This window comes from Hyla sarda, chromosome 6 (assembly GCF_029499605.1).
Source record: "Hyla sarda isolate aHylSar1 chromosome 6, aHylSar1.hap1, whole genome shotgun sequence".
Taxonomy (NCBI): domain Eukaryota; kingdom Metazoa; phylum Chordata; class Amphibia; order Anura; family Hylidae; genus Hyla; species Hyla sarda.
The window spans coordinates 56,641,974-56,786,152 of NC_079194.1; the positions used below are offsets into that span (position 1 = coordinate 56,641,974).

At 45.4% G+C, this 144,179-nt stretch overlaps 1 protein-coding gene and 1 long non-coding RNA gene across 5 annotated transcripts; one reads left to right on the top strand and one right to left on the bottom strand.

Annotated features, from left to right (window-relative positions):
* Positions 1-4,765: 4,765 nt before the first annotated feature.
* On the bottom strand, positions 4,766-67,820 carry FAM234B (family with sequence similarity 234 member B). 4 transcript variants are annotated; one of them, XR_008844843.1, is made up of 15 exons: positions 67,554-67,600; positions 56,971-56,983; positions 56,499-56,894; positions 46,617-46,712; positions 37,755-37,943; positions 34,218-34,348; positions 31,669-31,816; positions 26,887-27,028; positions 26,331-26,474; positions 24,495-24,576; positions 16,952-17,110; positions 16,742-16,862; positions 15,325-15,554; positions 5,009-13,968; positions 4,766-4,897 (listed from the first exon to the last, which is right to left on the bottom strand). XR_008844843.1 is itself a non-coding variant. In XM_056523811.1 (14 exons), exons 1-14 carry the CDS (start codon positions 67,593-67,595, stop codon positions 13,960-13,962), a joined length of 1,902 nt encoding a protein of 633 aa, XP_056379786.1. In that variant the 5' UTR covers positions 67,596-67,600; the 3' UTR covers positions 4,766-13,959. The 4 variants fall into 4 exon arrangements, 3 of the variants coding, with proteins under 3 accessions (XP_056379786.1, XP_056379788.1, XP_056379787.1); XM_056523811.1 differs by having other exon boundaries at positions 4,766-13,968; XM_056523813.1 differs by lacking the exon at positions 67,554-67,600 and adding an exon at positions 58,671-58,737 and having other exon boundaries at positions 4,766-13,968; positions 56,971-57,026.
* On the top strand, positions 26,376-34,208 carry LOC130275621 (uncharacterized). The gene is made up of 3 exons (XR_008844844.1): positions 26,376-26,505; positions 30,675-30,805; positions 33,968-34,208. It is a non-coding gene; the product is annotated as an uncharacterized LOC130275621 (long non-coding RNA).
* Positions 67,821-144,179: the final 76,359 nt, after the last annotated feature.

The following is a 144,179-nucleotide window of genomic DNA, read 5'->3' on the forward strand; positions in this document are numbered from 1 at the left end:
AGAGGTGGCAGCAGAGAGCACTGTGGTCAGACTGAAAATAACAACATAACTTCCTCTGTAGTATACAGCAGCTGATAAGTACTGGAAGGATTAAGATTTTTTTTGATAGAAGTAATAAAAACAACACTAATTTTCTGGCCAAGTTGATATGAATAAAATGGTTTTCCACAGGAATACCCCTTTAATTTCTGAGCTTATTTGTTTTGGTTTCTTTGTATGTATGGATTACTTGAGTTGTTACCAACATCTGGTGAAAATTTCATGTCAATTGCACATTTGGAAATATATTTAGTGAGAAAAATGGAGACGTGTTCAATACTTATTTCACCTGCTGTATATGAAAACAGTGAACACAGTCATGAGTAGAGTATGTATACAGTAAATGGATAAGCCGCATTACATGCTGGTATCCCTACAGCCACGATTCCCTTGCCTTTGACCCTGGTGGGAGTTGTAGCTTTATATCAGCTGACAGGACATCGTCTTAAAGGGGTACTCCGGTGGAAAACAATTTTTTTAATCAACTGGTGCCAGAAAGTTAAACAGATTTGTAAATTACTTCTATTTAAAAATCGTAATCCTTCCAGTACTTATCAGCTGCTGTATGCTCCAAAGGAAGTGGAGTTGTTTTTTTCAGTTTGACCACAGTGCTCTCTGCTGACACCTCTGTCCATGTCAGGAACTGTCCAGAGCAGAAACAAATCCCCATTGCAAACAGTCAGACAGTTCCTAACATGGACAGAGGTGTCAGCAGAGAGCACTGTGGTCAGACAGAAAAGAACTACACAACTTCCTCTGGAGCATACATCAGCTGATAAGTACTGGAAGGATTAAGATTTTTTAATAGAAGCAATTTACAAATCTGTTTAACTTTCTGGCACCAGTTGATTAAAAAATATTTTTCCCCACCGGACTGCCCCTTTAATATATATATTTATATATATATATATATATATATATTATATATATATATACATACATACATACATACATACATACAGTGACCCCCCCGACATGCGATGGCCCCGACATATGATCAAATCGACATACGATGGCCATCGCATGTCGATGTCAGCATCTACATACGATGCTTTTATATGTCGGGGCCATCGCATAAACTGCTATCCGACAGCGCAAAATGCTTAAGCTGCTGTCGGATAGCAGTTTAAACATCCTGGACAGGTTCACTTACTTATCCCCGCTGCTCCGGGTCCACTTTGCGATCCTCCGGCGTTTTCTGTATCTTCTCTGGGGTCCGGGCCTCGCTTTCCGGCATCGTTATTACGTTGTGCGCACGCGGTCCCGGTGCCACAACGTAATAACGTCACCAGAAAGCGATGTCCGGACCCCGGAGAAGATGTGGAAAAAGCCGGAGGATCCCGAAGAAGACGCTGGAGCAGCGGGACAGCATCGGGAGCACCTGGGACAGCATCGGGAGCGGTGAGGACCTGGTCCGGAGCGACGGGGACAGGTGAGTACAGCTTCCTATACTTTACATTGCACAGATCCCTCAACATACGATGGATTCGACAAACGATGGGTTGTTTGGAACGAATTACCATCGTATGTTGAGGGACAACTGTATATATATTGTTACACCGAGCGCTCCGGGTCCCTGCTCCTCCCCGGAGCGCTCACGGCGTCTCTCTCCCTGCAGCGCCCCGGTCAGACCTGCTGACCGGGAGCGCTGCACTGACATTGCCGGCGGGGATGCGATTCGCATAGCGGGACGCGCCCGCTCGCGAATCGCATCCCAAGTCACTTACCCGTCCCGGTCCCCGGCTGTCATGTGCTGGCACGCACGGCTCCGCTCTCTAGGGCGCGCGCGCGCCAGCTCTCTGAGACTTAAAGGGCCAGTGCACCAATGATTGGTGCCTGGCCCAATTAGCTTAATTGGCTTCCACCTGCTCCCTGGCTATATCACATCACTTCCCCTGCACTCCCTTGCCGGATCTTGTTGCCTTGTGCCAGTGAAAGCGTTTAGTGTTGTCCAAGCCTGTGTTACCTGAACTCCTGCTATCCATATTGACTACGAACCTTGCCGCCTGCCCCGACCTTCTGCTACGTCTGACCTTGCCTCTGCCTAGTCCTTCTGTCCCACGCCTTCTCAGCAGTCAGCGAGGTTGAGCCGTTGCTAGTGGATACGACCTGGTTGCTACTGCCGCAGCAAGACCATCCCGCTTTGCGGCGGGCTCTGGTGAACACCAGTAGCCTCTTAGAACCGGTCCACCAGCACGGTCCACGCCAATCCCTCGCTGACACAGTGGATCCACAACCTGTAAGCCGAATCGTGACAGTAGATCCGGCCATGGATCCCACTGAGGTGCCGTTGCCAAGTCTCGCTGACCTTACCACGGTGGTCGCTCAGCAATCGCAGCAAATTGCTCAACAAGGACAGCTGCTGTCGCAATTGACGGCCACATTACAGCAACTTCTGCCTCTGCTACAGCAGCAACCATCTCCTCCGCCAGCTCCTGCACCTCCTCCGCAGCGAGTGGCCGCTCTTAGCCTCCGCTTGTCCCTGCCGGACAAATTTGATGGGGACTCTAGACTCTGCCGTGGATTTTTGTCTCAATGTTCCCTGCATATGGAGATGTTGTCGGACTTGTTTCCTACAGAACGGTCTAAGGTGGCGTTCGTAGTGAGCCTTCTTTCAGGAAAGGCCTTGTCTTGGGCCACACCGCTCTGGGACCGCAATGATCCTGCCACAGCCACAGTCCAGTCCTTCTTCGCTGAAGTCCGTAGTGTCTTCGAGGAACCAGCCCGAGCTTCTTCTGCCGAGACTGCCCTGCTGAACCTGGTCCAGGGTAATTCTTCAGTAGGCGAGTACGCCATCCAATTTCGTACTCTTGCTTCCGAATTATCTTGGAATAACGAGGCTCTCTGCGCGACCTTTAAAAAAGGCCTATCCAGTAACATCAAGGATGTGCTGGCCGCACGAGAGATTCCTGCCAACCTGCAAGAACTTATCCATTTGGCCACCCGCATTGACATGCGTTTTTCTGAGAGACATCAGGAGCTCCGCCAGGAAAAAGACTTAGATCTCTGGGCACCTCTCCCACAGTATCCTTTGCAATCTACGCCTGGGCCTCCCACCGAGGAGGCCATGCAAGTGGATCGGTCTCGCCTGACCCAGGAAGAGAGGAATCGCCGTAGGGAAGAAAATCTTTGTCTGTACTGTGCCAGTACCGAGCATTTCTTGGTGGATTGCCCTATTCGTCCTCCACGTCTAGGAAACGCACGCACGCACCCAGCTCACGTGGGTGTGCCGTCTCTTGGTACAAAGTCTGCTTCTCCACGTCTCACGGTGCCCGCGCGGATTTCCCCTTCTGCCAACTCCTCCCTCTCGGCCGTGGCCTGCTTGGACTCTGGTGCCTCTGGGAATTTTATTTTGGAGTCTTTGGTGAATAAATTCTGCATCCCGGTGACCCGTCTCGTCAAGCCGCTCTACATTTCCGCGGTCAACGGAGTTAGATTGGATTGCACCGTGCGTTACCGCACAAAACCCCTCTTCATGTGCATTGGACCCCATCACGAAATGATTGAATTTTTCGTTCTTCCAAACTGCACCTCTGAGGTCCTCCTCGGTCTGCCATGGCTCCAGCTTCATTCTCCCACCCTTGACTGGACCACCGGGGAGATCAAGAACTGGGACTCTGCTTGCCATAAGAAATGCCTCTCCCCCCCCCTCCCAGTCCCGTCAGGCAAGCCTCAGTGCCTCCTCCTACACCTGGTCTCCCCAAGGCTTATCAGGACTGTACCTTGCCCCCTCATGGTCCCCGTCCTGGTGACACACTGCCCTGTGCAAAGCTTCACCCTCTGCCCTCCCTCCCCATTCCCACTCCTGCTGTACTGCCTGCCTTTGAGGAAACCCTACAGTCATTCCCGGTGTCCTCGTCCCATGTGAAGCAGCTGCCGGACAAAAAAAGGGGGAGACCTAAGGGGGGGGGGGTACTGTTACGCCGAGCGCTCCGGGTCCCTGCTCCTCCCCGGAGCGCTCACGGCGTCTCTCTCCCTGCAGCGCCCCGGTCACACCCGCTGACCGGGAGCGCTGCACTGACATTGCCGGCGGGGATGCGATTCGCATAGCGGGACGCGCCCGCTCGCGAATCGCATCCCAAGTCACTTACCCGTCCCGGTCCCCGGCTGTCATGTGCTGGCGCGCGCGACTCCGCTCTCTAGGGCGCGCGCGCGCCAGCTCTCTGAGACTTAAAGGGCCAGTGCACCAATGATTGGTGCCTGGCCCAATTAGCTTAATTGGCTTTCACCTGCTCCCTGGCTATATCACATCACTTCCCCTGCACTCCCTTGCCGGATCTTGTTGCCTTGTGCCAGTGAAAGCGTTTAGTGTTGTCCAAGCCTGTGTTACCTGATCCCCTGCTATCCATATTGACTACGAACCTTGCCGCCTGCCCCGACCTTCTGCTACGTCTGACCTTGCCTCTGCCTAGTCCTTCTGTCCCACGCCTTCTCAGCAGTCAGCGAGGTTGAGCCGTTGCTAGTGGATACGACCTGGTTGCTACTGCCGCAGCAAGACCATTCCGCTTTGCGGCGGGCTCTGGTGAACACCAGTAGCCTCTTAGAACCGGTCCACCGGCACGGTCCACGCCAATCCCTCGCTGACACAGTGGATCCACAACCTGTAAGCCGAATCGTGACATTATATATATATATATATATATTGGTTATTAAGTGACAGTGATCACATGAGGATTATCACATATGGTGGCGCCCTATATCACAGCATGACCTGAGACAAGTCAACTCGTTGTATTATCCTTTATTCTATACAGATAATGCTACATTTACAAATGACATTGACAGAAACATGCCAGTTCCCTATGTGGATTTTTACAGGTTTTCTAGTTCATAAGGCAGTGTTTTCCTACCAGGGTGCCTCCAGCTGTTGCAAAACTACAACTCCCAGCATGCCTGGACAGCCTTCGGCTGTCCAGGCATGCTGGGAGTTGTAGTTTTGCAACAGCTGGAGGCACCCCGATTGGGAAACACTGTTAAAAGGGGCAGCACACAGGAGAATAAATACCTGGTCATTGTCCAGTTATGTAAGTAGAATATCACATCTATAAAACATGAAGTCAGCGCTGCCTATAAACACTCCTCCTTTCATCCTAAAACACTATGAAAAATAAATAAAAATTAAATATTATAGATTCTAGTGGACATGTGCAAGTTAGGCCGGATTTCGACGAGTGCAATACGGCTTCATTTGTGTGTCTGTATTATGGCTCCAATCCCTTAGACCCCCTGGTCACGCTAAGACCTGCGGCTTTAATATGGAGGGAGAAATGCAGCAGTATTACACTTGTCTGTATACGGTCGTATTTATATATAAAACAAACAAAACAAAAAAAAAAAAATCTCAACATGTACATAAAAACACTCTACACACACCAGCGCCTGTCTGCATAAAGCGGCCGGACTATGGGTAAAACAATAAATTAACACCTCCGGATCTATACTACAAATTCTACATCTTTATTATACATCTTCTAATACAACATTTAGTGAGCCGTAATACTCCACACTTAAAGGGGTACTCCACTGAAAACTTCTTATCCCATTATCCAAAGGTTAGGGGATAAGATGTTAGATTGCGGGGGTCCCGCTGCTTTCGCGTTCCTGATGTCACGCCACGCCCCCTTCATTCATGTGTATGGGAGTAACGAGTAGTACAGTGATTCCCAACTGGGGCTCCCCGGGGTACAGTCAGGCCCTACCCGGGGTAGCTCCGGCAATTTCTTTAAAAAAAATCTCCCCCCCCCCCCCCCCGGGCCTGCAAATCACGGCGGCACAGGGGGGGGAAGGGAAGCCTGTGCGCGCATTGCGTGTATGAGCTGTGTCCCCCCTACGGCACCGTGAGTGATTCACAGGCGTGCAGGCCGGGAATGGGATAAATGTGAATAGGGATGGTGCGCTGGCCCCCCGACCAGCTTCCCGACCCCCGAATCAGCTTCCCGGCCCCATGGACTAGCTTCTCAGACCCCGGACCAGCTTCTCAGCCCCTTGGAACAGCCTCCCGCCCCCAACCCCACCCCCCGATGAGTTTCCCGGCCCCCTAGACCAGCTTCCCGGCCCCTGCAGAAGGAAAAAAGTTATTCCTGTCCATCCATCTTTCACCCCGTCACCCATGTACACTTTTCTACAATCATCTGTCTCCCCTCTACACCCGTTATCCATGTACACTCTTCTACAATCATCTGTCTCCCCTCTACACCCCTGCTACCCATGTACACCCCTCTACACCCGTTATCCATGTACACTATTCTACAATCATCTGTCACTCCTCTACACCCCTGCTACCCATGTACACCCCTCTACACCCGTTATCCATGTACACTATTCTACAATCATCTGTCACCCATGTACACCCCTCTACACCCGTTACCCATGTACACCCCTTTGTCACCCCCGTACACTCCTCTACACCCATCCGTCACCCATGTACACTCTTCTACAACCATCTGTTAACCATGTACACACCTGTCACACCCTACACCCCCACTGTAACCCATGTACACCCCTCTACACACCTCTGTAACCCATGTACACCCCTCTACACACCTCTGTCACACCCTACACCCCTCTGTCACCCATGTACACCCCTCTGTCACCCATGTATACTCATTTACACACCTGTCACCCATGTACACCTTTCTGCACCCCTGTTACCCCTTTACACCTATACGCCCCTATATTCCTCTTCACTTGTAAAAGGGGAATCTGGAGGCTGATACTAGAAAAGTGCGGAGCCCTATAGGTTTGTTTTGTAGGTTCAACGGTGAAGAATTGTGGCTGGAAGAAATCGTCATGACGGCGCGGACCAGATGGAGAAGAGAAGGGAACGATGCCGATTTTAGAAGACGTCACTTGTGAGTTGCTGTATAAAGCAGCACTGTAATCTACACACCCACAGATAAATAGATATTGTGCACTGCAGTTGTTTCCCTTTTGTTTTTGCTCATCAAGTTCCGTAGCGGTTCCCCGCAAAAAAAAAGGTTGTGAAACACTGGGGTAGTACATAGTTGTCACGCCTCCTCCCCAGTCATTGGGTACGGCGCAGAGTTCACTCCGTGCACCGATGAAAGGGGTGCCACAGCGGAGATCGCAAGGGTCCCCAGCGGCGGGACCCCCTTGATCTAACATCTTATCCCCTATCCTTTGGATAGGGGATAAGATGTTTTCAGGGAGTACCCCTTTTCTACAATAACTGCTATACAAGAGTGGTTCCTTCTGTACATCTTTCCTATGTGCATAGAACTTTTAATACCTTGTTGGGTGAATAAAAAAGCAAATGTAAACTCTCCTAAAAGGGGTTATAAAGGATTAGAAAAACAGAACTATTTTTTTCCCCCAAAACAGCACCACACCTGTCCTCAGGTTGTGTGTGGTATTACAACTTTGCCCCATTCACTCTAATGGAACTAGGGTGCAATACCACACACAACCTGATGAAAGGTGGTGGCGCTGTTTTTATGGAGAAATCAGCTGATTTAAAAAAAAATCCTAGACAACCTCTTTAAAGTGGTCTCCTACCGCTCACACTGGGCGGTAGAGTTGCGGAGGCAATCATATGACGATCAGCAAGTTCCGTCCGTGAGTCCCATTCATCAGAAAAGGGCACGTGCATGGAACTCGCTGGAAGTTGTACGGTTACCTCCACAACCGTATCGCAACTGTACCGCAGATCTCCGCTGGAGATTCATTTTAAAGGGTTCTCCCAACAAGACATTATTCACCTATCCATAGAACAGACGATAAATGTATAACTGTGGGGGCTCCACCGGTCACTAGAATGGGGGGGTCATTCTGGAGGAGCATGAATAGAGAAGTGGTCATGCCAGCGCCGTACCGATCCAATCAATGTCTACGGGACTTCCGGACACAGCCGGGCGCTGTACTGGACTATCACAGTCCCATGGGGGAGATTTATCAAAACCTGTGCAGAGGAAAAGATGACCAGTTGCCCATAGCAACCAATCAGATCGCTTCTTTCATTTTGCAGAGGCCCTGTTAAAAATGAAAGAAGCCATCTGATTGGTTGCTATGGGCAACTAGTCATCTATTCCTCTGCACAGGTTTTGATAAATCTCCCCCATAGACTCTGAATGGAGTTGTCACAAATACAATGATACTCAATGTAAACAAGGGGGCCGAGGACCACCATTCCAGTAATTTTGGGGGTCCCAGAGATCAAGTTTATCTCTTATTGTGTGGATAGGTGTTAATGGTTTTTCATGGGATTACCCCTTTAGGCTACGGTCATACTGAAACTCACAACATTGCCCAGCACATCGTGGCGCAGTGTTCCACACCAGGGCGCCTCCAGCTGTTGCAAAACTACAACTCCCAGCATGCCCGGACAGCCTTTGGCTGTCCGGGCATGCTGGGAGATGTAGTTTTGCAACAGCTGGAGGCCCCCTGGTTGGGAAACACTGAGCTATGATGGGCTGCAACATATGTTGAGTAACCAAAGTCGCTTTGTAGTGGTAGCCTTCAATGGGTTATCCAGGTTTGGTAAAAACATGGCTGCCTTCCTCCACAAACAGCGCCACCATTGTCCTCAGTTTGTGTACGGTATTGCAACTTATTTCCATTAAACTGAATGGAGTCGAATTGTAATACCAAACACAACCAGAGCACAGGTGTGGCGCTGTTTTGAAGCAGTTTTTAATATAATCCTGGATAATCCCTTTAGCTATGTGTTCACAGTAATAAGCTTTTAAAAGTCCAAGTGTGGTGTACGATATCACCTGTATATATTATATATATATATACATACCATGGTGAACATTATGTGGTAAACGTTATTCCTGTAGTTTTAGGACTTGTGGATGTATGTGTATATATGTACTACTCTTTTAGGATCCGTTCACATGTATGCAGATTTAATGTGCAGGATTTGAGGCTGCAGATTTCAATGTAAACTAAATGACTGAGCACAGCTTCTAATCGGCAGTTACAAATCCTGCGCAGGATCCTGTATGTGTGAACGTAGCCTTAAAGGGGTACTCCTCTGCTCAGCGTTTGGAAAAAACTGTTTTGAATGGTGGAGCCAGCGCCGGGAGCTTGTGACGTCACACCCCTCCCCCTCAATGCAAGTCTATGGGAAGGGGGCGTGACAGCTTTAAAGGGGTTATCCAGGAAAAAACTTTTTTTTATATATATCAACTGGCTCCAGAAAGTTAAACAGATTTGTAAATGACTTCTATTAACCCCTTAAGGACTCAGCCCATTTTGGCCTTAAGGACTCAGACAAGTTAATTTTTACGTTTTCATTTTTTCCTCCTCGTCTTCTAAAAATCATAACTCTTTTATATTTTCATCCACAGACTAGTATGAGGGCTTGTTTTTTGCGCGACCAGTTGTCCTTTGTGATGACATCACTCACTATATCATAAAATGTATGGTGCAACCAAAAAACACTATTTTTGTGGGGAAATTAAAAAGAAAAACGCAATTTTGCTAATTTTGGAAGGTTTCGTTTTCACGCCGTACAATTTACGGTAAAAATGACATGTGTTCTTTATTCTGAGGGTCAATACGACTAAAAATTATACCATTATTACATACTTTTATATTATTGTTGTGCTTAAAAAAAATCACAAACTTTTTAACCAAATTAGTACGTTTATAATCTCTTTATTTTGATGACCTATAACTTTTTTATTTTTCCGTATAAGCGGCGGTATGAGGGCTCATTTTTTGCGCCATGATCTTTACTTTTTTTTCATACCACATTTGCATCTAAAAAACTTTTAATACATTTTTTATAATTTTTTATTTAATAAAATGTATTAAAAAAGTAGCAATTTTGGACTTTTTTTTTTCGTTCACGCCGTTCACCGTACGGGATCATTAACATTTTATTTTAATAGATCGGACATTTACGCACGCGGCGATACCAAATATGTCTAAAATTAATTTTTTACGCTTTTTGGGGGTAAAATAGGAAAAAACGGACGTTTTACTTTTTTATTGGGGGAGGGGATTTTTCACTTTTTTTTTACTTTTACATTTTTTTTTTTACACTTGAATAGTCCCCATAGGGGACTATTCATAGCAATACCATGATTGCTAATACTGATCTGTTCTATGTATAGGACATAGAACAGATCAGTATTATCGGTCATCTCCTGCTCTGGTCTGCTCGATCACAGACCAGAGCAGGAGACGCCGGGAGCCGTACGGAGGAAGGAGAGGGGACCTCCGTGCGGCGTTCTGAATGGTCGGATCCCCGCAGCAGTGCCTGGGGGCGATCCGATCATTCATTGAAATCGCGCAGTGCCGCAGATGCCGGGATCTGTATTGATCCCGGCACCTGAGGGGTTAATGGCGGACGCCCGCGAGATCGCGGGCGTCGGCCATTGCCGGCGGGTCCCTGGCTGCGATCAGCAGCCGGGATCAGCCGCGCATGACACGGGCATCGCTCCGATGCCCGCGGTTATGCACAGGACGTAAATGTACGTCCTGGTGCGTTAAGTACCACCGCACCAGGACGTACATTTACGTCCTGCGTCCTTAAGGGGTTAAAATGTTTTAATCCTTTCAGTACTTATGAGCTGCTGAAGTTGAGTTGTTCTTTTCTGTCTAAGTGCTCTCTGATGACACGTGTCTCGGGAACCGCCCAGTTTAGAAGCAAATCCCCATAGCAAACCTCTTCTACTCTGTGCAGTTCCCGAGACAAGCAGAGATGTCAGCAGAGAGCACTGTTGCCAGACAGAAAACAACACCTCAACTTCAGCAGCTGATAATTATTGAAAGGATTAAGATTTTTTAATTTACAAATCTGTTTAACTTTCTGGATCCAGTTGATATAACAAAAAAAGTTTTTTCCTGGAATACCCCTTTAATAGCCCCAGCATATTGTGCAGAGTTTTACAAGGGGCTATCTGCATGCACACAGCAGTAGATATAAAGAGGACCCGGCAGATCTCCTGTGGTTTACACTTGTATTTCGGTACAGTAATAATATTGGGAGCATCCTCAGGTCCTTTTCGGTTATAATGAGAATTAATCTACATATTTAATCAAATACAATAGCAGCAAAGTGTCTTCTACACGTCATTCAGCATCACACATTAGAAGCGCTATCACACTAGCATGAAGCCCTCCCCCCATTCTCCATAGAGAACAATGGCGAAAATCCCAGAACCTCTAGTAATCGCTAGCATCTGGGTGTATTAGGGTGGGTTCACACCACGTTTTTGCAATACAGTTCCTGTATCAGGTTTTTGATAAAAAAAATAAAAAAATATGGATTCCTCAAAACCTGACTAAACTGTATCAAAACATGTGTACAAATTTTAAACCGTATACGGCTTGAAAAATGATGCCCGGTTGCATCTGTTTTTTTAAGAAAAAACCTTATACGTTTTTAACTTTTCATTCCATTATGAATAAAGTTTCACTTGTTTGATTGAAATTCCAAGAATAAAACTGTGCAAAGTCAAAAACCATATGGTAAAAAATGGATGGAACAGTACACACACATACAGGTCTGTACGATTCCCATGGACTCCCTTGTTAAAAAAAAAAAACAAAAAAAAAAACGAATACGTTTCAATACGGTTTTTCACCCGGATTAAAAACCGTGGTAGGCTACCGTTTTGGGTACAGGAAAAACTGACAAAACCGTACAGGATGCAAAACGGACACACTGAGTCAATGCATATGGTTTTCAATACGGTTCCGTGCGGTTTTCAAATTGAAAACGTATACGAGAACTGTATAGCAAAACTGTGGTGTGAACCCAGCCTTACAATAAGGTTAGGTTCACATGGCCGTTGTCTCCCGTCCCGCTTTTCTTTCCGACCTTTCTTTTAACAGACAAATAAACTGAAGTAAACGGATGGTATCCGTCTGCATCTGTTTAGATCCGTTATTGTTCGGTTAAAAAAACAAAAATTTTTTTTTTTAGTTCTGAGCATGCTCAGAAGTAAAAACGGATTGAAAAAAACTGATGCAAATGGATGGCATTAAAGGCTTATTCGTGTCCCATAGACTTTAATGTTACATTTTTTATATCCGTTTTTGTTCCGTTTTTCTCTGGGAAAAGAAAATGGAATAGGAAGCAAACGGGAGAAAAAAGACTGTAAAAAAATCCCACTGACATCAATGGGATCCTTTTACAGCGGTTTGCAACCCGTTTGCAAAAGTATCGAACAGATTGCATAATAGGCATGAATTTACGGGGGCAGACGGCCGTGTGAATGAGCCCTATGCAAATTAGCTCTCCTCAAGAGGAAATCTCTCTACTGCCACCTACCAGCCATAAAAGAGCCTTGAAAAGTGACAGGGGATTATCATATATATAGTAAAAAAAAAAAAGTCCCCCACAGCTGCTGCACTAATGCTTCCAGTCCCTGGTACTTTTAAACTTTTTCCTGGTTCCCGATGGTGCGTCATCCCCGCAAGAGCTGCCCTGCTCAGACAATCACTGGTCACCGCAGTGTCCCACTTTAGTCGGTGATTGGCTAAGCAGTAAGATCATGAAGAGACAACTCGTCACCAGGAGGAAGTGGTGATGAGCAGGGAGCATTGGCTTGGCAGCTGTGAGGGATCCAGGAAGATGAGTACAGCTTTATTTTCATTTATTTTTTCTTACACCACCCCCCCAGCATTTGTACCAAAAAATTATTGTGGCTATGAAATGCTTGATGTTTTATGGTATTTTTCTTTTTTTTTTCTAGTGATAATTTTTTTATCTAGAATTTTTTTTTACATATTCCTGGGGGTGTAAAAAAAAGAAAAAATGCTATACTCATCATCCCTGAGTCCCCCACAGCTGCTGCACTAATGCTTCCAGTCCCTGGTACTTCTTAACTTTTTGCTGGTTCCCGATGGTGGGTCATCCCTGCAAGAGCTGCCCTGCTCCGACAATCACTGGTCACCGCAGTGTCCCACTTTAGTCGGTGATTGGCTAAGCAGTAAGATCTTGAAGATACAACACGTCACCAGGGGGAAGTGGTGATGAGCAAGGAACAGGGAGCATCGGCTTGGCAGCTGTGAGGGATGCGGGAAGAGGAGTACAGCATTTTTTTTTTTTTTTTTTTTTTACACCACCCCCAGAATTTGTACAAAAAATGTATTGTGGCTATGAAATGCTAGGTGTTTTATGGTATTATTTTTCTAATGATTAGTTTTTCTCTAGAAAATTACTTTTTTTTACATATTCCTGGGGGTGTAAAAAAACAAAAACATGCTATACTCATCTTCTCTGAGTCCCCCACAACTGCTGCACTAATGCTTCCAGTCCCTGGAACTTTTTAACTTTTTGCTGGTTCCCGACGGTGCGTCATCCCCGCAAGAGCTGCCCTGCTCCGACAATCACTGGTCACCGCAGTGTCCCACTTTAGTCGGTGATTGGCTAAGCAGTAAGATCTTGCAGGGACAACACGTCACCAGGAGGAAGTGGTGATGAGCAGGGAGCATCGGCTCGGCAGCTGTGAGGGATCCGGGAAGATGAGTACAGCTTTTTTTTTTTTTTTAACCCCCCCCCCCAGCATTTGTAGAAGATATTCTGATCCCTGGGCAATCTCTTTAGGTGCACCACAGTGTTATTTAGACATATCTATTTACAGCAAAAAGGATATATACCAGATCAGGTTTTTACAGCCAGCACTTTAGTACCTAAAGTGTGTAATCTAAGGATTGGCATAATGCCCCAAAATTTGAAATAAATAAACAATCCTGAAATGTAACAGAACGCAAAATGTAACCTGGTCACTATTGCAGTGATGGAGTACTGTGTATATGTTGTATCTGTGTAGGGGGGAAAGGTGAAGGACCAGTCAGTACTAGTAATACCGCACACAGCACATATATACCGATACACAGTCATCACTCCCACTCTCCAGGTCTTTCTCTTTAGTTGTGCTTCTATGTTCCTAGACACTGTCTTCGGTAAGATGTGTCATCACACGTCTGGAAGGGTCTCGTCTACAATACCTAGAAAAAGAGCATTAGACAATCTTGTTTAATAAGAAATGGAGAAAGTTCTGGCTTCAAAGTGACAAGAAATAAACTAAAAGCATACCTGTCCTGGTCTGACGAGAAACAGCGCAGAGCAGTGTTTCCCAACCAGGGAGCCTCCAGCTGTTGCAAAACTACAACTCCCAGCATGCCCGGACAGCCAACGGCTGTCCGGGCATGCTGGGAGTTGTAGTTTTGCAACAGCTGGAGGCACACTGGTTCTGAAACACTGGCGTAGAGAGAGGTGTGCGACTGGGAGCTTCTCTTCCCGCTCTGTATCTGTGAGACCAGGATAGTTTCATAGGATTACATGAGTCTGCCCTGGTCACATGACACAGTGGGGGTGAGAAAGCACGCCATGTGTCCACTTCTCCTGTTCCGAACGCTGGAGCCGGGAGCTTGTGACGTCATAGCCACGCCCCCTCATGACGTCATTCCCCACCCCCTCAATGCAAGTCTATGGGAGGGGGCGTGATGGCTGTCACGCCCCCTCCCATAGACTTGCATTGAGAGGGTGGGGCATGACTTCATGAGGGGGCGGGTCTATGATGTCTCGAGCTCCCGGCGCCGGCTCCAGCATTAAGAACAGTTAGTTCCAAACGCTGAGCAGCGGCGTACCCCTTTAAGGACTTGGTTAGGGACCAGTGTCTTAAAGGGGTACTCCGCTCCTAGACATCTTATCCCCTATCCTTTGGGGATAAGTTGTCTGATCTCGGGGGTCCTGCAGCTGGGACACCCGCAATCTCTGTGCAGCACCCGGCAGGGGGGGTCGTTATGTCACGCCCATGCCCCCTCAATGCAAGTCTATGGGATCACGCCCCTTCACACAGACTTGCATTGAGGGGGCGTGGCGTGACATCACGAGGGGGCATGGCCATGACGTCACTGGGGCAGCGGAGTACCCCTTTAAATAATAATGTGCATTGCATACTTCTATACTTCTGTCCAGGGACATGCAGCCTAATCAGTTGTGTCCTTAGCAGGGCCTACAAGACACTGGCACATGGAGGACCTGGGGGAATTTTAGGGCCCACACTGCCATGGCAACCAAATACCAGTTTGTAAAGACAACATATTTACAGGGGCACTGATGGGCTTACAGATGGAGCCCACTCTTCCTGAACAACCACTTAGATGCCACTGTCAGCACTGACCATGCCATCTAAGGAGCTCAAAAAATGCTCTGATTCTGGCCATTACAGCCGACACCCACTGTGGATGGTGCAGACACAGTAACGGAGACTGCAACAGAACATTATGATGAATGAGGAATCACCCACTCCCCGGTCTTACTATTACAGTACTAAAAACAGGCAATTCTTGCAAACTTACCCGTTGTGGGAGTGCAGTAAACTTCAACCTAGTAAGAATTCTTCTGATGTCTTCTACTTTGCGTCTTATATTTCCACTTCCCAGAGACAAGGCCCGACTGTTGGATAAAGCCCACCTCATGCCCACTTTGCTTACAGTCAGGTTTCGGGACATATTGCCTGATGTGCTTTGCTCCTGTTCTGCAGTCATGATAGCCAGGAGGGCGTCCTTCTCCAACTCTCTGATCCCCGCTGACAACACAGAAATGATCGCGTCAACATAGTTAAAAAGGCAGAAATACACTCACCTCTAAAACTTCACTACTTTATTTCCAATCCATCAGATAAAAGCGGACAGGCTAGGGCAGAGTAGAATGATAAAACGCCACGGCAGCGCCGGGCGCTGCCGTGGCGTTTTATCGTTCTACTCTGCCCTAGCCTGCACGCTTTTATCGGATAGATTGGAAATAAAGTAATGAAGTTTTAGAGGTGAGTGCATTGCTGCCTATTTTTCTCAATTTTTTTGATTGTACTTCAGACTGGATTCTCAGGATTTTTGCACCCCTCACCTATTGCTACTCTGGCTCACATCCCCACAGTTGTAAAACACTTTCGGCTATACAGCATTCAGTGGTGCCATCCCCGTCTATCCTCTACAGTGCCTTCATACAGTGACCCCCCCCCCCCCAACCTACGATGGCCCCGACATACGATAATCTCAACATACGATCACTCTCAGAGGCCATTGTATGTTGAAGGCAGCATCAACATACGATGCTTTCGTATGTTGGGGCCATCGCATAAACGGCTATCCGGCAGCGCAGACTGCTTCAGCTGCCACCAGATAGCCGTTTACGGTGCCCCGTGTGGTCCGCTGACGATCACTTACATGTCCCCGGCGCTCCGGACCGACCTCTTCGGGATCCCCTGCATCGCCGTCGCTCTCCATCGTCGTTATCACGTCGCTGCGCACGCCGTCCCGTTATCCAATAGGAGCGGCGTGCGTAGCAACGTGATGACGGCGATAAGGAGCGACGATCCCGGGCAGTGGAGTGGCGGGGACACTACGGGGACGTGGCAACAGCGATGGACGGCGACATCCAGGGCAGCGGTGACGGTCCGGAGCGGCGGGGACAGGTGAGTACAACTTCCTATATTTAGCATTGCACGGATCCCTCAACATACGATGGTTTCAACAAACGATGGTTCATTTGGAACTAATTACCATCGTATGTTGAGGGACCACTGTAGTCAAAAAGGTGTTCCCCATGGTGATGAGTGTCCGATAAGTGTCTGCTGGGACCCCCCCCCCCCCACCCATCACAAGAATAGGGTCCCTAAATGCGTCTCTATTCTCCCAGTGATCAGACACTTATCCCCTATCCACATGGTAGATTTGTCTATCAATCGTGATTTATTATTTAGGCTTCAGAACTTACCAGCAGAAGCAACAATCGTTGAAGAAACATTAAAGAGATCTAGAACCACTGCTGAATAGGTGGGACACAGCAAATAAAGGTGTCGGGTCCATGGACTGTCTGATTTTCTATATGACATGTGCTATGGGTAAAAGCAGAAAACAACAGTAAAGTGCAAATATTTCCCAAACTAACAACAATTGTATAAAATACAACGAAACCAGAACTTACCGAGCTGTTAGCTCTGACCAATCCTTCACCCCAGAAGAGGAAGACAGATTTCCCATCAGCAGTTAGAAGGGAGATGGCCTCGGTTTCTTTTTCATGTTCGTGCCATGAAATCTCCCACTCCCATAGAGATTCAGCGGTGGATCCATCGATAACAATCAGCTGAAACGGGAGGCAGCAGGTTAAACACGAGACAACAAAAACACAGGCACTCAATTTCTATTAAAGGGGTACTCCGCTGCTCAGCATTTGGAACAAACTGTTCCAAACACCGGAGACGGCACTGGGAGCTCGTGACGTCACGCCCCACCCCCTCGTTATGTCACGCCCCGCCCCCTCAATGCAAGTCTATGGGAGGGGGCGTGACGCTGTCACGCCCCCTCCCATAGACTTGCATTGAGGGGACGGGACGTGATGTCATAAGGGGGCGGGGCTATGACGTCACAAGCTCCCAGCGCCGTGTCCAGCGTTAGCTTGCTCAGTTTCTGAAACAAACTGTTCCGGAGTACCCCTTTAAAGTCTATGGGTGAGACATGGGTGTTTTGGGTGTTCAGACCCTTGCCTCACTGAAGGAGATGATCCCATAGTCTTCTACTGAAGACCTTCTCCTGCCGCGCATACAGATCAAATGCTAAGCGCGTTCTTCTCCCGGCTTCTTCTTGCGGTGGGGATCTGAACACCCAGACTCTGAGTGATGACATTTTTTGACATGTTTCTAAGTAACAGTCGGGGACATTTATTATCGTTGCTTTGGTAAGTGAGTTCTGTAAGCATTTATTTTTTTTTTTGCTTTAGTTTTGCTTGTGTATGACACATTTATGACACTGGGGGTTGATAAATTTGGCTCACATAAGCAAACACCAATAAAATCACTTATGAATACTATTTTTTTAGCACACAAGCAAAAAACAATAAATGACTTCAGAACAACCCTTTGCAGCTCTGAAAAAAATGACCGATATACAGTACAGACCAAAAGTTTGGACACACCTTCTCCTTCAGAGTTTTCTTTATTTTCATGACTATGAAAATTCTAGATTCATACTGAAGGCATCAAAACTATGAATTAACCCCTTAAGGACCAGGCCATTTTACACCTTAGGACCAGAGCGTTTTTTGCACATCTGACCACAGTCACTTTAAACATTAATAACTCTGGAATGCTTTGACATATTATTCTGATTCCGAGATTGTTTTTTCGTGACATATTCTACTTTAACATAGTGGTAAAATTTTATGGTAACTTGCATCCTTTCTTGGTGAAAAATCCCAAAATTTGATGAAAATTTTGAATTTTTCTAACTTTGAAGCTCTCTGCTTGTAAGGAAAATGGATATTCCAAATAAAAAAAATTTGATTCACATATACAATATGTCTACTTTATGTTTGCATCATAAAATTGACATACATTTTTTACTTTTGGAAGATATCAGAGGGCTTCAAAGTTCAGCAGCAATTTTCCAATTTTTCACAAAATTTTCAAACTAACTATTTTTCAGGGACCAGTTCAGGTTTGAAGTGGATTTGAAGGGTCTTCATCTTAGAAATACCCCACAAATGACCCCATTATAAAAACTGCACCCCTCAAAGTATTCAAAATGACATTCAGTCAGCATTTTAACCCTTTAGGTGTTTCACAGGAATAACAGCAAAGTGAAGGAGAAAATTCACAATCTTCATTTTTTACACCCGCATGTTCTTGTAGACCCAATTTTTTAATTTCTACAAGGGGTAAAAGGAGAAAATGTATACTTATATTTGTAGCCCAATTTCTCTCGAGTAAGGACATACCTCATATGTCTATGTAAATTGTTCGGCGGACGCAGTAGAGGGCTCAGAAGCGAAGGAGCGACAAGGGGATTTTGGAGAGTACGTTTTTCTGAAATGGTTTTTGGGGGGCATGTTGCATTTAGGAAGCCCCTATGGTGCCAGAACAGCAAAAAAAAAAAACACATGCCATACCATTTTGGAAACTAGACCCCTTGAGGAACGTAACAAGGAATTAAGTGAGCCTTAATACCCCACAGGTGTTTTACGACTTTTGCATATGTAAAAAAAATTATTTTGTTTCACTAAAATGTGTGTTTCCCCCCAAATTTCAGATTTTTGCAAGGGTTAATAGCAGAAAAGACCCCCCAAAATTTGTAACCCCATCTCTTCTGAGTATGGAGGTACCCCATAAGTTGACCTGAAGTGCACTACGGGCGAACTACAATGCTCAGAAGAGAGGAGTCATATTTGGCTTTTTGAGAGAAAATTTTGCTCGGGGGGCATATCGCATTTAGGAAGCCCTTATGGTGCCAGAACAGCAAAAAAAAAACACATGGCATACCATTTTGGAAAATAGACCCCTTGAGGAACGTAACAAGGAATACCCTTAATACCCCACAGGGGTTTCACGACTTTTGCATATGTAAAAAAAAAAAAATGTTTTCACTAAAATGTGTGTTTCCCCCCAAATTTCACATTTTTGCAAGGGTTAATAGCAGAAAAGACCCCCCAAAATTTGTAAACCCATCTCTTCTGAGTATGGAAATACCCCATTTGTGGACGTCAAGTGCTCTGCTGGCACACTACAATGCTGAGAAGAGAAGGAGCGCCATTGAGCTTTTGGGAAAAAATTGTTTGGAATGGAAGTCAGGGGCCACGTGCATTTACAAAGCCCCCCGTGGTGCCAGAACAGTGGAACCTCCCACATGTGACCCTATTTTGGAAACTACACCCCTCACAGAATTTAATAAGGGGTGCAGTGAGTATTTACACCCCACTGGCGTTTGACAGATCTTTGGAACAGTGGGCTGTGCAAATGAAAAATAAAATTTTTCATTTTCACGGACCACAGTTCCAAAAATCTGTCAGACACCTGTGGGGCATAAATGCTCACTGTACCCCTTATTACATTACGTGAGGGGTGTAGTTTCCAAAATGGGATCACATGTGGGTATTTATTTTTTTGCGTTTATGTCAGAACCGCTGTGAAATCAGCCACCCCTGTGCAAATCACCAATTTAAACTTCAAATGTACATGGTGCGCTCTCACTCCTGAGCCTTGTTGTGCGCCCGCAGAGTATTTTACGCCCACATATGGGGTATTTCTGTACTCAGGAGAAATTGCGTTACAAATTTTGGGGGTCTTTTTTTCCTTTTAACGCTTGTGAAAATAAAAAGTAAAGGGCAACACCAGCATGTTAGTGTAATTTTTTTTTTTTTTTTACACTAACAAGCTGGTGTAGCCCCAACTTTTCCTTTTCATAAGGGGTAAAATGAGAAAAAGCCCCCCAAAATTTGTAGTGCAATTTCTCCCGAGTACGGAGATACCCCATATGTGGCCCTAAACTGTTTCCTTGAAATACGACAGGGCTCCGAAGTGAGAGAGCGCCATGCGCATTTGAGGACTAAATTAGGGATTGCATAGGGGTGGACATAGGGGTATTCTACACCAGTGATTCCCAAACAGGGTGCCTCCAGCTGTTGCTAAATTCCCAGCATGCCTGGACAGTCAGTGGCTGTCCGGAAATGCTGGGAGTTGTTGTTTTGCAACAGCTGGAGGCTCCGTTTTGGAAACACTGCCATACAATACGTTTTTCATTTTTATAGGGGGGGGACAGTGTAAGAGGTGTATATGTAGTGTTTAACTCTTTATTATGTGTTAGTGTAGTGTAGTGTTTTTAGGGTACATTCACACTGGCGGGTTACGGTGAGTTTCTCGCTAGAAGTTTGAGCTGCGGCAAAAAATTTGCCGCAGCCCAAACTTGAAGCAGGAAATTTACTGTAAGCCTGCCCGTGTGAATGTACCCTGTACGTTCACATGGGGGGGCAAACCTCCAGCTGTTTCAAAACTACAACTCCCAGCATGTACTGACAGACCGTGCATGCTGGGAGTATTACTTTTGCAACAGCTGGAGACACACTGGTTGGAAAACCTTCAGTTAGGTTCTGTTACCTAACAGTATTTTCCAACCAGTGTGCCTCCAGCTGTTGCAAAACTACAACTCCCAGCATGTACTGATCGCCGAAGGGCATGCTGGGAGATGTAGTTATGCAATAGCTGGATGTACGCAACTACAACTCCCAGAATGCCGAGACAGCTGATTGCTGTTTGGACATGCTGGGATTTGCAGTTTTGCAACATCTGGAGGGCTACAGTTTTAGAGAACACTGCAAAGTGATCTCCAAACTGTGGTCCTCCAGCTGTTGCAAAACTACAATTGCCAGCATGCCCTGACAGCAAACAGTTGTTTGAGCATGCTAGGAGTTGTAGTTTTGCAAGATCTGGAGGGCTACAGTTTAGGGACCACTATATAGTGGTCTCAAACTGTAGCCCTCCAGCTGTTGCAAAACTACATATTCCAGCATGCCCAAACAGCTGTCTGGGCATGCTGGGAGTTGTAGTTTTGCAACATCTGGAGGGCTACAGTTAGAGACCTCTGTATAATGGTCTCAAACTGTACCCTCCAGATGTTGCTAGGCAACTCACCGGCTTCCGTTGGATCCAGCCACACGTCATCGCCGCCCGCCGATCTCCGTCGCCCGCAGCCTCCGTCGCCCGCCCGGATCGGTAAGTGGATCTTTGGCGCCGGTCCCCGTCCTGCCCCGCCTATTGTGGGAGGGCAGGATGGGGAAAACGAAAGTAAACCCCCCCCGCCCCCGATCTGCTATTGGTGGTCGCGTCTAGACCACCAATAGCAGGGATAGGAGGGGTGGCAACCCTGCCACCTCACTCCTATCGCTTCAGGGGGATCCTGGGTGTCTTAGACACCCACGATCCCCCTTCTATTCCGGGTCACCGGGTCACTATAGACCCGTAATCGCGCAAATCGCAAGTGTGAATTCACTTGCAATTTGCCGCGATCGCCGAAATGGAAGGGTCTAATGACCCCCCTGGGCATTTGCACGGGATGCCTGCTGAATGATTTCAGCAGGCATCCCGCTCCGATCCCCGCCCGGCGCACGGCGGGGACTAGAACTGCCCATGACGTAAATGTACGTCCCTGGTCCTTAAGACCCAGGGTGTCGGGACGTACCATTAAGTCATGGGTCCTGTAGGGGTTAACACATGTGGAATTATATACATAACAAAAAAGTGTGAAAATATGTCATATTGTAGGTTCTAGCCACCTTTTGCTTTGATTACTGCTTTGCACACTCATTCTCTTGATGAGCTTCAAGAGGTAGTCACCTGAAATGGTCTTCCAACAGTCTTGAAGGAGTTCCCAGAGATGCTTAGCACTTATTGGCCCTTTTTGCCTTAACTCTGTGATCCAGCTCACCCCAAACCATCTCGATTGGGTTCAGGTCCGGTGACTGTGGAGGCCAGGTCATCTGGCGCAGCACCCCATCACTCTCCTTCTTGGTCAAATAGCCCTTACACAGCCTGGAGGTGTTTGGGGTCATTGTCCTGTTGAAAAATAAATGATGGTCCAACTAAACGCAAATCGGATGGAATAGCAGCCGCTGCAAGATGCTGTGGTAGCCATGCTGGTTCAGTATGCATTCAATTTTGAATAAATCCCCAACAGTGTCACCAGCAAAGCACCCCCACACCATCACACCTCCTCCCCCACACCAGCAAACCTGTGAAGTGAAAACCATTTCAGGTGACTACCCCTTGAATCTCAACAAGAGAATGCCAAGAGTGTGCAAAGCAGTAATCAAAGCAAAAGGTGGCTACTTTGAAGAACCTAGAATATGACATATTTTCAGTTGTTTCACACTATTTTGTTATGTATATAATTCCACATGTGTTAATTCATAATTTTGATGCCTTCAGTGTGAATCTACAATTTTCATAGTCATGAAAATAAAGAAAGCTATGAATGAGAAAGTGTGTCCAAACTTTTGGTCTGTACTGTATATATATGTATTTATTACATTTTTTTACCACTTTTTTTCCCCCTAAATGTACAAATTTTTTTTTTTTTGAAATTACAGTAAACTCTGCGGCACCATAGCAAAGGGAGCCCGGGCTGACATAACACTGCAGTTGCTCAGGAATCCCGCAGCCGGGCCGGGAGATGTGCAGGAGCCGTACCTAGCCATCCCTCAGTGTGTACCGCAGTGCTGAGGGATGCCAGGAACGGCTCCTGCACATCTCCCAGCCCGTCTGCAGGAGTCTCGGGTGGCTGCAGAGTGATGCCAGCCTGGGCTCCTTTTAACATATAACGGAGCCACAGAGTTTTTCTAGGTTCTACTGTAAGATCAAATTTCGCACTGGGTCCCGTGATTGGCTGCTCGATCCTGGCCAATAATGGGACCCAGCGGTAAACTTGAAATTACAGTAGGGACTAGAAAAACTCTGTGGCACTAAGGTATGTTAAAAAGGAGCCCGGACTGGCATCACTCTGCAGTCGCACTAATATAATGCCCTTAAAGGGGTACTCTGCCCCTAGACATCTTATACCCTATCAAAAGGATAGGGGATAAGATTTCTGATCGTGGGGGTCCCACCGCTGGGGACCCCCACAATCTCCCTTTCATTTAGAGCGTCGGGCGCAGCTCCGGAGGCTCATGAAGTCATGGCCACGCCCCCTCAATGCAAGTCTATGGGAGGGGGCATGGCCGTGAAGAAACGAGCGGGGTGTGGCAGTGACATTACGAGCCTCCGCCCTGCATCGCCAGTCATCAGGCACGGAGCGAAGTTCCAACTGGCTCCAGAAAGTTAAACAGATTTGTAAATTACGTCTATAAAAAAATCTTAATCCAACCAGTACTTATCAGCTGCTGAAGTTGAGTTCTTCTTTTCTGTCTGATCACAATGCTCTCTGCTGACACCTCTGTCTGTCTCAGAAACTGTCCAGAGTAGCAGCAAATCCTCATAGCAAACCTATACTACTCTGGACAGTTCCTGAGACAGACAGAGGTGTCAGCACAGACAGAAAAGAACTCAACTTCAGCAGCTGATAAGTAATGGTAAGTTTTTTTTAAATAAAAGTAATTTACAAATCTGTTTACCTTTCTGGAGCCAGTTGATATGAAAAAAGTTGTTTTTCACCGGAATACCCCTTTACAGATTTGTAAATTACTTCTATTTAAAAATCTTAATCCTTTCAGTACTTATCAGCTGCTGTATAATACATATTGTCTTGTCCACAGTGCTCTCTGCGGACACCTCTGTCCGTGTCAGGAACTGTCCAGAGCAGCATAGGTTTGCAATGGGGATTTTCTCCTGCTCTGGAAAGTTCCTGATACGGGCATCAGGTGTCAGCAGAGAGCACTGTGGACAAGACAAAAAAGAAATTCAAAAAGAAAATAATTTCCTCTGTAGCATACAGCTGCTAATAAGTACTAGAAGGGTAAAGATTTTTTAATAGAAGTAATTTACAAATCTGGCACCAGTTGATTAAAAAAAAAAAAAAAAGAGCCCAGGAAAGTCCACCCCTGCAGCGAGAAGGGGACACAGGCACTCGGCCGAGCACTTCTCCAGGCTATATATAGAGATTAGTGGGGGTCTCAGCATCCAGAATGATCAAACCTTATGAGCCACATCTGGCAGAGTCTACTGTGCAGTGTTCACTATAAGCCAGTGATAATTGTCCATTTCTATTACCTTCTTCTCAGCGGTACTGCTCTGGATCTGTATGAAGAAATCCAGGATTCCATCACTGTTGAAGTAACCGGGCTGTGGACGGCTGTAGGAGGATGTAATAGTGTTACTTTACACCAGTGTTTCCCAACCAGGGTGCCACCAGCTGTTGCAAAACTACAACTCCCAGCATGCCCGGACAGCCAAAGGCTGTCCGAGCATGCTGGAAGTTGTAGTTTTGCAACAGCTGGAGGCACCCTGGTTGGGAAACACTGCTTTACAGTCTATAGGATATATTATATATATAAACAGAATATTATATTATACACATTGCTCAACAAATCCAAATTTCATGAACATCATTCAAGTTACAGCAAGACACTTACTGTATTACATTAACGCCTTAAAGGGGTATTCCAGGCAAAACCTTTTTTTATATATATCAACTTCCTCTGGAAAGTTAAACAGATTTGTAAATTACTTCTATTAAAAAATCTTAATCCTTCCAATAGTTATAAGCTTCTGAAGTTTTCTGTCTAAATGCTCAATGATGATGTCACGTCCCGGGAGCTGTGCATGATGGGAGAATATCCCCATAGGAACTGCACAGCTCCCGGGACGTGAGTCATCAGAGAGCAGTTAGACAGAAAACAACAACTCAACTTCAGAAGCTAATAACTATTGGAAGGATTAAGATTTTTTAATAGAAGTAATTTACAAATCAAATCTGTTGAACTTTCCGGAGCCAGTTGATATATATAAAAAAAAAAGTTTTGGCCTGGAATACCCCTTTAAAAGCAAGCTGATCGCAGCGTCACACATACTAACCTGCTGGTACTGGATGCTGATCATAACAGTGTTTTTCTTTTTCGCATATGTCGTTCTCCTAAACAGTGTAATGTAGGCTAATGATAAACACACTGTTGTGATCAACATCACCCGCACCAGCACCCAGTACCACCAGGTTAGCATGGATGACCCTACTGTCAGTTTTCCTTTATTGACCCATGACCTCTATTTTTGGATAGGAACTGAGCCTTTAAAATACCCAGCGGCTGCCGACTGCTTTCAGCAGCTGAATTTTCCGTCAACAGGCAGAACGGAGAGAGCACTGATGCCAGCTATTTAACCCTCTAGATGCCACTGTGAATCCTGACAGCAGCATCCAGGGCAAATTCATTCTTACAGCCTGTCATAGTTGGGCTGTACTAGTGGATCACCAATTGAATAGATCAATGCAATACATCCATTTTGTATTGGATCTCATAAGCATGATGGATGATTGCTTATACAAGTCTCCTAGAAGCAGTTGGGTGATTGTTTATACAAGTTTCCTAGATGCAGTCAGATGATTGCTTGTACAAGTCCTTTAGAAACAGATGATTGCTTATACAAGTCCCCTAGAAGAAGTTGGGTAATTGTTTATACAAGTTTCCTAGAAGTAGTTAAATGATTGCTTATACAAGTTTCCTAGAAGTAGTTAGATGATTGCTTATACAAGTCCCCTAGAAGCAGTCGGATGATTGCTTATAAAAGTCCCCTAGAAGCAGTCAGATGATTGCTTATACAAGTCCCCTAGGGGTACTTAAAAAAAAATAACTTAAAAAGTCCCATGTACACCATAATGGTACAGATATAGACTAAAAATCACAGTACAAAAAAAAAATTTCACACAGCTTTGAAAATGGATAAAAAGAGGAAAAAGGGTACAGGGGTCAGAATATGGCAATTCAAAGCATTTTTAAATACGTTTATATTTTTTTAAAAGGTTGTAGCACATAAGAAATAATCTAATCTAACAGAATCCCAATATTCTGAACCCCAATATCTGGAGTGAACTGTCAATTGTGTAATACAGACCTGTAGATATTGTTCAGGCTGACGCGCCATCTCTGCTCTAGATCTTGGCCCCGCATGAGGGTTACGGCCTCTTTTGTTGTGACAAGAAGATCACTGAAGTTACTGAGAAAGACCGGAACAGTCTGAAGAAACTCCACCCCGGCACTGAGAAATTACAAGAAAAGGTTACCCAAAGGTGACTCTGATGTTGGACAGAAAAATGTATCCCCTAAGTATAGGGGATAAGTGTCAGATTGCGGGGGGGTCCGACTTTTGGGACCCCCCCATGATCTCTGACATGGCGCCCTCCTAAATGGAACGCGTTGACCGCCGCTCAAAGCTGCGGCCGACATGCTCCCTCCATGCAGCTCTATGTTAGAGCCAAAGATACCCGAGTGCAGCGATCAGGCTCTCCCTTAGAGATGAATGGAGGGGTGCGTTGTTTCATGCGAAGGGCGACACTCCCCATTTAGTAGGAGAGCCAGGGAGAACGTAGGGGGTCCCAGCGGTCAGTTAGAACAGTGGTCTCCAAACTGTGGCCCTCCAGATGGGAATAATCATTCCATTAGGTAGATACCTGTAAACATTGATCAGTTTGGAGTGATTGACCGATCTTCTCTTCTCCCAGTCTGGATCGATCCTCTGGAGGGCACTTGGGAAATTACCTCCCGTTTTAGCCTGTGCATATATATCCCTTAGTGCCACCGCCTGGATGTTCCCTATACAGAATATCAAAGGTTATCAAAGGCTTTCAGAGCAGAATGTGTGTATTGTTTCAGTCTCTGTAGAACGCATGTACATGGGAACTATAAGGGTTATCCCAAGACTAAAAATTAACCCCTATACAGAGAATAGTTTAGAAGTATCTGATGGTGGTGGTCAAACTGCTGAGACCCCCACTGATCACGAGAACAGAGATGCCTAAGTAAACGGAGCAGCAGTACGCATGCTCAGCCACTGATCCAATCACTCTCTATGGGACTTATTGACATAATAACCTATAAAGACAAATTGCAGCAGAACTGGGTTCAATATAAAAATATATCTTTATTAATAACGATTAGTTAAATGGGGTCAGTATTTTCCTCAGGGAGAGAGCACCACTTCTGGTGTAAAAACGGAGATTCAAGTAGGCCATTTAGCACTCCGCGGGCTTCTGGGTACAAAAATATGCAAATTAGCTCACCACACCACCTTCACAGGTAGTGCATCCTGCAAAACAGCTTAAGAAGTCTCAGAACTGATTGGGATTTATGCCAAGCCAGAACTCTCTCTCCAGAAGGAAAGAGGACCCATCTGCAGACAGCTGTTTCGGGGTGCTTGCCCCTCGTCAGTACAGAGCAGGGTTATCTGGCTTGGCTGGGGTGAGAGGCCTGTGACTAGTTAAACGGGGTCAGTATTTTCCTCAGGGAGAGGGCACCACTTCTGGTATAAAAAGGGAGATTCAAGTAGGCCATTTAGCACTCCGCGGGCTTCTGTGTACAAAATTATGCAAATTAGCTCACCACACCACCTTAATAATAATTAAAAATACAACTACATGGGCCAAAAGACCAAAACACATACATAAATGAAAAGGGATAACATGAGGAGGGACAACTGAAAAAAACGGGCAGTCCTGTGTGGCAGATGATAAAAGGACAAGGAAAAACACTGGGCGTATGCCGGTCATATAGAAAACGTACGGCAAGGTATCGGCACGCTATGTAAACAATTAGCTATGTGAACTAAGGGGGAGATTTATCAAAACCTGTCCAGAGGAAAGTTGCCAAGTTGCCCATAGCAACCAATAAGATGGCTTCTTTCATTTTTAACAAGGCCTCTGCAAAATGAAAGAAGCAATCTGATTGGTTGCTATGGGCAACTGGACAACTTTTCCTTTGCACAGGTTTTGATAAATCTCCCCTTAAAACCCTGATGGGGATGACTACATCACACCTATCGGCTTCAGCTTTTGTTTATTATGCAACACTTGTGTGATGTAGTCATCCCCATCAGGGTTTTAGTACACATTTTTAATTGTTTACATAGCGTGCCGATACCTTGCCATACGTTTTCTATATGACCGGCATACGCCCGGTGTTTATCATTGTCCTTTTATCATCTGCCACACAGGACTGCCTGTTTTTTCAGTTGTCCCTCCTCATGTCATCCCTTTTCATTTCTGTATGTGTATTGGTCTTTTGGCCCATGTATTTGTATTTTTAATTCTTATTAATAAAGATATATATTTTTATATTGCACCCAGTTCTGCTGCAATTTGTCTTTATAGGTTATTTTGTTGTTTTATTGCGTTAGGCAGGGTATATCCATATTACTATTTAGCTGGGTTTACCACAAGGGCATCATTGACTTGTTCCCTGCCCCTACCTGATAGCTATTTTCCCACACTGTTGATAAGTTTTTCGACTTATTGACATAGCCAAGTGCTGTAATCTTCTATGTTTGGAAGCCCGATACGGAGTGATCTGAGTAGTGGTCGAGTATACGTAGTACCGCTGGTAAACTCACTCAGAGGACAAGTGACCTCTGTATCCATAATTAGTGAGCATCCCAGAGGCTAATTCCCCCCCCCCCACCATCATATATACTTATCACCTATCCTGTAGCCAGAAGATAACTTTTAATCTAGAGGCTACCCCTTTAAATGGGTTGTCCAGCGAAAGAAACAACCTGAATATGGGGTCAAAAAGTATAATAAAGCAACTTACTAATATAATATTATTAGCCATAGTGCAGAGATCTACCATGTCAGCTGAGCTGTCTGGCGTGTAGCTGTGATATCCCGACACACTCTCTGAAAGCAGAGCTTCAGTAATATGAGCTTTCCTCTTAACATAGATGGTCTTGTCCTTTGCTCGGGACAAGATCATTTATGTTAAAGAGCAGAGCTCATATTACTTATCTTCAGATTTCAAAAGTATAAACAACTGAAATGAGGTACTATAGCCCTGCAACCACTACCCCTACTATCTTGAGAAGGTTACTGTTATGTCCCATACATACATTTACCCTGAGCAAACTGTGGCTGTCCACCCATGTCCAAATGGCCTTATTGTAACCAGGGATCATGGTGAAGTATTACTTCTAGGCTGCTTAGGATATCATTCTCTATTATGGTTGACTGAGTCATATTGTTTACTTTTTATTATTATTGCTCCTTATAATTTTAAATTATTCTATTATTTGCACACTTCCCTAGTTTGGTCCCCTGAGGAAGTGCTTGACCCACTGTTGTAAAATGTTGCATGCACAGAAACGCCTTGGGATGGGACAATAATGTGCATTATATGATTTTACCTGGGGTTCATCTTTTATGGTTGACTGTGTCATATTGTCTACTTTTTATTAGTATTGCTCCTTATAATTTTAATTATTCTATTATTTGCACACTTCCCTAGTTTGGTCCCCTGAGGAAGTGCTTGCACCACTATTGTAAAATGTCACATGCACAGAAAAACGCCTTGGGATGGGACGATAATGTGCATTATATGATTTTCATTGTATTTGTTTAGCAATTTTGTTGTATATGATTAACTGATACTAATACAACTTATTTGTGACTGACCAAGTTACTAGTTGATGGACGGGTGAATTTTGTGACCAGCACTTTCCTTTATCCACTGATTTGTGTTTTAGGTAGCACCTTTTGGGTAGCACCTTTATAGTAGTAATTAAAGGATATAGTAAAAGTTATGTTTCAGCTACGGCACCTCATTTCAGTTGTTTATACTTTTGGATTCTGATTGCCGAGAGGTTAAAGGAGTACTCCGGTGCACACTTTTTTCATTTTATCCCGTCCGGGCTGCAAAATAAAAGAAAACACACTTTATCTTACCTGCCAACGAGCCCCGGAGCTCCGGTACAGGTGTTCGGTCCCCGGGCTGTATTCTTCTTACTTCCTGTTAGCCCGGCACGTCACACGAAGCTTCAGCCTATCACTGGCCGCAGCGATGTCCCGCCTCGGCCGGTGATAGGCTGAAGCTCCGTGTGACGTGCCGGGCTAACAGGAAGTAAGAAGAATACAGCCCGGGGACCGAACACCTGTACCGGAGCTCCGGGGGCTCGTTGGCAGGTAAGAGAAAGTGTGTTTTCTTTTATTTTGCAGCCTGGACGGGATAAAATGAAAAAAGTGCGCACCGGAGTACTCCTTTAATGTACCAGGCTGTTGTGTGGCCCTAAAAAATTTTAACACGCATACTTTTCTGTCCTTTTTAGGTTTAAAGGCAGAAAGAAGCCTCTCAGTCAGAGTAGTTTCCATTAGAATAGGCTAAGTACTATTTTATATGAGAAATGCTTCCTGTTTCCTGCTAATAAGCAGTAATATGAGCTCCCTTTTTAACATCAATGTCTTTTCCTGAGCAGACAGAAGGGGAGAGAAGAAAGGAGGATTGGAGATTTCTGCATTCACTTCATGTGACATGATGTTATAGCTACAAGGAAGAGAGCAGAGCTGGTATGAAGAGATTTGTACCATGGCTAATAACATTATAATAGTAAGTTCCTTTATTATACTTTTTGAAACAATACACAGGAGTCTAAAATTTTAATTTCTGCTGCAAGAACGCTGCAGAGTGCATTGTGCAACAGAATCATATTGAAACCAATGGGAGGCTGCTGCAGTGGAAGTTCCGAGAGAAATTTCTCTGCTCAGAAATTCTGCAGTGTGAATGGGCCCTTCGGGGTGAGATTAACCAAACTTTGTGCAACAGATCATCGGAGGAGTGGTTTCCCATAGCAACCAATCAGATTCCAACTTAAATTTTTAAAAAGGCCTCTGAAATGATTGGTTGCTCTGGGAAACTGATCCTCTGTTCCCCTATAGTCTTTTGCTTTAAAAGGGTTATCCAGGAAAAAACTTTTTTTTAATATATATCAACTGGCTCCAGAAAGTTAAACAGATTTGTAAATTACTTCTATTAAAAAATCTCAATCCTTTCAGTACTTATGAGCTTTTGAAGTTGAGTTTTTCTTTTCTGTCTAAGTGCTCTATGATCACACATGCCTCGGGAACCGCCCAGTTTAGAAGAGGTTTGCTATGGGGATTTGCTTCTAAACTGGGCGGTTCCCGAGACATGTGTCATCAGAGAGCACTTAGACAGAAAAGAACAACTCAACTTCAGAAGCTCATAAGTACTGAAAGGATTGAGATTTTTTAATAGAAGTAATTTACAAATCTGTTTAACTTTCTGGAGCCAGTTGATATATATATATATATATATATATATATATATATATAAGTTTTTTTTTCCAGGATAACCCCTTTAAATGTGAAAAAAAAAACTAAACAAACAAAAAAATAAAAAACAAGAAGCTTTACCACATGATATTATTCTGATAAAAAGAGGAAAAAGCTTACCAAAGCCAAAGAGAATATAAATGGCCCCCTGGCTCGTGTAGTACGCCTGAGGTCCTAGAAGTTTTCCTTCACCCAGGATGCTGTATTTTACAATTTCACCCAGAGGGTTCCCAGTGCGTCCGGACACCAGGAGGAATCCAAGGTCTGGCTGCATAAGAAAGTAAGTCTAAAATTCAGCTGTGCAACTCTTAACAAACATGTGTCAGTGAAATCTGTATTTGTGTAATGAGCTCTTAAAGGGGTATCCCTAGTGACATCATGCCACGCCCCCTCCATTCATGTCTATGGGAGGGGGAGTGACAGCAGCCACGCCCCCTCCCATAGACATGACTGTTACTGATGTGACCAGACCCTTAGGTAATGTTCACACTACAGAATCTCGACCTGTAATAAAGATCCCGCCTGTAAAGGCCACCGCCAAAATCCATCAGTGCTAGGACTTGGGACCTGCCCCATCACCGTTGACGGCAACGCAGTCCTTATGGGAATCTGCCTAAAAAACGAACACGTTCATTGTGAATGAGTCAATGGAAAACCCATTCATAACAATGTTAGATTAACGCAGTGGAAGCTCCGAGCAGAATTCCGCAAGGAAATTCCATAGTGTGAACATACACATACATATACTGCACATGGCTCTACAGTTCTTGCTCCGGACTGTCAGTCCGCCCGCAGGAGCGCACAGTGACCAGGAGCGAGCACGCCCTAAGTAAAGTCGGGATACAGGAGTTTTTATCACACTGGAGCTCTGATCAGCAATGGCCGACATCAGCTGTTTTCCCTCAGTGTGCTCCTAGCACAGTGGTCTTCAACCTGCGGACCTCCAGATGTTGCAAAACTACAACTCCCAGCATGCCCGGACAGCCATCGGCTGTCCGGGCATGCTGGGAGTTGTAGTTTTGAAACATCTGGAGGTCCCCAGGTTGAAGACCACTGTCCTAGCAGATCACTAATGCTGTAAGTGCTAGCTCACGGGGGAAAACAGCTGATGTCGGCTGTTGCTGAGCTCCTAGGATCACAGGCAGTGCCGGCCCCGTCACCCCTCCACAGCTCACATCTTCACCAACCCCCTCACTGCCCGCGTCACTAGCGTCTCTCCCCTCTACCGCTCACCTCTTCACCCGCCGCTAAGCTCTATGCCCTATAACCTCTCTGGCAGCCCCTCACATGTCCCCTAGGATTAGCAAAACTACAACTCCCAGCATGTCCTCACTGTCAGGGCATGCTGGGAGTTGTAGTTTTGCTAATGCTAGGGTAGGTGTGAGCAGCAGATGCTGACAGTATAGTAAGGGAGGAGGTGGAGGCCTGCACAGTGAGGCCATGCCGCCTCCCTTTGAGAGGATTTTAACCTAAGTGAGCTACATAAAAGGTGTATTTAAAAAAAATAAAAATAAAGGCGCTAGGAACAAAAAATAAAATAAAATAAATACATATACATGATTGATAAGTACTGACTAATATATTACATTTATTTTTATTTTTTTGTTGGATCTGACGGGTACGCTTTAAGCTTGAAAAAAAAATAATGGGTCAAAAAGTTGCAAATGATAAATTCCTCCTTAAAGTGGGTCATATTTGCTGCAAAAAATATTGACCGAACAGCTGCAAACAATTCAAAGTGAAATACACAAGACAAATTTTGCCACTGCAAAAAAAATATATATATATTGTTTTCAAATCTAAAATTGTGGGTTTTTCCTTCAGATTTTGAGTTTCCCATTTAAAGCGGTATTCCAGGAAAATATATATTTTTTTTTTATGTATATCAACTGGCTACAGAAAGTTAAAGAGATTTGTAAATTACTTCTATTAAAAAATCTTAATCCTTCCAATAATTATCAGCTGCTGAAGTGGAGTTGTTCTTTTCTGTCTGGCAACAGTGCTCTCTGCTGACATCTCTGCTTGTCTCGAGAACTGCACAGAGTAGAAGAGGTTTGCTATGGGGATTTGCTTCTACTCTGGACAGTTCCCGAGACACGTGTCATCAGAGAGCACTTAGACAGCAGCTCATAAGTACTCAACTTCAGCAGCTCATAAGTACTGAAAGGATTAAGATTTTTTTAATAGAAGTCATTTACAAATCTGTTTCACTTTCTGGAACCAGTTGAGATTATATATATATATATATATATATATATATATATATATATATATATGGAAAAAAAAAGTTTTTTTCCTGGAATACCCCTTTAAGTCTATAGAGATAATCTGCAACAAATCCGAATTTTTACAATTGCAAAAAGCTGCAACAAATTCATTTTGTGTGAACCTACAAATGCGTTTGTTTTAACTCTTTTAGAAGTTGCCTGTCGTGCGAATATCCGTGCGGAGAGACACAGACACGACAACAGCCAAGGCAACCTTACAATGCCCAGCAGGTTCATCAGGAATCATTCGTCAGAAAAGGACTCGCGCACGGAACAAGCTGGGTGTCGTACAGCAACTGAGCTGCGTCTGTCTGCACCTATATATACAGAACAGGCAGAAGAACAACGCTGGACTTGTCCTGATAATATCGGAAATAACAGAACCCCAAGTAGTTCCCTTACCTGACTTTCCCCAATGGTGAGAACAAGCAAATCATTTGTTAAATCATCATCCAGATCCGGCAGAATTACAGCCGGAGCCGCTATTGTTCCACTGGACACGTGGTTTAGACTCATGGTCCATAAAGATTCCCCTTGAGAAAAAACACAGAAAAAAAAAGAAGGGGTTACTTCCGTGCACAAATCTCCCCAAAAATTATTTACATTTTTGTTTAAAGGGGAACTCCACTGGAAAACTTTTTATTTTTTAAATCAACTGGTGCTACAAAGTTAAACAAATTTGTAAATTACTTCTATTTAAAAACCTTAATCCTTCCAGTACTTATTAGCTGCTTTATGCTGCACAGTAAATTCTTTTCTTTTTGAATTTCCTTTCTGTCTGACCACAGTGCTCTCTGCTGACACCTCTGTCCATGTCAGGAACTGTCCAGAGCAGGATAGGTTTGCTATGGGGATTTCCTCCTACTCTGAACAGTTCTTAAAATGGACAGAGGTGTCAGCAGAGAGCACTGTGGTCAGACAGAAAGGAAATTCTAAAAGAAAACAACTTCCTGTGGATCATACAGCAGCTCATAAGTACAGGAAGGATAAAGATTTTTAAATAGAAGTACAGTATTTTTCGCCGTATAAGATGCACTTTTTCTTCCTCAAAACTTATACGGCAAATACACATTAAAACCCTGTCCTATCGCGGCAGTCCCTGCGGCCATCAACGGCCGGGACCCGCGGCTAATACAGGACATTACCCTATATTTACCCTTAAGATGCCGCGATCAAAGCTGACCGCCGCGTCCGAAGCGAAAGTGACACTAACCCGGCTGCTTAGTCGGGCTGTTCAGGGCCACCGCGGTGAAATCGCGGCGTCCCGAACAGCTTACAGGACACCGGGAGGGACCTTACCTGCCTCCTCCGTGTCTGCTCCGTGACGGGATCCCCTGCATGGCCGGCCCTCTCCTTCGTTGTCATCATGTCGTCCCGGCATCCAATAGGAGCGGCGTGCGTAGCGACGTGATAGCGGCGACGGAGAGCGAGGATACCCGACAGCAGAGACGTTCCGGAGCGACAGGGACACCCCGGGGACGCAGCGACAGCGATGGAGGGCGACATCCAGGGCAGCGGTGACGGGTCCGGAGCGGCGGGGACAGGTGAGTATTATCTCCTATACCAGTGGTCTTCAACCTGCGGACCTCCAGATGTTGCAAAACTACAACTCCCAGCATGCCCGGACAGCCAACGGCTGTCCGGGCATGCTGGGAGTTGTAGTTTTGCAACATCTGGAGGTCCACAGGTTGAAGGTTCAGAATCTTTTTTTTCTAGATTTTCATCCTTTAAAATTGGGTGCGTCTTGAGCGTCTTACATGGCGAAAAATACGGTAATTTACAAATCTGTTTAACTTTTTGGCACCAGTTGATTAAAAAAAGCATGTTTTCCACTGGAGTACCCCTTTAGGCACAGGACTGAGGCGCTGTTGTTCATCATTATTTTATAGGATATTATACATGGAATATCTGGGATCGCTCACTACTAGTGCGGACTTTATGCAAACTAGAAAACAATGCAAAGCACCACCAATGATTTACGTGTTACAGGTAACATCCTGACTTGTGAGCTGGACAATAGCTCATTCTCTAATACAGGTTGACCTTGTTTTTAACATTTGAACTCATTAGAGCAAAGATTTATCTGTATTTTCGACAGCACATAATGTGCAAACTGCTGGTTTATATACAATACATAAATGGTTACTCTCCTATAAACAAAGTTTTCATAAATTAATAGTACATGTGAAAATAAAACAAAAACCATTAATTATATATCAATAAATTCATTTTTTCCCCAAAAATTTACCGTATTTTTCGCCCTATAGGACGCACCCAATTTTTAGGGGCAAAATCTAAAAAAAATAAACATTTTGAACCCAATAGTGGTCTTCAACCTGCGGACCTCCAGATGTTGCAAAACTACAACTCCCAGCATGCCCGGACAGCCGTTGGCTGTCCGGGCATGCTGGGAGTTGTAGTTTTGCAACATCTGGAGGTCCGCAGATTGAAGACCACTGCATAGGAGGTAATACTCACGTGTCCCCGCCGCTCCGGACCCGTCACCACTGCCCTGGATGTCGCTCCATCGCTGTCGCTGTGTCCCCGTCGCTTCGGAACGTCTCTGCTGCCGGCCGGGTATCCTCACTCTCCGTCGCCGCCATCACGTCGTTACGCACGCCGACGCACATACGCGACAACATGATGACGAGGAAGGAGAGCGCCGGCCATACAGGGGATCCCTGAACGGAGAAGACACCGAGGAGGCAGGTAAGGTCCCTCCCGGTGTCCTGTAAGCACTAACCCGGCTATTCAGTCGGGCTGTTCGGGACCGCCGCGGTGAAATCGCGGCGGTCCCGAACAGCCCGACTGAACAGCCTCTTTCGCTTCCTAGACTGAAGATTAACTCTCAGTCCTTTCCAAAGTTAATCTCCACACAGACTGAGCTCACTGAGAGACAGTGTTACATGTTGCCCTATAAAGGAGGGGGGGGGGGTGTAGGAGGAGGTGTTGTAAAAGGAACACTCCACCGGCCAGCGTTCGGAAGTAAATGTCCCTAGTGACGCCATGGTCACGCCCCTCAATGCAAGTCAATGGGAGGGGGCGTGGTGACCAACCCTGTCTTCAGGTTGTGTGTGGTATTGTAGCGCAATTCCATTGGAGTGAATAGAATCAAGCTGAAATACCACAGCCAACCTGAGGACAGGCGTGGAGCTGTTTTTGGATGAAATTGGTTCTGTTTTTCTAATCCTGGTTAACCCTTTTAAATTTATGCAAAATTGATTGAAAGAACAGTTGTGACCCTGTTAAGGCTGGGTTCATATATTGCGGGGTGTAGCCTTCCCTCTATGATGTCTCCCGTACACTGCACACACACACAGAAGCGGGGATCCTGCTCATCTACATCTCTATGGTAGTGAGCAGGTGCGGATCAAGTCCTGGGGTCACATCTAACACTAGATAACTTGTGTAGTCTCTTTGCCAGCGTTTCCCAACCAGGGTGCCTCCAGCTGTTACAAAGCTAAATCTCCCAGCATTCTCGTACTGCCAAAGGCTGTCTGGGCATGCTGGGAATTGTTTTGCAACAGCTGGAGGCACCCTGGTTAGGAAACACTGCTCTTTGCAGCCTCTCTCTGTGTTTCTCTGTCTCTGCTCTCTAAACTCATCCCCTTCTCTCTCACTCCAGCCTCCCCCCCCCCCTTATATAGACTTGTTTAAAGGGGTATTCCACTACACACTACACTACATGGCACGAACAAAGGCAATGAGGATCCAAGCACCTGTTTTTTGGAAGTTTGTATTATATTACTTACATAAAAATAGCGCAATATTGGATGACATTTCTGGCCCAAGTCAATTCACAAAATAAAAACACTCTGTGCACGCTAGTTTGCAGGTGCACGCCGGTTGATAAAGTCCCCCCCTAAGTGAATACAAATAGTAGCTGGACATATGTAAGGCTCCATTCCATACCGTTTATTACAGAAAAGCTGAATGTACCTGTAGATGCAGCGATCAAGCTTAGTAACTTGTAGGTCCCAGTTAGAAGACACGTGTCATTGGGTTCAGGCTTTAAGAGGAGTTGTCCACATTGAATACTCCGGAGATTCTCCTGCGTGTTTCTGCTCCACAAGACATTCCCACTATTCCCAGACAGAACAGAAAGAAAGGGGAGCTGCTTCCCAGCATCTGCAGAGTATGGAGACCAAACAGGAAAAGGTTTACATTCTATTAAAAGAAGCATTTAAATACATTGAAAGTGGATGCTCTATGCACATTGTGTTTTCTATCCTCTTCTTTTTTTTTTTTTTTTTTTACTTGGTCTGCACTCTGCCCGTTCCGCTCAGCCCAGCCCTATATAAATTAGCAAGAACCTGCACAGGGCCCCTTCCCTTCTGGCAGCCTCCCAGTCTGACTGGGAGCACATGGTAAGTGAGCTTTTACACCTTGTTCACACTGGTGTGGTGCTGTGCGGCGTCCGTTGCTGCCACGGAACCATGTCTCTGGGGAGGCGCGGCCCTGGGACTGGTTTGAGGGGCATTGGGGCTGCTCTGCCAGTGGGTCATTCCCCCTGTGAGCATTGGTGTTGCGGTGGTGGTGATCGACGCTCAGTGCTACGCCATTTTATGCTAGGGACGTGAGGGACCCGCTTCAAGACCCCACTCTGGTTCTAACCTATCAGCCATTATGATCAGGCGCTTGGTGCAACTAGAGTATCTCCCATAAGTGAGTACACCCCTCACACTATATACAGTATGTCACATAAATGAGTCCACCCCTCACATTATATATACAGTATCTCCCATAAGTGAGTCCACCCCTTACATTATATATATATACAGTATCTCCCATAAGTGAATCCATCCCTCACATTATACAGTCATGGCCGTAAATGTTGGCACCCCTAAAATTTTTCAAGAAAGTGAAGTATTTCTCACAGAAAAGGATTGCAATAACACATGTTTTGCTATACACATGTTTATTCCCTTTGTGTGTATCGGAACTAAACCAAAAAAGGGAGGGAAAAAAGCTAATTGGACATAATGTCACACCAAACTCCAAAAATGGGCTGGACAAAATTATTGGCACCCTTTAAAAATTGTGGAAAAATAAGATTGTTTCAAGCATGTGATGCTCCTTTAAACTCTGGAGCAAGTAACAGGTGTGGGCAATAAGTAGATTTTTTATCTCTTTCTCGGAGCATTGGGGGACACAGACCGTGGGTATATGCTCTTGCCGCTAGGAGGCGCTGACACTAGGCATACAAAAAAAGTCGGCCTCTCCCGGCAGGCTATACCCCGCCTTCTGGCCCTGAACATATCAGTGTAGTCTCAAAGCAGTAGGAGGCAACCTACAGAAAAAGAAAAACCAGCAGGAGTCCGAGAGAATCAGACAAAAGAAAAAACCGAGCCACCTCTCGGACAAAACTAACAGAAACTTCTACCCAAACCATGGGCGGGCGCTGTGTCCCCCAATGGATCCTCCGAGAAAGAGATTTTACGGTAAGCATAATAAATATACTTTTCTCGGTCTGAAACCATTGGGGGACACAGACCGCGGGACGAACCAAAGTGGTCCCCGGGTGGGGAGAAAGATACTCAACTCAAAATCAAGCAGAGGAGGATGCCACTGCTGCCTGCAACACCTTGCGGCCCAAACTGACGCCGACGCAAAAGTATGCACTTGATAGAATTTTGTGAACGTATGCAAGGACGACCAGGTGGCCGCCTTACAGACTTGCAGGGCCGAAGCCCTATTACGGAGACTCCAAGAAGCCCCAAAAGAACACGTGGAATGCGCAGTCACCCGAAAAGGGGAAATCTTGTCCTTGCGACGGTACGATTCCGAAATGGCAGAGCGAATCCCCCGACAAATGGTGGCCTTGGAAGCCAGAAGACCCTTGCGACTACCCTCAGGAATCACGAAAAAAAAAAGAGTCCCCCTGGCGAAACGAGGAGGTGACCGAAAGGTAGATCCGGACAGCCTGAACCACGTCAAGGGTGTGAAGGGAACGCTCCTTGGCATTGGAAGGAGAAGGACAAAAAGAAGGAAGAACGATCTCTTCGTTCACATGAAAAGAGGAAACTACTTTGGGCAAGAAGGAAGAAGGTGGACGAAAAACCACCTTGCCCTGATGAAGCACCAAAAGAGGTGAACGGCAGGAAAGGGACGCCAGCTCAGAGACCATCCGAATAGAAGTGATGGCAATGAGAAAAGCGACCTTCCACGAAAGGATACAAAGAGAGGCATCCCTAAGAGGTTCGAAAGGAGCCTCCCTCAAAGCCCCAAGCACCAGGTTGAGGTCCCACGGAGGAGTGGGGGACCTAAAAGGAGGAGCCCTGTGGGCCACTCCCTGCAAAAAGGTGCGGACATGGGAATTAGAGGCCAACTGCCGTTGGAAAAGGATAGAAAGAGCAGAAACCTGACCCTTAAGAGAGCTAAGGGTCAAATGTTGGTCCAACCCCGCCTGGAGAAAAGCAAGAAGACGCGGAAAGGAAAACACCACCGGAGAAAAATTTTGCGCCTCGCACCACCGAAAATAAGCTTTCCAGGTGTGGTGATAAATCCTAGCCGAGGAAGGTTTGCGTGCCCGAAGCATGGTACGAATAGCCTCCCAAGAGAACCAGTGTGCCCTCAATACCGCAGTTTCAACCGCCACACCGTCAAATGCAGCGACAGTAAATTGGGGTGGCAGAGGACCCTGAGAAAGAAGATCAGGGTTAAGCTGAAGACACAGCTGCACGTCGTCGACCAGCCGGACGACGTCTGCCAGAATGGCAGGAACAACCTCCGCCTTGAGTTTCCTCAGAACCCTGGGCAGGAGGAGAAGAGGCATAATGACCAGAGCGTCCACTGCTAAGGCCAAAGGGTCCAGCGACTTCGCCACAAAGAGGGGAACCCTCCTGTTGTGGCAAGATGCGAAGAGATCCACATCCGGAGTCCCCCAGCGGTTGCAGAGCTGTGAGAACACCTCCGGGTGGAGAGACCACTCCCCCGGGTCTGCCGAAAAACATCTGAGAAAGTCCGCTTCCCAATTGTCCACACCCGGAATGTGGATCGCCGAAAGAGTAGGAACTCAAGCCTCGGCCCAGAGAAGAATCTTGGAGACCTCCTCCATCGCCGAGCGACTCCGGGTACTGCCTTGGCGATTGATGTATGCGACAGCCGTCGCGTTGTCCGACTGAACCCGGACCAGCTTACCCTGAAGGAGAGTCTCCCAGTGGAGGAGGCAAAGGAAGATTGCTCAAAGCTCCAGGAGATTGATGGGAAGGCGGGCTTCCAAGGGAGACCAGCGACCCTTGACTGTCAGGTCTCGAAACACCCCTCCCCAGCCCAGGAGACTCGCATCGGTGGTGACGATCTGCCAACGAAGTGGAAGAAAAGACCTCCCCAGAAGAAGGGGAGAATGGAGCCACCAAAGAAGGGACCGCCGTACCGCCGGAGGCAAAAGAATCCGGCGATCCAGGAACAATGGAGACTTGTCCCACCTGTCCAGGATGGCCAGTTGGAGGGAGCGATAATGAAACTGGGTGAAGGGGACTGCTTCCATGGCAGCCACCATACGGGCCAGGTGGGGGCGCCCCTTCAGGAAGAGGCAGGCTTACGGGTACCAGATTTGGCCGCAAAACTGCCAGATCTGTTGTCCGACTTCCATGAGGAGCGTGCCTTGAAGGAGGGAGCTCTATGAGAGGGAGGGTGCACTTGTTTGGAAGGGCAGCCCTGTGCCATTGACCAAAAGGGCTGAAAGGAAGCCGCCTTCCGAGGGGTCAGAGCGAAGAGGCTTGTTTTGTAGAAACAGAGAACTTTTACCTCCCGTAGCTTCGGAAATAATCTCATCCAACCGTTTCCCAAAGACCCGGGAACCAGAGAAAGGAAACTCCATCAGAGACCTCTTCGAAGCAGCGTCGGCGTCCCACACCTTCAGCCACATGGCGTGGCGAATGGCGACCAAGTTGGCCGAGGCAAAGGCCGAGCAGCGAGCGGATTCCAAGGCCGCTGAGCAGAGAAAATCACCCGCCTGAGAGAGCTGGTGAGCCGCTTCTGCCAGTTCCTCCCTGGAGATTCCAGAAAGGACACCCTGGCGAAGCTGCGAAGCCCAAACCGACACCGCCTTGGCCACCCAAGTGGAAGCAAAAGTGGGAAGTAATGAGGACCCAGCTGCTTCAAAAGGCGGACTTCGCCAAATTTTCCATCTTCTTGTCAGCAGGATCCTTAAGGGACGCTGCGTCCGCAAGAGGTAGCATAGTGGACTTGGAAAGGCGGGAGACTGGAGGATCAACCTTGGGTGGAAACTAGATCCTGAGGGAAGGGAAACCGGGCTTGAACCTTCTTGATTCCCTGAAATCTTCTTACGAGGTGTTTCCAAGCTGCGTCCAGCAAGGCATCAAATTCTGCATGAGAACTGAAAACCTTGAAACCTTGGGAGCACACCGCAAGCGGCGAAAGGAAAGTTCTGGATCCAGATCCGAAGCTCCAGGTTCCTCCAGTTGAAAGGTGTCCCGGATGGCTGACACTAATCCGTCCACCATATCAGACTTTGTAAAGTAATCCTCATGAACCGAGGCGGAATCTGATCCATCGTCCACTGCTTCTCCCGGGGAACGGGAGCCTACGGAGGCAGCCCTAGACTGAGGAGAGGGAGACCTGGAATGAGAAGACGGGGACCTTGAACGATGACCAGGAGAACGGCCCCTGGAGCGGGGGGGTATGCACAAGAGTCGGAGAGGAAGAGCGAGAGCGGCGAAATGAAGGGCCACCCCGGACGTGCTCCCGAGAGGAGCCAGAGGTAACCACCTTAGCACGCTTAGAAGCGCGGAGGAATAGTGGGTCCGGGGACACTGAGCGCGAGCCTCTGGGTGAATCCCGCAGATAAGACTGTTCCAAGGCAGAGGCCACTGACTTGGAGACCCTAGCCAACTCAGAAATTTACTGGGTAAGGGAAGATACCCACTCTGGAGGAGGGAAGGGCCCCACGCATTCCGCTGGAACATCGGGAGCCAGAGAAACCGATGGCGAAGTCAGTTTGGAGGAGCTGGCGGAGCAGGAAGATTCAGTGGAACCCCCCGGGATTTTGGATTTACAGCCCACACATGCATAGTAGGTAACCAGTGCCCTAGCCTGTCTGGGGTCGGACATAGCTGGTAGCCCAAATGACTACAAAGAAAAAATTGGAGCAATCTCACCAGGTCTGTGTCCCTATGCAGGCAGAAGAGGCTGTTAAACGGAGCTGAGAGAGACCAGGAACCGCTGCGTGAGGCACGGAGCAGAAGAGAGAGAAAGGGGGAGGAGCTAGCCACATACAGGGCAGGCCGCCTCCCTGGACCCAGTCTATTGGTTAACAACGATCCCCAAGCGCGCGCACGCACCAGCTGATAGGCTAATCAGTGACCCTTGGGTGCGCGCGCTGAATTGCCACAGGAGAACGCGAGCGGTGGGTGGAGCTTCGCCACACGCGGCCGAAGCTCCGGCATCGCAACCGCCATGTCACCTTAACCCCTTCACGAGCTCCGGCGTCTGGCCGGGAGAAAGAACCAGCTGCGCGATCCCTGCAGCAGCCGTAATGTCCGCATGCAGGGAGAAGACGCCGGCTGTAAAACCGCCGCGCGGCTCCCGAAGAGAGAACGAAAGTAAAAAACTTCGCCGGCCGCCCGAGCGCAGCGGAGCTGTAGGAGCAGTGAAAGAGATTCCCCCGCTAAAGTGAAGGACAGTGTCGGGGAGGGAGAGGGAACACTGTCCCGGAGCCCCGGCACTGCAAAAGCACACTGAAGGGAGCACATGAACCGGTCCCCAGCCTCAATAAAATGGAGATAAGTCCCTTCCTCTCAAAGTTTAACTTCAGGAAAAGGGGAAACTCCAGCTAGTGGGGTGGGAGGGAGGGAGGGAGGGAGGGGGGGGGTAGACATACTCACCTAGTAACCATGCTCACCTGAAGATGTCTTCCACCCGAAGGCGTCTTCAGCCAGACTTATGGATGCCGGCATCACGTCATGCTGCTACAGACCAGGACGGGCAGGGAATATAGGGGGACCTGGACCCAAGGTACTACCCCATGTTCTGGCCGTTGGCGGGAAGTGGTTAACGGTGCATTTGTATCTTATGTCCCGTGCCCCTTAGCCGCATATGGGGGAACAGGTAGCGCCATGCTCCTGAACCCCCACCTGAGAAAAAGGAAAATAAAAGGAATAAAAGAATCTAAACAGGCCCTATCGAAAAAACAAAAAAGAAGATCGGGTCTGGAGAACTCCAGACCTGTGACTTGCCTCCTAGGACACTAAGCTAAAACTGATATGTTCAGGGCCAGTAGGCGGGGCATAGCCTGCCGGGAGGGGATGACTTTTTTTGTATGCCTAGTGTCAGCGCCTCCTAGCGGCAAGAGCATATACCCACCGTCTGTGTCCCCCAATGGTTTCCGACCGAGAAATATAAATCACACCTGAAAGCAGATAAAAAGGAGAGAAGTTCATTTAGTCTTTGCATTGTGTGTCTGTGTGTGCCACACTAAGCATGGACAACAGAAAGAGGAGAAGAGAACTGTCTCAAGGTTACAAGTCCATCTCAAGGTTATATACAGTCCACTTCTCATATTTTTGTAAATATTTTCTTCTATCTTTTTTGGTGACAACACTGAAAAAATTACCCTCTGGTACAATGTAAAGTAGTGAATGCACAGTCTGTAAAACTGTGTTTAACATTGTGTCCCTTCAAAATAACTCAACACACAGACATTAACCATATCTATACCTTGGCAACAAAAATGAATACACCCCTAAGTGGAAATGTCCAAATCAGGTCCAATTAGCCATTTTCCCTCCCCGATGTCATGTGACTTACAAAATGTTACAAAGTCTTGGATGTGAATGGGGAGCAGGTGTTTTAAATTTGGTGTTATTGCTCTCACACTCTATAATACTGGTCCCTAGAAGTTCAATATGGCACCTTATGGCAAAGAACTCACTGAAGATCTGAAAAAAAATTGTTGCTCTTCATAAAGATGGCCTAGGCTATAAGAAGATTGGCAAGACCATGAAACTGAGCTGCAGCACGGTGGGCAAGACCATACATTGGTTTCACAGGACAGTTTCTACTCAGAACAGGCTTCATCATGGTCAACAAAGAAGTTGAGTGCACGTGATATACTGTATATATAATGTGAAGGGTGGATTTACATATATGAGATACTTCACTGATCAAAAAAATAAAGGGAACACTTATACAACACAATGTAACTCCAAGTCAATGACACTTCTGTGAAATCACACTGTCCACTCAGGAAGCAACACTGATTGACAATCAATTCCACATGCTGTTGTGCAAATGGAGCAGACAACAGGTGGAAATTATAGGCAATTAGCAAGACACCCAATAAAGGAGCGGTTCTGCAGGTGGTGACCACAGACCACTTCTCAGTTCCTATGCTTCCTGGCTGATGTTTTGGTCACTTTTGAATGCTGGCGGTGCTTTCACTCTAGTGGTAGCATGAGATGGAGTCCACAACCCACACAAGTGGCTCATGTAGTGCAGCTCATCCAGGATGGCACATCAATGCAAGCTGTGGCAAGAAGGTTTGCTGTGTCTGTCAGTGTAGTGTCCAGAGCATGGAGGCCCTACCAGGAGACAGGCCAGTACATCAAGAGACATGGAGGAGGCCGTAGGAGGGCAACAACCCAGCAGCAGGACCGCTACCTCTGTCTTTGTGCAAGGAGGAGCAGGAGGAGCACTGCAAGAGCCCTGCAAAATTACCTCCAGCAGGCCGCAAATGTACATGTGTCAACTCAATCGGTCAGAAACAGACTCCATGAGTGTGGTATGAGGGCCCGACATCCACAGGTGGGGGTTGTGCTTACAGCCCAACCCCACGCAGAACGTTTGGCATTTGCCAGAGAACACCAAGATTGGCAAATTCGCCACTGGCACCCTGTGCTCTTCACAGATGAAAGCAGGTTCATACTGAACACATGCGACAGACATGACAGAGTCTGGAGACGATGTGCTGCCTGCAACATCCTCCAGCATGACCGGTTTGGTGGTGGGTCAGTAATGGTGTTTGGTGGTATTTCTTTGGTGAGCGGCACAGCCCTCCATGTGCTTGCCAGAGGTAGCCTGACTGCCATTAGATACCGAGATGAGATCCTCAGACCCCTTGTGAGACCATATGCTGGTGCGGTTGGCCCTGGGTTCCTCCTAATGCAAGACAGTGCTAGACCTCATGTGGCTGGAGTGTGTCAGCAGTTCCTGCAGGAGGAAGGCATTGATGCTATGGACTGGCCCGCCCGTTTCCCAGACCTGAATCCGATTGAGCACATCTGGGACATCACGTCTCGCTCCATCCACCAACACCACGTTGCACCACAGACTGTCCAGGAGTTGGCGGATGCTTTAGTCCAGGTCTGGTAGGACATCTCTCAGGAGACCATCCACCACCTCATTAGGAGCATGCCCAGGCATTATAGAGAGGTCATACGGGCACGTGGAGGCCACACACACTACTGAGCCTCATTGTTATGTGTTTTAAGGACATTACATAAAGTTGGATCAGCCTGTAGTGTGGTGTCCACTTTGGATCAGCCTGTAGTGTCCACTTTGATTTTGAGTGTGACTCAATATCCAGACCTCCATGGGTTGATAAATTTGATTTCCATTGATAATTTTTGTGTGATTTTATTGTCAGCACATTCAACTACCGTATGTAAAGACGAAAGTATTTCATACGATTAGTTCATTCATTCAGATCTACGATGTGTTATTTTAGTGTTCCCTTTATTTTTTGAGCAGTGTGTATATAATGTGAGGGGTGGACTTACATATGTGATATACTGTATGTACTACAGTGGTCGCCCATTTATGTCATTGCTTTCACCTTACCCTGTGGTTCACCGGTTTTGGAAGACAAGAACGTCAGCAGTATATCCTGTGTTCCATCCTTATTCACATCAAACAGCTCCAGAGGGGAGGAAAATTCTATAAAATGACAATAAAATGGTAAATTATAACAATGTCTTGTAAAACAAATTGTAAATGTCTATATTTATACTGTACCCCTCCGGCACCTGTATGCCCTTAGGTGTATGTTTACACCATCAATATGGCCGGGCACAGAATCTGTCTCTGCAAGATGTCTGCAGGAGCCCAGGGATGGCTGACAACCAGGCCTGCAGACAGCTTCTGTTCTGGCTGTTTAAAGTGAACCCTTCATTAAAAAAAAAAATTTGGAACACTTCACTCCCTGGCTTACAGCAATTTCTGTCAAGTTTCTCTGGATGGCCCCATAGATTTATAATGGAGCTGCAGGACAGAGATTACTGCAAGCCAGGGAGTGAAGCGCTTAAATGTGCACTTTCATTAAAAATAATTTTTGCCATTGCACTCCTTATGGTAAATAAAAAAATCTTTCTAATGTACTTTGTTTAAAAAAATTAATTTTTCTATGTTTTATTTGTGTTTAAAAAAAGCTGCCACTAGGTGTCTCCCTGCTTGTCCAGAGCACATTTCCCCCTATCTCTTGCACAGACTTTAGACTCCTGTTGGCCTGGCAGAAGTCCAAAATCAGGAAATGCAGTCTGGAGTGCTGAGGGGGGTGTGTGTGCAGCCTTAGCCAATCATAGCTCATCTCACACTAAACTGCTCTGGATTGTGTGTAGCAGAGTGAGGGAGGAAGTTCTCCCCTGTATGGCTTCAGATGATGTCACGCCTGCTGGGAAACTCCCCTTCCCAATGAGAATGAGCAGAAAATACAATATCAAGGTAGAAAACTAAAAAATAATAAAAATAAAGGCAGGGGGTGGTTTATCATGATGGGGACAATGACCTGGGAGGATTATAAAATTCAACAAGATCATGACAGGTACTCTTTAAGTGTGCGCTTCTCCTGGCATGTTTTGCTGATCAATGGGGGTCTAAGACAGTGTTTTCAAACCAGGGGGCCTCTAGCTGTTGCAAAACTACAACTCCCAGCATGTCGGGAGTTATAGTTTTGCAACAGCTGGAGGCACCCTGGTTGGGAAACCCTGGTCTAAGCATTGACAGGTCAAAAGATTATTTTCATGACAGGTACCCTTCTTCCTCCTAGATGCAGCAGTCAATATCAACCTCTAGGTCAGTGTTTCCCAACCAGGGTGCCTCCAGCTGTTGCTAAACTACCACTCCCAGCATTCTCGGACAGCTTTTGGTGCTCATAAAAAGAGAGAAGACTCTGTCACCCCCAACAATGCCCCTGCGAGGCCTGCCTTGGCTATGTTTCTCCTCTGGACAGTTCCTGACATGGACAGAGGTGTCAGCAGAGAGCACTGTGGTCAGACTGGAAAGAACTATAAAACTTCCTCTGTAGTATACAGCAGCTGATAAGTAATGGAAGGATTAAGATTTTTAAATAGTAATTTACAAATCTGTTTAACTTTTTGGCCCCAGCTGATTAAAAAAAAGTTTTCCAGCGGAGTACCCCTTTAAAATATGACCTGCAAGATAGCAAGTCCTCATAGGGTTCTGTCGACAAAAATAAAAAAAAAGTTATGGCTCCTGGAATGCAATATTGAAAAAAGGTACATTCCTGACCTGTGGAGGATCAGGAAATACAAGTTTTTTTATGCCAAAGCTGCATTTTCAGCTTTTCTAGACGGATGACTTACCGTATTTTTCGTCCTATAGGACGCAACGGCGTGCAAAATCTAAAAAATGTAAGATTTTGAAACCAATAGTGGTCTTCAACCTGCGGATCTCCAGAAGTTGCAAAACTACAACTCCCAGCATGCCCGGACAGCAGTTGGCTGTCCGGGCATGCTGGGAGTTGTAGTTTTGCAACATCTGGAGGTCCGCAGATTGAAGACCACTGCATAGGAGGTAATACTCACGTGTCCCCGCCGCTCCGGACCCGTCACCGCTGCCCTGGATGTCGCTCCATCGCTGTTGCCGTGTCCCCGTTGCTCTGGAACGTCTCTGCTGCCGGCCGGGTATCCTCGCTCTCCGTCGCCGCCATCACGTTGTTACGCACGCCGACGCATGTACGCGACGACGTGATGACGAGGAAGGTGAGCGCCGGCCATACAGGGGATCCCTGAACGGAGAAGACACCGAGGAGGCAGGTAAGGTCCCTTCTGGTGTCCTGTAAGCACTAACCCGGCTATTCAGTCGGGCTGTTCGGGACCGCCGCGGTGAAATCGCGGCGGTCCCGAACAGTCCGACTGAACAGCCGGGTTAGTGTCACTTTCCCTTCAGACGTGGCGGTCAGCTTTGATCGCCGCGTCTGAAGGGTTAATACAGGGCATCACAGCGATCGGTGATGTCCTGTATTAGCCGCGGGTCCCGGCCGTTGATGGCCGCAGGGACCGCCGCGATAGGGGTGTATTCGCCGTATAAGACGCAGCGACTTTTTCCCCCCAATTTTGGGGAAGAAAAAGTGCGTCTTATATGGCGAAAAATACGGTAAGTGTCAGCGTTCTGATCTCCCTCAGTCCCGTCGGTCTGTTCTGGTAACTACAAGAAATCCTGCAGCGTATGTATTTACAGTACACAAAACCCTGCAGTGTACATAATATCTGACAGAAACTATGTGAAACTATATTATTTACAAAGCAGGCAATATGCAATTAATGGGATTATCCAGCAACAGTAAAATAGCTAATTTCTTTCAAAAATAAAAAATAAAGCGCCACACCTGTCCTCAGGCTGTGTGTGGAATTATAACTCAGCTCCATTTACTACAATGGAACTGAGCTGCAAATCAGAAAGAATCAGCTCTGTTTTACTAATCCTGGATACATCTATGTTTACAGGGCAGAATTTCCTAGCAGAATCTGCTGACATTTTTAGAATTTTTTTCCCTGCCATAATTAAAAAAAATTTGCGCCGAAATTTATGATTTTGGCCCCTAATTTTAAATCACGGAAAATCCAGGCAGAAGCATCTCACATGATATTCCATGATTACTAGTGCTCATACAAGCGATAACTGTATAAATACAATGGGGAAAATAGTATTTAGTCAGCCACCAATTGTGCAAGTTCTGCTACTTAAAAAGATGAGAGGCCTGTAATTTTCATCATAGGTATATACCTCAACTATGAGAGACATAATGAGAAAAATAAAGAATTTATTTGCAAATTATGGTGGAAATTAAGTATTTGGTCAATAACAATGACAGAGGTCAAAGGTTTTCTGTAAGTCTTCACAAGGTTTTCACACACTGTTGCTGATATTTTAGCCCATTCCTCCATGCTGATCTCCTCTAGAGTAGTGATGTTTTGGGGCTGTCGCTGGGAAACACGGACTCTCACTCCAGGACATTGAAATGCTTCTTACCAAGCAATTCCTTTGTTGCCCGGGCGGTGTGTTTGGGATCATTGTCATGCTGAATGACCCAGCCACGTATCATCTTCAATGCCCTTGCTGGAGGTTTTCCCTCAAAATCTCATGATACATGGTGTTCTTTGGATGCAACTCAGCATTCTTTCTCCTCCAAACACGACGAGTTGAGTTTTTAACAAAAAGTTCTACATTGGTTTCATCTGACCATATGACATTCTCCCAATCCTCTTCTGAATCATCCAAATGCTCTCTAGCAAACTTCAGACGGGCCCGGACATGTACTGGCTTAAGCAAGGGGACACGTCTGGCACTGCATGATTTGAGTCCCTGGCGCATAGTGTGTTTCTGATGGGAGCATGATGTCCCCTGATGTTGCGCGGAGGTGCAACACAGCGCAGGAGGACATCACCTATCAGTGCGGCCCTGTCAAACAGGACTCCGGGGACTGGACGCGTTGTATACCCGAACAGGCCGGGGGTAATGTTAAAAAAAAAAGTAAAAACTAAGTGTATCGGAGGGAGGTAGTGATGTTACTATATGTATATATTAGCCCAGGAGGATCGGAGGGGGGGGGGGGATGAGGGAGAAATAATTGCATAAGGGCATTAAGATGGAGAGGGAAGGGATAATGGCAAAAGGGAATCAGAGGGAGGGGGAAATAATGGCACAAGGGCATTAAGATGGAGGGGGGGGGGTTGATGATTAACCCCCCTCCATCTTAATCCCCCTTGTGCCATTATTCCCCCCTCCCTCTGATCCCCTTTTGCCATATCGGATAATAATGGCACAAGGGGATTAAGATGGAGGGGGCAATAATAGCACAAGGGGATTAAGTATCGCATTAATATAAAGGTAAGAACACACCATTATGAAAATAAGTAATTTTATGACTTATTTTGTCCGGGGGTACCCCTTACGCGTAAGTTTTGTGCGGGGGGTACCCGCGGACACACTTTCACCCTTTGGGGGTACAGTCACAAAAAAGGTTGAGAACCACTGCTATATGGGGAAGATTCAGTAAAGTCTGTGCAGAGGGATAGTTGACCAGTTGCCTATAGCAACCAATCAAAATGCTTCTTTCATTTTTGAAAGAGCCTCTGAAAAATAAAAGAAGCGATCTGATTGGTTGCTATGAGCAACTGGTCAAATTTTCCTCAGCACAGGTCTTGATGATTCTTCCCCTATATCTCTAAATTTAATGTCCCCTGCATGTGGCCACAGAAATTTTTTACCTGACCCCCAGGCAGCAATTTTCCCATGAGTGGTGGTCGGCCGGGTGGCTCTGGCAGGTGGGCGGCCGAATGATACTGTAGACGGTGGAGCACTGAAAATGAAGGGCGGCCCAGTGCACACTCTCCCCCGCTCTGCTGCTGTTTCGCTCCTCTTTGGTGCCCAGCAAGCAGGAACCGGAGCAGCAACGTCAGGGGCATGTCAGAGGACGTACCGCATGCTCAGACAGCTATGCTCATAAGGTGACAGAGCTGTCTAAATGTGACTACTGGTGGCTGCAGCCCTAAAGTGAAGAGTGACTGGGTAAGGGGGGGGGGGGGGGGGGGGGGGGCTTGTTTATCTGGTCATACGGGGGTTGGAGCAGTATCTCCAGGATTGCCAATATTAAGCCCTTGCTAAACCCGTACATTAATCTGATTCCGGCTGGTCTCTACATAGATAATGGCAGGGTAATAAAAATACCAGCTGTACCCCATCCCCCCCCACACCTGACCCCCTATACTCCACCAGACTCCCCTGTCCCCCTGTACTCCATCAGACCCCTGTCCATCCCTGACCCCCTGTACTCCACCAGACCCCTCTGTCCATCCCTGACCCCCTGTATTCCACCAGATCCCTCTGTCCATCCCTGACCCCTGTACTCCACCAGACCCCCCTGTCCATCCCTGACCCCCTGTACTCCACCAGACCCCCCCCCTGTCCATCCCGGACCCCCTGTACTCCACCAGACCCCTCTGTCCATCCCTGACCCCTGTACTCCACCAGACCCCCCCTGTCCATCCCTGACCCCCTGTACTCCACCAGACCCCCCTGTCCATCCCGGACCCCCTGTACTCCACCAGACCCCCCTGTCCATCCCGGACCCCCTGTACTCCACCAGAACCCTCTGTCCATCCCTGATCTCCTGTACTCCACCAGACCCCTCTGTCCATCCCTGACCCCCTGTACTCCACCAGACCCCCCTGTCCATCCCTGACCCCCTGTACATCCCTATTCCCCTGAACTTCACCAGACCCCTCTGTCCATTCCTGACCCCCTGTACTCCACCAGACCCCTCTGTCCATCCCTGACCCCCTGTACTCCACTAGACCCCTCTGTCCATCCCTGACCCCCTGTACTCCACCAGACCCCTCTGTCCATCCCTGATCTCCTGTACTCCACCAGACCCCTCTGTCCATCCCTGACCCCCTGTACTCCACTAGACCCCTCTGTCCATACCTGACCCCCTGTACTCCACCAGACCCCCCTATCCATCCCTGACCCCCTGTACTCCACCAGACCCCTCTGTCCATCCCTGACCCCCTGTACTCCACTAGACCCCTCTGTCCATCCCTGATCTCCTGTACTCTACCAGACCCCTCTGTCCATCCCTGACCCCCTGTACTCCACTAGACCCCTCTGTCCATCCCTGACCCCCTGTACTCCACCAGACCCCCCTATCCATCCCTGACCCCCTGTACTCCACCAGACCCCCTGTACTCCACCAGACCCCCCTGTCCATCCCTGACCCCCTGTACTCCACCAGACCCCCCTGTCCATCCCTGATCCATATTCTGCAGAAGGAGTCAGGCTATGTTCACACAGCAGTAAAATGTGCAGAATGTCCATCCGTAAAACACAGGTGGACATTATGCACATTTGAAAGTTCCTGAAGGTGCTTTGACCGCTTGGAAATGTGCTGTCTCATAGACGGCAATACATTTCCAAGCAAAATCAGCAGAAAGAATAGACAAGTCTACGGATGCTGGAATGAGGATTTCCGTGGCAGAAACATCTGCTGCAGAATTTCCACCATGTGCACAGTGCAGCAGAATCCCTTTGAAATCAGTAGCACTCAGCTGCACGGTCATTTTGCCATGTGAACATACCCTCACTGTGTACATACATTTCATTACTTATCCTGTACTGATCCTGAGTTATATCCTGTATTATGCTCCAGAGCTGTACTCACTATTCTGCTGGTGAGGTCACTGTGTACATACATTTCATTACTTATCCTGTATTGATCCTGAGTTATATCCTGTATTATACTCCAGAGCTGTACTCACTATTCTGCTGGTGAGGTCACTGTGTACATACATTTCATTACTTATCCTGTACTGATCCTGAGTTATATCCTGTATTATGCTCCAGAGCTGTACTCACTATTCTGCTGGTGAGGTCACTGTGTACATACATTTCATTACTTATCCTGTACTGATCCTCAGTTATATCCTGTATTATGCTCCAGAGCTGCACTCACTATTCTGCTGGTGAGGTCACTGTGTACATACATTACATTACTTATCCTGTACTGATCCTGAGTTACATCCGGTGTTCTACTCCAGAGCTGTACTCACTATTCTTCTGTTGGGGTCACTGTGTACATACATTACATTACTTATCCTGTACTGATCCTGAGTTATATCCTGTATACTACTCCAGAGCTGCACTCACTAGTCTGCTGGTGAGGTCATTTTGACGCAAAATTTTTGACGTGAAGAGTTTTGGATATGACCGCCCATTGTGTTGAACGGGGATTCCGCTGATCCATTCACATGGCGGAAAGAGGAAGTTCTGCTTTCCAGGTTATGCAAAAACATTGAACATATCTTTCAATTTTTAAGAATTGCGGGCAGAATCCCATTGAAGTCAATGGGGCTTTGAATTTCGGCAGAATTCCGTGTTTGGCGCACAGAGAAATTCTGCCAAAATGCTGCTCGAATGGAATTTGAGTGGAATCACAAAATGTCCACCATATGAACATAGGCTAATCTGTCAAAATGAAAAAAAAAATAATAATAATAATAATAAACAAATAAATAATTAAACAATTACCAGTGACCGAAACAAAAATAAAACACACATTGTACTCTTTATTAAAACTTAAAATTAAGAATATAAAAAAAATTACAAAAATATACCACAAAAATACTACGGGGAGAATTTGCGAGCCGCCCTATGGAACTCTTATTCCCTTCATTATAGTCTTTGGCAGTGGTCTCCAAACTGTGAACCTGGGAGTTGTAGTTCTGCAACGGCTGGAGGTCCACAGTTTGGAGACCACTGGTCTATGGAGTGAATTACGGTAGTTGGGTTTTACAGACAGCCAGGGAAGGAAGCGTGCTGCCTTGCACTTTACTGGGTTGAAACTTGCGATTGCAGCGGTGCGATCTAAACTTTTCACTTGTCTGCACAAAAGTTTATTCTAATGACACTTAAGTTTTAAGACCGGCAAATGAAACACCAGTCTTGATAATGTGTGTAAAATGTGTGTGGTGCAAGTTATATTTCAGTAAACTTACACAAATAATAATAAACAACTGCGCAAACAAGGACTTGTTACCGCATGCGGGGCGGAGCCTGGTGATGTCACAGCCATGCCCTGCTCATGACGTCACGGCCACGCGCCCTCAATGTAAGTCTATGGGAGGGGGCGTGACGGCAGTCACGCCCCCTCCCATAGACTTGCATTGAGGGGGCGTGGCCGTGACATCACGAGCCTCCGCCCCGCATGGCCAGTTATCCGGCATGTTCCGCGCACCGGATGTCAGGGGTGCTGCAACTGAGATTGCGGGGGTCCCCAGCGGCAGGACCCCAGTGATCAGACATCTTATCCCCTATGCTTTGGATAGGGGATAAGATGTCTAGGGGCGGAGTACCCCTTTAATGAACGGCGCTCTGCCATTACTACGCAATGTATCCATGTACCCAAATAGTGACTTCATCAGGGTTGAAAATTACTTCAACAGAGATGTAGGAGAACGTTCTTGCTCTAAAATGCATTGGAGGTTTCTTGGGCTAAACAAGCTCCTGTTGTGACATCACTGGCTGCAGAAAAGAAAGGCAAACTACCAGAGGGAACTAGATGGTTGAGGCGCTACCGGCCGAGGAGTCTTCTTCCGATCGGTGAAGTTCAGCAATAGTCTACCTGGATTATCTGGAATCCCCACCAGGGGAATACAATTAGACATTGGGAGGCAGGGGAAGCAGGTAATAGTCTAGGTCACCTACCCTCCGCTTGGGTACATGAATACCCGAATGTAGCTTAGAATCGGTGCTGTGTGGAGTGCTGGGTTGCTCAGTGTTTGCTCTAGTACGCATGCTCGTGGGATTAAGCATGCACGTCCTTATTTGTGCTGCTGTTCTTTATTACTTGGGTGTTTTATGTTAAATGGTTATCAGGCTTCTATTTTTAACAACTAGTAAGCAACACTAGCATAGGCTATCATCACCTAGCGCCATTATACACATATAATTATAAACTTAAAAAAAAAAAAAATAAATACAAAAATAAATTCTATGAAAATAGTGATGCTTTTCAAGAAAAAAGCTGTACGAAAAAGGCCTAAAGTAAGAATTAAAGGGGTACTCCGGTGGAAAACAATTTTTTTTTTAAATGAACCAATGCCAGAAAGATTAAACAGGTTTCTAAATTAATTTTTATTTTTTTATTTTTATTTTAAATCTTAATCCTTTCAGTACTTATTAGCAGCTTTATGCTACAGAGGAAATTATTTTCTTTTTGAATTTCTTTTTTGTCTTGTCCAGAGTGCTCTCTGCTGACACCTCTGTCCGTGTCAGGAGCTGTCCAGAGTAGCATAGGTTTGCAATTGGGATTTTCTCCTGCTCTGGACAGTTCCTGACACGGACAGAGGTGTCAGCAGAGAGCACTGTGGACAAGACAGAAAAGAAATTCAGAAAGAAAAGAATTTCCTCTGTAGCATACAGCTGTAAAGAAGTACTGGAAGGGTATAGATTTTTTAATAGAAGTCATTTGCAAATTTGTTTAACTTTCTGGCACCAGTTAATTTTAAAAAAACAATTCCACCGGAGTACCCCTTTAATCCTTCCAGTACTTATCAGCTGCTGTATGCTTCAGAGGAAATTCTTTTCTTTTTTAATTTGTTTTTAATCTGACCACAGTGCTCTTTGTTGACACCTGTGTCCATGTTAGGAACTGTCCAGAGCAGGAGAGGTTTGCTATGGGGATTTGCTCCAGCTCCGGACAGTTCCTGACACGGACAGAGGTGTCAGCAGAGAGCACAGTGGTCAGACAGAAAAGCACTTCCTCTGCAGCATACCGCATCTGATAAATACCGGAAGGATTAAGAATTTTTTTTATAGAAGTAATTTACAAATCTGTTTAACTTTCTGGTACCAGTTGATTTAAAAAAATAAAAATAATAATTCACAGGAGTACCCCTTTAAGATAACTGAAGGGAGTTGAATGCTTACCTGTGTCATAGCCGATGCGGAGCGACCAAAAGTTGTGCTGGTCGTTCATAGGGCAGGGGACGAGGAAAGCACAGATGAGCACCATCACCATGGAGACAATGACGGTCAGAAGGAAAACTGTGGTTCGAACGTAGGACAGCAGAGAAGATGGCGGCTTTAGTTCTGGGTCCAGAGCTCCGGGGGCGGACAACCCATCCAGTTTCATATCGACCGGCCGCTGCTGGACCCTCTTCGACATTCCTTCGACATCAGAGTCGTGATCCTGGGGCGCCCCTCGAGTTCCCTTCCCATTCTGAACTCCATTCTGCTGGATGTTGATGACAAGGTCGTCCTCGCTCTCATCGCTATCGGCCTGTGTAAGGGGGTCATATTCCCTGGGGTCATGGGACTTCTTCCCTGAAAAACACAAAGCAATTCTCATTGACCGTATACCCAAAAGGTGCCGCCTATATACCCACTTCTAGACACTCACTGTATCCTTGGAACTGGGACAAGAAGGACATTCTTCTTTCAGCCTGATCATCAGGACTGACAAGAAAAGCATAAAAAGCTTCTAAAACAGGAGTAATATGAGCTAGGGATAAGAAAACCAAAATAATCTGCTCTGCTCAGCACACAACCATCCGGACATTTGTTTTGCCTGCAGCACACTAAATATTTTACTACTATTACAAAGCTAGAAAGTTTTTAGGGCTCATCCACACTACACAATCTCTCCTCTGAGATATTCCAGGAGGAAATCCCATCTGTGGCAGAACAAGCCGGCGCTAGGACCACTCGGAAATGCAGCGTCCCCATGGCAGACGGCAGTGCCAGGGATACGAAATGTACTGCCGCATAAATCCCGTCGCGTGAATTGACAACAATGAACTGTAAAAACAACGTAAGGCCGCTGCACCTTATTTTGGAATTCCAGTGTTTTTCCAAACTTTATATTTTGGGAACAAATGAATAAAATAAAAAAATTCTTGCATCCTTAGGCAAAAAATTAGACAAAACAAAAATAGAAGTAAATTGTTTAAAAAAATAAAAATAAACACAAAAAAACAAAAAAAAACACAACAATTAACACCCCCCCCCCCCCGCCCCAACAAATAAATAAATAAATAAAATTATTCTCAACTTCTAAAGTGATGCTATATTGCTAGAATATTACATCATTTTGTGTTCAGTCATGGGGGTGGGGGGGGGGGAGTTTGGGACCTTTAGGAAACTGTAGGGCTGATATAGCACTATGGCCCCTCTATTCTCAGGACTCATAAGGGTCCCGGCAATATGCCAAAGTATCCTTAAAGGGGTACTCCTGTGGAAAACTTTATTTATTTATTTTATCAACTGATGCCAGAAAGTTAAACAGATTTGTAAATTACTTCTATTAAAAATGTTGAATCCTTCCAGTACTTATTAGCTGGTGAATACTACAGAGGAAATTATTTTCTTTTTGGAACACAGAGCTCTCTGCTGACATCACGAGCACAGTGCTCTCTGCTGACATCTCTGTCCATTTTAAGAACTGTCCAGAGCAGGAGAAAATCCCCATAGAAAACATATGCTGTTCTGGACAGTTCCTAAAATGGACAGAGATGTCAGCAGAGAGCACTAGATTTTTTAATAGATGTTTAAGATATTACATTTTCCACCGGAGTACCCCTTTAAAGGGTTAAGCCTTACACTCTTGAGGAACGTACAGAAGGAGCATTGTTCCTGTAGACTGCTTATCTGACACAGGCGAATCTTACCTTTCCACATCACAATGCCTGCATTATTGAGGCTAATAAGGGGCAATGGAGCAGATAGCCTGTGCCCACCTCAATATAACATCTAGACAAGAGTTCCCCAACCAGGGTACCTCCAGCTGTTGCAAAACTACAACCCCCAGCATGCCCAGACAGCCTTCGGCTGTCTGGGCATGCTGGGTGTTGTAGTTTTGCAACAGTTGGAGGCACCCTGGTTGGGAAAAATACTGATCTAGGGAAATATTAATACAAGCAAAATAAAATAAAAATTATTATATATATATATATATATATATATATATATATATATATATATACACATACATATATACACACACACACACACACACACACACACACACACACACACATATACACACACACACACACACACATATACACACACACACACACTTCTGCCAAAAACCTGTAATACCTACAAAACAATGGGGAAGATTTATCAAAACCCGTCCAGAGGAAAAGTTGCCTATAGCAACCAATCAGATCGCTTCTTTCATTTTTCAGAGACCCTTTTAAAAATGAAAGTAGCGATCTGATTGGTTGCTATGGGCAACTCAGCAACTTTTCCTCTGGACAGGTTTTAATTCATCTCCCCCCATTATATAGAGATAATGGGAGAGATTTATCAAAACCTGTTTAGAGGAAAATTCGACCAGTTGCCCATAGCAACCAATCAGATCGCTACTTTCATTTTTAACAAGGCCTCTGCAAAATGAAAGAAGCGATCTGATTGGTTGCTATGGGCAACTCTGCAACTTTTCCTCTGGACAGGTTTTGATAAATCTCCCCCAATAAACTAATGGGCTACAACTAAAAATAGTCTGCCATTCAGGAGTCTTGGGGCAGGGCTCGCAGTACTTCCCCAGCTTTATAAGACTCCAGAATGGCAGAATTCTAGCATATGGCTGGGTTCACATCACGTTTCTGCCATACTGTTTTCAATCCGTTTTTCTAAAGAAAACCGAATGGCAAAAAATGGATGGAAAGTATGGGAAAAAGTAAGGGCTGGTTCACATCACGTTTTCCCCCATACGGGAGCGCATACGGCAGGGTAGAGCTAAAACCTCGCGCTCCCGTATGCCTTTCTATGCGCTCCCGTATGTAATTCATTTCAATGAGCCGGCCGGCGTGAAACGTTCGGTCGGCTCATTTTTGCACTGTATGCGCTTTTTCCCCGCACCTAAAACTGTGGTCAACCACGGTTTTAGGTCCAGTTGTAAAAGCGCAAATGGCGCAAAAATGAGCCGACTGAACGTTTCACTGCGGCCGGCTCATTGAAATGAATTACATACGAATTCTCATAGAAAGGCATACGGGAGCGCGAGGTTTTAGCTCCGCCCTTCTTGAATGCGCTCCCGTATGGGAGAAAACGTGATGTGAACCCAGCCTTAACCGTATGTGTTTTTAAAAGTTCCATCCATTTTTATAAAAAAAAAAAAAAAATATATATATATATATATATATATATATATATATATATATGTTTTTGAAAATTTTGCCAATTTTTATTGGGAGGGGTCTTGGGTGGGGATGTGTTTGCCGTACGGTTTTTAAACCGGAGACAAAACCGCGGTCAACTACGGTTTTGAGTACAGGAGAAAACCGTATTGCAAGCAAACCATATGCATCCGGGTCCATCCGGTTTTCAATTATTTGTCTATGTATACAGTTTTCAATACAGTTCCATACGTTTTCAATAATGAAAACGTATACGGGAAACATACTTGAAAAACGTGGTGTGAACCCACCCTAACTTCTGGTACAACTCTTCATGTCTCCAATATGGCCACTTCACCAGATATTCTTACCTGCTGTGACATCCCGTCGCTGCTGTTCCATTGGTGTCAGGTCCCTACTGTTCACCACCATTGGGTAACATCGCTGTCCGCTCAGCCAGTCACTATTCACAGCGGTGACCCGCCATAACCAGTGGACACTTATATGTGTCAAGAGGAGAGCAGGAAGTGGTGAGCAGCGGGGACCTGACTACATCGGAACAGCAGTGGGTTGTTCCTGGCACCACTATGAATAGTGACTGGCTGAGCAGACAGCGATGTTACCCAATGGCGGTGAACAGTGGGGACCTAAGGCCAATGGAACAGCAGCGACGGGGTATCACGGCTGGTATGAATATCTGTCTGGTGAAGCAGCCATACTGAAAACATGAAGAGAACTACCAGATGTTGTTTACCACAGATTCTGCTTTTTCTTACTTTTTCAGCCGAGTTTAGTCAACCCCTTTATAGGGGTACTCCAGTGAAAAACATTTTTTTTATATCAACTTGCTCCAGAAAGTTAAACAGATTTGTAAATTACTTCTATAAAAAAAAATCTTAATCCTTCCAGTACTTAACAGCTGCTGAAGTTGAGTTGTTCTTTTCTGTCTGACAAAAGTGCTCTCTGCTGACACCTCTGTCTGTCTCAGAAACTGTCCAGAGCAGGAGCAAATTCCCATAGCAAACCTCTCCTACCCTGAACAGTTCCTGAGACAGACAGAGGTGTCAGCAGAGAGCACTGTGGTCAGACAGAAAAGAACAACTCAACTTCAGCAGCTGATAAGTACTATAAGAATTAAGATTTTTTAATAGAAGTAATTTACAAATCTGTGAATTCAGGTAGAAGACAGACATGGTCGCACATCTACAATCTTGTATAATGATCTGATTGCTTCTCAGCATAATTTAAAAAACTAACAGGTTGTTAGTATATACGTTTTGATCAAAAAGTACACAGGGGGAACGACCCACTGCCAGACCGGCCCCGTGCCACTCAAACCAGTCCATGGTGGTCGCCGCCCAGTGCTACACCATTTTATGCTACGGACGTCTGTTGCTGCCGTGGCGCCGTGTCTGCGGGCGGGTGCGACCCATGGACTGGTTTGAGTGGCGTTGGGGCCGTTCTGCCAGTGGGTCGTTCCCCCTGTGGGCACTGGTGTCGCGGCGGTGGTGGTCGCCGCCCGGTGCTGCGCCATTTTATGCTAGGGACGTTAGGGACCCACTCTGGATAGGTGGCCTTGACGTGGCGAGTGGGCTTTGTACTTTTTGATCAAAACGTATATACTAACAACCTGTTCGTTTTCGATATTATGCTGAGAAGCAATCAGATCATTATACAAGATTGTAGATGTGCGACCGCGTCTGTCTTCTACCCGAATTCATAATTTACAAATCTGTTTACCTTTCTGGAGCCAGTTGATATCAAACAAATGTTTTTTTTACTGGAGTACCCCTTTAAGATAGGTTCACACGTAGAGTATCCTGCGCAGATTTGATGCACAGGATTTTCTGCTGCAAATTTCAATGTAATCTAAATGACTGAGCGCAGCTTCTAATCTGCAGTTATAAATCCTGCGCAGGATCCTGTACGTGTGAATAGACCCCTTAATGTCCTGGCACTGCTATGGCGAGTGTCGAGTGTCAAGGAGGTGGTCCCAAGCTTTAGTTGGTCTCCTGATTGGAAACTACGATGTCTCGCTCATTCAACTTGCATGACCCTCACATCAAGTATGCCAACACTGCTGGCCCCGTCCTCTATATAGCACTGAGAGACTAAAGGGGTACTCTGGTGGAAAACTTTTTTTTTTTTTTTTAATCAACTGGTGCCAGAAAGTTAAACAGATTTGTAAATGACTTCTATTAAAAAAATATTAATCCTTCCAGTACTTATTAGCTGCAGAATACTACAGAGGAAAATTTATTTTTGGAACACAGAGCTCTTTGCTGACATCACGAGCACAGTGCTCTCTGCTGACATCTCTGTCCATTTTAAGAACTGTCCAGAGTAGGAGAAAATCCCCATAGCAAACATATGCTGCTCTGGACAGTTCCTAAAATGGACAGAGGTGTCAGCAGAGAGCACTGTGCTCGTGATGTCAGCAGAGAGCTCTGTGTTCCAAAAAGAAAACCATTTCCTCTGTAGTATTCAGCAGCTAATAAGTACTGGAAGGATTAAGATTTTTTTTTTAATAGAAGTCATTTACAAATCTGTTTAACTTTCTGGCACCAGTTGATTAAAAAAAAAAAAAAAAAAAAGGTTTCCACCGGAGTACCCCTTTAATCCTCACTTTTTCCTATTTTTGGATGACATTTTGTGGGCATCAGAACCAATGACCAGGTTTCCATAGAGTAATGGATTCAACATACAATGGTCGTCCTGGAATTAATTAATATTGGAATTTGAAGGGACCACTGTATTGTAGGTATTGCAGGATTTTGGCAAAAATATATATTTTGCTTATATGAATGTTTGTCTAGATCAGTGTTCCCCAATCAGGGTGCCTCCAGCTGTTGCAAAACCACAACTCCCAGCATGCCCGGACAGCCTTTGGCTGTCCGGGCATGCTGGGAGTTGTGGTTTTGCAACAGCTGGAGGCACCCTGGTTGGGGAACACTTGTCTAGATGTTTGCACTGTATTAGTACTGAATATACAATGAAGTATTATTGTAGATCATGAGGGGATCCTAGAAGTCCAACATAACAAAGGCGCCATGACCGATCCCACGTGACCGCGCTGGCCGATCACACCTAGACTTACCACAATGGACACTAGAGATGAGCGAACTTACAGTAAATTCAATTTGTCACGAACTTCTCAGCTCGGCAGTTGATGACTTTTCCTGCATAAATTAGTTCAGCTTTCCGGTGCTCCGGTGGGCTGGAAAAGGTGGATACATTCCTAAGAAAGAGTCTCCTAGGACTGTATCCACCTTTTCCAGCCCACCGGAGCACCTGAAGGCTGAACTCATTTATGCAGGAAAAGTCATCAACTGCCCGAGCCGAGAAGTTCGTGACAAATCAAATTTACTGTAAGTTCGCTCATCTCTAATGGCCACTTATCACCAAGCGCTGTTAAAATTCACCGAAAAAACCACAAGCGGCAAAAAGTCTGATGTCACTTATCTATATGTCCCACGATGGAAACAGAAAATAGGGTGTGAAGGGATCAGGGGCGTATATGTATATCTGGCACAATGGAGGAGAACATATCATGGTAACTAGAAGCGAGGACCCCTCCGCCCCATCTGCTGATATAGACCCCAGAGATAAATATACAGCACAGCACGGCCTCCACATCTGAGGACGTAAAACACCAACTGTGCACATCAAAAACATACCTACCCCCCCCCCCCCCCCCCCCCCCGACGTAATACACCTGGAAAATACCGAGCAAAGAAATCATAAATTACTGACAACACCGCAGACCCTGCACAGCAACTATCACGATTATATATGCAGAGAGTTATAAGCTAGTGCACCATCTGGGTCAGTGTTTTCCAACCAGGGTTCCTCCAGCTGTTGCAAAACTACACAGGGATCAGAGATGACTGCTGGGGGGGGGGGGGAATCAGAGATTACAGCTGGGGATTAGGTGCATGCTGGGAGTCGTAGTTTTGCATCAGCTGGAGAGCCCCAAGTTGGGGATGTGTTAGAGCAGTGATGAGCGCCCCCTCCTGATCTTTGATGTTGCCCCCCCTTGTCCCCTCCTGATCCCTGGTGCTGCCCCCCTTGTCCCCCTGATGTTGCCCCCCCTTGTCCCCTCCTGATCTCTGGTGCGGCCCCCCTTGTCCCCTCCTGATCTCTGGTGCGGCCCCCCTTGTCCCCTCCTGATCTCTGGTGCTGCCCCCCTTGTCCCCTCCTGATCTCTGGTGCGGCAACCCTTGTCCCCTCCTGATCTCTAGTGCTGCCCCCCCTTGTCCCCTCCTGATCTCTGGTGCTACCCCCCTCCTGATCTCTGGTGCTGCCCCTTCTCCCCTCCAGATCGCTGGTGCTGCCCCCCTTCTCCCCCTCCTGATCTCTGATGTTGCCCCCCTTGCCCCCTCCTGATCTCTGGTGCTGCCCCCCCTTGTCCCCTCCTGATCTCTGGTGCTGTCCCCCTTCTGATCTCTGGTGCTGCCCCCCTTGTCCCCTCCTGATCTCTGGTGCTGCCCCCCTCCTGATCTCTGGTGCGGCACCCCTTGTCCCCTCCTGATCTCTGGTGCTGCCCCCCTCCTGATCTCTAGTGCTGCCCCCCCTTGTCCCCTCCTGATCTTTGGTGCTGCCCCCCTCTTGATCTCTGGTGCTGCCCCCTTCCCCCCTCCTGATCTCTGGTGCTGCCCCCCTTCCCCCCTCCTGATCTCTGGTGCTGCCCCTTCTCCCCCTCCAGATCGCTGGTGCTGCCCCCCCTTCTCCCCCTCCTGATCTCTGATGTTGCCCCCCTTGTCCCCTCCTGATCTCTGGTACTGCCCCCCCCCCCCTTGTCCCCTCCTGATCACTGGTGCTGCCCCCCTTTTCCCCTCCTGACCTCTGGTACAGCCCCCCTTGTCCCCTCCTGATATCTGGTACTGCCCCCCCTTGTCCCCTCCTGATCTCTGGTACTGCCCCCCCTTGTCCCCCTCCTGATCTCTGGTGCTGTCCCCCTTGTCCTCCTACTGATCTCTTGTGCTGCCCCCATTGTTCCCTCCTGATCTCTGGTGCTGCCCCCCTTGTCCCCTCCTGATCTCTATTACTGCCCCCATTGTTCCCTCCTGATCTCTGGTGCTGCCCCCCTTGTCCCCTTCTGATCTCTGGTACTGCCCCCCTTGTCCCCTCCTGATCTCTGGTACTGCCCCCCTAGTCCCCTCCTGATCTCTGGTACTGCCCCCCTTGTCTCCTCCTGATCTCTGGTACTGCCCCCCTTGTCTCCTCCTGATCTCTGGTGCTGCCCCCTTGTCCCCTCCTGATCTCTGGTACTGCCCCCCTTGTCCCCTCCTGATCTCTGGGACTGCCCCCCCTTGTCCCCTCCTGATCTCTGGGACTGCCCCCTTGTCCCCTCCTGATCTCTGGGACTGCCCCCCTTGTCCCCTCCTGATCTCTGGTGCTGCCCCCCTTGTCCCCTCCTGATCTCTGGTACTGCCCCCCCCTGTCCCCTCCTGATCTCTGGTACTACCCCCCCCCTTGACCCCTCCTGATCTCTGGTACTGCCCCCCTTGACCCCTCCTGATCTCTGGTGCTGCCCCCCTTGTCCCCTCCTGATCTCTGGTACTGCCCCCCCTTGTCCCCTCCTGATCTCTGGTGCTGCCCCCCTTGTCCCCTCCTGATCTCTGGTACTGCCCCCCCCTTGTCCCCCTCCTGATCTCTAGTGCTGCCCCCCCTTGTCCCCCTCCTGATCTCTGGTGCTGCCCCCCCTGTCCCCTCCTGATCTCTGGTGCTGCCCCCCTTGTCCCCTCCTGATCTCTGGTACTGCCCCCCCTTGTCCCCTCCTGATCTCTGGTGCTGTCCCCCCTGATCTCTGTTGCTGCCCCCCCCCCCTTGTCCCCTCCTGATCTCTGGTGCTGCCCCCCTTGTCCCCTCCTGATCTCTGGTGCTGCCCCCCTTGTCCCCTCCTGATCTCTGGTACTGCCCACCTTGTCCCCCTCCTGATCTCTGGTGCTGCCCCCCCCCTTGTCCCCCTCCTGATCTCTGGTGCTGCCCCCCCTTGTCCCCCTCCTGATCTCTGGTGCTGCCCCCCCTTGTCCCCCTCCTGATCTCTGGTGCTGCCCCCCCTGATCTCTGGTGCTGCCCCCCTTGTCCCCTCCTGATCTCTGGTACTGCCCCCCCCCACTTGTCCCCTCCTGATCTCTGGTGCTGTCCCCCCTGATCTCTGTTGCTGCCCCCCCCTTGTCCCCTTCTGATCTCTGGTGCTGCCTCCCTTGTGCCCTCCTGATCTCTGGTGCTGCCCCCCTTGTCCCCTCCTGATCTCTGGTACTGCCCCCCTTGTCCCCCTCCTGATCTCTGGTGCTGCCCCCCCCTTGTCCCCCTCCTGATCTCTGGTGCTGCCCCCCCCCCTTGTCCCCCTCCTGATCTCTGGTGCTGCCCCCCCCTTGTCCCCCTCCTGATCTCTGGTGCTGCCCCCCCTTGTCCCCCTCCTGATCTCTGGTGCTGCCCCCCCTGTCCCCTCCTGATCTCTGGTGCTGCCCCCCTTGTCCCCTCCTGATCTCTGGTGCTGCCCCCCTTGTCCCCTCCTGATCTCTGGTGCTGCCCCCCTTGTCCCCTCCTGATCTCTGGTACTGCCCCCCCCACTTGTCCCCTCCTGATCTCTGGTGCTGTCCCCCCTGATCTCTGTTGCTGCCCCCCCCCTTGTCCCCTTCTGATCTCTGGTGCTGCCCCCCCTTGTCCCCTCCTGATCTCTGGTGCTGCCCCCCTTGTCCCCTCCTGATCTCTGGTACTGCCCCCCCTTGTCCCCCTCCTGATCTCTGGTGCTGCCCCCCCCTTGTCCCCCTCCTGATCTCTGGTGCTGCCCCCCCCTTGTCCCCTCCTGATCTCTGGTGCTGTCCCCCCTGATCTCTGTTGCTGCCCCCCCCTTGTCCCCTTCTGATCTCTGGTGCTGCCCCCCTTGTCCCCCCCTGATCTCTGGTGCTGCCCCCCTTGTCCCCTCCTGATCTCTGGTACTGCCCCCCCCACTTGTCCCCTCCTGATCTCTGGTGCTGTCCCCCCTGATCTCTGTTGCTGCCCCCCCCTTGTCCCCTTCTGATCTCTGGTGCTGCCTCCCTTGTGCCCTCCTGATCTCTGGTGCTGCCCCCCTTGTCCTCTCCTGATCTCTGGTACTGCCCCCCTTGTCCCCCTCCTGATCTCTGGTGCTGCCCCCCCCTTGTCCCCCTCCTGATCTCTGGTGCTGCCCCCCCCCCTTGTCCCCCTCCTGATCTCTGGTGCTGCCCCCCCCTTGTCCCCCTCCTGATCTCTGGTGCTGCCCCCCCTTGTCCCCCTCCTGATCTCTGGTGCTGCCCCCCCTGTCCCCTCCTGATCTCTGGTGCTGCCCCCCTTGTCCCCTCCTGATCTCTGGTGCTGCCCCCCTTGTCCCCTCCTGATCTCTGGTGCTGCCCCCCCCTTGTCCCCCTCCTGATCTCTGGTGCTGCCCCCCCTTGTCCCCCTCCTGATCTCTGGTGCTGCCCCCCCCTGTCCCCTCCTGATCTCTGGTGCTGCCCCCCTTGTCCCCTCCTGATCTCTGGTGCTGCCCCCCTTGTCCCCTCCTGATCTCTGGTGCTGCCCCCCTTGTCCCCTCCTGATCTCTGGTGCTGCCCCCCTTGTCCCCTCCTGATCTCTGGTGCTGCCCCCCTTGTCCCCTCCTGATCTCTGGTATTGCCCCCCCCCCCCCTTGTCCCCCTCCTGATCTCTGGTGCTGCCCCCCTCCTGATCTCTGGTGCTGCCCCCCTTGTCCCCTCCTGATCTCTGGTGCTGCCCCCCTCCTGATCTCTGGTGCTGCCCCCCTTGTCCCCTCCTGATCTCTGGTGCTGCCCCCCTTGTCCCCTCCTGATCTCTGGTGCTGCCCCCATGTCCCCTCCTGATCTCTGTCCCATGATATCACTATCTTCCATCTGTATACACGGAGCACAGTCTGCCCCATCATACAGCTCCGCTCCCTATATACAGTACAGAACCACCATCACACCCCGGCTCGGGCCTCGCTCCTATACACAGTGACGTCATCACCGCATCCCGCCGGTAGCCGCCCCGCACCGTTATATCCGCGCTCACCTGGCAGCTTCAGGGCTCTGGACAGCACCGTAGCCATACTCAGTGGAGGGGAGTGCGCAGGCGCGCCGCACACACCGACGGGAGTTGTAGTCTGACGGTACAGACAGGAAGTGCAGTGGGGATCTTCACTGCGCAGACTGTGCGGGGAGCGGGGCCCGGATGTGTGAGGGGTCTGCGGGGTCTGGTCCTTAGTTCTGACCGCAGAGATGTCCCGGTTTATCAGTTACAAAACGCGCTGTCTGTCTTCAGCCTTATGGGGTAGTATTCATTCAATAGTCCTGTGAGCAGTGCCGGTACAGACAGGACTACTGAATGAATACTACCCATAAGGCTGAAGACAGACAGTGCGTTTTGTACTTAACCCCTTAAGGACGGACCCATTTTTTACCTCAATGACCAGGCTCTTTTTTTAAAATTTGAACTGTCTCTTTAAATGCTAATAAGTTCAGAACGCTTTTTCTGAGCAGAGCGATTCTGAAATTTTTTATGTGTGACATATTGTACTTTATATAAGTGGTGCATTTTTTTGTGAAAAACTTCAAAATATTGTGAAAAACTGGAAAATTTTTATTTTTTTTTTCATTTTTTTTTAGGTGTACACTGCGGTAAAAGTGATGTTATATTTGTGCTGTGGGTCACTACGATTATGGTGATACACATTTTATATAGCTTTCTATGAGGGACATTTATCAATGTTTGCTTATGTATTCTTTTTTTTTTTAGTAATTTTTTACTTACTTTTATTTTTTTGCATTTATCAACTGGTTTCAGCCTGCTGATAATTTTCTTTCACGTAAGCAATTTTTCCTTTTTTACTTTGGTAGTAGCTTTTTCTGCTCCATGTTTGAGCTGGAGTAAATTTAGTCAATTTTTAACGCTGTTGCGACTTTTTTTTTTCCGCAGTTGCGACTGTCGCAGTTAATAAATACCTGACTACCCGTAGTCCATTTTAAAATTATTACTACGTAGTTTATTTTTGGAAAACTTGCTTTTCTCGCTTTCCAGTCAAAATGTCGCATGGAAAATCGCGTAGTTGCAGTTGCGACAATTTTGCGACAATTATAGTAAAGAAAACCTGACTAAACCCGTTGATAAATGTCCATATATGTTCCTTTTCCTTTTCTGAGCAAAATTCTTTTTCTGCCACTCATTTTCCAACAGCCTTAACTTTTTAATTTTTTTGTCCGATGCCATTGAGTAAGGGCTTATTTTTTGCAGGATGAGCTGTACTTTTTATTGGTATCATTTTTGGGCTATGTGCTACCTTTTGATCTTTTTTGTTCTGCTATTTGTACCAAAATTGGTGAATTTTGCGCTTTTTTTTAATGTATTTTTTTATGGCATTCACCTTGCAGGATAATTTTTACATTTATAGTTTTATATGCACGTCATTACGGACATGGCAATACCTATTGTGTATATGATTTGTGTATTTGATCTTTTTTGGTGAAAATACAGGGCTTTATAGGGAAAGGGACATTTTTTTTTATTTTTTTTTTTTTTTTTTTTTTTTTTTTTTTTTTTATACTTTTATTGAAGAACTTTTTATTTTATTTTTTACAGGTTATACTATGCTGCAATATATTTGTACTGCAGCACAGTATGACCTGATGAGCTGCACACACTACAGCCTGTACGATCCAGCCTCTGGCAGCCGGGTCCCGTCACCAATCTCCTGCGCTGCCCGTGGCAGTGCCGGAGATCGCTATGACGTATGCATAGGTCCAATTGCGCGAACGTGTCGGATGATTGGACGTATGCATACGTCCTATAGCGGGGAAGGGGTTAAGGACCACAGGTTTTTCAGTTTTTGCACTTTTGTTTTTTGCTCCTCACCTTTTTAAAATCACAACCCTTTCAATTTTGCACCCTAAAAATCATATGATGGCTTATTTTTTGCGCCACCAATTCTACTTTGTAATGACATCAGTCATTTTAACCCAAAAATCAACGGCAAAACAGAAAAAATCATTGAGCGAACGAAATTGAAGAAAAAACGCCATTTTGTAATTATGGGGGTTTCCGTTTCTACGCAGTACATTTTTCGGTAAAATTACACCTTCTCCTTATTCTGTAGGTCCATACGGTTAAAATGATATCCTACTTATATAGGTTTGATTTTGTCGTACTTTTTGAAAAAAATCATAACTACATTCAGAAAAATGTATACAGTGACCCCCCCCCCGACCTACAATGGCCCCGACATATGATGAAATCGACATACGATGGCCTCTCAGTGCTTTTACAGTGCTCAGTACAATGCTTTTTTATGTCGGGGCATCGCATTAAGTGCTATCCGGCAGCGCCAAATGCTTAAGCTGCTGCCGGATAGCAGCTTAATGTTCCCCGTGTGGTGCGGTAAGTATTACTTACCCCTCCACGATGCTCCGGGGTGGCCTCCGGGTCCAGCGCTGGTCTTCCGGTGTCTTCTCGGGCCCTCTCCGATGACGTCAATACGCTGCTTGCGCATGCCATCCAATAGGAATGGCGTACGCAGCGGCGTAATGACATTGCTACGCAGGCCCAGTAAGGCCTTGCGGAAGACAGAAGAGGACCGGAGAAGACAGAAGAGGACCGGAGAAGACAGAAGAGGACCGGAGAAGACAGAAGAGGACCGGAGAAGACAGCGGAGGACCGGAGAAGACCAGGAGAGCCCAGCGGAGGCCCGGGATCACCATCTCGAGCGGCGGGGACAGGTGAGTACAGCTTCCTATACATTACATTGCACGAATCCCTCAACATACGATGGATTCGAAAAACGATGGCTCGTTTGGAATGAATTACCATCGTATGTTGAGGGACCACTGTACATTTAAAATTGTCATCTTCTGACCCCTATAACTTTTTTATTTTACCACGTATGGGGCGGTATGAGGGCTCATTTTTGATCTGATGTTTTTAGCGGTACCATTTTTGTATTGATCTGACTTTTTGATCAATATACATTATTTGGGACTTCGAATTTTTTTGCGCGTACGCCATTGACCGTGCGGTTTAATTAATGATATATTTTTTATAGTTCAGACATTTACGCACGGCGGCGATACCACATATGTTTATATTAATTTTTATTTACATGGGGAAAAGGGGGGTGATTTGGACTTTTATTAGGGAGAGGGTTAAATCACATTATTAACTTTTTTTTTTTTTTTTTTTTTGCAGTGTTATAGCTCCCATAGGGGGCTATAACACTGCCACACACTGATCTTATACCCTATTCACTGCAAAGCCATAGCTTTGCATTGATCAGTGTTATCGGCGGTCGCTTGCTCAAGCCTGGATCTCAGGCTTTGAGCAATCAATCGCCGAACGGACGCGCCAAAGGAAGGTAAAAGGATCTCCGCTCACGTCCCAGCTGATCGGGACACCCGGATTTTCACTGTGGTGGTCCCGATCAGCCCCACTGAGCTGCCAAGAAGCTTTTACTTTCTTTTTTGACACGCCGCGTCTAAAGGGTTAATAGTGTGCGGCACAACGATTGCTGCTGCGCGCTATTAGCCTCAGGTCCCAGCTTCAGTTACATGCCGGGACCGACCCGATATGACACGGGGTCACCGCTTGTCCCCGTGTTATATCGTGGGAGCCGGCCAAGGACGTAAATATATGTCCCTTGGTTGTTAAGGGGTTAAAAAGAAAACATACTGTGAGCAGATGTTAGTTGGGAGTGAACAGGCAACTATGGCAACTTTTTTGTTTTGTTTTGTTAACCTTGTAGGTTATTAGTGACCGGATATGGTGTTATTTTCTGTTTATTTTTTTCTTCCTGTAAACGTCTATAATTGAGAAAAAAAGACACCATGTGTGCATGCATATTGTTGATTCCCCCCCCCCCCTACATATGCTTTAATAGAAATCCTGGGGTCACATCATAAAAGAATCACATGAAAATAAGGGTAAAACTCCTCTATAAACTCCCACACTGTTTTTGGGGGGGATGCAGTAAAAAACTACATTTTGGGAGTAAAAAATGAAGAAGCAGATAAAATAAACCACCATACAAAAGATATGTGTAATACCAGCCTTAAAACACCAAATAAACGCCACAAAAACTGCATCATCAGGAACAACAATCAGGGGGCAATCAGGGAATCAGGGAAGGCCGAAACGCATCACGTTACTTCAGTCCCTGTTGTTTTCCATGGCAACTTAATAAAGAAATTCATTTTCCTCGAGTTGGCGCTGAACATTACTTTTCTTTCATATGTTGTATCCACAGGATCGCACAACACAAATGTCTCAGTGTTAGTTGTGTTCCAGCAGTGCAGTTAGTTGAATTTGCGGTCGCACTGGATTATGCCAGATTGTCCACAGTCACATGCAAACTTCTTGTTTTTCTCAAGACTTTTCTCTTTACGTTTTCCCCTCAACAGGCCCAACAAATCGCACAATTTATTTTTGTTGCGCAGCTTAGGGTCAGAACACGCTACGTTTTGGTCCCCTTTAATCGTATCTGACGGCATGCCAACGTATACTGTTAACGGGAGTAGCGCATCCCATTCAATTCTATGGCCAAACTGAGTCACCCCTAGTGACTCCGTTTGGGACATATGTGCTATTTTAAGCGCACTCATGATAGGAGCTTTTGAAATAGCGCACACATCCTGAAAGGAGTGACTAGGTGACTCCGTTCGGCCCTAGATTTGAATGGGGTCCGCTGCACCCGTTAACAGTATAGGTCAGCATCCCGTTTTCGGCGGGATGCCGATGGATACGATTAACAGGGGGCCAAAACGTAGTGCGTTCCGACCCTTAGCGGTTGCTGAAGCCTGATGTCGCCGTGTAACCGTAACCTAAATGTCTGGTAGATGTGGTTCCAACCTCCTCTCGAGATCAGGGATCCAGCCCACTTACTGCTGCCAGAGGTGGTCAGGAAGCTGAATTCAGGCGCCCTGGGACCGCATTGCTGGTGTCCTGGCAGTCAGACACAGAGGGACATTTATCAATGTTTGCTTATGTATTCTTTTTTTCAGTAATTTTTTCCTTACTTTTTTTGCTTATGTGCGGACTTATTTATCAACTGGTTTCAGCCTGTTGATGATTTTCTTTCACGTAAGCAATTTTTCCTTTTTTACTTTGGTAGTAGCTTTTTCTGCTCCATGTTTGAGCTGGAGTAAATTTAGTAAATTTTTAAACCCTGTTGCAACTTTTTTTTGCACAGTTGCGACTGTCCGCAGTTAATAAATACCTGACTACCCGTAGTCCATTTTAAAATTATTACTACGTAGTTAATTTTTGGAAAACTTGCTTTTCTCGCTTTCCAGTCAAAATGTCGCACGAAAAATCGCGTAGTCGCAGTTGCGACAATTTTGCGACAATTATAGTAAAGAAAACCTGACTAAACCCGTTAATAAATGTCCGTAATAGTGATCATTAGGATACTGTAGGTGATAAATGCTGTCGGTCACTGCACTGTTCTCTAACCAACCGGTCTCGTGAACCTAAGATTGAGCTTTCTGGCACAAGCATCAGGTCTACAGGAAACCAGGTACGGCTAATCATTTGTCCAATGCCATTCCTACAGGGAAGCATAATGTTGTGAGGACAGGAGACTGGTCAGGGTTATGGGGAAGGTAAATGGAGCAAAGAACAGAAATATTCTTAAATGGGCACTGTCAGATACAAAAACTTTTGATATATTGTAAAACAAGTGTAACCAATAGGTTTTGCAATTGCTTTCATTAGAAAATGTTCTTTATTTCATACTGAAAAAGCCAGTCAAACAGCTGCCCCCCCAACCTGCTTGGACACATATTAGTCCTGCTGTGTCCATGCGTCATCACCTATGTCATGGACACACTTCCTTGATTGACAGCTGTGAGTGCAGGGCTCAGATCTAGAGGAAAAATCCTCCCACTGTCAGCTTGTGTTCCGCTACTATCAGTGAGGACAAGCTGGGAGTTGTAGTTTTGCTAATGCTAGGGGAGATGTGAGCAGACAGCATACTGAGGGAGGGGGCGGAGACCTACACAGTGAGGCCACGCCCCCTCCCTTTGAGAGGAATTCAGACTAGTGAGCTAAATTCATAGTGTAATAAAAAAAACAAAATAAAGATGCTAGACACATAAAAATAAGATGTACATGGTCAGGATTAGGTACTGAGTGATATATTAAAAAAATGTTTTTTTTGTTGGATCTGACGGGTAATGATGCTTTAACCTCTTAAGGACCCAGGGCCTATGGATACGCCCTCACACCCTGGGCCTTAAGGACCCAGGGCGTATCCATACGCCCTGGCGTTTTCCGGTCTCTGCCGCGCGCCGGGCAGAGATCGGAATCGGATGCCTGATGAAATCCTTCAGCAGGCATCCAGGGCAAACGCCGAGGGGGGCCATGTAGGCCCCCCATGTCGGCGATCGCCGCAAATCGCAAGGGAAATCGCCCTTGCGATCTGCGGCGATACCGGGCTGATCGGGTCTCTGGGACCCGACCGCCCGGTAATTTCGCATGATCCCTGCTGTCACAGACAGCCAGGACCATGCTAACGTATAGGAGCGAGGTGGCAAGCCTGCCACCTCCTCCTATACCCTGCGATCCGTCGGTTAACCGACCAATCGCAGGAGGGGGGGCGGTTATTTCCTCCCGTCCTGCCCGTCCCCTGAAAGTCCGGAGAGGACGGGAGGAAGACCGGAGGACGCGGCGGGGGACGGGGGAGTGCTGGGGTCCGGCCCCGGTACTTACCTCGTCCCTGAAGACCCGGATCCCGGCGGTGGAGACGGCAGCGACAGGTGAGTTGCAGCGACTGTCCAGGCATGCTGGGAGTTGCAGTTTTGCAACATCTGGAGGTCCACAGTTTGGAGACCACTGTGCCCTTCCAGATGTTGCAAAACTACACATCCTCAGCATGCCCTTACTGTCCAGGCATGCTGGGAGTTTTAGTTCTGTAACATCTGGCCCTTCGTTGCAGAACTACAACTCCCAGCATGCCTGGACAGTTTTGGCATACTGGGAGTTGTAGTTTTGCAACATCTGGAAGGGCACAGATTGGAAACCACTGTATTAGCGGTCTGCAAACTGTAGTCCTCCAAATGTTGCAAAACTACAACTCCCAGCATGCTGGGAGTTGTAGTTCGGCAACATCTGGCTCTAAAGATGTTGCCGAACTACTACTCCCAGCATGCTTGAGAATGCTGAGAGTTGTGGTTTTGCAACAACTGGAGGCACACTGGTAGGAAACAGACAATGTTTCCCAAACTCAGTGTTTCCCAACCCGTGTGCCTCCAGCTGTTGCAAAACTATAACTACCAGCATGCACTGATAGTCTGTGCATGCTGGGAGTTGTAGTTTTGCAACAGCTGGAGGTCCCCCCCCTGTGAATGTACAGGATGCATTCACATGGGCAGGGGGCTTACAGTGAGTATCAGGCTGCAAGTTTGCGATGCAGCAAATTTTGCGCGGCAGCTCAAACTCGCTGTAACCCCCCGCCCGTGTGACTGTACCCTAAAAACGCTACACTAACACAAAATAAAATAAAAAGTAAAAAACACTACATATACACATACCACTACACAGCCCCCCTCCCCAATAAAAATGAAAAACGTCTGGTACGCCACTGTTTCCAAAATGGAGCCTCCAGCTGTTGCAAAACAACAACTCCCAGTATTGCAGGACAGCCGTTGACTGTCCAAGCATGCTGGGAGTTTTTCAACAGCTGGAGGCACCCTGTTTGGGAATCACTGGCGTAGAATACCCCTATGTCCACCCCTATGCAAATCCCTAATTTAGGCCTCAAATGCGCATGGCGCTCTCACTTTGGAACCCTGTCGTATTTCAAGGCAACAGTTTAGGGTCACATATGGGGTATCGCCGTACGCGGGAGAAATTGCCTAACAAATTTTGGGGGGCTTTTTCTCCTTTCACCCCTTATGAAAATGTGAAGTTGGGGTCTTCACCAGCATGTTAGTGTAAAAAAATAAATTTTTTACACTAACATGCTGGTGTTGCCCTATACTTTTCATTTTGACAAGAGGTAAAAGGGGAAAAAAGCCCCCCAAAATTTGTAATGCAATTTCTCCCAACTACGGAGATACCCCATAAGTGGGCGCAAAGTGCTCTGGGGGCGCACAACAAGGCCCAGAAGGGAGAGTGCACCATGTAGATTTGAGGTGATTTGCACAGGGGTGGCTGATTGTTACAGCGGTTTTGACAAACGCAAAAAAAACTAAAACCCCACATGTGACCCCATTTCGGAAACTACACCCCTCACGGAATGTAATGAGGGGTGCAGTGAGAATTTACACCCCACAGGTGTCTGACAGATCTTTGGAACAGTGGGCTGTGCAAATTAAAAATGTTGTACAGACCACTGTTCCAAATATCTGACAGACACCAGTGGGGGTAAATGCTCACTGTACCCCTTGTTACGTTCCTCAAGGGGTCTAGTTTTCAAAATGGTATGCCATGTGGGGGTTATTTTGCTGTCCTGGCACCATAGGGGCTTCCTAAATGCGACATGCCCCCGAGCAAAATTTGCTCTCAAAAAGCCAAATATGACTCCTTCTCTTCTGAGCATTGTAGTTCGGTCGTAGTGCACTTCAGGTCAACTTATGGGGTACCTCCATACTCAGAAGAGATGGGGTTTCAAATTTTGGGGGGTATTTTTTGCTATTAACCCTTGCAAAAATGTGAAATTTGGGGGGAAACACCCATTTTAATTAAATTATTATTTTTTTTTTTACTTATGCAAAAGTCGTGAAACCCATGTGGGGTATTAAGGCTCACTTTATTCCTTGTTACGTTCCTCAAGGGGTCTAGTTTTCAAAATGGTATGCCATGTGGGGGTTATTTTGCTGTCCTGGCACCATAGGGGCTTCCTATATGGGACATGCCCCCGAGCAAAATTTGCTCTCAAAAAGCCAAATATGACTCCTTCTCTTCTGAGCATTGTAGTTCGCCTGTAGTGCACTTCAGGTCAATTTATGGGGTACCTCCATACTCAGAAGAGATGGGGTTACAAATTTTGGGGGGTATTTTCTGCTATTAACCCTTGCAAAAATGTGAAATTTGGGGGGAATCACACATTTTAGTGAAATTTTATTTTATTTTTTTACATATGCAAAAGTCATGAAACACATGTGGGGTATTAAGGCTCACTTAATTCCTTGTTACGTTCCTCTAGGGGTCTTGTTTCCAAAATGGTATGGCATGTGTTTTTTTTTTTTGCTGTTCTGGCACCATAGGGGCTTCCTAAATGCAACATGCCCCCCAAAAACCATTTCAGAAAAACGTACTCTCCAAAATCCCCTTGTCGCTCCTTCGCTTCTGAGCCCTCTACTGCGCCCACCGAACACTTTACATAGACATATAAGGTATGTGCTTACTCGAGAGAAATTGGAGAAAAATATTTATAAAGGTGCCGTAAAACTTAGCATTTAATTGTATAGCTAGATAAAATTCACCACAATATTTGTGCAATATAATAATACTATCACCAAATCATAATTAAAGAAAATTAATGTATGTATCCTATTTATGATGATCGCCTGGTATGTTTAAGCGAACCATTCACAATACATATCTGATTGCATTAGGTATGCGTAAAGATAACCCCAAGTACACCCGACGCGTTTCTGCCTGGTTAGGTTTACTCATTATCACATATATAACCAGGCTTCCTCAGGGGTAACACAACACACAAAGGGTTAATTAAACACTCAAAAGGGTTAATAATCCATATATAGAAAGTAATATGAATGGTCACAGCCTTTAATGACCACAATTATTAAAGCACAACACTGCAGCTCTAGGCCGCTCCAGGTGGAGCAAAAATTAGAATATAGTTAAAAAAAAAAATTTCATCCAATAAAAGACACTTTCCCTGTGGGTAACGATAAACCCACTCTGGAATGATACCAATGATAGCACGGGAATGTCTCAAAATTGCCTCCTATATGAATAATTCCAGGTCCACTGTACTGTGAATAGATGTACCAGATATCAATGAACTATAGGAGACCAGACCTGAGCTGCAGTGTAGAAAGCGAACAATCGTGTATCCCGGCAGACGGTCGGGTCTCCTGCCACTGCAGGACATGCGTGATTGTTCACTTTCTACACTGCAGCTCAGGTCTGGTCTCCTATAGTTCATTGATATCTGGTACATCTATTCACAGTACAGTGGACCTGGAATTATTCATATAGGAGGCAATTTTGAGACATTCCCGTGCTATCATTGGTATCATTCCAGAGTGGGTTTATCGTTACCCACAGGGAAAGTGTCTTTTATTGGATGACATTTTTTTTTTTAACTATATTCTAATTTTTGCTCCACCTGGAGCGGCCTAGAGCTGCAGTGTTGTGCTTTAATAATTGTGGTCATTAAAGGCTGTGACCATTCATATTACTTTCTATATATGGATTATTAACCCTTTTGAGTGTTTAATTAACCCTTTGTGTTACCCCTGAGGAAGCCTGGTTATATATGTGATAATGAGTAAACCTAACCAGGCAGAAACGCGTCGGGTGTAGTTGAGGTTATCTTTACGCATACCTAATGCAATCAGATATGTATTGTGAATGGTTCGCTTAAACATACCAGGCGATCATCATAAATAGGATACATACATTAATTTTCTTTAATTATGATTTGGTGATAGTATTATTATATTGCACAAATATTGTGTTGAATTTTATCTAGCTATACAATTAAATGCTAAGTTTTACGGCACCTTTATAAATATTTTTCTTTAGTTTTGATCCGCAAGGTGAAGTCGCTAAGGCAGACGTGAGGCCCTACTACTTACGTAACTAGAATCGAGAGAAATTGGGCTACAAATATAAGTATACATTTTCTCCTTTTACCCCTCGTAAAAATAAAAAAAATTGGGTCTACAAGAACATGCGAGTGTAAAAAATGAAGATTGTGAATTTTCTCCTTCACTTTCCTGCTATTCCTGTGAAATACCTAAAGGGTTAAAAGGCTGACCGAATATCATTTTGTATACTTTGGGGGGTGCAGTTTTTATAATGGGGTCATTTGTGGGGTATTTCTAAGAGGAAGACCCTTCAAATCCACTTCAAACCTGAACTGGTCCCTGAAAAATAGTGAGTTTGGAAATGTTGTGAAAAATTGGAAAATTGCTGCTGAACTTTGAAGCCCTCTGGTGTCTTCCAAAAGTAAAAACTTGTCAATTTTATGATGCAAACATAAAGTAGACATATTGTATATGTGAAATTTTTTTTTTAATATTTTGAATATCCATTTTCCTTACAAACAGAGAGCTTCAAAGTTAGAAAAATGCAAAATTTGCAAATTTTTCATAAAATCTTAAAATTTTCACCAAGAAAGGATGCAAGTTACAATTTTTTTTTACCACTATGTTAAAGTAGAATATGTCACGAAAAAACAATCTCGGAATCAGAATGATAACTAAAAGCATTCCAGAGTTATTAATGTTTAAAGTGACAGTGGTCAGATGTTCAAAAAATGGCCGGGTCCTAAGGTGTAAAATGGCTGGGTCCTTAAGAGGTTAATGGAAACCTAATCATAGTGCTCTTCAGATTCACCTTCCAACAAGACAATGGCCCATAGCACACAGCTGAGATATTGTGTGAATGTCCTTGAGTGGCCCAGACAGAGCTTTGACTTAGAGTCCTGAAATTGTCCTTTATCAATGGTCCCCAGGACTTGAGAGGATTTGTAGCAAAGAATGGTAAAAAAAAAACCTAAACCAGATGTGTAAACCTTGTTGCCCCACAGAAGACTGGAGGCTGGAATCACTGCCAAAGGGGCTTTAACTAAGTACAGTGGTCCCTAAAGTTAATAAACCCCATGGTTTTTGGATGACCATTGTATGTTTAGACCATAACTACCTAAATCCTTACTTTAAAAAGTAATAAAGATCTGCTGGGAGCTGTAATCACTGTCTATGTTGAGGACAGGAGCTTCTTCAGGGTCCTGTACTGTACACGCAATGTCCTAAAAAAGTAACATGGAGCCACCCTCACCTGGTGTCCAAAGGAGCAGCTAACTGTGGCACAGTTAATGAGTAGAGAACATGTAATACCTCCCTGTACTGTACGGGGCGCTACCAGACAGGAATTCAGTGCATACACGTCAGTAATTCAGGGGTTTCACCAGTAAAATGTCCATTCTGATTGGTTGGTTCTTCCAGCCATTGACATGTTTCACAGACATGGTTTCAAGTTACAATAGTCCAGAAAAGATCATTGTATGGTGAAAATATTGTAACCTGAGGCTGTTGTAAGTTGAGGGATCACTGTATAGCAAATAGGTAAAGATTTGTAACATTCTGTTTTCACTTTAATTATGGTATATTGCGTGTAGAATGATGGGGACATTGATTTTATTTTTTATTTAAGCACAGGAAGCAACATAACAAAATGTAAAAGGTCTGAATGCATTACATTGTATATCCTCTTTATATGTGTTTCTACCCTTATATCCAACTGTATGACTGGGGTCTGAATACCTGGGGGAATCCAATTAGGCTGAATGTTTTACCATCAGAGTGGAATTACATCTCCCATTAACCCCAAGAATAAGGCTGCATTCACACCACTTTTTCTTCATATGGTCATCAGATCCGGCTGGGGAATGTCAAAACCGAGGCTTCCCATAACACAGCCTGCATCTCATTCATTTGAATGAGATGACCGGAGTCGGATCATTTTTGCCCCATATCCAGTTTTGTGGCCGGACTAAAAACTGTGGTATGCAAAATTTTTCAGTCCGGCCACAAAACAGGATAGATGGCAAAAATGAGCTGACCGGAGTCACTCTCTGACTCCGGTCGGCTCATTCAAATGAATGAGATGTGGGCCGGGTCTGGCTGGGATACGGAAGCGCCCGGTTTAGACACCAGCCGGACCCGGTGACTGTATAAAGAAAAAATGGCACTGGCACTGTCTTGCTTTTCCCATTGTGCCTCACATACTCACCCAATCCATACCCAAAGCCCAATCTATGTAATGAGATCATAATTAAAAGTATAACGGCACATTTTCCATTTATATAATAGACTGTTGTGTTACTCAGCTTCACAGCTGGAATCTGCCACTGCAGTTAAAGTGCAGGATATAGGGTTCACTGTAGGAAGGAGGAGCAGTGGGGACTGCATAATGTGGAAGGAGGAGAGTTTGGGTGGCCATTTTACAGCCTGAGGGGAAAGGTGCCAGACACAGGATAGAGACTAGAACACAACTCACAGAGAAATACATTTAGAAACAGAGGAGAAAGGATTTGGGGAGAAGTCGGAAATGTAGAACAGAATTAGAGAGACAGAAATTGATAGGGGAGAGTCAGAAGGAGAAAGAGGAGGAACTGGAGACACAAAAATTTCAATAAATCTTTAAAGTTTCCCCCAAAAAATTACACAAACTGTTACTGATCCTCCATTGGCCTTCCTACTGCACCAAATGGCACCCAAATATAATTAATGTATGTTCACTACACAACAGTCTTTATGTCTGCTTATTGCAGCAAATTTCACCCACTTATATGTTCATGTCTGTTTATTGTGTCACTGGAATGCTTCTGAGCTGGGTCTGCTGTATCTATTGGGGCATGGGGGTTCCTGCTCAGGAGCAGAAGGTTTTCCAGAATTTGGCACATTTTCTGCTCCTGAGTGGGAAACCCTTTACCTCACCAGATACAGCTGTGGGTCTAGATAGTCTTTAGCAGTTAGCTGGTGACATATAAAGCATTACCGGCTTAGTTCTAAGCAGTGGCACAAATTTCTTGGATCAGGTGCAGACTGCATACCCCCTAAGACCGCACACCGCGTAAGCCCGCACACCCCAACAAATCTACCAACAGTGTCTCTAATCCTGTTGAAAGTAGTAAAAGGAGCAGTGTTCCTTCTGTTACAAAGGGCGCTACCCTGATAGCATAGCACACTTTGCAACAGATGTTTGCGCAGGCTACATCTGTTCTAGCCAAGACAGAGACTACAAGTTGAAAATACTGAATACTGGCAAGAATAGTCAGAAGAACCTAGGCTGAAACATAAAGAGTAGAGATGAGCGAGCTGAATGCGGCGAACCCGGATTCTACCAGAACTTTTGGATTTTTCCGGCTCGGTGAACACTTGAGCTTTTACTGGTTTGGCTCAAGCTTGAGTCTGTAAATAGTGCGAAAAACCAGAATGAATGTTTTTTTGGCGGGCAAAACAAGCAGGGCGGGCAGGGGGTGGTGAGATGAGGGAAGGCAGATCACATGATTACCCAGGTCTATCATGTGATTTGCTGCTTACTGTGCCAATCAAGCACAAAGGCCAATAGGACACAGCCAGGGACACAGATAAAAGGGCACTGACGTCATCCACAGCGTTCAGAGCGCTCGGGAACTTCTGCAGAGAGGAGACCGAGAGGGAGAGAGCAAGACATAGGTACCGTTAGTGGTTAGAAATATAGAGATACAGATTAGAAAGAGAGAGAAAGAAACCTATAGAGGCCTATACAGCAGATAAGGGGACATCCTTCTCACAGCCTCTGAAGGACTCATCTTTTGCTACCACAAATCCAAAGCCTTTTTCAAGGCTCATGCCAGCAAATAACTGAATTGAATAGTGTTCCTCAACCCGCTACAGAAACCAGTGCCGTGATCTGTATCTAGCCTGTAGTTCTGGTGCAATTCATATATTTCTGCAAACAATGTCAGTACGCATGGTGCAGTAATCTCTGCCAGTCAAAAAGCATGTTAAAGTTATATGTATCTAGCCTGTAGTGTTCATACAGGTCTGTTACATTTCATATAGTTCCACAAACTCCATAAGTACACATTGTGCAGTAATCTCAGCCAGTCAAAAAGCGTGTTGAAGTTATACGTATATAGCCTGTAGTGTTAACCCCTTAACGACTCAGGGTTTTTCCATTTTTTGCAATTTAGTTTTTTCACCTTTTAAAAATCATAATCCTTTCAATTTTGCGCCTACAGACTCATATGATGTTTTTTTTTTTTTGCGCCACCAATTCTACTTTGTAATGACATCAGTCATTTTACCTCAAAATCTTTGGCAAAACCACCAAAAGAATAATTGTGTGACAAAATAAAAAAAACGCCATTTTGTAACTTTTGGGGGCTTCCGTTTCCATGCAGTGTATTTTTCAGTAAAAATGACATCTTATCTTTATTCTGTAGGTCCATATGATTAAAATGATACCCTACTTATATAGGTTTGATTTTGTTGTACTTCTGGAAAAAATCATTGCATTGCATGCATGAAAATTAATACTGTCAGGGTCTGGGCTGGTATGCGGGGAGGACACGGGAGTGGATCCTCTGTCAGTGAGGCGATGGCGTGGGCCGTACCAGGGGAACGGAATCTAAGGGGTTACTGGTATTCACCAGAGCCTGCCGCAAAGCGGGATGGACATGCTGTGGCAGGTAACCCCCAGGTTGTTCCACCCGATAGCGACTCAACCTCACTGACAGCTGAGACAGGCGCGGTACGGCAAGGACAGGAAGGGGAAGTGAGTTTTTATGTGATTTGCAGTGATTGGGCCAGGCACCAATTAATGGTGCACTGGCCCTTTAAATTTAAGAGAGCCGGCGCGTGCGCCCTAGAGAGCGGGGCCGCACGCGCCCGGGAGGACACAGCAGGTAGAGGGACGTAAGTAGCACGGGATGCGGTCCATGGGCGGACTTGTGCAGCCACGCGGATCGCATCCCCACCGGCTTCACTGTAGCAGCGCTCCCGGTCAGGGGGACAGACCGGGGCGCTGCAGGAGGGCAAACGCTGTGAGCTACAAATAGGTTTAAAAATGTCCTCTTCTGACCCCTATAACTTTTTTATTTTTTAGCATACAGGGATGTATGAGGGCAAATTTTTTGCGCCGTGATCTGAAGTTTTTATGGGTACCATTTTTGTTTTGATCAGACTTTTTGATTCCTTTTTATTCATTTTTTAAAGGTCTAAAAAGTGACCAAAATACACTATTTTGGACTTTGGATTTTTTTATATGTGTACGCCATTGACCGTGCGGTTTAATTAATGATATATTTTTTAAAGTTCGGACATTTACGCACGTGGCGATACCACATATGTTTATATTTATTTTTATTTACCTAGTTTTTTTTTTTTTACTACAGAGGAAATGGTTTTCTTTTTGGAACACAGTGCTCTCTGCTGACATCATGACCACAGTGCTCTCTGCTTACATCTCTGTGCATGTTAGGAACTGTCCAGAGCAGCATATGTTTGCTATGGGGATTTTCTCCTACTCTGGACAGTTCCTAAAATGGACAGAGATGTCAGCAGAGGGCACTGCGGTCATGATGTCAGCAGAGAGCTCTGTGTTCCAAAAAGAAAACAATTTCCTCTGTAGTATACAGACCCTAAAAAGTACTGGAAAGATTAAGATTTTTTAATAGAAGTAATTTACAAATTTGTTTACCTTTCTGGCAAAAAAGTTTTCCATGGGAGTACCCCTTTAAGGAGTAATACAGGTCAGTTGCATTTCATATAGTTCCGCATACACCGTCATCTCTGCCAGTCAAAAAGTATGTTGAAGTTATACGTATCTAGCCTGTAGTGTTAATAGAGGTCTGTTGCATTTCATATAGTATCGCAAACACCGTCAGTATGCATTGTGCAGTAAACTCTGCCAGTCAAAAAGCGTGTTGAAGTTAAACGTATCTAGTCCGTAGCGTTAAAGGAGTAATCTTCTGAAAAGTACTTCCAGTCCGTTGTGCCCGGGCTGCAAAAATAACGAAAACAAACTAACTCACCTTCCTCCGTTCCCCCGTAGCGCCTACAGCTGTTCGCTCCATCCGGTCCGGTCTTCTTCCGCTGAACGCAGTGTGATGATCTGTGCCCACAGAAGAAGGAAGAAGGCCAGACCGGAGGACCGAACAGCTGTGGCGGTGCTCCGGGGGAATGGAGGAAGGTGAGTTTAAGTTTGTTTTATTTTTTTTATTTTTTGTAGCCTGGGCACAATGGACTGGAAACACTTTTCAGAAGACTACTCCTTTAATAGAGTTCTGTTGCATTTCATATAGTTCCACAAACACAGTCAGTACGCATTGTGCAGTAATCTCTGCCAGTCAAAAAGCGTGTTGAAGTTATAAGTATGTAGCCTGTGGTGATAATAGAGGTCTGTTGCATTTCACATAGGTCCGCAAACACCTCAGTACTCATTGTGCTGCCATCTCTGGCACCCAAAAGCATGTTCCTCTGACACGTATCTGGTTTGTTAACACAGTTTTGTTGAATTTCATATTTTTCCACAAACACACCATAAATCTGTCTAGTTGTATACACGCAAACACACATTATACTAAAAAGCCTGTGCATTCCAAACACATTAGGCTTCTGAAGCGACTGTATTTTTAAAATGTAGATTTTATTAAACTTGCCTTATATGTACCTTGTTGTAAGATAAACGCAGTTCAAACCATTGAAACTTAAAGATGACAAGTAAGTTGGTGAAAAAAAATCACCCAAAAAAGATAAAACTATCCTTAAAAAAATGTCTGGTAAAGGAATTGTCTGTCCTAGAGGGTCTGTTTCCTCGCCTCTGTCTTTGCTTCACCCCCTATTGCTACGCAGAAGGATAGCACTAGCCACGGGGAGGAGTTGGGTCATGCTCAGCCTTTGGAGCGTGTTGCTGAGGTATGGGAAGGGGCTGCAGTGGCAAAGCATAGCACTAGGGGGACTGGTGGTAGTCGTGGTGAAGATTCTGGAAGGCATCATGGTAGATGTGGTGCGGGGGGGACAAGGAGGTCATAATGACAAATCAGAAGTGCTAACTGAAAGAACTGGTGGGGATGATGAAGTGAAGTTTAAAGAGGAAGATGTCAGCAGGTCTTCTGGTCCGAGCAGCTTAGGGGCAAGTGATGGTGACAAAAAAAAATTCTAGAACAGGAGCATAGTCGGGTGATGATGTACCTATCTATTTACGGTATCCTGCCGTATGGAAATTCTTTACTATGTTACCAGATGCAGGCACAGTGTGGAGAGAATGTGAGGCACAGGCAGGGTCCAAATTTAGGAATTAGGCCTCTATGTCAGCACCTCAAGTATCACAAAGCCTGTGTAGAAGTATACCTAGTCCACCAATGCCTGCTCTCTGCTGGCTACAGATAACTCTACCTCACCACCATCTGCTGAACGCTGGGTACTACCTAGTAACTCCAACAGAACAGTAAACAGAAACATGGCCGCACATCCTCAATTTGTATTTTGATCTACTTGCTTCTAACCATAATTTCAAAAACGAACAGGTTGTTAGTATACATTTTGATCAGAAAGTACAGTGATCCCTCAACATGCGATGGTAATTTGTTTCAAATGAACCATCGTTACTTGAATCCATTGTATGTTGAGGGGTCTGTGCAATAATAATATAGAAAGTTATACTCACCGGAGCACACGGGGCACATTAAATGGCTATCCGGCAGCAGCTGAAGCAGTCTGCGCTGCCGGATAGCAGTTTATGCTGATGGCCCCGACATATAAAAGCATCGTATGTTGATGCTGTGTTCAACATACGATGTCCTCTGAGAGGCCATCGTATGTTGAAATGATCGTATGTCGGGGGATCACTGTACAAGCCCACTCGCCACGTCAAGGCCACATAGTCAGAGTGGGTCCCTAACCTAACAGTATAGCAAAAATAGAAAAAGAGCCGGCACTGTAGTGTGGTCTAGCGGTCCCGTGAACGCTGAAGCTGAGCTGATGTGAATGGACGGGTGGTGCGGCAATGATGTCAGGGGTGCGCTTATATGGAACAAACAGAGATACTTTATGCAAAAAGAAAGAAATTGCATATTGCACACTCACCCGGTTTCATGCCACAGAATTGGTATCTTTATTCTAGGATTCAAATAGAAAACAGGAGAACAGGTCAGGAAGAGGAAGGAGATGGAGCTCGGCCGAGCTTGTGGAACGACGGTCCCGTTTCGCGAGTTCTACGCTTGGTCACGACCACTTGGTGATGCTCACGGTGCTGGTTAAATAACCTGCTACCGTGGCCGGGGATCAGCTGATGCGTCGTTGCCAGGCAACATGATGCTGCTGTCAGGCGGCTGCTGTTCGGGGTACTCCAGGGCTGCCAATGCAGGTACTTACATCCTGCAGTTATGCCCGGTGGCCATCACACAACGAAAGGTAAGTAAACATACAGGGGAGCAGGGAAAAGAGGGAGGGTAATTGGATTGGGAACAGAAAAGGAAAGACAGCAGGGAGAGAGATCTAGGGTAAGCAGGCACAAGGGGAATATACAATAGTTACATGAAAGCACTGAATTCATTGCGTTCATTAAAGCCCAGGGGTCCGGTGGCCCCTAGCCTAGAAATCCAACGTGCTTCTCTTTGGTGCAGGTAGGTCTGTTTAGAGAGACCCCTTGGAGTTCTGGTGACGGTTTCCAAACCGAAAAAAGACAGTACTGCGGGGTTGCCCCCGTGTGCGGTTTTGAGGTGCTCCGCTAGTCTCGGTAAGCCTTCTTCTTTCCTGGAGAGTCTTACATGCTCCCTGAAGCATACGAACATGGGACGGATGGTGCTTCCGACGTAGAAATGTCCACAGGGGCACAGTAGACTACGAATTTGGTCCTACATGTGACCAGACACGAGACATGTACGTTGTCCCCTCCAAGTTGGTAATTATACCCTTGTTTGAGTTGGTCACAGACGGAGCAACTACCACACCTGAGGTTGCCTTTAGGATGCAGGTCACTGAGCCAAGTAGATGGTGCCGTCTGTCCTGATGAAAATGAGCTGCGTACTAGTTAATTTTTGTTAGCGTTTTTGTACACTTATGTGCAATCAGGGGCTTTTCTTTAGCAACTTCTCTAAGGAGGGGATCACCTTCAATGATATGCCAATGTTTGAAGATAGCCTTGCGTATTACATTGGACATCTCACTGTGTGTGAAAGCAAAATTGAATATTCTTGGAGGAGGGGGGGGGGGGTAAGAGGACTTAGACTTGTTTAGAATCTCTTCTCTGGATCGTTCATTCACCTTGTCAAGGGCTGAGTTGAGGCATGAGGTGAGACTTCAATTGACCTGCTTGTGTGATGAAAGATGTTTGGTCGCTGTTTATTTTCTTTAGTCTCAGGAACTGGCTATAGGGGAGTGCTCTTTTTGTGTGCACAGGATGGTAGGAATCATAATGTAAATACAGGAGCGGAGCTGAAGGCTTCCTATACCCTGTTGTGTGTAGTTTGCTATCCTTAATTGAGACCACCACATCCAAAAATGCGAGCTCTTGTTCATTATACACTGAGGTGAATGCCATGTTCATTGGGTTTTCGGTATTTAAATAAGTAACAAATTGCTCAAACTTCTCTTTACCTCCTGCCCAAACCAGAAAAATATTGTCCACAAACCGCTTATATGTTTTTATGTATTTAAGAGAAGGGTTGGTGCTGGAGTAGATCATTTTTGCTTTGAGCACAGCAAGCAAGATATTGGCGAAGGTACAGGAGACCAGTGTACCCATAGCTGTGCCGGTCTCCTGTTTGTACCCTGTCCCATCAAATTGGAACAAATTATTTGTCAGCACAAGTTGGAGGCCCTCCGTGATGAACTTCATATATGCCTCTGATTTATCGGCCGCGTTACAGAATTCCGCAATGGCCTGCATACCGGTCCTGTGTGGGATCCTCGTATCTAATGACTCTACGTCGATCGACCATAGTGAATCCCCTTAAACATGAATTTCTCTCACGCTGGCTAGGAAATAATTTGTGTCCCTTAGGTACGACGGAATGTCCGGGAGTGTCAGACGCAACAACCAGTCCAGGTACTGGGATAGGTATTCCGTCACCCAGCCGATGCCTGAGATTATAGGCCTGCCCGATGGTCTCTCGAGGCTCGTGTACCTTCGGAAGAAAGTACCACTGTGGCCTCGAGGGATTGTCCGAGAGCAGTTTTTCGGCTGTTTTTTTGGGATAACAGATGTAATTCCACTTTTTGCCTGAGAAAGGTTTGTAGTTGGGAGAGCACTTTAACTGTGGGGTCTGAGGATATTTTCCGGTATGTGGCCGAATCTGAGAGTTGACGGAGGGCTTCGCCTTGGTACTGGGTAGCTGACATGATTACTGTGCTGTTGCCCTTGTCGGCTTTTTTGATGACCAGGTCTTTTCTGCTCTTCAACCAGTCTAACGATCTTTTTTTGATAAATTAGCTTTGGGGGTTGGGTAGATGATGGCCTTTACGTCATTAAGTACCTCAGTGGCAAAGAGACCGATGCTACTCCCACTCTGTATCGGGGGCAGAACTTAGATTTCTTACCCCACTTGAACTCTGGGATTACAATTGTGGTGGCCTCCAAAGGGGTCTCCGTCTCCTGTAAACTCAGTAACAGCTCTAGATCCCTGGTCTCTGTGGGATCCGAAGCAAAGTGTGCACTGAAACCAAGGGTCCCGAGCACAGCCGGAATCTCCCCTTCTTTTCTTTCCTAACCTAACAGTGGTGTAGCGCCGGGCAGTGACCACTGCCTCCGCAACACCAAGCCCACAGGGAGAATGATCCAGTGGCCAGGAAGCCCCACTGCTGCTCGACCAAGCCCCCCGGCTCTGGGCAACACCACCCCACAGACAAAGCATCACAGAAACAATGGCTGCCACCGAGCACCGCACCAGCATTGTTGCTGTGATGCTTTGTCTGCTTTAACCCCTTAAGGACTCAGCCCATTTTGGCCTTAAGGACTCAGACAATTAAATTTTTACGTTTTCATTTTTTCCTCCTTGCCTTCTAAAAATCATAACTCTTTTATATTTTCATTCACAGACTAGTATGAGGGCTTGTTTTTTGCGCGACCAGTTGGCCTTTGTAATGACATAACTCATTATATCATAAAATGTATGGCGCAACCAAACAACACTATTTTTGTAGGGAAATTAAAACGAAAAACGCAATTTTGCTAATTTTGGAAGGTTTCGTTTTCACGCCGTACAATTTATGGTAAAAATGACATGTGTTCTTTATTCTGAGGGTCAATACGATTAAAATGATACCCATTATTACATACTTTTATATTATTGTTGCGCTTAAAAAAAATCACAAACTTTTTAACCAAATTAGTACGTTTTATAATCCCTTTATTTTGATGACCTATAACTTTTTTATTTTTCCGTATAAGCGGCGATATGGGGGCTCATTTTTTGCGCCATGATCTGTACTATTTTTTGGTACCACATTTACATATAAAAAACTTTTAGTACATTTTTTTATAATTTTTTTTAAATAAAATGTATTAAAAAAGTAGGAATTTTGGACTTTTTTATTTTTTTTTTCGTTCACGCCGTTAACCGTACGGGATCATTAACATTTTATTTTAATAGTTCGGACATTTACGCACGCGGCGATACCAAATATGTCTATAAAAAAATTTTTTACGCTTTTTGGGGGTAAAATAGGAAAAAACGGACGTTTTACTTTTTTATTGGGGGAGGGGATTTTTCACTTTTTTTTTACTTTTACTTTTACATTTTTTTTACATTTTTTTTTTACACTTGAATAGTCCCCATAGGGGACTATTCATAGCAATACCATGATTGCTAATACTGATCTGTTCTATGTATAGGACATAGAACAGATCAGTGTTTTCGGTGATCTTCTGCTCTGGTCTGCTCGATCACAGACCAGAGCAGGAGACGCCGGGAGCCGCACGGAGGAAGGAGAGGGGACCTCCGTGCGGCGTTATGAATGATCGGATCCCCGCAGCAGCGCTGCGGGCGATCCGATCATTCATTCAAATCGCGCACTGTCGCAGATGTCGGGATCTGTATTGATCCCGGGACCTGAGGGGTTAATGGCGGACGCCCGCGAGATCGCGGGCGTCGGCCACTGCCGGCGGGTCCCTGGCTGCGATCAGCAGCCGGGATCAGCCGCGCATGACACGGGCATCGCTCAGATGCCCGCGGTTATGCTTAGGATGTAAATGTACGTCCTGGTGCGTTAAGTACCACCTCACCAGGACGTACATTTACGTCCTGCGTCCTTAAGGGGTTAACTATACACTAACAACCTGTTAGTTTTTTAAATTATGCTGAGAAGCAAGTAGATCAAATTAGAAATTGTGGATGTGCAGCTATGTTTATATTTATCAATTTTTGTTTTAAATTTGTATATGGAGAAGCTACGCAGCCAGCTTGCCACAGCTTTCCAGCAACAAACACCTGCTGACCGGGGGTCCAGTCTCTGCTCTCTGCAGAGTCAACGCTCCACTACCTCTGCCAGCACTACCCCAGCAAAAGGCAGAAGCATCAGCAGCAGCAGTGGTGGCATCTTGACGTTTGAGCACATGATGGCAAAGTTTCTGCATTCCGTATACTCCACTGACATGAGTCATGAAAGGGAAGTAAATCACCACCTTAACAGCCAGGTTAAGGCCTACCTCAGCAATGCCCTTTCCACTGAGACACCATGAGCCCAGGCCCCATGGACTTTTGGCTCACCAGATTATACCAATGGCCAGAACTTGCCCAGTTAGCCATGAGTGTCTTGTCTTGTCCACCCTCTAGTGTGTTTAGTGCTGCAGGCAGTGTGGTCACCCTGAAGCGAACAAGATTGTCAGCCAGCAGCGTGGAAAAACTGACTTTTACTAAAATGAATTAGGCATGGATCAGTGAGAAATTTAAAGGGGTACTCTGTATACCTCCTTCACACCACCATGATGTAATAGTATGTAAGGGAATGTTCACACTTGTGTTTTGAGACATAATTTGCCGTAATTAGCAAACAATTGTCGTAAAAAAACAAAAAAACAAAAAAATGAATTTAAATGTAAAAAGTTGCATGAAGGCAATTAGGGATGAACAAATTGAATCTGAGGAATCCGACTTTGTTACAAATTTCAGGAAATATTCGCTTTGTAACGAATCCGAATATCGGCACGGTCCGATCGTGCAAATCGCTTCATTAATCTCCATTTAGTGCGGTCCAGGCTCCAGGGCATCTAAAATGGTGGATCAACATGTGAGGACATGGGGCAAGGAATCCTGGGAAGCCGGGAACAAGGGTAGGTGGGATGACCCTGAATCACATGCAGCATGCAGCCTATCAGCAACCAGCCACCCCTGTGATGTCACAGCCCTATATAATCGTCAGCCATTTTGCGGCCAGTCACTTCAGCCTTTCATTGCAGAGAGATAGAGAGGGACAGACAGCGCTGTGTGTTGGCCAGAAAAGCTTTTTTCCAGCAGCAATTCACCTCCTAGTAACATCAGCGTTCTGTTGCACAGAAGGACAGAGAGCAATGTGTGCACAGAAAAGCATTCTTACTGCAGCAATTCACCTCCCAGTCACTACAGCGTTCTATTACAGAGAGGGAAAGAGAGCAGTGTGTTGCACAGTATGTTGCACAGAATAGCAGCAATTCACCTCAAGCACAAATCCTGCCTAGAAGCACGGATAGGGAATTTTGGGTGTAGAACACTGTTTTAAGCGTACTGTAGCGCATTGTCCTCCCCTCATAAATGCATACCACATACATACACCTAAGTGGCGTACTATTATGTTCCTGTTAAAGTCTCAAGGGCCAAGATACTGTAAAAGGTCAGGCAAAAGTACACACCGGCTGGTGTTGTACACAAATACTTTTTTAAGCATACTGTAGCGCATTGTCCTCCCCTCATAAGTACTGCATACCACATGTACATCTCAGTGGTGTACTTTTTTGTTTCTGTTAAAGTCTTAAGGGCCTAGATACTGTGAAAGGCCAGACACACCTGCTGGTGTTGTAGACATATACTGTTTTAAGTATACTGTAGTGCATTGTCCTCAGAGTTCCCCTCACTCAGGTTTATGGAATGGACTGTTGCAGAAATTTCTATAACTTAAACTGCCCCGCTTTTAAATCCACTTTTGGTCACATATGATACTACTTCTTTTTTATAGCACTTTTATCACAGATTTTAGTGTTTTTTGAAGTTTGTGTTTTTTGCACTTGTTTGTTCTGTAATCAGGGCTCTAGCTCGGATGAGGCGAGTGAGGCAATCGCCTCAGGTGCGCTGTTGCAAGGGGGTGCATTTATTCCCAACCAGGGTGCCAGGACACTTTGGTGGGAAATATGGCACTAACCTTTTTAGATTTTTCTGCCCAGCCCTGCGCACCTGTGAGTCACAGGCATGCAGGCCAGACGGGAGGGAAGTCTGTGTGCAATGCTGGGACGGGTGATGCTTCAGCTCCAATCCTCGTGTATCCTCCCTCTCCTGTGGAGCAGCTCTGGACTCCCTGGTCCCTTAGCAGAATGATGTAGATGGAGGGAAGGAGCAGGGACAGCACTGACAGAGGCCTACTCAGCTTCAGGTAGTGCACCCCCACCCTTCTTTCCCTCCTCTACACCTCTCTGTCACCCCTTGTAACCTCTCTGTGACCCCCTGGACACCCCTCTGTTATCCTCTACACCCTTTTGTCACCCCTCTAAACCCCTTTGTCACCCCTGTAAACCCCAAGGTTACCCCATACACCTCTCTGTCACCCCTCTACACCCCTCTGTCACCCCTGTGTGCCCCTCTGTCACCCATGTACACCCCTGTCTCCCATGTTCACCCCTCTGTCACTGTGTGGGGTAATGCAGGAGGCATTGTGTGTGCTTGTGGGGGGGGGGGGGGGGGCTGGAGGCATTTAAGTGAGGCTGGAAACATTGGGGGAGATTTATCAAAACATGTGCAAAGGAAAAGTTTCCCACTTGCCCGTAGCGACCAATCTGATTTCTTATTTCATTTTGCAAAGGCCTTGTTAAAAATGAAAGAAGCAAGCTGATTGGTTGCTATGGGCACCTAGGCAACTTTTTCTCTGCACAGGTTTTGATAAATCTCCCCCCTTGTGCATTGTGAGAAGGCTGGTGGCATTGTGTTTGGAGGAGGCTGGAGTCATTTGTAAGGAAAAGGGGAGGATAATGCTGGAAAAGTGCAGAGCCTAATACTAAATGTTTGTGTTGCAGGTTCCATGATGTCTTGTGCCAGATGGAGAAAAAAGAGCTAGCTACAGCTCTGTCTGTAATGCACATCATGTAACAATGTTTAGCGCTTATCTGATCGCCTTGTAGTTTGCAGACTTTGTTTAAAGACTTTTTATAATTTATGAAAAGTGACTTGTAAATTTTGAAATAAAATTTCATAGAATTGAAATAAACAATTTTCATCCATAGAAGTCTGGTAAGAAGAATGGAAGGTAACTCTTGTCACTACATTCTCATGGCATGAAGGACATTTCCAAAAGAATCTGCATGTCATGCTGAATAACAGTATTATTTCACTAACGCAGCACACACCCTATTTGTGTTACACCAAAGGCAAAGTGTTCTACACCTCTATTGAGTCTCTCTGTAGCCCTGAAATAGCCGTTTTTAATAGCGATTCACCAGTAATAAATTTGGTACAAACCAAATTTTTTCGGAGAATTCAGCGAATCGGCCGAATCGAATTTTTCAAAAATTCGCTCATCTCTAAATGCAATAATAAACTATAAAATTCATACATGTGGAAATTGTCCTGGCTACCAGAAGTGTTCAAATTTTTCAAAAATCCCAAGCAGCAGAAAAGTTAAAGTACATTTCCCTTATGTGGGGGTTCTGCTGCTTTATGACCACTATGTAATTGGTTACTTTTGTAGGTTACCTGGCCGATTAGGCTAAGGTTACCCTGACTGTAGGGACGGAGGGGGTTAATAGAAGAGCACTAGGGGTTATCCCGCCTACTTCTGGCTCTGGCTGGGAGGGGAGTAGAGGGTATGCCCAGAGGCTATATTAAGCCATCCCTTCCCTGCCTCATCCTCTTTGGACTCACCAGCATCTGGAAGGTACAGGATGGCTGATGAGGGCTTGTGGTCTGTTATCCGGGAGCGGGTGCTGGCTGACGCTGCTTTCCTGCCTTGGCTGCTAGAGGAGCTTGGGGACATAGATGCAATGCGTGCCCATGCTCCTTAGGTCTCTGTGGCTGCCTTGGTTATTCCGCCGACTGTTGCGGGCGGTCGCCGGACTGCCCGGCAGTCTCGTCCCCTCGCGTGGCTTAGCCCCAGCCCCCCACGTGTTAACTTCGGCGAGCGGAGGGGAAGAGCTGCGGCGCGATCGTTACCTGCGCAGCAAGGCTACGGGCTAAGTGCGGCTGTGGCCGCAGCTGGGGCCTTAGCTCCTCCCCTTCCGGCCCATGTGCTTCTGCATAGTCTGCGCAGGTCCGAGCACTCAGTGGGTAGCGCAAGCGCAGCGGGACGCAGTGGAGTTATAGCTAGAATGGGAACCAGCGTTTCTCAGCAGTCCCAGGCATCCTCGTTGGCTGACGAGGTGCCTGGCACAACCCCCCCCCCCCCCCCCGCCACTTCATGTCGTCCTGTATTGCCGGTAGCAGGTATTTATTTGCACCAGCCGGCAAACATGGGTCCTCCTGAGGATCCTAATAGTGAGCCCCCCTTTGAGGATGCTAATGAGGACATGCGTGATAGCCAGGTCCTGCCCCCGCACACCCAGACACCCCTGCTGTTTAATGATAGTATGCAGCCTGTCAGTCAGCAACCGTGTGACTGTGTAGCTACTAGGTCCAGATCTTCATCCCGGGGTTCTGGCCGCTCTAGGCGGAGCAGGACCGCTGGGTCTTCTAGGAGGTACTGTAGACGTTACCGCCGGGAGTCCAGGAACAGGGATACATCCCGTAGATCCAGGTCCTTCCGTTGGAGGTCGCGATCATTCTCGGGGGAGAGTTTCTGGAGCTCCGCCAGCCCGGATAGGTGATCTCGCAGACGGGCTGGGAGGCGGTCCAGGTTGTCGAGGAGGTCTTCCTGCGAGGGCAGACAGCCCTGCGCGGTTGCGGTTCCTGCGCCGTCCTGTGCAGTGGAGGTTGTGGAGCCGGTTCCTACACCATCCTGGGGTGGACCCTCATCATCTTCTGCGGGTGTTCCTGCGCAGACTGGTGAGTTAAATTTTTCTAGGGTTTGGGGTAATGCGGGTTGCATGGCTGAGTTGTTGCCAGCAGCCTGGCGCTTTGGCCTCGGTTAGGAGGGTGTCCCCTGTAAGGGCGGGTGTTCACAAGGAAGCATTCTTTGGTGGCATTAGTCCTTTGGGGGCGAATGTAGAGGAGGCGGTGAAGTAAAAGATCTGGGGTAACCAGTATGTGGGCTTGTGGTCCCTGGTTTCGGTGAATCAACACACCATTGACAAGGAACGTAGGCCCCAGGCTGAGAAGTCCTTCCCTGCTAGGCCTCGGGTGGCAAAGACGATGGGGAATTGGTTGCAGGCGTTCTCTGTCTTGGGTTGCATTATGGGCAAGAAGCATCCGGAACGGTGTTTGGAGCTTTCCGTTTATATGGATTCGGTGAACAACGCCTATAAGGCTCATGGGGGTATGGCCTGGTGGCGTTATGACGAGGAATTTCAACGCCGTCTGGGGTTGACACCGGAGGTGGGTTGGGGGGTTAAGGCAACTGATGTGTGGTTGCGCTTGATGATGGCCCAGAATGGGTCAACCTTTCAGCCCGGGGCCGCTGGTCCCATCCAGGGCTGCGGGATCAGTGGCCATGCGTCGACCCCGCGCCTGTTGGCTATAAAATGAGGGGCACTGTAGGTTCCTCAGCTTGTGCAAGTACAAGCACGAGTGCTTGTCCTGCGGAGGTGGACACCTGGCAGTGCGTTGTCCATGGGCCCCGAAGCAGGCTGGGCGGCATCCGGTCCCGGCTGAAGGGAAGGACCCCGGTGAATGTGGCCACCATGGGCTGTGGTTAGAGCAGTACCCCAATAGGGAAGGGGCGGCGGTATTGCGGGATGGTTTTAAGTCTGTTTTTTTTTTATTCCTTTTGTGTTGGGGGTCTGTGGTTGAGGAGTACCCGGGGTATTTAAAATCTGCTAGGGAGCATCCTGACGTGTTGAGAGAAAAAATTGGTAAGGAAGTGGCCTTGGGGCGTTTTATGGGCCCATTTGTTTTCCCTCCTTTTTCCAACTTGAAGATTTCCCCTCTTGGTGTTGTTCTGAAGAAGGAGGTTGGTAAGTTTTGGCTCATTCACCACCTTTCCTATCCGAAAGGTTCCTCAGTGAATGACGGCATTCCTAAAGAGGATGCTTCCGTCTCTTACGTGTCTTTTGACCAGGCAGTGGCGCTTGTTCAGGGTGCGGGGGCCTCTGCTTTGATGGCTAAGTCCGACATTGAGTTGGCGTTTCGGTTGTTGCTGGTTCACCCGGAGTGTTACCACCTGCTGGGGTGTCGCCTGGATGGTGAGTTTTACTATGATTTGTGTTTCCCTATGGGTTGTTCAATATCTTGCCACTACTTCAAAATGTTCAGTACATTTTTGGAGTGGGCAGTTCGTTTTGAAACGGGCAGTACCTCTATTATTCACTACTTGGATGATTTTTTGTTTGTGGCCCCTGCAGGTTCCTCCTGGTGTCGGTTTTTGTTGGATTTGTTTAGTTTTTGATGCAACGTTTTGGTGTTCCTCTGTTAGCAGAGAAGACCGAAGGTCCTGCCTCGGTTATGTCTTTTATGGGTGTGGAGATTGATTCGGTCAACATGGTTTTTTAGTTGTCGTCTGACAAGTTGGAATGTCTGTTACAGTGGGTGGAGAGTTTTTGCGAGGTTACGCTCCGCCAGATGCAGGTTTTGTTGGGGAATTTGGTTTTTGCCTGTCGGGTGATTCCTATGGGTCGAGTGTTTTCGAGGGAACTGTCTTTGGCCACGAAGGGCGCTTCCCGCCCTGGGCATCGTATCTGCATTACGAGGTGCATGGGTTCTGATCTGTTGGTGTGGTGGAAGTTTCTTTGGAAGTATAATGGCTGCACCTGTTGGCAGACTGCGGAGGTCTGCAATGTTGAACTACAGTTGTTTACGGATGTGGCTGGGTCTTGTGGTTTTGGGGCATTTTTTGACTGTGAGTGGTGTGCGGAGGCGTGGCCTCTGGAGTGGCAGGAGCGTGGTTGGTGTCGGGAACTTGACCTTGCTGGAATTGTTTCCTATCATTCTGGCACTTGAGATTTGGGGCAGCCGCTTTGTGAATCAACGTGTGTGTTTTTGGACTGACAATGCGAGTGTGGTGCACTGCATTAATGGTTTATATTCATCTTCCATCCCTGTGCTGTCCCTCCTGTGGCACCTGGTCCTGAGGTGCTTAGAATTTAATATTTGGTTTTAGGGCTTGGCACTTTCCAGGGGTTGACAATGTAATTGCTGACTCTCTTTCCCGTTTTCAGTTTCTGGAATTCCTGAGATTGTGCCCAGCTGCAGCGTTGGAGGGCCTGTCCGGACCACCGTTGGTATGGGGCTTGGTGACGGAAGATTGATGCCCCTGATTGAATCTTCGGTGGTGGCGTCCACATGGTCCGGGCATGGTAAGGCGTGGAATGAGTGGTGTGCTTTGGTTGCTGGGCGCAATGTTGCGGTGAGTGTGGAGGATCGGTTGGCTGTCTTGGTGGATTATTTATTATCTTTGCGCTCTGCGAATGTCTCTGCGTTGGTGGCGTGGTGTCGGGTCTCAGCTTCCATTTTAAGTTAATGGGGTGGGAGGATGTCACCAAGCATTTCCTAATTTAGCAGTCGTTAAAAGGTTGGCAGCGCACGCATGTCCGGTGAGAACAGCGCAGGCCGGTGTAGTACCCGTTGTTAGTTTAGCTTTTGCAGGCCACGTCTAGTTGTTGTGCCCCGGCCTTTGAGTCAGTTATATACTCGGCTGCTTTTTGCGTGGCGTTTTTTGGGGCTTTGCACGCTGGGGAGTTAGTGCCGGTTTCCAAGTTGGGTACCGGTGGGTTGCTATTGGAGGATATTTTGTGTTCCAATGGTGTATTGCAGCTGTGGATCCGTTGGACAAAAACTGATCCGGTTGGTCAAGCTGGGTGGGTCTGCCTTCAGTCAGTGGACGGGGCAGCGTTCCCCGTGCGCGCGGTCATGGAATTTTTGATGGTTCGTGTATTGGGTGCCCATTTTTTCGTGCATGTGGATGGTTCTCCTCTGACGAGGTGCCAATTTCAGGTGCTATTTAAGCGTTGCCTAGTTTGGGTTGGTGCACCGGTCTCTGAGTTTGGAACGCATCCCTTTTGGATTGGCGCGGCAAACGAGCCCTCGCGGGTGGGCCTTTCTGTGCCGGAGATTCAGCGGATAGGGCGATGGCACTCTAATTGCTACGCGGGTCCTGAATTACTGCTTTAACCTGTTTTCTTTCTTAGATTATCCGGTTGCTACTGTTGTCTTCTTGCGACACTCCTACTACCATCGGGCGGCGCAGAGGGCTGACTGTCGTCCAGGAGGTAGATAGCTGGGTTTTGGCCAAGTAGCTGAGCATTGGCGTGGCATTCCGGGCATACGGTGGCCGTAGGTGTTGTCGGAGGCGGTCGACATTGCCAGGAGATTTCGCTCGGGAGTGGTTTTGGTTGTCCACGCTGTAGGGAACGAATTGTGTTATTCGAGGGTGCCGGAGTTGATCAAGATCATGAAGGCGGATGTGGAGCGGCTGGGGGGGGGGTTCTCCGAGATGGAATAGGTGGCAGTCGGAGCACCGTGTAGGTGTACACGAGCTCCTCAGTGACGTGGAGAGTATCGACTGTGGATGGAAAAGAAGCCATTGGCACTCATGCCCCTTCGTGGACACAGCGGGGCATACTGCTTTGGCTGAAGCGGTGAGATAATTGGAGTTATATGTTCATGTTACTGCTAAACAGTGGTTCAGAGTTATAGATATATATGAGAGAGAGATGTATATATGTTATAATAAAAGAGCTGTGACCATCACCCAGCCCATTTAAAATTGGAACAGTTGTGGAGTGTTTTATTCAAGGGGAGAAAGGGGAGGGGAAAAGGTCCTGTTAGGAAGATGGTTGTCCCATGCAGTCTGATAAAGTGATAGTGTCCATCTGGGTGTTAGACATTTTCGTGGTATTACTATAGTTCAGTAATAGTGGCTTCTGTAAAGTCTATTATAAAATATGAAGTCGTCCATCCTGGAGCCACCTTTAAACACTAACCTACGTGCGCTGTAAAACAAAATCAAAGCTTTTTGCAAACTCAATGGGAGAATTTATGTTTCCTAAACACCAGCATTTTACTCCATCTGTTCTTGGCACTTTATCTCACAGAAAAGAACAGAACATAAATCAGTGTTATTGTAATCTTTAGATTTTATAATCCGTCTCAGGAGTTATATTAAACATGAAAAGGAAACACGCAGGGACTGTAGATTAAAGATTTCCACACATAAAATGGACTATGAGCATTTAACCTTGTGTTTCATTGGTACGTCACCATTCAGACAGGCTACAGCTGTGTGAGATACTTAGGTACTTGAATTGTGTAGATGGAATTAGTGCAGCTTCAAGCCCTTAAAGTGGTACTCGCAAGGGTCCGGCCACTGGGATAAGCCCCCCCTGCACGCGATCTCCATGCAGGTACCTGGCATTCTGAACATCATATTCAGAATGCTCAGTTGGGGCAGCCGCCTGAACATAATGTTGAGAGCACCAGGTGCCCGCGCAGAGATTGCCCCTTTGGATAGAGGATAAGATGTCTAGCAACGGAATACCCCCATTAAGGATTATACACATGTGGAAGCTTTGTGCATGGAGACTTTATGACTGCAAATGGAGCCCTGCCATACTTTACTATGCAGCCGCAGGGACTTCACATTAGGGATAGGCTTATGCTCACTTATATCGACATTCAGGCCTATGCACATTTACACGCACAGTCAGGAATAGAATTACACTTTCTTATATTCTCACAATGAGGATCAGGGGCAGGCTGACTCATCTACAAATACAGCGTCAGACATTTGTTTGCCCCATGCACAGACAAACATGCAATGCATATATATATATATATATATATATATATATATATATATATATATATACACATATACAGTACTGTGCAAAAGTTTTAGGCAGATATAAAAAAATACTGCAAAGTAAGAATGCTCCCAAAATAGAAGTGGTAATAGTTTATTGCAAATGCAAAGTTAATGAATGATAGAAAAATCTAAGTCAAATCCATATTTTGTGTGACTTCCCTTTTGCCTTCAAAACAGAATCAGTTCTTCTATTTATAGTTGCACAAAGTCAGGGATTTTTTAGGATTATAGTCAGGTGTATAATTAGCCAACTATATCAATTAGGTGATAATGATCAGCATTCTCATATGTAGCACAGTCATGAAAGAGTACCTATCATTAGTAAGAAACTTTTGACATGTAATAGCTAAATGTCAAAAGTTTGCATCAGCTGGGCTCTGAGTGTTCAGACATCACCGATCAAGAGAACAAGCCTGGAGAAGTTTGCACTCAGTGGGCTCCGTTTCACGTGATCGAGACAAACTCGCAATGTAAGTGTATAACAGCGTAGACTTCTCCAGTCTGGTTCTCCTGATGGGCAGAGGTCTGAACACTCAGATCCCCGCCGATCAAAACTTTTGACACGTCGCTAGGACTGAAACAGAAACAGCTATGTAGAAGGCTTAAAACTGGGTGAGGAACAGCCAAACTCTGCTACAAAGGTGAGAATGTGAAAAACAGTTTAATGTCACAGCTCATACACCATGGCAAGACTGAGCACAGCAGCAAGACACTAGATGGTGAAAGAAATGGGCAACATTGAGGCCCATAGACACAGTGTTTGGCAGATCAAAGATACATCATACTCCCCTTCAAAATTTTAAGTTTTCCAGCAGTGATATCAAATCAGAACTGGCAGAGAGCAGTGGGACCCAGGTACACACTTCCACTATTCTGGCCAGCAGTTCTTCATGGATGAATTATCGACAAAAAGCCATACCTTTAAAGTGGAAACAAGGCCAAGCAACTCCGCTGTGTGTGAAAACATAGGTACTTGGGTACAGAAAATTTGGCTATAACAAAAGGCAGTGTGTTTGCCGAAGGACTGAAGAGTGTTACGATAATAAGTGGCTGCAGGCAACAGTGAAGCATGGTGGAGGTTCCTTGCAAGTTTTGGGCTGCATTTCAGCAAATGGAGATCAGGATTAATGGTGTTCTTAATGCTGAGAAATATAGGCAGATTCATCATGTGCAACCATCAGGGAGGCATCTGACTGGCTCCAAATTTATTTTACAGTAGAACTGCAACCCCAAACATACAGCCAATGTCATGAAAGGGATACTTCACTGGCCAGCGTTTGAAACATTTAGTTCCGAATGCTGTGCTCACACTGCGGGGGTCGGCCATGCCCCCTCGTGACATCACGCCCCGCTCCCTCAATGCAAGTCTATGGGAGGGGGCGTGACGACCGTCACGCCCCCTCGCATAGACTTGCATTGAGGGGGCGGGGCGTGATGTCACGAGGGTCGGTCACGCCCCTCATGACATCACACCCTGCCCCCATGCAATGAGGGGGCAGGGCGTGATGTCATGAGGGGCATGGCCGACCCCCGCAGCGGGAGCACAGCGTTCGGAACTAAATGTTACGAACGCTGGCCAGTGGAGTACCCCTTTAGATCTATTTTCAGGATGTAATGATATGGCCCTCAGAGAAAGCAATGATCTCAACATCATTATGTCTGTCTGGGATTACATGAAGAGACAGAAGGGCAACCCTACGTCCACAGAAGATGGGGATTAGTTCTTCAAGATGTATAGAACAACCCCCATTGCCGAGTTCCTTCATAAACCGTGTGTACGTGTGCATGGTCACAGCCAGTTTCTGGAAGCAATAACTAAAGAACAGCACATACCGGAATTCTAAGAAAAGTATTATCCAGAAAATGATCCAAAATAGTTATTTAACTAAATATAAGTATTTAGTTAAATGGAATTGTCAGGAGAGATGACAGATCCTCTTTAATTGCACATTTCATAATTCAATAACAATTTCATTATTATTATTGGGGAAGTGACTGGGCCTCTTTTGAAGAGAAGTAAAGTATTTATGGTCTCTTTTCCTCAGTATATATTTGGCATATTCTAGGCAAGCTGGCTGAAGGGGGAAATCTAGCTGCCAAAAAGAGTGAAATAATTGTAATGATCAGACATCATGAACCAATGGTAGATACAGATGTTCTCAGAACAAGTCAAAACTGGAGCCAGGAAAACTTTGACTAACTGCAGAGGTGGCCTTCTCGGCATGTGCCCAGCGTTACCTCAAAAAGTCCAATGGGGGATTTTTTTGTAAATGTTTATAGATAAAATGGATGGGACTGTCAAAAACTTCGGCTTCTGATTGGTAACTGTACAAACACGTTCAGGATGTGTTACTGTAAAGATGCAAACAGCATGTTCATTTCCATATTAAATACATTTTTTAATATTTAATTGGCCTTTTTATATTTTTGCAGCCTTTTTTTGGACTTGTTTTGTAAACTCTGTAGAAAGGGGTTCGAGATGAGCGAATTTACTGTAAATTCGATTCGTTACGAGCTTCTCGGCTCGGCAGTTGATGACTTATCCTGCATAAATTAGTTCGGCTTTCAGGTGCTCCCGTGGGCTGGAAAAGGTGGATACAGTCCATGGAAAGAGTCTCCTAGGAATGTATCTACCTTTTTCCAGCCCACGGGAGCACCTGAAAGCTGAACTAATTTATGCAGGATAAGTCATCAACTGCCGAGCCGAGAAGTTCGTGACGAATCGAATTTACTGTAAATTCACTCATCTCTAAAAGGGGTACTGCGGTGAAAAAAAAAAAAAAAAGAAATTTCTATAGGCTGGGGCCAAGTAAAAAATATTTAGAAAATTATACTTACTCCTAGATTCGCCACTATCATTTGAATATGTTGTCCCGACATGTCAAAAGTTTGGATTGTACAGTCTTACTTCTGAGACTCATTGCGATCATAAGTTACAGTCGCAGCGCACACCTTACTCCCTGGCTGTCACTTATATCCAACCCTTTCACTGCATAAGTGGATTGGCCGGATTTGCCAGCTGGCGAGTGAAGAGCGCTGCCGCTCATTACACACGGTTATAACTCGCGATCAAAGCAGGTCTCAGGAATGAGACCCGGTGCCATGTAATCTTTTCACATGTCTGGACAACATGTAAAAAAAAAAAAACCCCTAAAGTTAGGAGACCAATGTCTTACACATCTGAGATGCGCTCTTCATTATTATTTAAAGGGTTACTCCGGTGGAAAACATTTTTTCAAATCAACTGGTGCCAGAAAGTTAAACAGATTTGTAAATTACTTCTATTAAAAAATCTTAATCCTTCCAGCACTTTTTAGGAGCTGCATACTACAGAGAAAATGCTCTTCTTTTTGGATTTCTCTTCTGTCACAACCACAGTGCTCTCTACTGACCTCTCCTGTCCATTTTAGGAAATGTCCAGAGCAGCATATGTTTGCTATGGGGATTTTCTCCTGCTCTGGACAGTTCCCAAAATGGACTACAGAGGTCAGCAGAGAGCACTATGGTCGTGACAGAAGACAAATCCAAAAAGAAAAGCATTTCCTCTGTAGTATACAGCCACTAATAAGTACTGGAAGGATTAAGATTTTTTTAATAGAAGTTTTTTTTACAAATCTGTTTTCCTTTCTGGCACCAGCTGATTAAAAAAAAAAAAAGTTTTCCACCGGAGTACCCCTTTAACCCCTTAAGGACGCAGGACGTAAATGTACGTCCTGGTGAGGTGGTACTTAACGCACCAGGACGTACATTTACGTCCTAAGCATAACCGCGGGCATCGGAGCGATGCCCGTGTCATGCGCGGCTGATCCCGGCTGCTGATCGCAGCCAGGGACCCGCCGGCAATGGCCGACGCCCGCGATCTCGCGGGCGTCCGCCATTAACCCCTCAGGTGCCGGGATCAATACAGATCCCGGCATCTGCGGGAGTTCGCGATTAAAATGAACGATCGGATCGCCCGCAGCGCTGCTGCGGGGATCCGATCATTCAGAACGCCGCACGGAGGTCCCCTCACCTTCCTCCGTCCGGCTCCCGGCGTCTCCTGCTCTGGTCTGTGATCGAGCAGACCAGAGCAGGAGATGACCGATAATACTGATCTGTTCTATGTCCTATACATAGAACAGATCAGTATTAGCAATCATGGTATTGCTATGAATAGTCCCCTATGGGGACTATTCAAGTGTAAAAAAAAATGTAAAAAAATGTAAAAGTAAAAGTAAAAAAAAAGTGAAAAATCCCCTCCCCCAATAAAAAAGTAAAACGTCCGTTTTTTTCTATTTTACCCCCAAAAAGCGTAAAAAACATTTTTTATAGACATATTTGGTATCGCCGCGTGCGTAAATGTCCGAACTATTAAAATAAAATGTTAATGATCCCGTACGGTGAACGGCGTGAACGAAAAAAAATTAAAAAAGTCCAAAATTCCTACTTTTTTAATACATTTTATTAAAAAAAAAATTATAAAAAATGTATTAAAAGTTTTTTATATACAAATGTGGTATCAAAAAAAAGTAAAGATCATGGCGCAAAAAATTAGCCCCCATACCGCCGCTTATACGGAAAAATAAAAAAGTTATAGGTCATCAAAATAAAGGGATTATAAACGTACTAATTTGGTTAAAAAGTTTGTGATTTTTTTTAAGCGCAACAATAATATAAAAGTATATAATAATGGGTATCATTTTAATCGTATTGACCCTCAGAATAAAGAACACATGTCATTTTTACCAGAAATTGTACGGCGTGAAAACAAAACCTTCCAAAATTAGCAAAATTGCGTTTTTCGTTTTAATTTCCCCACAAAAATAGTGTTTTTTGGTTGCGCCATACATTTTATGATATAATGAGTGATGTCATTACAAAGGACAACTGGTCGCGCAAAAAAAAAGCCCTCATACTAGTCTGTGGATGAAAATATAAAAGAGTTATGATTTTTAGAAGGCGAGGAGGAAAAAAATGAAAACGTAAAAATGAAATTGTCTGAGTCCTTAAGGCCAAAATGGGCTGAGTCCTTAAGGGGTTAAATTATAATGAAGAGCGCATCTAAGATGTGTAAGACATTGGTCTCCTAAATTTAGTTTTTTTTTCCCTTTCATATCTCCATACAGCCGCTGATCCAGGACCTGCGTCTGACTCCCAGAAGGCTGAACCACAGAATTGACATTCTGCCTGTATAAATTGTTGTGTCTTGTACACAACAATGACAGCTGAGCGGTTCCCTATGGGGGATATCATAATGTTTTCTTCCAGCTGCTACTCAGATACAGAACACCAAAAAGTATATGGATCATATCATGAAAAATATTTTATTAAACATAATTACCAAGAGTTACGTACATTTAGAAAAAGAGAACAATTATGATCAAGTAAAAAAACACATAAGGATACTACTCAGAGGAGCAGACAAATGGGCGGAGGTACAAGTAAAAAAAATCCCTCAGATAAGTGAATCTAGACAATGGTATAATAACAGTTTCCATATAGAGAGAATAATATGGAGCAATAGCCTTAGCAATATCAGTCTAAACATGTAGTAGATATAATAAAGTATGAGGGGAAAAAAAAACGTTTAAAGTGGTACTCCGGTGCTTACACATCTTATCCCCTATCCAAAGGATAGGGGATAAGATGCCTGATCGCGGGAGTCCCGCAGCTGGGGACGCTCGTGATCTTGCACGCGGCACCCTGTTTGTAATCAGTCCCTGGAGCGTGTTCGCTCCGGGTCTGATTACGGTCGACCGCAGGGCCGGCGGCGCGTGACGTCACTCAATGCAAGCCTACGGGAGGGGATAAGATGTGTAAGCACCGGAGTCCCTTTTTAAAAATAGTGATTACCAAGTGGAACAGCACAGTAATATCTCCGACACCCGTGCCCCGCGCGGGTGTCGGAGGTATTGCTGTGCTGTTTCACATGGTAATCACTGTTTTTAAAGGAGTACTCCACTGGAAAACATTTTTTTAAATCAACTGGTGCCTGAATGTTAAACAGATTTGTAAATTACTTTTATTGAAAAATCTTAATCCTTCCAGTACTTATCAGCTGCTGTATGCTCCACAGGAAGTTATTTTCTTTTTGAATTTGCAATGTCAGCACTCCGGCCAGACACGCTCTCATGTCCCCGCTGCCGGTGGGGCTGGGATTTGCATCGCGGGGGCGTGCCCGCATGCGAGTTCCAGCCTGTCACTCACCTCCCTGGTCTTCCGTGTTCTCGGTCCCGGTACGCACGCCCTCACCTCCTACGACACGTGCGTGCCGGAGCTCTGTGATTTAAAGGGCCAGTACCACCTCAATTTGTGAATTCACCTGCACCTTCCATTATAAGTATCAGCCCCTCCCATGACTCGCGGCCGGATCTTTGTTGCCCCAGTGCCCTAGAGAAAGCTTTTGTTTAGCTTTGCCGTGTTCCAGACCCTCGCATTCTGCGATCTGACCTTGCTCCTTGCCGCCTGCGTATTGACCTCCTACTACATTCCTGGCTACGCACCTGTGCTGCCAGCCCTGACCTCCTGCTATCCAGACCACGTCTTGCCTAATCCCTCCTGTGCCTCGCATCATCCTCAGCCGCCTGTGTGGTCGAGTCGTGCCAGGGGTAGCGACCTGGGTGCCGCCTGCCACAGCAAGACCATCCCACTTTGCGGCAGGCTCTGGTGAAAACCAGTGGCACCTTAAACTCCGCTCCCTGGCACGGCCCACGTCATCTGCTACACAGGTCCAGCGGATCCACTCCGTCCTGAGTGTCCTGCTTACTGATGTGAGTCCTACAGAATTTATTTTCTGCCTGACCACAGTGCTCTCTGATGACACCTCTGTCCATGTCAGGAATTGTCCAAAGCAGGAGTAAATCCCCATAGCAAACCTCTCCTACTCTGGACAGTTCCTGACATGGACAGAGGTGTCAGCAGAGAGCACTGTGGTCAGACAGAAAGGAAATTCAAAAAGAAAAGAACTTTCTGTGAAGCATACAGCATCTGATAAGTACTGGTAGGATTAAGATTTTTAATAGAAGTAATTTCCAAATCTGTTTAAAGAGGTATTCCAGGCCAAATTTTTTTTTATATATCAACTGGCTCCGGAAAGTTAAACAGATTTGTAAATTACTTTTATTAAAAAATCTTAATCCTTCCAATAGTTATTAGCTTCTGAAGTTGAGTTGTTGTTTTCTGTCTAACTGCTCTCTGATGACTCACGTCCCGGGAGCTGTGCAGTTCCTATGGGGATATTCTCCCATCATGCACAGCTCCCCGGACGTGACATCATCATTGAGCAGTTAGACAGAAAACTTCAGAAGCTAATAACTATTGGAAGGATTAAGATTTTTTAATAGAAGTAATTTACAAATCTGTTTAACTTTCCGGAGCCAGTTGATATATATATATATATATATATATATATATATATATATATATATATATATATATATATATATAAAGGTTTTGCCTGGAATACCCCTTAAACTTTACCCCTTTAAAGTAAATAAAATAAACGTATAAGTGAAAAAACACTTAAAGGGGTACTCCGGTGAAAACCTTTTTTCTTTTAAATCAACTGGTGGCAGAAAGTTAAACATATTTGTAAATTACTTCTATTAAAAAAATCTTAATCCTTTTTGCACTTATTAGCTGCTGAATACTACAGAGGAAATTATTTTCTTTTTGGAATGCTCTGATGACATCACAAGCACAGTTCTCTCTGCTGATGTTATTATAATAATACTTTATTTATTTATTGTTGTCCTTAGTGGGATTTGAACCCTAGTCCCCAGCACTGCAAGGCAGTAGTGCTAACCACTGAGCCACTATGCTGCCCTTAGTATACATCTTCTATGCATGGTTGCTAAAATGGACAGAGATGTCAGCAGAGAGCACTGTGCTTGTGATGTCATCAGTGTTCCAAAAAGAAAGGAATTTCCTCTGTAGCATTCAGCAGCTAATAAGTACTGGAAGGATTAAGATTTTTTAATAGAAGTAATTTACAAACATGTTTAACTTTCTGCCACCAGTTGATTTAAAAGAAAAAAGGTTTTCACCGGAGTACCCCTTTAAGTGTTTTTTCACTTATACTTTATTTTATTTACTCACTTTATTTTATTTACTCCATGCTTAGACTGGTATTGCTTATTATGTTTAAGTATTTTTCATGATATGATCCATATACGTTTTTTTGTGTTCTGTATCTGAGATTTATACGTAGGATCTTTGGTTACTTCTTGAGGTATTTGTGTGTATGGTCCAGCTGCTACTGTTAAAATATTTCCCTATGAGAAGCTCTACTTTGATTTGATACCACTTTTGGGGTATGATAGCCCTGGCACACTCGAGGACATGCCCAATCTTTGTCTGTGTATGTTACATGTTGGTTGGTATTTGAGTGAACTTGTTTACGCAGATTTCTCAGACAAGACACATCTACTTGGAGTACAATATGTCATTTCCTTTCTCTCTCACCCTTGTTTTCAGATGTGCACAGAACATAATTCATGAGTGTGATAAAATGGGAGATATAAATAGCAGAAATATTTGGCGAGCAGCTCGTGAGCTTCACAAAGAGTTTCAAAATCTCTTCAGCCAAACTCCGACATGTTTCTCATAACCATGTGTGTTGCATGGGCTAGTTTAACAATGCTGCATGTTTGAGTATTGTTCACATGTCTGCTGTGTAACTATAGTATAGGAAAAAGAGTCGGCACTTCTGTGGTGGGTGGTGCACGTGGAAAATACAGGCATATAGAACAAAAAGTCCCAGCACTCACCAAGTTGCAAGCCAATTTGCATTTATTGTACACAGGGAAACAGGACGCGTTTCGGCAAAGCCTTCCTCTGCTGTCTAGACAGCAGAGGAAGGCTTTGCCGAAACGCGTCCTGTTTCCCTGTGTACAATAAATGCAAATTGGCTTGCAACTTGGTGAGTGCTGGGACTTTTTGTTCTATATGCTGTGTAACTATAGTCCTTGCACATTACAGACCTTTTTTTTTTTTTACATATGCCTAGAAATACATCATGATGGTATATAGCAGTGGTCTTCAACCTGCGGACCTCCAGATATTGCAAAACTACAACTCCCAGCATGCCTGGACAGCCAACGGCTGTCCGGGCATGCTGGAAGTTGTAGTTTTGCAACATCTGGAGGTCCGCAGGTTGAAGAACACTGGTATATAGTATATTAAAGGGGTATTCCATTTTTTTTTTCCATATCAATTGGCTCCAGAAAGTAAAACATATTTATGAATTACTTCTATTAAAAATTCATAATCCTACCAGTACTTATCAGCTGCTGAAGTTGAGTTGTTCTTTTCTGTTTGACAACAGTGCTCTCTGCTGACACCTCTGTCTGTCTCAGGAACTGTCCAGAGTAGGATCAAATCCCCATAGCAAACCTCTCCTGCTCTGGACAGTTGCTGAGACAGACAGGTGTCAGCAGAGAGAACTGTTTTCAGACAGAAAAGAACTCAACTTCATCAGCTGATAAGTACTGGTAGGATTAATTTTTTTTTTTTATAGAAGTAATTTTTGATGGACGTATGTCTTTTTTCAACCATACTAACTATTTAACTATGGTAATTTACAAATCTGTTTAACTTTCTGGAGCCAGTTGATTTGAAATTTTTTCCCCCCACTGGAATACCCCTGATATCTTTATATTTGCAGCAATAGGTTCTGTGTAATCTGTAGTTTTACCATGTTAAGCTTCCATTGAAGGCTCCGTCAGGATACCCCATCATATTTGTTGATAAAAATGATGTAGTATGCAGCGATTTCCTTCATAGACACCAAGCCAGAGCCCAATGGGACCCTTCAGTGTCCATCATTCGACGGATCTTGCGCTACTTTTCGGTTTCCATTCAGTTTCACAATGTTTTTATTGAATTTTATAAACATTAGTGATGAGCGGCATATGCCATATTCAAATTTGCGATATTTCGCCATTATGAGGAGGAATAGTCGCCCCATATTCGTGAAATTCGAATATTCGTTATATTCGGGACTTTTTTTGAATTGCAAAATTTCGCTATTGCGAATGTGAAATTAATAGCGAAATTTCGCTCGTCTGCGCATGCGCGCTGTGCTTGCAGAACTCTCATTGGCTCACATGCATAAGTAAGGAGGAATTTCCACGAATATTTGCATTGCGAATATTCGTATTGTGAATATTCGCATGCATAAACCTTTCGCCTCACAGTCTCATCCCTGGGTTTTTTAACCCCTTAAGGACCGGGGTTTTTTCCGTTTTTGCATTTTCGTTTTTTGCTCCTTGCCTTTAAAAAATCATAACTCTTAAAATTTTGCACCTAAAAATCCATATGATGGCTTATTTTTTGAGCCACCAATTCTACTTTGTAATGACGTCAGTCATTGTGCCCAAAAATCTACGGTGAAACGGAAAAAAAAAATCATTGTGAGACAAAATTGGAAAAAAAACGCTGTTTTTTAACTTTTGGGGGCTTCTGTTCCTGCGTAGTACATTTTTCGGTAAAAATGACACCTTATCTTTATTCTGTAGGTCCATACGGTTAAAATGATACCCTACTTATATAGGTTTGATTTTTGTCGTACTTCTGGAAAAAATCATAACTTTATGCAGGAAAATGAATACGTTTAAAATTGTCATTTCTGACCCCTATAACATTTTTATTTTTCCGTGTATGGGGCGATATGAGGGCTCATTTTTTGCGCCGTGATCTGAAGTTTTTAACGGTACAATTTTTGCATTGATAGGTCTTATTGATCGCTTTTTATTCATTTTTTCATGATATAAAAAGTGACCAAAAATGCACTATTTTGGACTTTGGAATTTTTTTGCGCGCACGCCATTGACCGTGCGGTTTAATTAACTATATATTTTTTATAATTCGGACATTTCCGCACGCGGCAATACCATATATGTTTATTTTATTTTTATTTACACTGTGTTTTTTCTTTTATGGGAAAAGGGGGGTGATTCAAACTTTTAATAGGGAAGGGGTTAAATGATCTTTATTAACTTTTTTTTTCACTTTTTTTTGCAGTGTTATAGCTCCCATAGGGACCTATAACACTGCACACACTGATCTTTATCATTGATCACTGGTTTCCTCATAAGAAACCAGTGATCGATGATTCTGCCGCATGACTGCTCAGGCCTGGATCTCAGGCACTGAGCAGTCATTCGGCGATCGGACAGCGAGGAGGCAGGTAGGGGCCCTCCCACTGTCCTGTAAGCTGTTCGGGATGCCGCGACTTCGCCACGGCTATCCCGAACAGCCCACTGAGCTAACCGGCATGGTTTCAGTTTCACTTTAGACGCGGCGTTCAACTTTGAGCGCTGCATCTAAAGGGTTAATAGCACGCGGCACAGCGATCAATGCCGCGCGCTATTAGCCATTAGTTGTTAGAGGCGCTATTAGTTGTTAGAGGCCCCGCGTTATAGATCGGGAGAGGACACATGACGTTCCAGTACGTCATCTGTCCTTAAGGGGTTAATGATACAAGCATTGCATTTATCAGTCGAAGGAGATCCCTACAATGTGCTCAGTTTTTAAAACAGTTTGAAAAAAAGATGAATATTTGTAATAGCAAATTTTAATCGCGAAATTCGTAATATTCGCGAATTCGCGATTATGCGATATTCGCAACAAATATTTGATTTGCGAATATTCGTGAGCAACACTAATAAACATAAGAAATGAAACATATAACATATTATGACATCGGATGTGTCAGAGTTTACATATGAACATGCACAATAACCTTGACTGGTGGAGCATAATCATTCAACGGTTTCCATTCAGTACAGAAACCACAACAGTAATCTGAAAAGTGCCTAATTTTGCTTCAGTCTTTAAAAATGTGTATCCTATGATAAAAATAAGAAAACTAAAAATATTTTTCAGATGTATCTAAACACCAGATAAAAGAAGATCAGACCTCAAGGTACAGGTGGCTAATGGTAAAAAGAAATATGACTGGAGATGTTGCTGGTAAAAAGCTTGTTTTATTAAAATATAATTGACAAACATGTGTGACCAAATCGCTGTGCAGGGCCCTTGCTACAAAGATGGTACAGTATTTGATATCATATGTAGAGTTGAGCGAACTTACAGTAAATTGGCTGGTAGTGAACCTCGCAGCTCGGCTGTTGATTACTTTAGTCTGCGAAAATTAGTTCAGCTTTCCAAGGGCTCTGGTTGCCTAGAAAAGTCCGGGATGATAGTCGTAGGTATCCTAGGTCTGTATCCACCTTTTCCAGGCAACTGGAGCTTACGCAGACTAAAGTAATCAACAGCCGAGCTGCGAGGTTCGCTACGAGCTCAACTCTAAATATATGCAAAAGAAAACATAAAAACAAAACATGTATAAGAAGTTATGCAATAATTGCTATAATGACACTCTATGATGTCACACTCTATTAAAGGGGTATTCCGGTGAAAACCTTTTTTCTTTTAAATCAACTGGTTGCAGAAAGTTAATCATATTTGTAAATTACTTCCATTAAAAAATCTTAATCCTTCCAGTACTTATTAGCTGCTGAATGCTACAGAGGAAATGCCTTTCTTTTTGGAACACTGATGACATCACGAGCACATTGCTCTCTGCTGACATCTCTGTCCATTTTGGCAACCATGCATAGCAGATGCATAGCAGATGTATGCTAAGGGCAGCATGGTGGCTCAGTGGTTAGCAGTGCTGGGGACTTGGGTTCAAATCCCACTAAGGATGACAATAAATATAGTGTTATTATTATTATAATAACGTCAGCAGAGAGAACTGTGCTCGTGATGTCATCAGAAAGCATTCCAAAAAGAAAAGAATTTCCTCTGTAGTATTCAGCAGCTAATAAGTACAGGAAGGATTAAGATTTTTTTAATAGAAGTGATTTACAAATATGAATTCGGGTAGAAAAACAGACATGGTCGCACATCTACAATCTTGTATAATGATCTGACTGCTTCTCAGCATAATTTCAAAAACTAACAGGCTGTTAGTATACATTTTTGATCAAAAAGTACAAGCCCACTCGCCACGTCAAGGCCACCTATTTAGAGTGGGTCCCTAATGTCCCTAGCATAAAATGGCGCAGCACCGGGCGGCTACCACCACCGCCGCGACACCAATGCCCACAGGGGGAACGACCCACCAGCAGAGCAGCCCCAATGCCACTCAAACCAGTCTATGGGCCGCACCCCCCCGCAGACACGGCGCCAGGGCAGCAACGGACCCCGCACAGCACCACACCAGTGTGAACAAGGTCCAATAGCTCACTTACCATGCTCTCCCAGTCAGACTGTTTAACTTTCTGCCACCAGTTGATTTAAAAGAAAAAAGGTTTTCACCGGAGTACCCCTTTAAGTATAAGCGCTACTGTAGCCCGGGATCGATGGGTTAATAACCATGCATTTAAACACTGAGAGTTATTAGAACACCAAGAGTTATTGTGTGCTGGTTAATAGTACGTTTTCAAAGTTGTTAAGTATAATTCAAAATAAAGCTTATGTGAGCGCAGGCTGGCATGGGGGCGCACCCGGCCCGTAAGAAAAGTTACCTACGGTCTTCTGGAGGTGAAGGTTACCGGTTGAAAAAAAAGTTTTTGTGGAATGCCTGCAGAGGTTAGAGAATTTTGGAGGCGGGTAGCAGCCTGTCCCGGCAGTCACGTCTTCAGATCCTGGTGTCCTTATGGCACAGAGCGGCGTCCGGCTCTCAGTGCGTGGATTGCAGCAGCAAGGAGTCTCTAGCGCCTATACTTGCGGCGTCCTCGTGCAGTAAGTACAGTCTGAGCGCGCACTGTGCAGTGGCCCAAATACTAACCAATATTCAGCTCCCACTTGACCTAATCATCTATTATCATTTAATGTTCATTTACAGATAGATAGCAATCGGTTTACACTATCACAAACAGTTAATCACCATGATAAACATACAACTGCATATTTGTCTATTCAATATAATCATATTCCATTTTTTCAAATTATTAGACCATTTTTCGTGTTATAAAACCATTTTCTCTATTAGACTCATCCCTCAACTGGACAAACTGGAGATTTTCCTGGTAATCTTGCCTGATGTTATACTAATTCTGCATTTCTATGAATCAAGTTTCTAATAAGTTGAGTCCTTATTTGACATATACCACTCACTGCTCCAGCTTTCACTAGCTGGAATCCAGGAGCCATGTTACCCTTCCAACTGTCCACATGCCAGCTCATATAAGCCCACATATTCAGGATTTGTACCATATTGCCATTGAAAAAGGGGATCTCCTCGAAATGCGTCTGCCTGTCCATACAGACCCTATCAGGTCTTTTCTGCCATCTCTGAATTTCTTTAGAAATTCATTACTGAATTTCACCTATCCTACAATCCAGCAAGCGCTGCAGTCCCCTGCTGTACGGACCACTGCACAGTGCGCGCTCAGACTGTACTTACTGCACGAGGACGCCGCAAGTATAGGCGCTAGAGACTCCTTGCTGCTGCCATCTACGAGCTGAGAGACAGACGCCGTTCTGTGCAATCAGGACACCAGCATCTGAAGACGTGACTGCTGGGACAGGCTGCTACCCTCCTACAAAATCCGCTAATCTCTGCAGGCATTCCACGAAAACTTTTTCTTCAATCGGTAACCTTCACCTCCAGAAGACCGCAGGTAACCTTTCTCACAGGCAGGATGCGTCCCCGTGCCAGCCTGCGCTCACGTAACGCTTTATTTTGGATTATACTTACAAACTTGTAAAACTTACTAGCACACAATAACTCTCGGTGTTTAAATGCATGTGTGGTGTCCCGGTACTGGACATGGTCCTGTACCTTTGGTCGTAAGTCCCCATAGTCAGAGTTCCTTCGTGCTGTTAGGATTGTCTTAGTGGGATAACCCTCAGTCGCTTCATATATCAGTAATTTATTGTATATATTTAGAATATTTAATAATACAAAGATTACTTACAGGACCTTAGGTCATGTGATCTATAGTAAATGTGTTATGCTAGAGTTAAGGACCTTTCAGGTCATGTGATTGAGTCATGTGATGTACCACAATCCTTTGTGATAGCACTGACAGGTTTAGGGAACCAATAAGCTTTGAGCCTGCCCCTTCAGATATAAGGGCACTGTTAACCAATCATCGACTGATTAGGCCTGAAGCCTATCTCTTCAACTTCTTGATAACCGTGATTCTACCTAACTCCAATTCAGCTAATTCTACGTGACTACTGAACCTAAATCAAACCCCTAAATTCTGTGGAACAGCATAAAGCAAGCCTCAAAGCTTATTCCTTACAAGGTCCCAACCAACCTGTGAGCAGCCTAAAGTCTGGTCCTCTTGTAAAGACTGTTTGCTGATTGCATCCTTCATAAAATCTGCAGTAAATTTATTTCCCATTTATTACAATTCCAATTGTGGACAATCCTTTATTCCTCCCTATCGTTCCTGTGACGGGTGGCGGTAGGATATATATATGCAGAGGAACCCGCGCCCTGGCGTCACGACAGTTAAGGGTTAATGCTACACCCTTTCATCACTGCACAGCTACACCCTATTCACCCTGCACCCCCCAAGCTACCACAGATGGTTATTAACCCATCCATCCCAGGCTACAGTAGCGCTGATGCTTAATAGAGTGTGACGTCATAGAGTGGCATTATAGAAATCATTGGATAACTTCTTATACATGTTTTATTTGTTTTTATGTTTTCTTATGCATATGATATCAGATACTGTACCATCTCTGTAGCAAGGGCCCTGCACAGCGATTTGGTCGCACATGTTTGTGAATTATATTTTAATAAAACAAGCTTTTTACCAGATACATGTCCAGTCAATCCTACCACCCATATTTATTTAATCAATTTTTATGATTACCTTGAGGTCTGATCTTTTATCTATTTTACTGCAATTTGGCACTAAGGGTATAGTGCATCTCAGTACCTCGGCACAGGTGTGCAATGCAAATGATTGTATAGTGTGTAGCCTCCCCGACCACTATTTTTCAAGTGAAGTTGTGAAATGTTAAATAAACTTTCAATCATATGAATACATGATGCAGCTGGACCTGGTGTCTGCAGAGCTGATGGCCAGGAGCAGCAAAGCAGGGAAATATGAACTTATGAACTTGGCAAATCATCCTGAAGGATTCTGGATATAAATGCACTTTTTCCAGCTCACATGACTGGTGGTGGCTAAACACCAGTGCTGAATATTAAAAGAAACTTTTTAGAATCCAGCACCGATCCAGGCTTTTATTAAGTTGTATTTAACGTCTTGCTTCAGTATGGCAAAACTTGGACCTGCTGTGCCACTTACTGGTTTGGGAGTGGAGTCTATGTGTTCTCCTGGTTTTCACTCTTCATTTGCTCTACTGGACTTCAGCTGAATGGGAGATGCCAGGTCGCTACAAGAGTGGTCCCAATTAAGGGGCCCCAGGCCAGAAGGCCCTGGTTTAAAGCAGTGGGAATACAGGCAGGTGGGGCAAGCTGACGCTATAGATGGTTTCAGGTCAGCAACAGAGTCTGATAAAGCAGAGCAGACTTGGTATTATAGCTGAGCTGTAGCTGTTAGAACAGCACAACTGAGGAGTTCAGATGCAGCTAGGTGGAGCAGGCCTGATCAGTAAACAGAGACATGGTCATCAATCCAGGCCATACACAGGAGAATTAAGCTGGTAAAAGGAATGAGGCAGAAGCAGGGTCATGATATCAGGCTTTTATCAGACACAAGTATGCAAGTCGGGAACAAGAAAACAGACAACTTCACTTGTAGATATTACAGTATTGCTCAGGCACCACAGGATGTTCTTCCATATAGGTGATAACTGACTGTTATTAGAAGAGGACAGGAATTGGGAATGCACACTGGCCCTCTAAAAGCTCCTGCTGGCTCCCCAAACTCTCCCCTCCCAGCTCCACCTGTGTACTGCTGCTGCTTTCTCTATGTAATTAGGATATATTTAGTATACACCTCTCCTGAAGTTCTGATCACTCATTTGTTTACTGTATTATGGCAAAAGTGATGATATTTTACTGCAATTTTGCAATTAATGGTAAAAAGAGTAAATTTTTACAGCAATTTTGGAACATCTCAGAAACAAAATGCTGTAAAAATGTAACCAGCCTAAAGACCTTTAACCTATTAAGGACACAGGGCGTACCCGTACACCCTGCGCCTGCTCTCGGTAAATAAAACGGGGTCATGCCGTGACCCCACTTCATACCGGGTCGTTCCCAGCGGGTAATGATAGCCGGGACCCTGGGCTAATAGCACGCTATTAACCCTTTAGACGCGGTGAACAAAGTTGATTGCCGCGTCTGAAATAAAAGTGAAAGCTTCCCGGCAGCTCAGTCGGGCTGATCGGGACCATCACAATAAAATAGTGATGTCAGCTAGCATGCAAGTGGAGGTCCCCTCACCTGTCTCCGTCGCGTCCAATCAGCGATTGATTGCTCCAAGAGATACAGGCTTGAGCAATCGACCGCCTATAACACTGATCAATGCAAAGCTATGGCTTTGCAGGGATCAGTGTAAAAGATTAGTGTGTGCAGCGTTATAGCCCCCTATGGGAGCTATAACACTGCAAAAAAAAAAGTTTTAAAAAAAGTTAATAAAGGTCATTTAACCCCTTTCCTAATAAAAGTTTGAATCACCCCCCTTTTCCCATAAAAAAAAAGTGTAAATAAAAATAAACATATGTGGTATTACCGCGTGCAGAAATGTCCGAATTATAAAAATATATCGTTAATTAAACCACATAGTCAATGGCGTTAAATTAAATTAAATTATAATTATACTATTTTCCTGCATGTAGTTATGATTTTTTTCAGAAGTACGACAAAATCAAACCTATATAAGTAGGGTATCATTTTAACCGTATGGACCTACAAAATAAAGATAAGGTGTCATTTTTACCTAAAAATGCACTGCGTAGAAACGGAATCCCCCAAAAGTTACAAAATGGCTTTTTTTCTTCAGTTTTGTCGCATAATTAATTTTTTTTCCGTTTCGCCATGGATATTTTGGTAAAATGACTATTGTCACTGCAAAGTAGAATTGGTGGCGCAAAAAATAAGCCATCATATGGAATTTTATGTGCAAAATTGAAAGCGTTATGATTATTAGAAAGTGATGAGGAAAAAATGAAAATGCAAAAACGGAAAAACCCTGCGTCCTTAAGGGGTTAAATGTTCATAAAACACCTTAAATGTGATTAGAGGTCAATTACCCCAGGGCAATATTTTTCTTAAAAACACACTTTGAATATAAAAATGCATCAAAACTGCACATTATGTGAACTGATCCCAACCCACTTATGAGTCACAAGAAGCTCTAAATTATTCTCTAATAGCAAATTCTGCACTATATGCAGATATCATATACATCTTTGCAAGAACATTTTTTTTATTGTTCCCTGTATCTAAAATAACTTGCAACTTTGCAAACAGCTTTCATAAAAAAAAAAAAAATCTAACTTTAATTTTCAAAACAAATAGAGGCACATGTCTAGAAATGCAAATTAGCCTGCAGGAAAAAAGGAAATTGCTCACAGCTCGTACCAAGCTGATGGACAAAAAAAAACAAAAAAAAAACAAGATAGTTGTCAGTCGTATCGGCGTTAGGAATTATTGTTGCAAAAGATGTTGGTTGTTCCCAGATTGTTGTGTGAAAAGTTAATGCAAGTATAAACAAAATTGGAGGGCTACAAAAATGCACAAAAAGAAATGGACAGAGGCAGTCAATGTTTGTGACACAACTGTTAGAAATCAGCTCAATAAATGATTCTCATATACACTGCTCAAAAAAATAAGATAACACAGTCCTTAAATAGAAAGGCGCCCGGCACTGCTATATAGCTGTCCACTAAACCGCTACTGCTGTACTCTGTCCGACCTTCCAGGTGCTCACATCAGGTAAGTATAAATGATAATTCCACAGCAAGCAAAGAAAGAATGGAGCACTCACCAGGTCTTCATGGATAATTCAAGCTTCTTTTATTTCATCTTGCTTGATAGTGTATACACGAACAGGGGAGATCGGACATACAGACAGGTGGGGGAGAGGCTGAGGGCCCTCAGCCTCTCCCCCATCTGTCTGTATGTCCGCTCTCCCCTGTACGTGTATACACTATCAAGCAAGATGAAATAAAAGAAGCTTGAATTATGCATGAAGACCTGGTGAGTGCTCCATTCTTTCTTTGCTTGCTGTGGAATTATCACTAAGATAACACATCCTAGATCTGAATGAATTAACTAATCGTGAATAATGAAATACTTTCGTCTTTACATTGAATGCGCTGACAACAAAATCACACAAAAATTATCAATAGAAATCAAATTTATCAACCCATGGAGGTCTGGTTATGGAGTTACACTCAAAATCAAAGTGGAAAACCACACTACAGGCTGATCCGACTTTGATGTAATGTCCTTAAAACAAGTCAAAATGAGGCTCAGTAGTGTGTATGACCTCTACGTGCCCATATGACCTCCTTACAACGCCTGGGCATGCTCCTGATGAGGTGGCGGATGGTCTCCAGAGGGATGTCCTCCCAGACCTGGACTAAAGCATCCACCAACTCCTGGACAGCCTGTGGTGCAACATGGGGTTGGTGGATGGAGCGAGACATGATGTCCCAGATGTGCTCAATCGTATTCAGGTCTGGGGAAGGAGCGGGCCAGTCCATAGCATCAATGCCTTCCTCTTGCAGGAACTGCTGACACACTCCAGCCACATGAGGTCTAGCATTGCCTTTCATTAGGAGGAACCCAGGGCCAACTGCACCAGCATATGGTCTCACAAGGGGTCTGAGGATCTCATCTCGTCACCTAATGGCAGTCAGGCTACCTCTGGCAAGCACATGGAGGGCTGTGTGGTTCCCCAAAGAAATTACACCCCACACCATTATTGACCCACCGCCAAACTGGTCATGCTGGAGGATGTTGCAGGCAGCAGAACGTTCTCCATGGCGTCTCAAGACTCTGTCACATGTGCTCAGTGTGAACCTGCTTTCATCCGTGAAGAACACAGGGTGCCAGTGGTGAACTTGCCAATCTTGGTGTTCTCTGGCAAATGCCAAACAATCTGCAAGGTGTTGGGCTGTAAGCACAACCCCCACCTGTGGACTTCAGGCCCTCATACCACCCTCATGGAGTCTGTTTCTGACCATTGAGGGGACATATGCACATTTGTGGCCTGCTGGAGGTCATTTTGCAGGGCTCTGGCAGTGCTCCTCCTGCTCCTCCTTGCACAAAGGCAGAGGTAGCGGTCCTGCTGCTGGGTTGTTGCCCTCCTACGGCCTCCTCCACGTCTCCTTATTTACTGGCCTGTCTCCTGGTAGCGCCTCCATGCTCTGGACACTGCGTTGACAGACACAGCTCGCATTGATGTGCCATCCTGGATGAGCTGCACTACCAGAGCCACTTGTGTGGGTTGTAGACTCCATCTCATGCTACCACTAGAGTGAAAGCACCGCCAGCATTCAAAAGTGACCTGGTTGAACTTGATGGACATATGTCTTTTTTCGACCGTACTAACTATGTAACTATGTAAAACATCAGCCAGGAAGCATAGGAACTGAGAAGTGGTCTGTGGTCACCACCTGCAGAACAACTCCTTTTTTGGGGGTGTCTTGCTAATTGCCTATAATTTCTACCTGTTGTCTGTTCCATTTGCACAACAGCATGTGAAATTGATTGTCAATCATTTTTGCTTCCTGAGTGGACAGTGTGATTTCACAGAAGTGTCATTGACTCGGAGTTACATTGTGTTGTTTAAGTGTTCCATGCTAGCCAATCAAAAACTAGGAGGGGTTATATCTAGCCTCAGGACTTCAGCTTGGCTGCTGTTTTTTTTTAAATTTGTAGCACTTCTGTCTGAGTCTGTTCACGTTTTTTGTGTTTACCATGGCTTTCTGTCCAGTACTAACTTTTATATATATTCTTATTAATATGTGTAGCTAGTCGGGTTTAGTCCTGTTTGTGTCTTCTGTATTCTCTATTGGTGTGTGTTCACATAGGCTTTTGTGAGTTTTGAATCTTGACCCCCATTATGACCTGTTTGTGCGTTTATTAATCTGTTTAGTTTCTGTACCCATGTTTAGATGTGTTTTGGATTTTCAGTTTCCTCCAGGGTTAGATCCTGTCGCACACAGTGGTGTGCCCTCTAACTTGGTGTCTATTTAGATTTGGTATTTTGTATCTTTCCATATTATTGGAGTTGGAGTTATCTGGTTCCTCCTAGTGTTTGATCCGTTTCCTGATCTTTACTTTGTCCCTAACATAGGAGTCAGACTGCTTTGTATCTAGTGTGTATTGGTTGCGTGTATCCTGTTCTTGGTCCGTGTTCAGACCAGTTTTTGAGCGTGAGGTCTTTGAGCGTTCGTGTCTGTATCTGTTCTTGTTATTCTAGTATTTGCATATTCTTGAGTTTAGTGTCTGTCTTTAGTGTAACCTTCTTCATCCCCTGCATAACTGGATAAATATCAACAGATAATATTCCTAGTTTCATTCTGTTGTGTTCATATTTTTCATATCTGCCATTTATATTGTTTTTGTTCTTAGGCTGTTGTCTTTACGCTATAATCCTGTTACCATGTATTGATAATTGTTTTGTTACTTTGTATTCCTGCTATATTCTGGCTCACTGACTGTGTCACCGACCTGTACAGTATTGTTTTGATGATGACACCCCTGCACCTTAGTTAGCGAAGGGACTGGCGCCCAGTTGTGAGCCGCCATTAAGGCAGTTGTGAAGGTAGGCAGGTAAAGAGGTTCAGGTTCAGCTTAGGGCTCACTCTTCCCTGCCCCAGGTGACAATACTTGATGAATATCCATGACCGATCCATAGAATGATTGAATTAATCTACTCCACAGATACTGTGGGTCTATATGTACTGTAATGTTCCATACACTGTTATACTGATGGTAATTGTTTACCAATATACTTTTATATAAGTTTATTAGGGCTCCTCTTTTGCATTAATGTGAATTAGAGATGAGCGAACTTACAGTAAATTCGATTCGTCACAAACTTCTCGGCTCGGCAGTTGATGACTTATCCTGCATAAATTAGTTCAGCTTTCCGGTGCTCCGGTGGGCTGGAAAAGGTGGATACAGTCCTAGGAAAGAGTCTCCTAGGAATGTATCCACCTTTTCCAGCCCACCGGAGCACCTGAAAGCTGAACTAATTTATGCAGGATAAGTCATCAACTGCCGAGCCGATAAGTTCGTGACGAATCGAATTTACTGTAAGTTCGCTCATCTCTAATGTGAATCTGTCAGCCCCTCTGCACACTATGGGGGAGATTTATCAAAACCTGTCTGGAGGAAAAATTGCTGTGTTGTCCATAGCAACCAATCAGATTTCTTCTTTCATTTTCACAAGGCCGCTGCAAAACGAAAGAAGCGATCTGATTGGTTGCTATGGGCAATTCAGCAACTTTTCCTCTGGACGGGTTTTGATAAATCTCCCCCTATGAGTTGCAGACAAGGACTGACAGATAATGGTGAAATATCATGAATGTTGATTTTTCTAAAATTGAGGCCCTTTTCAGAAGTCCTAAAATAAGGTTTTTATTTGAGGCTGAAGTGTCAGGGAGGTGGAGCTGAATTGCCACTTTAACAGTTTATCTACTAGTGTACACATCCCTTTCATGGTAGTACCATTTTTGCTATTTATGGGCTTTAAGAATTAAAAAAAAAGCACTAGAAGAGGAAATCTTCTTTGTATTAGTTATGGAGATCAGTTTGCCAAGATAATAATACACAAGTGATGACACTGGTTGACATTCAACACAAAATAGTGGTCTTTGCTGATAATTAGCAAATAATCATATCTAACCCAGATATAGTTTTTTATGTACAGAGGTTTCAGACATTTTAAAGGGGTTATCCAGGAAAAAACTTTTTTTTTATATATCAACTGGCTCCAGAAAATTAAACAGATTTGTAAATTACTTCTATTAAAAAATATTAATCCTTTCAGTACTTATGAGCTTCTGAATTTAAGGTTGTTCTTTTCTGTCTAAGTGATCTCTGATGACACCTGTCTCAGGAACCACCCAGTTTAGAAGAGGTTTGCTATGGGGATTTGCTTCTAAACTGGGCGGTTCCTGAGACACGTGTCATCAGAGAGCACTTAGACAGAAAAGAACAACCTTAACTTCAGAAACTCATAAGTACTGAAAGGATTAAGATTTTTTAATAGAAGTAATTTACAAATCTGTTTAACTTTCTGGAGCCAGTTGATATATAAAAAAAAGTTTTTTCCTGGATAACCCCTTTAAGAAATTATTTCCAGTTTTAGAATGAACCAATCCAAATCGTAAACCCTCAGTCACACCAGATTCTCAATCCCAGAGAGAATTGGCAGTCACTACCTCATACTCTTGGGCAAGCTCCCACATTGAATATCTGGGAATTAATTTATGTGCTGGTATCGGATTATTTTTTTAGACAGAACTTTAAACACTTTCCAAGTAAGATTATTAAAAATGTTTCAAAGTTATATTGCGGTTCAGGAGGAAGATGTTGATTAAAACCATAATTCTTTCTAAAATCCTCTACTTAAAAAAAAATATATATATATTATATATATATAGGGCCGTTCTGCCAGTGGTTCATTCCCCCCCCTGTGGGCACTGGTGCTGCGGCGGTGGTGGTCGCCACCCAGTGCTAAGCCATATTATGATAGGGACGTTAGGGACCCACTCTAAATAGGTGGCCTTGACGTGGCGAGTGGGCTTGTACCTTTTGATCAAAATGTATACTAACAACCTGTTAGTTTTAGAATGTATGCTGAGAAGCAAGTAGATCAAAATACATATTGTGGATGTGCGACCATGTCTGTCTTCTCTACTTGAATTCATATATATACAGTGGTCCCTCAACATAAGATGGTAATCCGTTCCAAATGGACCATCTTATGTTGAGGGATCCGTGCAATGTTAAGTATAGGACAGTGGTCTACAACCTGCGGACCTCCAGATGTTGCAAAACTACAACACCCAGCATGCCCGGACAGCCAACGGCCCGAGGACGGCTGTCCGGGCATGCTGGGAGTTGTAGTTTTGCAACATCTGGAGGTCCGCAAGTTGTAGACCACTGGTATTGGAGGTTATATTCGCGTGTCCCCGCCGCTCCGGACCATCGCTGTCGCTGCGTCCCCGGGGTGTGACATTTCGGCAAGGCCTCTGCTTCCCCGGCATCCTCGCTCTCCGTCGCCGCCATCACGTCGCTACGCACGCCGCTCCTATTGGATGATGGGACGGCGTGCACAGCGACGGGATGACAACGATGGAGAGCGCCGACGATGCAGGGGATCCAGAAGAGGACGCGCCGGAGCCCCGAGGACAGGTAAGTGATCGTCAGCGGACCACACGGGGCACCGTAAACGGCTATCCGGTGGCAGCTGAAGCAGTCTGCGCTGCCGGATAGCCGTTTATGCGATGGCCCCGACATACAAAAGCATCGTATGTTGATGCTGCCTTCAACATGCGATGGCCTCTGAGAGGCCATCGTATGTTGAAATGATCGTATGTCGGGGCCATCGTAGGTTGGGGGTCACTGTTTATATTAGTTATGGCCATAAATTATGGCACCCCTGAAATTTTTCTAGAAAATGAAGTATTTCTCACAGAAAAGGATTGCAGTAACACATGTTTTGCTATACACATGTTTATTCCCTTTGTGTGTATTGGAACTAAACCAAAAAAGGGAGGAAAGAAGCAAATTGGACATAATGTAACACCAAACTCCAAAAATGGGCTGGACAAAATTATTGGCACTTTTCAAATTTGTGGAAAAATAAGATTGTTTCAAGCATGTGATTCTCCTTTAACCCCTCAGCGCATATGGACATTTATGAACATCCATATGCGCATCCCCATATATAAGGCACGCTCATGAGGTGAGCACGCATCATACCCGGTGGGTCCCGGTTGCTATAAGCAACCAGGACCCATGCTAATGCCGGACATCGCCGAACGGGCTGATGTCTGGCATTAACTCTTTAGACGCGGCTTTGCACAAAGGCGGAGGTAGCGGTCCTGCTGCTGGGTTGTTGCCCTCCTACAGCCTCCTCCACGTCTCCTGATGTACTGGCCTGTCTCCTGGTAGCGCCTCCATGCTCTGGACACTACACTGACAGACAAACCTTCTTGCAACAGCTCACATTGATGTGCTATCCTGGATGAGCTGCACTACCTGAGCCACTTGTGTGGGTTGTAGACTCCATCTCATGCTATCACTAGAGTGAAAGCACTGCCAGCATTCAAAAGTGACCAAAACATCAGCCAGGAAGCATAGGAACTGAGAAGTGGTCTGTGGTCACCACCTGCAGAACAACTCCTTTATTGGGGTGTCTTGCTAATTGCCTATAATTTGTCTGTTGTCTGTTCCATTTGCACAACAGCATGTGAAATTGATTGTCAATCAGTGTTCTTCCTGAGTGGACAGTGGGATTTCACAGAAGTGTCATTGACTTGGAGTTACATTGCGTTGTTTAAGTGTTCCCTTAATTTTTTTTAGCTGTGTATATTTATTTATACTGTGGTGGTCTTTATATGGCATAAGAGCAAGTTTAGAATCTTACAAAATATGAATGTATCAGAAGGAGCATGGGCGAATAGGTGTCTATTATACACTATACGCTTTATATACTATAAAGCAATACATGCTGCAAGAGTACTTTACTGGTTCATACAATCTACTACATATCTGAACAGACAGATAACACCTATCCCAGTAATCTCTCTACTGGCTCTACTTAAATCTTAAAAAGGTGCTCCGCCTCTAGACATCTTATCCCCTATCCAAAGCATAGGGGATAAGATGTCTGATCACAGGGGGTCCCTGCTGCACCCGCCTTTCTTTTAGAGCCACAGTTGAAGCGCCGGAGACTTGTGATGTCACGACCACACCCCCTCCCATAGACTTGCATTGAGTGGGCATGGCCGTTATGTCACGAGTGGGGCGTGACCGCGACATTACGAGCCTCTGCCCCGCATCATCAGTCATCCGGCATGGAGTGAAGTTCACTTCATACAACGGATGTATGGGGTGCCACAGCCGAGTTCGCGGGGGTCCCCAGCGGCGGAACCCCCACGATCAGACATCTTATCCCCTATCCTTTGGATAGAGGATTAGATGTCTATGGGCAGAGTACCCCTTTAAAGCAGCCGATTCATTTGATCAGCAGTAATGTCTCCCGTCCTCCCCAAACTTATGAGAGTTTAGTAAAGCTGTATGTTTACATTTCCCCTATAAAGAGGGGAGGGGTAAGCATAAGTCAGACAGCTCTGATGAAAACCATTTGTTGGTGAAGAGTCTGGAGGCCACCATACACTAGAGCCCTGTGTAGGACGGTTTTCTTTATATTACTCCCGGCAGATTTTTTTTTTACCATTACAGCCCGCTCCCACAAGGTGTGTGTGCCACTCCTGCCCACTCTCACAACATTTTTGTCCAATGCAAACATTTTGTCACAGCTTTTAGAGATAGTACCCCCAAGCCGTTTTATTACCCCTTTTGCTGTTTTATTACCCCTTGTGCCATTTGTTTTGCGAGACTTCGCAGGATTTTGCGAGACCCACTAAATGTTCTGTGACTGCCCGCTTCTGCCCACAACAGCCGAATGACCTCATTACAAGTTTTTCATCGGGTCCTGTAGAACCTGCATGACTGGAGGAACGTTAGACCCACCCCCTTCCCATCTTACCTTGATCAAACCATAACCTGTGTGCCACCCACCGTCTATCCCCAGAAAAAACTCGCCACCTGTTGTGGTGAACTTGGGCTGGTAAGTAGTGTTGAGCGGCATAGGCCATATTCGAATTCGCGAATATATGGACGAATCTTCATCATATATTCGCGAATATTTGCGTTTTATTTTCGTATATGCAAATATTTGCGTTTGCGAAAATTAACATATACGAAAATTTTTATATATGAAAAGCCGTGCAAGCAAAAATTCGCATATGCAAAAATTAGCATATGCAATTTTTCGCATATGCGAAAATTCGCACACCAGTCTCACACAGTAGTATTAGAGCCTTCTTTACACCACACAAGCTGGAAACAGAGAGGGATGATCACTGTGATGTGTACTGTGAAAAAAAAAAATAAATAAATAAAAAACCGAATATTCGTAATTACGAATATATAGTGCTATATTCGCGAATATTCGCGAATTCGCGAATATGCGATATTCGCGAATAAAATTCGTATTGCGAATATTCGCGAGCAACACTACAGTGATAAGGCCGTTTATTAACAAATTAACATATTAACATATATGTAACAATTTACATCAACCAAACATTTCCTCCAAACATTTTCCTTCTCAACTTAGGCACTAACTATTTACCCCTGGCCGCATTCACCTGACCCAGGGGCACCCACAAGCGTTAGTGCCTGCTCCCAACAACTCCTGGGGCACCGACACACCACCAGGAGGCCCATTCAGCTGTGTCCCCAACAGCTGTCCACACCATTCCTCTACACCAACACTGGGATTGTCCTCATTTAATCCCAACAGGGATCCCTTTTACCTGCCACAGAATGGAATTGTGACACCTCACTGACTTCCATCCCTTCACACCTGAATTGCCTTTTCCACACCCTCCTGCAGCGCCAAGGCCCACAAATCAATGGCAATGGCATTCAAGTGGATACCATCCCTACAGAGAAACTCCCCTGGCTCCCCCTCCAACTCGCGGTGATGGACAACAATCCCCCCATTTTGACGAACAAAACGGCCCACCTCCTTGTTGGCCTTCACCCTTGCCTTGTTAATCCTAGTCATCGAACTCACAAAGTGCCACACCCTCCAAACCACCATGTCCGACCAGACAAAAACAATCCCCGGAAAAGTAGACCAGAGATGAAAAAAATCTAACTTAATGTCCCTGATAAGCGCTCTAGAAGGACGGACCCCCAAATCATTGCCCCCCCAAGTGCACTACCAGCACATCTGGGGGGCGGTCCAATGCAGCGTTTTTCTGCACCTCCGGCAACAGGCGACTCCAGACCATACCACTAACACCTATCCACCGCACCACTGCGAGGGACCTACTAAACCCCAGTTGCCTAACATCACGCCGCATGTCCGCCCGGACGGAACCCCACCGAACATACGAATGGCCCACTATCCACACCAAACGGGGGGTTCGACATGCAAGACACAAAGGAGAGAAAAACACCCTATGAACAAGAAAACAGTAAACCCGAACAACCCACAATCGCCCCCATCCCCCATTACAGTAGATGAGGGTGAACATATAATTGGTACCTATTTGACTCCCACCTACCAATACGTTTCAAATTATCTTCCCCCACTCCCCAACGCGCTGCCTCCGTAGCAGCCCCAATGCGGAAGGAATGAGAGCTATAAAGGCCCGGAACCAACCCTTTCACCCACAAACACTGCCGAAATACAGAGACAAACTGAAACCGCGACAGAGCCGACCCATCCGCGTGCACCAACAATGGCACCGGACCTGAAGGGCGGAATCCCAGAAAGTCCTGTAAGCAGCGGACCGGGCAGACAGGAGACCCCTCCAATTCACGCAACACTACCCAACGACCTCTCCCAAGCTGGTCCATCTTAGACCTACCCAGCCGGCACTTCATCAGCCCCACCCCCAGGTCCACATCCATGAGCGGCAAACCGTCGCCGACCGACCGTGACACCAACTCGGACACCCGAAAAGCCCCGAAAAAAGCCAGAGAGAATGCCAAGCAAAAAAACAGAACCTCATAATCATCCAGACATTCCACCACAACCCACTCCACCAAAAAACTCAGCAATTCAAAAAGGAACCGGGCGGCGCCGACCCGCCCGAGAGCCCGAACCCCGCCTGTAGCCCCTAAAGCCCTCCTAACCAACCCCTTAAGCTCAAACCAAAAATCCAACGCCACCATGCGGCGATTAACGTCGGAGACAGACATTCCCTGCTCATACAGCCACCCCACAAAATATAACACAACTGTCACCCAATCGAACACCTCTCCGTCCACCTGCATGGCCAGCCACAAATCCTCACATTCACTCCAAACCTTAGTATAGGACTGCCAAGTATTCTCATTCACAGACCGCCGGATCAACTCCGCCGCCGATCCCAGACCACGCTCCACAGCTCCAAAGGGCAAGGAATCCTGCAACGCTGCCTACGGTGCCTACGCGCGAAATCTGTCCTACTGCAAGCGAGAAAGAGAATCAGCAACAGAGTTCAACACATCGGGCACATGCACAGCAACAAAATGAGAGTTCAGAACAAGACCCCTCAACACCAGCCTATGCAATAACACCGGCAGGGAGCTGCACGACTGACAGTTAATGGCCTTCGCCACCCCCATATTTTCACACCTGAATCCCACCCTTCTATCCCTCAACTGTTCTCCCCAAATCTCCGTAGCCAAAACAATTGGAAACATCCCCAGGAGGACTAGATTCGACAGGTACCCGGCCACCCGTGATGACTCAGGCCACTCGCCAGCGCACCACTGCCCCTGAAAATAGGCACCAAAGTCCACCGAACCGGAAGCATCAGTAAACAACTCCAGCTCCCCCGCATCCATCCACACAGACAACCACAGCGACCTCCCATTATACAAACCCAAAAAAGAATCCCAAACCTCCAAGTCGTTCCGGACTTCTGTGGACAAGCGCACATAGTGGTGCGGAACCAACACCCCCGTTATGGACGACCCCAACCGCCTGCAAAAAAAACCCTCCCCATTGGCATAATCCAACAGGCAAAGTTCAATTTTCCCAACAGTGACTGCACCTCCCGCAATTGGGCCTTCTTACTTTGGCGACACCTTGCTACACACTCCCTCAAGTCCAACAGCTTATCTTCCAGAAGGCGACATTCCATCCGATCCGAATCAATCACAATGCCCAAAAATTTTACAAAAGTCGCCTTCCGTCTTGTCCGGAGCCAACGGAATCCCAAAGTGGCGAGCCACCGCCTCCATAGTATGCAAAAGCACTGAGCACACCTGCGACCCTGGCGGGACCACAAACAAAAAATCATCCAGGTAATGAAGCACGGACGACCAGCCAGCCTCCTGCTTCACCACCCATTCCACAAAGCAACTAAACGCCTCAAAATACGTACAAGAAATAGCGCAACCCATCGGTAAACAACAATCTACATAATACTACCCCCCCCAATGAATCCCCAACAACCGAAAACTCTCCGCATGCACTAGCAATAAATGGAATGCTGACTCCACATTGGTTTTAGCCATAAGAGCGGCAGCGAGCACGCGGCGATGTCGCGGGAGAAAGCCTCACAGGCAGGCGGGAGCGCCGTCCGCTGGAGCGGGCCCCCGACCCCCCTGCCGGCTGCAGCACCCCCCGGGAACCGGGAAAGGGCCAAAAACCGTTCCTCCAGCCACCTGGGTCCGCGCCTCAGAGCATTCTCCCACATCCTCTTCAGCACCTCTTCCACGTGGGACGCCATCTCAGGTAGGAGCGCAGGGTCCATCTTCTTTACCGTTGCCGCACCAACTGCCTCTTCCTCTTCCTGTCCGGGCTTGACTTCCTACTTGCTTCTCCCCTTATTCCCCCCGCCAATCCCTGCTACTCTTAACCCCCCAGCTAACCCCTTCACTGCCGGCCATCATCCCCCTGTTATGTGCCCCTGCGGTCCAATACTTTCCCCTCCAGGGCTTACTGAACCTGCTGCTGTCAGGGAATGCTGGGAATAATAGTTTTGTAACAGCTGGAGAGTCTACAGCTTTTATAACAGGCTGGGACTTGTAGTCTTGCTGAGTGTGGTAAAACTGCAACAGTTACAAAACCTGCAGCTGTCGGGGAATGCTGGGAGTAGTAGTTTTGCAAAAGCTAATGAGCCACAGCGTAGGTAACACTGCTCTTAACTTACCTCTATGAGTGTTTTCCGAACAATGTGTCTCCAGTTGTTGCAAAACTACAACTCTGAGCATGCCTGGACAGCTCAGATAGAACAGAATAAACAGTGGAGGCTAATGGGGGATGTAAATGACACCCCTATATATGCCAGTGCACAAGAATACAGCCAAAATAATCATGTTATTATAAAGTTGCAGAGCCAGGTAAAGCCTCCTTCATCCAACCAAAATGTCTTCTTCTGTCATCACACTACAGAAGAAGCCATATTGAGCTTAAAGGAGATGTCCGGAGCAGACTTTTTCTATTCCATCCTGCCCGGGCTGCAAAAAAAAAGACAAAACAAACTTTCACTTACCTTCCTACATTCTCCCTGAGCTCCGCAACAGCTGATCTGTCGGCCGGGCTGTTTACTTCCTACTTCCCTTAGCCCGGTACGTCACACGGCGCCTCAGCCTCTCTCAGCAATGTCCCGCCTCGGCCGGTGATAGGCTGAAGCGCCGTGTGATGTCCCGGGCTAAAGGAAGTAGGAAGTAAACAGCCCAGCCGACAGATCAGCTGTTGCTGAGCTCCGGGGGAATGTAGGAAGGTAAGTGAAAGTTTGTTTTGTCTTTTTTTTTGCAGCCCGGGCAGGATGGAATAGAAAAAGTCTGCACTGTACATCTCCTTTAACCCCTTAACGACGCAGGACGTATATTTACGTCCTGCGCCGGCTCCCGCGATATGAAGCGGGATCGCGTCGCGATCCTGCATCATATCGCTTCGGTCCCGGCGCTCATCAACGGCCGGGACCCGCGGCTAATACCACACATCGCCGATCGCTGCGATGTGCGGTATTAACCCTTTAGAAGCGGCGGTCAAAGCTGACCGCCGCTTCTAAAGTGAAACTGAAAGTATCCCGGCTGCTCAGTCGGGCTGTTTGGGACCGCCGCGGTAAAATCGCAGCGTCCCGAACAGCTGATCGGACACCGGGAGGGCCCTTACCTGCCTCCTCGGTGTCCGATCGACGAATGACTGCTCCGTGCCTGAGATCCAGGCAGGAGCAGTCAAGCGCCGATAATGCTGATCACAGGCGTGTTAATACACGCCAGTAATCAGCATAGGAGATCAGTGTGTGCAGTGTTATAGGTCCCTATGGTACCTATAACACTGCAAAAAAAAATGTAAAAAAAAAGTGTTAATAATGGTCATTTAACCCCTTCCCTAATAAAAGTTTGAATCACCCCCCTTTTCCCATAAAAAAAATAAAACAGTGTAAAAAAAAATAAAAATAAACATATGTGGTATCGCCGCGTGCGTAAATGTCCGAACTATAAAAATATATCATTAATTAAACCGCACAGTCAATGGCGTACGCGCAAAAAAAATCCAAAGTCCAAAAAAGCGTATTTTGGTCACTTTTTATACCATTAAAAAAATGAATAAAAAGTGATCAAAAAGTCCGATCAAAACAAAAATCATACCGATAAAAACTTCAGATCACGGCGCAAAAAATTAGTCCTCATACCGCCCCGTACGTGGAAAAATAAAAAAGTTATAGGGGTCAGAAGATGACATTTTTAAACGTATAAATTTTCCTGCATGTAGTTATGATTTTTTCCAGAAGTGCGACAAAATCAAACCTATATAAGTAGGGGATCATTTTAACCGTATGGACCTACAGAATAATGATAAGGTATAATTTTACCGAAATATGCACTGCGTAGAAACGGAAGCCCCCAAAAGTTACAAAATGGCGTTTTTTTTCGATTTTGTCGCACAATGATTTTTTTTTCCGTTTCGACGTGCATTTTTGGGTAAAATGACTAATGTCACTGCAAAGTAGAATTGGCAACGCAAAAAATAAGCCATAATATGGATTTTTAGGTGGAAAATTGAAAGGGTTATGATTTTTAAAAGGTAAGGAGGAAAAAACGAAAGTGCAAAAACGGAAAAACCCTGAGTTCTTAAGGGGTTAAAGGGGTTGTGCGCTGCCCTGCAGCTTGGAGCTCCGCTCACAGCGTCCAGAAGTTCATTACTCTGAACGCTGTGTGCGGGCTTCCGTGTTCGCGGCCGGCGGGGGTGACGTCACGCCCGCCCCTTCCTGTAGGTCAATGCGATTAAAACGATACACAATTTATATAGCTTTTCTTTTATTGAACTATTTAAAAAAATGAAAACTTTTTTTTTTAGAAATTGGTATGCATAAAATTGTCATTTTCTGAACCCTATAACGGTTTTATTTTTCCATATACAGAGGAGAGGCCTCATGTTTTGCACTGTTTTTTTTTTTTTTGTAAAAAGAGAAAATAAGGGGGATTTTTTGGTTTTTTATCAGGGAAGGGTGTTTTATATAATTTTATAAGCTTTTTTTTTTATCCTTTGTATTGCAAATGTTAAGTCCCCATAGGGCCTGGAGGAAGACAGATGGGTCTGGAGGAGGACAATGCAGTGGTGGAATTCACCTGAACTGAGAAAAAACACTGAGTGAGTATTATTATTATGGGCACAGTGTGTGGCAGGGTTATATTCAGAGGGTACATTGTATGGCAGGGTTATGTTTTGAGGGTACAGCATGTGGCAGTATTATATTCATGGGGCACAGTGTGTGACAATAATATATTTAGAGGGTACACTGAGTGGCAGTATTAAGTTTAGGGGCACAGTGTGGGGCAGTATTATATTCAGGGGCTACAGTGTGTGGCAGTATTATATTCAGGGGCTACAGTGTGTGGGAGTATTATATTCAGGGGGTACAGTGTGTGACAATAATATATTTAGAGGGTACATTGTGTGGCAATATTATATTTAGGGGCACAGTGTGTGGCAGTATTATATTCAGGGGGTACAGTGTGTGGCAGTATTATATTCAGGGGGTACAGTGTGTGGCAGTATTATATTCAGGGGGTACAGTGTGTGGCAGTATTATATTCAGGGGGTACAGTGTGTGGCAGTATTATATTCAGGGGGTACAGTGTGTGGCAGTATTATATTCAGTGGGTACAGTGTGTGGCAGTATTATATTTAGGGGCACAGTGTTTGGCAGTATTATATTCAGGGGCTACAGTGTGTGGCAGTATTATATTCAGGGGCTACAGTGTGTGGCAGTATTATATTCACGGGGTACAGTGTGTGACAATAATATATTTACAGGGTACATTATGTGGCAATATTATATTTAGGGGCACAGTGTGTGGCAGTATTATATTCAGGGGGTACAGTGTGTGGCAGTATTATATTCAGGGGGTAAAGTGTGTGGCAGTATTATATTCAGGGGGTACAGTGTGTGGCAGTATTATATTCAGTGGGTACAGTTTCTGGCAGTATTATATTCAGGGGGCACAGTATTTGGCAGGATTATAATGATTAATGTCTTTAAATAGAGGATGAGGATCTCATATCAATGTGAGGAACCAATGATGTGCGGGTGTCAGACTCTGCGGAAGATGTAGCTGGAAAAAGACCTGGTGCCCGGACAAAATGAGGAAGAAAAGAAAAGACAACAGAGAAGACGTCACTCAGGTCACTGATATAATTGTGTACTCTTTCTGACCCAATCTGTGGCTCTCCAGACAGGATGGGAGTTGTAGCTTTGCAAAAGCTGGACAGCCACTTGAACCAAGGACCCCCACCATAAAAATGGGCTACTTATTTTAAAATCCCCAAACCTTTTTTTGGTCCCAGTTCGGCCCTGCCTGTAAGTCATTAATATCTTTGTACAGCCGAGGCCGGGTAAGGGGGTCGTCAAGAATTGGAGAAGCAGGTCTTAGGGGGGCCCTGTGATTTCTAGCTACGCCCCATGTGGGGGTCCCTGCGGTCAGACCCCCCACGATCAGACATCTTCCACAGGATAGAGGATAAGATATCCAGTACTGGAGTACCCCTTTAAAAGACATATATTAACATTACATGCATTATATATGCATATAATAAAATTAAAACACAATATGTAGAAATAAAAAATAAAAAAAGTATTAGCAAGTAAGTGTTCTCAATGGAAAATGGAAAAAAAAAATGAAACCAATAAGACTCGCTGACTGATACTGTACTTTTTATTTTTCATTTTTTACATAGTATGTTATAATTTTAATATAGACATGGTCATTTCTTTTAAGTCTGCATTTTGTACTTTAATGCAAATGTTTTTTTAACTCTATATGCAGTATTTTATGTTTCGCTGTTTTATTTTTTTTGTATACCCCTGTTCATTTGCTTGGCCTATTTTTTTATTTTTTATTCAGTATTTTTTTTCTTACGCATTTTAACCTGATAACGACCATGGACGTCTATACTCGTCCAATGGCCGTTACCGGGGTATGACGCGGGCTCCCGACTCGAGCCCGCGTCATACCGGCCAGCCCCCAGCTGATTCCTGTAGCTGGGGGCCGGCGTTAATAGCCGACATGCGGCGATCGCCGCGGCCGGCTATTAACCCTTTAGATCGCCGCTGTCAAAGTTGACAGCGGCATCTAAAGGTGCCTGCATACAGTCCCTGGTGGTCCAGTGGGGTGGATCGCTCCCCCGCAGCACGATCGCGGGGGAGTGATCCACTGCTGAGGTAGCCTGAGGGCTTACCTCTCCTCCTGTGTCAGCTCCGGCTCTCTGAATGATACAGCCTGGCAGGACCAGGCTTTATCAATCGAGCGCAGAGCACACAGATGAATGGGATTGTATGCAATCCCATTCATCTGTATGAGGAATCAAATGATTCCTCCTAAAAGTCCCCTAAGGGGACTAAAAGTGTAAAAAAAAAGTTTAAAAAAAGTTTAAAAACACACACATTAACCCCTTCTTTATTAAAAGTTTAAATCACCCCCCTTTTCCCAAATTCCATATTAAAAATATGCAACCATAATAAAAATAAACATATGTAGTATCGTCGCGTGCGTAAATGTCTGAACTATAAAAATATATCATGAATTAAACCGCACGGTCAATGGCGTACACGCAAAAAAATTCCAAAGTCCAAAATAGCGTATTTTTGGTCACTTTTCATACCATAAAAAAAGGAATAAAAAGCGATCAAGAAGTCCAATCTGAATAAAAACGGTACCGATTAAAACTTCAGATCACGGCGCAAAAAATGACCCCTCAAACCGCCCTGTACGTGGAAAAATAAAAAAGTTATAGGGGTCAGAAAAGGACAATTTTAAATGTATACATTTTCCTACATGTAGTTATGATTTTTTCCAGAAGTGCGACAAAATCAAACCTATATAAATAGGGTATCATTTTAATCGTATGGACCTACAGAATAAAGATAAAGTGTAATTTTTACCGAAAAATGTACTGCCTAGAAACAGAAGCTCCCAAAATTTACAAAATTGTGTTTTTTCTTCAATTTTGTCGCACAATGATTTTTTTTTCTGTTTCGCCATAAATGTTTGTGTAAAATGACTCATGTCATTCCAAAGTAGAATTGGTGGCGCAAAAAATAAGCCCTCATACGGATTTTTGGGTGCAAAATTGAAAGGATTATGATTTTTAAAAGGTGAGGAGGAAAAAACGAAAGTGTAAAAACAGAAAAATGCTTGGTCCTTAAGGGGTTAAGGTTAATTTTGTGCTATATATGTTGTGTTTTACTCTATCCCAATATGCCTGAAGTGTCTCCAGCGTCCCGTGGAATCTCATCATTGTATGGAGAATTATTTGTATAAAGTCACTTTATCATGTGTAACCACAACATAGAGCACCTTTTCTTTCTTTTCTAGTTATCTAAGTTAGACATATTTTTTCAATGCATCTCTGTAATTTTATTATCCAATCCCTTTCATTTCCATTTGCTGACATCAAACCCTCCCTGGATAACTTTAATAGAGAGTGCTTAAAAAGTACCTGTCACCAAACTATCTCAGGCTATGTTCCCTAACTACTCCTAACACTCCTCCCACCCTTAAAAAAAAATTCGGAGCTTAAAAATGCTGTGTATCTTACCTTTATTCTTGCTCACATAGTGCAATCTCTCAGCAGGAGAAAGTGGCCATTTCCCAGCAGGCATGACATCACTGAAGCCTGCTGGGGGACCACTTCCGCCCTCACATGTTTGCAGCGCTGTGATGAATAGAAGACCTCAGGCTCTATGCTTGTTTCAGTTTGTGTTGCTATCAGTGAGGCTCTCCTGCAGCTTTCAGTTTGTGTAACTTTCTGTGAGAATCTGTGGAGCTTTCACTTTCTGTGCAGCTGTCAATCAAGCTCAGTGCAGAGAAGCCCTTCCTGAGTTTGGTCTCCTGCCAGGCCGGGAGGAGACCAAACTCACTGCATTAATTGCAGGGACCAGAATAACGCCACCTAGTGGCCATTTTTTCTATTACATTTAAAACATATTTATGTTGATAATTTTAAAAGCAAGTGAATGGGAAAATGTCCACTAATTACAAAAGGAACACTATATTAAAAGTTTTATTTGCTGACAGGTTCTTTTTAAATAAAATCTTACACAAAACTTAGCTGTTCAACACAGACTCCCCACCTAACACTGCATAGTCATTTCCAACAAGTGAGAGAATGTCACATACTGAGATGGAGAAACTCTTTTTGAACTTCTCTTCACCTAAAAAAAATCTATTTTTAGACTGAACTTGCAACTTGTCTAGCCTGCCATTTATCATAAAAAATGTAAAAAAAAATGCTGTAAAATTTTTTAACAGCATACAAAATGACCCCTGTCTCAGGTATACCCAGTGTGCAGTGCGGCTGAGACATTACATCACTAGTCAGGTGTTAACAGGGAGCCTGTTCCGCTTCAATGGGTGGAGTGACCACAGGGAATTTGCAACAGCTGGAGGCACCCTGGTTAGAAACAACTTGTCTTTTGCATGGAATTTATAGCTCATATCTGGTTCAATTGGTGGGGTGGCTGATATGTGGGAGGGAGAAAAATGAAATTATGGGATTTGTAGTAAAAGAAAAAACTCCAACAGGAAAAAGCCAGTTCACAAAAAGATAGCCACAGCGTTATGCTAATCTCACAACACAGCCATTTCACCCAAAGACAAGCACAGATCCTTCCTAAGCATGTCCATTACTGTCTGGTAGGTACATACTAAAGTCACCTTATGGTGGATAACCCCTTTAAAGGGGTTATCCAGGAATAGAACCACAGAGCTACTTTCTTTCAAAAACTGCTCTCCGTCTGTCTCCAGGTTGGGTGTGGTTCGGTAGCTCAGTTCCATTGAAGTAAATGGAGCCAAGTTGTCAAACCACACCCAATCTGGAGACAGAAGGGGAGCTGTTTTTGAAAGAAATTAGCTGTGTTTCTCTATTCCTTTAAGTGTTGAAAAGTGTTTCCAACACTGGCTCCTTCATGCCTGTTTGATGGCCATGTCCCGGTGTTATGTATGGTAGGGATAAGTGCAACCCTGAAATCACCCATAGCCACTTTGCTTGCTTACTTGAGTATTCACCTTAAGCGACAGATCCTCAACTGGGTGGCTGTGTGTGAATGTAACAAGGTCCAAAGCAATAAAAAGAACAGCATGTCAGGATACAAAGGGTTAACAGGCAAAGCACAAGGTACAAAAACACAGGGAATAAACAGTCAAACAATGAAAGCGTAGTCAGCCCAAGTTAGAACAAAGAGAGCTTGCAGTACAAAAACCAATGACTGAGGGATAGTCGGGTCACAAATTCCAAGAGTCAAAAGTTCACAGAAAGGTTCAAGTAAGGAGTAATGCAGAACATAGTGCAGAAAGACTGAACACAGGCAACTTGAGAAACAAACTGACTGTGTATTTATGTGCACCTGAGAAGGGTGTAGATGCTGAGGCCAGATGTTATTGTCTCTATGTCCAGGCCCCCTGATTGTCACAGCGATGCTTGAAGCTTAAGCTAAACACAGGAAAATTATCCCTTAAAGGAGTATTCCAGTATTGAAAAACTTATCCCCTACCCTGAGGATAGGGGATAAGTTTCAGATCAGGGGGGGGGGGGGGGGGGGGGTCCATACAGGGCCCTGGCAGTTTGCGGGAAGAGGGCGTATCGACCACCGCACGAAGCAGTGGCTGACATGCCCTCTCAATACATCTCTACGGCAGAGCCGGAGCGCTGCCTTCCGCATCTCTAGCTCTGCCATAGCGCTGTATTGAGGGGACGTGTCAGACGCCGCTTTGTGCAGTAGTCAACACACGCTATCTGGCCAGAGATCTGGGGGGAGCCATAAGGGAGATCGTGGGGGGTCCCAGAGGTCGAACCCCCCGCGATCTGAAACTTATCCTCTATCCTTGGGTTAGGGAATAGGTTTTTCAAAACTGGACTATTCCTTTAATTCAGAACCAGATCCTACTGATTACACCCAGACTGGGAGATGGAAAGGGATTTTTTTTATACTATTTATTATTTATCACTAGATCTAATATGATATGTTATGTAGGGTAGGGAACTTCTAAAATGTTACATCATCTCTGTTATTGTACCTGTTGGAAGGCTGGAATGCACTGATGGTCATAGACTTTTTGAACACTTTTCCCTTTTCATTGATCGAAAATAGGTTTAATGATTATACAGCATAGAGAATGGGGGCAGGGAAGATCGGCAAGCTAGCTCCGCCTCCATCACGCACTAAACCAAATTACCATTATAGCAATGGTAAGTGATACCTTAGTAAGTGATACCTCGTTTTACTCCTGTTCACCAGCACTATAATCCAGTGTTACATTTCCAAAATTAAAACAGGAATGTTTGAAGTAGCTTATTATTGCATATATTACACGTATGTAACATAATCCTATGTATTAGAATAACATACTCCAGCAATATGTATGTTGTGTGCAGAGTCTCATAGGACAAGCATTTGTTGCGCCACTTAAACAGTGTTAAGTGCACCAGTTCCAGACAATAATTAGAATAAATTTGGGTCCTATTAACATCGCAGCCGCTGTCCATACTGTGTCCATGTGTCTGTGTGCACAGAATGATGTCAGCGTTGGAAAGGGTCTGACTGTAGAACGGGGGAGAGGAGGAGTTGGAGAAAGTTCATAAGAGAGTCAGTGAAGATATCCAAACCATAAGGACTTCAAGATAGAAGAATGGTCCAGAAAACAACAAACATGCGACTGACAACCCTGGATATCTGACCACAACTACTCCCGGAGAGAGGCAAATATACAGGTGAACTGATACACAACTATTCATACCCTCAATTATGACAGTTTTTATGTGGTCCCCATCCTGGAAAATTATTCCTTAATATGTAGCAATTATTTGTTACTTTACGGTTTAGTCTGAGTTTTTTCACAGAATTTTTGTTTTTGTTGTTGCTAGTTGCATGCGATACTTTATACTGCAATATATATATATATATATATATATATATATATATATATATATATATCAAATATGTCTCAAATAGCCTCTACCTATCTAAAAGAAAAAAAGTAAAATAGAACTCCGCAGGCTGACTGAAACGCAGCTGTCTTTGTACACTGGCCATGCAATAAATTTGCACTTTTTTGATCACCTGAAACTGTGTGCTGCGGAGTTCTACTTTTTGATGAAGTTGAGACCTCAACAGGGCTTCATGTCTGCAAGCACCATTGCTTCTTTCACAAGGTTTTTATAGTTGTGCTGCTCTTCCTCTATCTATCTCACATCTATCATCTATCTATCTATCTCCTATCTATCTATCTATCTATCTATCTATATATCTCATATCTATCTATCTCACATCTATCATCTATCTATCTATATATCTCATATCTATCTATCTCATATCTATCTATCTCATATCTATATATCTCATATCTATATATCTCATATCTATATATCTCATATCTATCTATCTCATATCTATCTCATATCTATCTATCTATCTATCGCATATCTATCTATCTATCTATCTATCTATCTATCGCATATCTATCTATATATCTCATATCTATCTATCTCACATCTATCATCTATCTATCTATATATCTCATATCTATATATCTCATATCTATCTATCTCACATCTATCATCTATCTATCTATATATCTCATATCTATATATCTCATATCTATCTATCTCATATCTATCTATCTCATATCAATATATCTCATATCTATCTATCTCATATATATCTATCTCATATCTATCTATCTATCTCATATCTATATATCTCATATCTATCTATCTCATATATATCTATCTCATATCTATCTATCTATCTCATATCTATCGCATATCTCTATCTCATATCTATCTATCTCATATCTATCTATCTCATATCTATCTATCTCATATCTATCGATCTATCTATCTATCTATCTATCTATCTATCGCATATCTATCTATCTATCTATCTATCTATATATCTCATATCTATCTATCTCATATCTATCTATTTATCTATCTATCTAATATCTAACAGATGAGTGCACTTAGGCGCTGCCCACGCCAGTCCGGGCGCTGCAGGCTTGGGGAGTGAGCTGAACATACTCTGTGCTCGTTACCTATCTAATATCTATCTCATATCTATCTAATATCTATCTATCTATCTAAAACAGTGGTCCCTCAACATACGATGGTAATCCGTTCCAAATGGACCATCGTTTGAAACCATCGTATGTTGAGGGATCCGTGCAATGTAATGTATAGGACAGTGGTCTACAAACTGCGGACCTCCAGATGTTGCAAAACTACAACACCCAGCATGCCCGGACAGCCGTCCGCTCGTCACCGCTGCCCGTGATGTCACCGCGTCCCTGACGCTCCAGCAAGGTCTCTGCTTCCCCGGCATCCTCGCTCTCCGTCGCCGCCATCACGTCACTACGCACGCAGCTCCTATTGGATGACGGGACGGCGTGCGCAGCGATGGAGAGCGCCGACGATGCAGGGGATCCCGAAGAGGACGGGCCGGAGCCCCGAGGACAGGTAAGTGATCAGCGGACCACACGGGGCACCGTAAACGGCTATCCGGTGACAGCTGAAGCAGTCAGCGCTGCCGGATAGCCGTTTATGCGATGGTCCCGACATACAAAAGCATCGTATGTTGATGCTGCCTCTGAGAGGCCATCGCATGTTGAAGGCAGCATCAACATACGATGCTTTTGTATGTCGGGGCCATCGTAGGTCGAGGGGTCACTGTAGCTATCTATCTCACATCTATCTATCTAATATCTATCTGTCTTATTTTGTTTGGAAAATATTCCTCACTACAATGATCTGATGAAACATCGATTGTCTTTTGGGAATTACATAAAATCATCTATTTAAACAGGATAAAACAGGACATAACAATAATGCAGTTTACATTTAGTGTCCTGAATCCAGATGGACCTTTTTTTTTTTTTTTTTGGATAATAGAAGCCAATGGCAACTGGACACAACAGGGCGTTAGTCATCAGCACCTTGTGCCAGATTAAAGTAAATGTGCAGGTTCATGTAAGCACCCCAAATAATCTAGACACTTCCTGCTCCTGGACATACTTGTAAGTCTAAATTCCAGCATTCTAACCACAGTAGGACATACTACATATAATAAAAAAAAACATTACTGAGTTATCTCCAATCTCTACTGTTTAACCCTTCAGATGATGGGATGAAATAGCGACCACAGCATTTAAAGGGGTATTCCAGGCAAAAACTTTTTTTTTATATATATATCAACTGGCTCCGGAAAGTTAAACAGATTTGTGAATTACTTCTATTAAAAAATCTCAATCCTTCCAATAGTTCTTAGCTTCTGAAGTTGAGTTGTTGTTTTCTGTCTAACTGCTTTCTGATGACTCACGTCCCGGGAGCTGTCCAGCTCCTATGGGGATATTCTCCCATCATGCAAGGGATATTCTCCCATCATGCACAGCTTCCGGGACGTGACATCATCATTGAGCAGTTAGACAGAGAACTTCAGAAGCTAATAACTATTGGAAGGATTAAGATTTTTTAATAGAAGTAATTTACAAATCTGTCTAACTTTCCGGAGCCAGTTGATATATAAAAAAAAGTTTTTCCCTGGAATACCCCTTTAAGGGAAAACTGTCAGCTTCCCCCCCCCCCCCCCCCCCCCCCCCGCACTAACGGGGGACACTGATCAGTTTGGTCCTTACCGGGCCTGGATCCGCTGCGCCTTTCCGCCGTAGTCTTCTATTTTCGGAATATGCAAATGAGGTGCTAACCTGCACCGGCCAGGCTAACTGGCACTCTGACGTCAGTGCCGCCTGCCGAACCGCCGCCCAGCTCATCAATATTCCTCCCCTCCCTCCACCTCTCCCTCTTCTCCCCGCTCTGTAATGAAGAGAGAGGGGAGGAATATAGATGAGGTGGGAGACACTGTGGCCAGCTGCACTGACATCAGAGTGCCAGTTAGCCCGGCCGGTGCCAGTTAGCACCTAATTAGCATATTCCGAAAATAGAAGATTACGACGGAACGGCGCGACGGATCCGGGCACAGTAAGGACCAAACTGATCAGCATCCCCCGCACTACCAGCCAGTACTGGTTAGTGCGGGGGGAGAAAGCTGACAGTTTTCCTTTAAGAAAGTGCTGGTGTTTTACCATGGCACTTTGCCATAGCTATGAGATTTGCATAACTTTTCTATATTTTTCCACCTACGGAGCTGGGTGAGGGCTCAATTATTTGCACCATGAGCTGTAGTGTTTATTGGTACCAGTTTTGCATAGTTTTGACTATTTGATCATCTTTTATGCAACTTTTTTCATTGATGTGATGTGCCAAAAAATCACCAATTTGGAGTTTGAAATGTATTTGCGGTTAAGCAGTTGGTCATGTGGGATCAGGAACGTGATAATTTAATAGTTTGGACAATTCCACATGTGGCAATACCAAATTTGTTTCTTTTTATTATTATTTTTCCAATTTTTTATTTGGAAAATGGGAAGTGGTGTGATTTTAATATTTAATATTTTTAAAAAGTTTTTTCCTACTTTTTGTAACACTTTTTTAGTGTTCCTAGATATCCATTATTATGTATATAGGCAATTGTTTGATTGCTTA

Excerpts from the sequence above, each read along its gene's own strand:
- FAM234B (XM_056523811.1), bottom strand. The coding sequence starts at position 67,595 with ATGATGGGGCAGACTGTGCTCCGTGTATACAGATGGAAGATA. Across the intron at positions 46,713-56,498 it reads CCGCATCGGCTATGACACAG|AATTTTCCTCCCCTCTGGAG; the intron begins GTAAGCATTCAA and ends GTCATTTTATAG. Across the intron at positions 37,944-46,616 it reads CAAAACCGGTGAACCACAGG|ATGCTGGGAAGCAGCTCCCC; the intron begins GTAAGGTGAAAG and ends CATACTCTGCAG.